A 116,841-nucleotide genomic window follows, 5' to 3' on the forward strand; every position below is an offset into this window, starting at 1 on the left:
ATAAATATTGAAATATCGAAACATGTTAACACAAAACTTGTATGGGGGTCCCTCCCTGGCACAAAATATTTTCAGATAGGGGTCCGCAGACAAATACATATTAATCTGGGGGTCCTTGACATGAAAAAAATACACTAGTAAACAAGCCCAAATAAGCAATTACACTTTAGAAAAGCCCCAAAAAACGCAACCCACAACTACCAATATTTACAAGAGATTATATTAAGCAGACATGGCAACACTGGAAACCCCTTGATATGGACTCCCCCCCCCCTACATTAGAGTGGTGGCCGTGACCAGGAATACAGTATTTATTTTTACTTCAATACAGATGTTTAAAATATATAACTTAAAGGGATACTTCACTCTCGGGCCGGGGACACATTTAAAAAAAATATTAAAAATAAATGAAAAAAGTTATGGAAAATTCATGGCCCCCTCACGACACGCAGTGTCCTACTAATGTGTGAGGGGGCCATGAATTTTCCATAACTTTTTTCATTTATTTTTAATATTTCTTTTAAATGTGTCCCCGGCCCGAGAGTGAAGTATCCCTTTAATGCAGTCCCATTGTGCTCACATTCTGTCAGGTCCATGTCCACTTCCACTGAAATTATTGTTTCGGGGATTTTGTTTGAATAATGTTTCGAGGCGTGTGTGCTCTATAATAGGTATTAACGCAAGCACTTGGTTAACCATCTTGTGTACGTTGAGTACAAACATGAAAGAAACTTGATGACTGAACTTTTTAATATAAATAATATATCCTTTAAAAACTTAAAATGTACTTGCACAGACAAATTTAAGTTAAGCCCTCAATATTACAGCTTCACTCCTGGTTCTGGAGTCTGAACCTTAACAGGATTAGGTTCAGAAATGAATTATCCAGATTACATTTAGCACGTTGGCTATTTAGAAATTGCAGATATACAAGCTCACAGCGCGTCACTTAGTGCTGCACTGCAAGCTTGTACATCTGCTATTATTCTTTTATCTTCAAAGTGTGAGAACTACTGATTAACTACTGATTTGTAGAATCGCCTCAGGTTTTAATGGGTTAAGCCTGGCATGTGTGCCTGGTACATGAACCGAAATTAGATCTCGCAAAAACTCTTCCATTTACGGCCGGGAAACCACATTCTATAAACCTTCTCTCATCTGTCCAAACTAATGACAAACTAAGATGGTATTTGTGTTTGCGTGACTAGAGAACCGCACTGTCCCCTATTCTGGGTGAACATTCGCCTGAAAACAGCTGACCTTGTGTACAAGTTGTGAGCTTGTAGATCGGCTTTTTTTTCGGCAAACAGAAAAAGGAGTGGTGTAGAAGGAAAATAAAAGGAGCGGACGTAGTACAAACCGCTGGCGAACTCCGGTCAACGAAGTATATAGCGTCTAAGTGGTAAAGTTGCATTTACAGCTGAATATTATACCTTTATACACTAACCTATCAACCCTTACTACTCCCCTGTTTTATAAGTGGATTTAGTTGGCGCCAGTGTTAATTTTGACAGCAAATTTTGATTAGTCTTTTGACTAAAGTTCCAATTAGTTTTAGTCACATTTTAGTCGACTAAAAGGCAGGCCTTGATGGCGTCATAATACCTAATTTATTTATATTTTGGCTATGTGGCGAAAATAGCCGATCTACAAACTATTTCGGAAGCATAAAATGACTCGTCTTAGTTCTATTGGATCTCTTATCCACTCGTCTTCCCTAACATGTTAGTCTAGTCTTAATTATTTGAACAAAATTGACAATACATTTACTAGTAGTCACAGTTTTAGTCATCATAGCTTAGTTTTTATTTAGTTTTTGTCAGTAAAAAAAGGTAGTCGATGGAAATGTTTTCGTCATAGCTTTAGTTCGACAAAATTAACACTGGTTGGCGCTTGACACAAATAAAACCACCAACAAGCAGAGGAAAAACAATATAAATAACATTTTATCTAGTTACAGCCTCAGCGCAGCAATGAGGATGCTCTAATCTGAAATGGAACACCCCCCATGTCACCAAACATGTTTGACAAAGGGTACAAATACAAATGTAGGCCACTGCAAATACGTGGTTTCCTTCGTACGTGGTTCATGTCAGCCGACTGACACGGCCCTTAAAGTGAACTTTCACAAGAGTCTCTGAGTGTGTTGTAGAATGTGTGTGTGTGTGTGTGTGTGTGTCTATGTAGAGAACAGGGGTCCGGTGGAAGCAGCTGTAAAGACGGGTCCTGTGTAGAGGCCTGGTCCATCTGCAGGAACCTGGGAAAAGACACACACACACACACACACACACACACACACACACACACACACACACTTCCATCAAACTTACTTGAATCAATCGTGGTGATTTAGTATCTAGTCCAGGGGTCTTCAACAGGGGGTCCAGGACCCCAGAGCTACTATAGGGGGCTACACAAATCTTTGTGTAATAGGATGCTTTTTTTTTTACATGAACCACTTGAACCCTAGCACAGAAATTAGCAGAACTACAAGCTGTGAGGCGAGGCATTGTGAGCTTGTAGATCAGCTATTTCTGGCCAAGAGGTTTGGTGTAGGGGGGGAAAGGGAGCAAATCAAGTACTAAGTATTGAAGGTTTAAGTGGTTAAATGTCTGAAACAAACAAAATTTACCAGAACACTGATGATGGTCAATGAAGCTATCTATGAAATCTATGAAAAAGTTGAATCTGCAACACAATTGTAAACAATGCAGTGGGGGGGGTCCCTGCTTCATCTCTCTCTCAGCTACGGGGTCCTTGGACTGAAAAACGTTGAAGACCTCTGATCTAGTCAAATAACATCCATCTATGTTACGGTGACTCTATGACATGATATCTGCCAGGCTGTTTTGTCATTTAGTAATACAAGTGGGTGAGGCCTTACTGGCATTTATGCACTATGTAAGTAAGTAGCCGTAGCCTGAGGTCCTCTGATTCGGCTCTACTTCCTATTGAAGTCTAGGCTGGTGACCAAGGGTGACCTGGCCTTTGCCATCAAGGCCCCTAAACTCCGTAACAGCCTCCCATTGGACCTCAGACTTGCTAGTCCCATAACCCAGTGACAGTGGTTCTCAAACTTTTTCATGTCAAGGACCCCCAAATTGACATTTATTAGCCCGCAGACCCCCATTTGAAAAGATATGCCAGGGACCCCCCAAAGAGATTATGGAAGTACAGCAGTGATTCAAACATTTTAATTTAAGGACCCCAGTTGATACCATTTCATCAGTGTTGATTTAACTCTGAGAGTGTACAAATGGAACCAAGATGATGGCCATGAAATCAGGGTACTGAAATGGCTAGTGTTTGTGCCCGATTATGTCAACCTCTACAGAGTACACTGTGAATAGTGTCATGACATGGCACCAACACAAGCCAATAGCAGATGTGTTCAGTTACTCTGCTTTTTACCAGAGAGGATGATGATGGTTATTATGTTGTTGTTGTTGTTGTTAGCAGAGTGCCCTATAAATGGCCTATTCCTGTAAAACCGTGGAAGGCAACATTGCCTTCCCATAGGATGTATTATGAGACATCATTATCTCATAATACAGCTGTGCTCAAATCAGAGGAAATCACAGGTAAGCGCTTTCAGGAGCGTGTGCCCTGTACGACCGGATGGTAACAAGCTGGAACAGTAGATCAGCCAGAGACACGTGACTACTAACAGACTAGCGCTGGTTACCTCTCCCATGGCCTGCAGGGCCACCGTAGCAGCCATGGCCTTGGCGTGTTTCTTGTTGGGACTGGCTGACTGGGGCTGGTGGTCCACACCGTTTACTGTCACCTAGGGTACACCACACAGGGACATTATTAGAGAGAGAAAGAGAGAGAGAGAGAGAGAGAGAGAGAGAGGGGAAACATGCATGGTGAGTCATGTCTAATTTATGCTGTCACACGATGCTGCCACGCACCAAAAATAGCGGTTCTATAAGCTCACGTCCGTAATGTGACGTGAGCTTGTGGATGGGCTATTTTTATGACGTGAAGTGTAAATCGGCCTTTAGGTTGCTTAGTGGATGTAGTGAGCTATACACACATTTAATGTATTCAATACAGAGACATGGAAAGGTACTCCATGCACGCACGCGCACACACACACAGACAGACAGACAGACACACAGACCTTGAAGAGGAAGTTCTTGCGGTGGTCAGGGCCACTGTGATGAACCATAACAAAGTCAGGCTGCATGATCCTCTTCTTGTTGCACAGCTCGATCAGAGCCGACACCGGGTGCTTCCCTGGACGGACAGACAGACAGAAAGACAGATATTTTACACAGAACGTTTAAAGCTTAACACAAGCGCTTGTGTTGTCCGACAGCAGAGGAAACCCTGCAAGGCCCCAACCTGCTCATCATGAGCAGTTAGAAATTCAGTGTCTTGCTCAGGGACACTTTGACTCTGACCCTGGAGTCGAACCAGGGTCTCGCACACATTAGAGCCCATGCGGTATACTCTCGAACCACTCGGCTATTGGGTTGCCCCATTAAAAAAAAAAAATTGTCATGTGTGTTGGCCTTGACAGGTAAAACACATGTCAAAGTGTCCTTGGGCAAGACACCTGAACCCTACATTAGAAGTCCGCACACCGTCTTTTTATTTGTTAGGCAACGTTTCGACCGTAGCCGGTCTTCGTCGGGTCTTGATACATTACAAGGCAAGGCGTGTTTAAATACAGGAAGGAGAGGTACAATACAATCAACGGCAGCTGTGGTACTAACCTACAGACACACCCACCAAATCTACAGGCTCAGGCTGAATACAGTGTTGCCATATAGAGAGCTTGTAGATCTAGGGAAGAGCTATACGGGGGCAGTAACGCCATCACAAAAAAAGGAAAAACAAATTTCCAAATAAGGGCATTCAGGGTGGACAGGTTAAAGGGCCAACACTAAAAAGTTCATGTGCAATACATTTACCTCTCATTTAACTCTTCATCTCCTTCCTGTATTTAAACACGCCTTGCCTTGTAATGTATCAAGACCTGATGAAGACCGGCTACGGTCGAAACGTTGCCTAACAAATAAAAAGACTCAAACCGGTGTGCGGACTTCCCCTCTTTTTCTCATGTACGTATTGTTGTCCAGCACCCGATTAACTGCTTTAGGATGTGCGTGCTTACCCCTCGTTCCTAACTGAACCCTACATTGCCTTCAATGAGTCGGTCGGCGGTAGCTTGACATCATTGTGTGTGAATGTGGGAAAAGTGAGGACGCTGGTGTTGACTGTTCGCCGCTTCACCTCCCAATGCCCCCCCCCCCCCCTGTATGAATGGATATACCATTGTAAAGCGCTTTGAGTAAGTTTGAGTACTTAGAAAAGCACCGTAAAAATGCAATTCATTATTATTATTGGATTCTCTACAAAATCCACAAAAAAAAAAAAAAAAAAAAAAATGCATGAGTGAGAATGTCTTGCTGGGCAAATGTGACATCAATTGCACTCTCAGGGCCCTATTTTGGGCGGCGCCCTACCCATTATCTATTAACCTCTTTGCCAGTTTTTACTATTTTGAACAACATTTTCAAATAGTAGCCCCTCTACATCGACACAGTGTGAGCTTGTAGATTGGCTATTTCAAAATGATTTTCAAAATAGTAAAAAATGGCAAAGTAGTATTAGGGATAATGGGTAAGGCGCCGCCCAAAATAGGGCCCTCAATGTTTCTGCAGGACTATGTGTGTGTTTCTATCTCACCCATCAGATCCTTGGTGACCACCAGTCCTCCTGTTTGCTTCAGAGGTTTCTCTCCTTCAGCAACCAGACCTGTAAGAAGAAGAGCGTCAACATTAAAGTGTTGCTTCACTAGGGAGGTGACTTGAGGAGGAGGAGGAGGTGCAGACATTTTAGCTTTCGAATAGCACGGCGCAACACCAGCCAAGTCATTTGAGCTGTATGTATACAGGGTTTGTTTGTTTGACAATTCACTTTAAAAGGATCCCTGGCTAATAAGCCTTATATGCCTTAATACATTATAATTGCCATCTATAACTAAAATTGAAAACACCTTAAATCAGGGGTCTTCAACCTTTTCAGGCCAGGGACCCCCAAACTGATGGGGAGATGGAGCAGGGACCCCCTACCTCGTAGGGTAGGGGGGCTACCACATATATTGTATATTTATGTATACAATTGTGTTTTATATTGCCTGCTCCTACGCACCTGCCCCACCCAGTAGGTGTGCAAAATTAAAATTCTCTACAAAATATGTATAAACATACCATGTTATTGTGCATTGTGCCTCCATTTATCTGTTTGCTATGGATTCATGTTATGTTTAAAGACAATTTGACATTTTGGGGAAAAAAAGAAAAAGAAATGTTTTTTTTATTTCAAACAAAAATATTGTTTAATCAAACAACAATTTCGCGGACCCCCTGCAGTACCTCCGCGGACCCCCTAGGGGTCGCGGACCCCCTGTTGAAGACCTCTGCCTTAAATATTGTATTTATTTTAGAAACTCTTACTCAACCGGGACATGTGTGGTCCAGCCCTGTGGAATGTATGGAATGCATGTACAAATAAAACATATTTAAAATATTGTTTTGATGCTCATATTAACCTTAGGAAGAATTAAGTTGGTTTTTATTTGCACATGCATTCCATACATTCCGTAGGGCTAGACCACACATGGACACATGACATCATCAGCTTGCGACGGGCATTGGCCCACTTGAGTAAAAACTATTCGCCAGGGATCCTTTTAAAGGACAATTAAATGTGTCATTTGGCGCTACAACATTTACAAACAGTGTTTTACCTGTGTTGCTCTTTACAGGGAGCCAGTGGACAATAAAATACATTGTGATGATGATGCTTAGTTGTGATGTGACTGGCAAATCCTTGATGTTTATTATAGATTGACAACAGTGTTCCCCCCCCCTGACCTTTGCGGTCGATCTTGAAGTCGATGATGATTGGCTCCACGGTGCCCTCGCGGTTCCTCCCCAGGCCTTCTCCTGTCCGCCAACCCATCTTCCTCATCAGGAACTCCCCGACGCCTCCTGACACGGGAGCTGCTCTCAGAAACTGGTCCTGGACGCAGATGCACACACACACACACGCACACACACACACGGAGAGAGAGAGAGAGAGAGAGAGAGAGGTAGAGGAAGGACAGAAAGAAAAAGAAAGCAAGACAGACAGACAGAGGGGTAAAGAAAGGTAGTGTGGCACAGTGAGGTGATGAGAGAGAGAGAGAGAGAGAGATAGAGAGTGAGAGGAGGAGAAAGAGAGCATAAAGGAGAATATAAGTGTTCATCTAAAAAAAATGCCTGCCTGTCAAATACATGAAGTTATGTTAAAATGACACAGGCACAAAAGCACACACACACACACACACACACACATGTACATGCACACTCATGCATGTACGCACCCCCACCTCCACACATACACCTCCACACATACGCACACACACACACACACACACACACACACGCATACGACATGTGTTAAGTTAATACAACTTTTTGCAATAAAATCACCATATTCCATTCCATCTGTTCTCTCTCTGTGATTGACACACAGACACACACACACACACACACAGACACACAGACATTAGCAGTAGGTGAAGTTAGCGTGTTGTTGGTACGTACCTAGCCCCTCCTCTCCGCCCCCTTCATCGCCCCCGGCAACAGAGAGGGGGCCGGTGTCAGCGATCCTGAAACAGTCTAACATACAGAGAGGTGAAAGTTCACGGGGTCACCGCGCATGATGACCACCGCCAACTTCCACCTCCCCCTTTCCCCCTCCCCTCCCCTCCCCCCCCTCCCCGCCCTGTGTAGACTGCACAGGCCCAGACCGGGCCGAGCGGAACCGGACCGGACCGGGCCGGATCAGACCAGACCGGCACAAAAACCTAAACAGGCCGGCCTGAAACCAGGCCAGGCTAGATTAGGTTACAATAAGCCACACTCCTAGACCTACAGTAGACCAGTCCTGATCACTCTTAAAAACAAACTAGACCAGGCCAGCCTAGACTGGACGGGACTGGAATAAACCGGACCGTGCCAGCCTAGACTGGATGGGACTGGACTAAACCAGACCATGCTCCGTGTTAAGATCTGATTCTCGCACTGCCTCAGTAACCCCCCCCCCCCGCCCCCCCATAACAAAAGTCCTCTCTCATGTTCTATCATCTCACTCATTTATTTATTTTCCACTGCGTAGAACCGACTCAACTTGACTAGCTTGACTTTCTTTGGTTATTCAAAAATAGCAGATATACAAGCTCATAGTGCGACACCAAGTGCTGCGCTATGAGCTTGTAGATCTGCCATTTTCTAAAAATCGTGAAAATGTGAGCAAATCTTTGATCTCTGCAATTTTTTGAATAGCCAAAGAAATCTAAAATGACACAGATGCGTTCCCGGATTGAATGGGTTAATGCTTATGCTAAGGCTCATGCTGTATGGAAATTGTCTCTATTTCACCTGTACAGGTCAACAAAAAAACTGTTGCTGTAAACATTTTAGGCGAGAAAAGGCCATTCATTTCGCAATTACATCTCGTTTTAAAAGCCTGTCCCGACGTAATTACGCAAAATCACGCTAGGGATAGATTCTCTCTGGCCAATCAGACAGTAGTACTGAAGTGTTTTCACGTCACATTTTGGTATAGCCTTATAGCCTGCATGGAACCTTGACGGAGCGGAGCTGATACCAAAAAAAGAACCAGGTACTTTTGCCTAATGGAAAACCGAAAAAGGCGAGTAGAGTTGGGTCGGTTCTATGCAATGGAAAAGTGACATTATTTACTTTATTGAAAAGAGAGACCGGTGGTCACAAATAAATAGATCCTCGTCACAGCAGCCATTTTAATGGATAAACAAAACTAAAGGTAATAACATTAATTGTGGGTGTGTTTTATTTAGGCGTTACTGTGTGTCAGCGTGGATAGCTTCGTGCTGGGGCACACAGTGATACCAATAAACGAAACGCCCCAAATTAACGTTATTAACTTCAGTTGTGACGACCTGTCAAAAATGGCCGCTGTGAAAAGGGTCCATGTTGTAATCCTCCCCCTGAAGTCACACACAATTTAAGTAGGGAAACAAAAGGATGTGTGACACTTAAGGAAAACCAGTCCAAACCCCATCAGACCAGAGCTAACCGCCATCATCCCCACCGCTCCATACCCAAGTCACAGGCCTATCCAGGGACAGCCTTTGTTAGCTAAGGATCCCAGTACTGACACCTGTCACCTCACCTCCCACACACACACACATACATACATGCATAGTCATACATACATAGACCTTGGATTCACTGTCATATACAGTACGCTTAATCTGTTTGGTATGGAAACATAGCAACGTAACACACAGTCACACACACACACGTTTCTGTTAGTGTAGTTGCTGTGGCAATTGAAACCGTGTAGCGAGAGTGTGAGTCAGGTGCTGTCATGTTTATCCATGTCCGTCACGTGGCTGGCATGTCTCATGTTAGCAACAGCTGTCATGTTAAAGGTGCATTATCGTGCAGATGATGCCCACATATACACGGTCGGTGACATTGATTTGTTTTGGGCATGTTGCCATGGCATAAGGGAGCTGTTACATGAACCAAATGACACTGGTATGGATACATCTCAAGCGTCTTACTTGATATTTTCTGTCTTGAACCGGAAGTTCAAGCCAGGACGTAACTCATTTGGAAGGTCGTCCCAAAGCTCTTATTACTGCTCCTATAGGAGGGATCTCTGAGGAGCGAGGATACACGAGAGCAGCCTTCCAGGAAGACTTTCAGCTGAATGCCATGAGGTAATTCATTAGAACGAGATGGCAGAGCAACAGTGCCCGTTATGTTTTTTGCTCTATAACGTCAAAATTACAAGCCTTCACATGGCTGCTTATTTCAAGAAGCAAACTGTCACTGATATCTCATTATTGAGCTGAATGTTATTTGCGTGAAATAATTTCCCACAGAATGACAGAGTGACTGTTGAGGGAATACGAGTTGTGGAGGGTGCATGAATTAATAAGCAAATGCATAAATCAATAAGATGTTGGGACAGTGTGTGAGAGCTAACAAGATGATAGTTTTATCCAGTGTATCGCCATTAAAATTAAGATGTGAACACATTTCTGATTAATTATGAACCTGTTTAAAACTAGATTTATAAACTCTCGATGAAGTGTAATCCAGGATTAATCTAATGAATCTATGTTGGCGCAACCCAGCCATAGCCTTGGTTTCCTCAGTTGACTGGGACCTCCTAGGGGTCCCTGGATCACACCTAGAAAAACAACTGTTCTCATAAATAACGTGTGTGTAGAATTGTAGCTGGAAAGCACACAAAAGTGGATGGATGGATTTTGTTTTATTTTGTTCTTGGTGTGTGAGACTCAATCTTATCTCTAAATAAGGTTTAAATCAAAGCGATGTGGAGTTTGTCCTCTGCTGCACATGGGAGCTTAAATGTAAAGGCAGAATGAACTCGGTGGCCGATACACCATGTGTGAGGTAAGGTTTTGGTAACATGAGCAGAGAGACAGACATTCCCTCGGGGGAAGCGCTGATTTAGTAGCAACTATTAGCAGAACAAACTTGGCCTTATCATATATGCCTACCTTCCTGTCATGCACACTTCATTACATTTATCTCGAGTCCTTATGGGCTTTGGGGAAACACCCTGTGATATTAAAAAAATCCGAAGACTAATATTGAATAAAAGTATCAAAGAGATCAACAGTTTTTTCAACTGTAAATATGTCACTATTTTTAGCGACACAGTTGTGTGACAAGGGTATAAATTAAGCTTTACAGTAAGTAAGTAGAAAAGGGGTTTCTGTCATTTTATTCACGTTTCATTCACTTCTCTGATTCAGCTTGGGAGGATTTTGCAAGGCCACTGTAGCTACTCTTATCGTATCTTAGTTAAAAACCGAAGCCGTTTCTTAACTCATTCCCTGCCTAGAACGACTAAAACGACTTCTGTCCTTTAACCCCCTCTGCCAAGAACGACTAAAACGACTTTTTTTTTTTTTTTTTTTAATTTATTTCTTTTTTAACCCAAAGACCAAGGAGATATGATTTTTTGAAGATCTAGACTCCCATCCACTTCCTTGTTAACTTAAAACTTAAACATTTTGTATCTCGGCTCCTGAGTACTTTTTTTTTTCAATTAAAAATCTCTGGCAGTGGGCAAACGCAAAAAAAATAAAGTTCTGGCAGTGAATGAGTTAATAACCGAGAGACCAAGCAGGAATGAGGTGTGAGTTACGTGGTGCCTCATGTGTACCCCAATTTACACCTTCACACACACACGCACACCATTAATACTGCTACGACGCAATATGAGAAGGTGTCTTGGATGCTATTGACACATGGGAGACTTTGGCATTCACCTGTCCTTATCCCGGCACAGTATGTCTCTGTTTCACGTGCGCACGCACACGCACACGCACACACACGCACACGCACACACACACACACACTCTCCAGGGAGGTAGTGACAGGCCACAGTGCTGGGATTCCCTTTAACTCAAAATTCTCCTTTGATGCTTGCTGCCTGCAGTGCCTCTGTCCATCCCTCCTTCATCCTCCAACTGGGGGGCTGTCATCAAAAATAGCCCCCAAACATGCGCGTACAACAGGATTCAAATGTCGGTTGTTTGGCACCGGGCAAGTTCTCATGTGGAAATTTCAAGCGGCAGGGACAGTCACGGGAACGGAGCTATTTGGAGCTTGTTAAGAGGACTAATCAGTGCCGTGCTCAATGACAAGCAGGGGAAAGACCCACGGCCACAGAAAATAGAGGAATCTGTCCCTTGCTCTTCTGGGCGGAAGGAGAAACTGGCCAGGGTCACTGCCCCCGGCAGGCATCGACTCTGTTTTACTAGAAACAAGGGATGTTGTGGGGATGAGGAGCGGATCTGCGTCTGGATTAAGACTTACTCTGTCATCTCTCCGACCTTGTTCCTTCCTTCCCTGCCTCACTCTCTCAGTTTTATCTCTCTCCGAGTCTCCCCCTCCCCGACCCCCTGTTCAGAGGAGAGGGGCTCCAGAGAGAAGTGGCAGCAATAGAGCGGCCCCCCGCCTAGTGGCGGTCAGCCCGCACTGCAGCAGCCGTACCTGCTTTGGCGAGAACACAGTGAGACATCTGCATTGGTCAACCGCCTTTTTTTTTTACGCGGAGCAACCCGGAGCCGCACCGTGACAGAGTTTCACCTCAGGGATAGGTCTGAGCCTGAGGGTCAGATTTTTTTATGTTTGCACCCTGTGGGTTTTGCCTCGTGGCACTAGTACCGGATTGGCATTTCTTTCTGTTCAAATACTCAAAACTGATAGGGTTGTTTTCTTTTGTGACACCGCAACCTGAACCTACTTGTTACAAAACTGCTTTTTAGGTGCCCCGGAATCAGTCGGATGTTTCTCGACCAGAGTGACAAATTCTGGAAGCGACTCAACAAACCAAACCCAGCGTCCTCCCTTGAAATTCACCCACAACCATGAGTGCAGAGTCATCGATTATATAATGATATCAAATTTGACAATTTCACTCACACGGACAAATCATTTGGCTGAAATGGGAAGAGTATTATCTCGAAACTTTACGTGGCGTTAGGGTTTGGTTTGGGGAGTGGGCTGGCCGACCATATCTGTGGTTGACGACTCGTTTTATTTTGCGGCTCTGGGTGCAAGACGAACTGGGGGCGTTGAGCAATGCAGGCGCCTGCAGCGTGGAGCGGACAGCTGGGATATGAAGTGAAAGGCAGTATGTGGATGGGAGTGCATGTGGATAGTAGTACATGTGGCTAGATGCATCTGTCTCTGCATGGGTAGACTGTATACAGTATGTGTTTAACCATTCAATCCTGGAACCCATCCGTGTCATTTTAAGATTTATTTGGCTATTTTTGAAAAATCATGATTTTTTTTGGGGCAAATCTTTGAATATATATATACACATTTGTAACTCAAATCTTTGCTTCTGGGGGTCCCTGGACACAATGTTTTGAGATGTGGGGAGGGGGGGGGGGATTTAGAAGACATTTGTAGAATCCCCAGAAGCAAAGATTTGAGTAAAAAATGTTCGCTTTGAAAAAATATATATACTTATTCAAAGAGTTGCACACATTTTCACGATTTCAAAAATAGCAGATCTACAAGCTTGTATATCAGCTATTTTTTAATAGCCAAAGAAATCAAAAAATGACACAGACAGATGTGTTCCCGGATTGAATGGGTTGGGAGGATGCAAGCACTACTCAAGTTTCTTCTAGTAATAGTTACTGGGTGCACAGACTAGCAAAGAGCTATAACTGTCAGAAGGATTACCAGCACAGAAATGTCTTTCAGGCACTTTTTATTTAGTCGGCATGGGCAGCATACAAAACAATTACATTATCATACAGTATGTTATACTGTATGATAATGTAAAAAAGGATTTGCGTCAAAACGCATACCATATATTGATCTGTAATGCTGCCCCATGACAACTAAATAAAAAGTGCCCAAAGGACATTTCCAAGAACGGTGGTAATCCTTAAAGGGATAGTTCACCCCAAAAACATATTTTTTTCTATCGATTAGTCACCCCATGGAGACTTCAATTCGTGGATATTTTTTGGTTTTTGTCGCATTCCTAAGCCAATAATTTGATGACCAGCGAACCGGTAGGCAGCGGTTCCGGTAGGAGACACAAAGGAGACTCTTTGTGTCTCCTACCGGAACCGCTAACGGTCATCAAATTATCGGCTTAGGAATGGGACAAAAACTAAAAAAATATCCATGAATTCAAGTCTCCATGGGGTGACTAATCCATAGAAAAGAAAGTCTTTTTCCCTTTAAACTGTATATACAGACATGTGCATGGGTGTACCTGTACACTTGCTTGTGTTGTTGGGCGTGTGTGTGCGTGTGTGTGTGTGTGTGTGTGTGTGTGTGTGTGTGTGTGTGTGTGTGTGTGTGTGTGTGTGTGTGTGCGCGTGAGTCTTGTGTGTTACCTTTTTGAGCCATGCCTGGGGCCCACTGTTGGACAGCTCCTCAGAGCTGAGGACCTGAGCTCCAGTGGAGCCGGTGAACAGTCCTGGAATGGTGTTGGACTGGGCCCATGCATCCACCTATAGGTTAAGGGGGTCAAAACACTCATTGAATAATAACCATTGACAGACATTTCCATCAAATACAATTTTAGCGATTGAATAATCGGTTCAGTGAAAATGAATAAAGTGCTATTTACGATGTCAATGTGAATTATTGTCTTCGTTTCATTTGATAAAATTAAGCTACAGTAATGTATTTGACTGATAAAAAAATGGGAGATCCGGGCACTCGAGGTTAAAAGAGGGAACAGCCTTTATTTAATACAACACCAACATGTTTCGACCAGAAGCTCAGGGCTAAAATGAAGACCGTTTCAGGCCGAAACATGTTGGCGTTGTATTAAATAAAGGCTGTTCTGTCCAGTGTTCATTTTGTCGACTAAAACTATGACAAAAAAATGTTTGTCGACTACCTTATTTCACAAGAAAGCGAAATAAAAAATAAAAAGCAAAAAGGAGCAATGATGACTAAACCTATGACAAAATATATTGACAATTTCGTCAACAAATAAAAACTAGACTAAAATGTTAGTGAGGGACTAGTGAAGAAGAGATCCAGTAGAACTATAAGACAAGTCATTTCATGCTTGGTGGTGTGCGGGTGTCCCACCAGGCATTACGACAGCATCACTGCCCGCCAAAATACATTTTAGTCGACTAAATCAACTGTAGATTTAGTCGACTAAAACCTTATGATATTTAGTTGACTAAAACTAAAACATTTTGGATGACTAAAACTAAATGGAATTTGTTTCAAAAGACTATGACTTAAACTGGCCTAAAACTAAATCAAAAGTTGCTGTCAGAATTAACACTGGTTCTTTTAACTTCGAGTGCCCGGATTTCCCATTTTTCTATCTGAGGTTTTATCCCGTCTGATCTAGGAGCAACTTTTACTATTTAACTCTTTTGACTATTATGTCTCCGGTGAGCACCTGATCGCCTCGTTCTCTCTGCCTAAGTATTATACTGCTGTGTCACGATATTCAGCAACTTCAACATGTCTGTTTGGATTTAGATGTTTCAATATTGAAATAAGACAGTCTCTTGTTTCAGTATCGTTTCAAGGTTTTGCGGCATTTAAGCGAGTGTGTGTGTGTGTGTGTATGAAAGAGTGATGTACAGTACCTGCTCTTGTGCGCGGCTCAGCATGCAAATGGCGCTGACGTCGTAGGGGTTCTCGGCCAATCGCCTTTGGGCTTTGATCCGCTCGGTGACGGCCTGCGAGATGTCTACGGGCTGGGGAGAGACGAGGAGAACGTAACAGATGAGACCCAAGAACGTTTTCTCATGTAGTTCTAACACAGTCAAGAAGGGTCACATCTCATAGTCATGGAAACACAATGTGCTTCACAGGGCTCTGCATGGGAACGGCGTGGCTTGTTTGATTGATGTTTTTATTGACAAAAATACATATAAATGACCATATATTTATATTTATCTGTCAAAAGGATAACACACATTAAAGGTTGAGAGCTTAGTTATCCCATTTAGACCTGGAAAGCCTATACTTTGTTATACTGTACCTTTCAATCCAGTAAAGGATCTGTGTCATTTTAGATGTTGCTATGTATATTGCAACATATTTCGATTTCTTTTAATAGAACATTTTAGACTTTCAGAAAAGTCAGGTTAAAATTTAGAAGGCGTTTTTAAAGTCTTCCTCAGGTCTACATGGGTTATTTGGTGGGAGGGGGAGGGGGGGGGGGGCATACAGAGGAATAATGTGATCTTGGAATTCATGCGGACAGCCTATGATGTGAGCCATCTATTACATATCTATGAGGAATTCCAAATTGGGGCCAGGTTTAAGCCCGATCTGAGGCCCTTTGAATTCCATTTTAAATTTAAATTTAAAAATACATATATTTCAAAAATAGAAAATTAACTGGAGAGACCAAGTTGTCTTACTGGCAGTGGGTGTAACAGTGTTAGAAATAGCCTCTTGTGAATTTCTACAAAAATGTTATGCATGTTGTATAGATTCAAAGCCACCTTGTGGGGTAAAAGTGCAACTGCATAGACAGGGTTCCTCTTCAAGCACTGGATCTTGCCTCAGCAAAAGTTGGAGGTGAACGCATGTGAGCAAAGTTGCAATCAATGTGTGTGTGTATAATGCTTTAAAATGTCTTCTGCAGCAATCAGCAACATGCATTTTGAATGTGAGCAGCACTACTGGCATGTCATTTGATAATTAGAGATACATTTGTAGAAATGGCTACTTTACTCTCAAGTGGCACTTTCAGATGCATGTTAGTAGTTACAGTAATCAGGTGATGGCTGGCTTTGTCCCGGTTGTTTTATAGTCATTGTTTTAGATATTCACTTTTTACTTTTTGTTACACATAACATGAATGTACTGTATGCAGGTGCACTGTTGATGATGACTGTGTGTCATTGATGTTCATACCAGATAGGCTTTGTTTTACATACTGTTGTATGAAAGCCTTGTAATTACAGCTTTGAGATTTATCAAGTTATGGGCACAATGAAGGCTTTTTGCGTCTAATGTTACTTTGTCCCATTTATAATACACCATTATAATTGTACATAATTAACACTATACCTATTTTTATTTATTTATCCTAAAAAAAATCAATAAAGGGTTTTTGTACAACAGCAATAACATGTTGCACAATGTAGGACATTATCATAATTGATGTGCCATTTATTGTCTATGGACAATCTCACGATTTGCGAGATCAGCTCCGCACACACACAGACTGACCCTCTTATAGACACCTATTCTCCTGCAGAGCCACGCTGTGAAAGGAGAGAGAGGAGAAGAGATAGCAGAAGGAGAGGAAAGGATAGGAGAGGGCGCACAGCCGCACACACACAAACAGTCCTCCTCCAGCATCTCACCTGTTGTGGAGGCTCTGGAAAAACGCTGTCGGTGGCCGGCACGAACGTCGGTTCCGTGACTGTCGCCGAAGCCGCCTCCCCGGACGATGGCGCGGTCGTTGCCGCTGGAACGGCCGGCGTGGCCTTGCTGCCGGCAGAAGCAGCAGCAGCAACAGCAGCAGCAACAGCAGAGGCTTTGGTCTTGTCTGCTGTCTGTTTCTCAACTGGGACCCAGTCACCGTACGCACTCGGCGTGTCGCCCTCCTGTTGGATCGACAAAGACCACATTATCTAATGAGTTTTACCTTTGTTTTTACCTAATAATAATAAATGCAGTAGGGCTTTGATTGATTTTAACCACCGGGCGTTACTATTGGGCATGTCATTATAGATGATTAAAAAAAAAAAAAAAAACATCCAAATGTTTCCCAAAATACCTTTACAGTGAAATATAGCTCACAATACGTCACAATGCCTCACCATGCGAAGCAAACCTTATTTGTGAAACGATGACGTTTGTCTGGGCCTTTCAAATGCAACCAAATGGTTCACCAATATTCAGACACATCTAGCAAGGCAGCCTTCTTCACTGACTTCTAAATGTCAGCCATTTCAGGAATTTGGGGGATTTTGGTTTGTCTTTTACAGTTTTTCTGGAGTCATTTAGCAACTGTCAGACTGCTGAACAAAACGTAAGCCTGTCACCTGTGCTTAACTGGTTTGCACTATAGCCTACTGATGCACATATATTATGTTTTAGGTCTTCCTTTAGGACTTCGAAGCTACATGATACTGACATGCACTTTATTGAATGCACTACATGTGATTCTGATTTTTAACATGCTGCTATTTTCAGCCTTTTTTGTGCTATTTTCTATTCTTTACTTATAATCATCTTTTTACTCCTTGAACTGCAAACGTGAAGGCCTGCATGAACAAGAGTTTCACCTCACTTTTACCTGTAACCGTGTTGTGACAATAAAGTAGATTCATTGATAACTGACAGAAACCAAACAGCATCTTGCTTGATTGTTTTGTGTACGATACGTGTGCAGGGATCAGATAAAAAGGTAGGAAGTAGGAACCAGCACAGATCTTGTTGTGTGTTCTGCTGCTGGAGAGCCTGGCATCATGCGTACTGCAGGTAGTTCTGCTCCAAATAATGAATGGGTTTACAACAGTACCTTCTTACGATGCTGAGACCCTGAAGACACGGGGAACTCCTTAGCCATGCCTGCATCACTGCGGACGGCCGGACGAACGGACATATTCTGAAAGAGAAGTGTGCTCGTCGTAAATTGATGTGTTACGTTAAAACGAGTGTACAGTATGTGCATATCTACGTGTTAGGGATGAGAGGTTGACAGTGTGTGTTCAGGAATAATTAACAAAATGATTTAACTAACTCATATAAATAATATAATGTATTTAAAATGTGTATGTAACTATAACAAGCAGCTCTTGCAAAGTGGGAAACAATCACTCTGAATTCTACAATTTACATGAACTCACTTCAGATTCAAGTTTCATTTTTATTTTTCGTGGCTTGTCTTTAAAAAAAATGAAAGATTGTGCTACATATAAGATAAAGTTGCTGTTCTGTGTGCAAGGCTCATGATATGCGCTGTGCCATAAATAAATATCCAAACACCCGTCCCAAGTGTGTGTGAGAGGTTGTATAATCTTACACCGATGCTGAAGCTGATGGCTTTAGTCTCCTTCAGGGCAGAACCTCCAAACGGCTTCCCTTCATCCTCCTCGTCCGAAACGTGAGGCTTCGCCACCGGCAGCTCGCCTTTACTGTCCACAATCATCTTACATTTCTACACGTGCATGCAAAGGAACACACAGACACACTTTGGTTATCATCTTGCTCAATCACTCACTCAAGTTCACATATTTGCATATTTTCCTTACAAATTATGGTCAAACACAAGTATGCATGTTTTCATAAAAAAATAAAAATCTGAATAATTCATATTACCATAATTGCTAAATAGCTACCACTATTGTGAGTCATTATGCAGAGTGCGACTTATGGACCTTCCTATAAAGCAGTGGGTACCAAACCGGAGGCCCACAATTCATTTTGGGGGATCCCCAGATGATAAGCTTAATGTGCAACATTATTTTCTCACTCAATGCAGGGTGTCTGCACATTTCTAAGTTATGATTTAAGGACTTTTCAGACCTTTTTAATACCGAATTGGCCAAAATGTCAAATATTACGTAAGAAAGAGGCAAACATTGTGAAAATAGCCAGTCTACAAGCTCACTACGCCTGTAGTTCGGCTATTTTCACAATATTTATCTGTGGAACCGAGTCAAACTATATGTAATGCCTACAATTCCAAGTGCTTGTCAGGGCGGGGGGTCCCCAGTTCAAATAAGATTATTTAGGTGGATCGGCACTGAAACTTTTTGGAACCCTTGCTGTAAAGTGTGGCTACAAAATGTGATCATACTGTGACACGGCACAATGAGGAGCTATACATACATGTGTTAGCCGTTGGCACCTATGAAGAACCTGTGATGAATGCCATCCCTTCATCTTCATGCAGAGAAACTTAGTGAGCCTTAATTAAACAACTGTGCGTCCCTATTTTGGGTATGTCACAGGAAAATGTGTTTTTTTAAACAGTGAAAATAGCAGATCTACTAGCTCACAAGATGCGCAAGCACATGCTTTTGAACAATGCAAAGTAATTTTTCTATGATTATTTAGACTGTTGAGCATCTGAATACTGGTGAAAATATTGCTCATCTCCTCTCTTTTGACTGTTGACATACATTTTTTTCAGCTAAAAAACAAATTGAGAAATGTTTGCCGCCTAAATCATGATCAAAAGATCGCCACTTGTATTCAAGGAAGCTTTCAAACACGTTTTCCAATTTCAGTTCCAACACAGTAAAAAGTGTTCATTGAACTCGGAAAGTGTACAAAAGGTCAATCACAAGACAAGACTTTTGACTGGAGATTAGTGTTGATTTTGACAGCAAATTTTGATTTAGTTTTAGTCATAGTCTTTTGAATAAACGTTTTAGTTTTAGTTCGACTAAATATCATAAGATTTCAGTCGACTAAATCTACAGTTGATTTAGTCGACTAAAATGTATTGTGGCGGTGCCTTGATGGCGTTGTAATGGCTGATTTTACACTGGTTGCATGCTGAAAATAGCCGATCTACAAGCTCACAACGTGTCGCAGCGCGACGCGTTGTGAGCTTGTAGATCGGCTATTTTCAGAGTGCAACACCAGAACGCAACCAAACATAAAATGACTCGTCTTAGTTCTACTGGATCTCGTCTCCACTCTCACTAACATTTATGTCTAGATTTTATTAGTTGACGAAATTGTCAGTATACTTAGTCATAGTTTTAGTCATCATAGCTTAGTTTTTATTTAGTTTTCGTCAGTGAAAAAAGGTTTCGACTAAATCAACACTGCTGGCGATTGACAAGTGAACTTACTTCGGTGAACTCCTTGATGCTGATGCTGTTGGCCTGCTTGGCCACCTTCCTCTTCACCTCCTCCAGGGCGGCTAGGTTCTGCTGGGGCGGCCCGGGAGGGGGCTTGTTGGTGATGGAGGGCAGAGGGGGCAGTGAGGCGAGAGCACCCATACCGGACAGGGCTGCCGTCATTGTAGCTAACGGAAGACAGAGAGAGAGAGAGAGACACACACACACAGAAACATAGATGGAGATGTGAGGACGCAGAGAGATTACAATCGGGAGAGAAAGTCATGTTACACATAGGGCTGTCACGATTACAAATTTGATTACAAAGTTGACGATTAATTGTCACACAAATAATTGCGATTAACGATTTAATTGTGTTTTGGAACATATGTGTCATTGGAGCATATGAATACATTTTTTTATTTCTGTTTTTAGGCTCATAATCACAAATTGCACAGGGCAGATATGACAAATAACTTAAATATACAAAGAGATTGTTGACATATTTCAATATTTAATTGAAATAGCAGATATTTAATTGCAGAAATAGCAGATCTACAAGCTTACTACACGTCACGAAGTGACGTGTTGTAAGCTTGTAGATCTGCCATTTCAGCTTTTTTTATATTTGAAAATGTGTGAAAATCTTTCAACATAGAAACGATTATGACGATTATGCAAAAAATAATTGCGATTATCTCAAATAATTGCAATTAGACGATTATGTAATAATTGTGACAGGCCTAGGTACACATTCTCATTATGGAGAATTTACTATTACAACGTTCCTTATGTAAATTCTCATGTAGTGCTAATTTTAGGTCATTGGCTGCATTATGTGGGCTGAATTACTGTTTGTCTGAGCATGAAGGCTGTCATAGTATATGGTCACAACACACACAAAATATGATGGCTAACATTCTTAGGCCACTGACTTCAGGTCTAATCGTACCAAAGAATAAATCATGAATGCCACCATGTTAGTGGAAACGTTCTTCGGTAGGCTACAAAGGGGGAGACAGAGGCTGCCACACACAGATAATAACTGGGTGTGATTTTTTGTGATATTTTCATTAAAACTTTGTATTTGTGTGTTACTTCCCTCCCATTTCTTTTTTTTATTATTTTCACGGTGTGGCTCTGTAAGAGGCAAGACATCTAGAAATGGGTCTGTCAGTCTTTTATTAGACCAGTGCCATGACGTTTTTAAAAAAAAAGGGGGGGGGAAGATCTCGACTTGTGTCGATCTCTACACAGTTATTATCACAAATTCACTCAACGTTCAAAGATTCCACAGTGACGCACTCCTGTCAGAGCAGTATTTTGTGGATCATGATTTATCACCATGGCTGTAGATCTGTAGAACATATGCATCATTTGAATATCTTTCCTGGCTGCTGTTACAAGCTATCAAATAGCAGACAGCCTTTAAACCCGACATGACACCCATGTGATTGACAACTTGACCAGCGCCAGCCAGGGAACGATAAAACGAGACGTACCAGCGGTCATACTGGCCAGGGCAGCATTCATGGCCATGGCGGGTAAGGGCATCGGCATCGGCATGGGCTGCTGAGGCAGCATCCTGGGTCTCAGGTTATCAGGAATTGGCATGCCCGCCTTGGCACACATAGCAGCCGCGTTGGCTTTGGCGATCTCCAGTAACTGCTCCTTGTCTGAGGGGGAAGAAATCACACGGGAAAACGGGGACAGAACAGTCGTCGTTTAGAGGACTTGATTTGCTGTGAAGCTAGCTTTCTTCAAAACACAAGAGATGTCCAAGATACACAGTGCATTCGATTCAGCGACAGCATACTAAAAGCTCTGATTTCTTATTCCATTCAAAATCCTAAAACACTTCCTGTATGTCCGTTTTAAACTGAATGAAATAACTGTAATTAAACATAACCATGCCGGATTATGCCAAATTAATTAATTGAATGTGTACAGTAAATTAAACACATTACACATTTAAATCACCTCTTGCTCCTTTGGCATTCATTGCTGAACAGGACCAAAGCGAATGAACAAAAAAATCAAATGAATTAGGATACAATTGTTTTTTCTCTTTGTCTTTTCTTTGTGTCTTGTGTATGTTGACCTTGCATCTGTTCTCAAATGTGTGCAATTATGTGAAGGATCCCCCCCCCCTTTCTCTTTCTTAAAGCTGCCCTGCTGTTAGTTATTATTTCCGGCTTTGTTTTTGATTGTCAAAAAATTGTTAAAATGTTGGTCATCACTGAGAAATGAAAAATAGAATAGGTTTGTAAAATGAATGGATATATGGACAAGAGCAAAAATACATATATGTATGTATGTATTTAAAAGGTGAAGGATTCATATGATCGAACTGTTATGTGTTGACTTGAAACAGTCGCCAACATGCATTATATTTTATGATGATAAAACTGTCTGTGTACACGATGACCACAATAATAAAATTAAATAAAATAAAATAAATTGGAATACTATAGTCGAAAATAAATAATCAAAAGAAAAAGTAATCTACTATCTCACCCAGTTCTGTGATGCGTGAGGGGCTCTTGCTGTTGCTGCGTTTTTTGCGCGGGGGGGACCTGTTCTTGCGGAGGATGAGCACGGGGGAGTGGCTGGGCTCTCTCTTCCAGCGGTCCCTCTGGCTGAGGCTGTACGCACCCCTCCGCCGACCCCGGGACCCCGAGCGGGAGCGTGACCGCCGCGACCTCCGGGACGGAGACCTTTAAAGAGGGGACAGGATTCTGTTAGCGCCACTGATCAAATAAATCATTGGTTCTCAAACTTTTTCGTGTCAAGGTCAAGGACCCCCAAATTGATATGTATTTGGCCACGGACCCCCGCAAAGAGTTGTGTTAAATAATTTTGCTTTTTAAAAAGAATACTTTGATTATTTTTATACTATTTTTCTAAAATAGCAAATCTACAAGCTCATAGCACGGCACCTAGTGACGTGCTATGAGCTTGTACATCGGCTATCCTTGAATAGCCAATGTATAAAATATGGTTAAAGTGGTTAAAATTATTGTGATGCTGAATTAATTAATTACCTGGGGACCCCCTGGTACCTCCCCAAGGACCCCTGGGGGTCCCGGACCCCACTTTACGAACCAATGAAATATATAACCGCTTACTGTCCCACGCCTGTAGCGATGTTTACGTCCAAATATCACATAACTCAATAATGTCAGTGGGATTGTTTTTGATATGGCCACTGTGCAGCAGAATCCTGGTATCTCCATCCATATTTCATCTTTTTATGTTACTTATTTCATAAATGAATGTCCTGATCTAATAAGCGCATAATCAGCAGTGATGGAAAATCTTTGAAAAATGTCCGCCTAAGTCCTATGACATGCCCAAAACAGAGAGACCAGGTTGAAAATGTCTGTCTGTGGGTTTTATACATATTTAACCAATGAAAAGTATTAACATGGACGCATTTGAATTAGTGCTACTTAACACTATATTCTTATTTAACACTATATATTCTTTAAACATTGTCTCACGTGGTTGTGAGATCCTCCTCCAGCAGGACGAAAAATAAACTAGGATTCAAAGTCAGTTAAAAACAGGCAATCTAATGGACTGCAGCTCCCTCTGGTGGACAAATTTGAACCCGGCGACAGAGCCTCACAACAATAGTTTTGCTAGATCTGTCACCTTCTAGTCTCTCTAACTGAACTAAATAATTGCCAAAACTCTTAAGATTTGAATGATATTTCAATTAATATAAAAAAAGTTAAACCTAAATAAAAATGACATCTTATTTTTTGTTTAAACCTTGAAAAATTAGCTTTCATTGTGATACCGATGAATAGTAACTTCAAGTGTTAGTTTCACTGATCGAAGCTGGATGGATTGATTGATCATTAAAATAAACATGCTCTGAGAATGCAAGCGGCCCAGCCATTTGACCAGCCGTGCATCTGGATCAGATGTGGGCCCTGATCCAGAAATGGTTGGGAATTTTGGGAACCGCTGTTTTGGACGACTGTAAAGCAGGATCTCCCTACCTGGACCTGCTTTTGGTCCGAGACCGCTTCCTCCGCGACGGGCTTCTGCTTCGGGACCGGGACTTCTTCTTCCGGCTCCGAGACTGAGACCGGGACTTGGACTTGGACTTTTTCTTCTTCTTCGACGAGGACTTCCCGTCTTTCTTCTTCTGTGACACCGGAGACTTGGATGCTCTTGTGCGTTTCTTGGCTGGCGGTGACTTGGCCTTCCCAGCGGTGGCGGTGGGGTCTTCTGGAGCGCGGGGACGAGAGGAGCCGGTCGCCGCGCTCCTGTCTTTCTCTCGAGAGCCGGAACGGGTCGGCGACGACTGGGAGGTGGCAGAACTCGTCCCCCGCTTTGATCCTGCTCGGTTTGTAGGAAAACAAACAAAAACGGCAAAAGGTTCGGATCTGCGCTACAGAATTACATACAAAATAAATGATTAGATTTTCTTGACTGACATCTAAAAAAAAAAGGTACAGCGTTCTATTAAAGATTTAAATTATAATGAAAGACAATTCACAGCAAACACACAGAATCCAAAACCTATGCTTGGACTGCCCATACTGAGAGTCGATTTTATCAAAAGACGATAACCTTCAGAGTGATGCTTTTCCAAGTCAAAAACGTCCCCCATGTTAACACATTGAGTGCCAGGGTCTTTTTAAAACAGGGTACAGTCGGTGCCTGGATTTTTAACCATTTTTTAACCTTTTTCAAGTAGTCACAAAATATTTTCAGTGATCACCGTCCTCAAGGTGATCCCCTCATTACACACATAGAGGTCTCGTACAATCGGGGGGAAAAAATTAAAAACATTAGGTAATCCGTTCCATAGTTGCAGCCAGTTGAAAAAACATTTTTTACATTTTTTTTATTTTCTTTTCTCAAAAACGGTCATAACCGTTTTTGGCACACAACGCATGGCTTCTCAAAAACGGTCCGGACCGTTTTTGGCACTCAATGTTTAAAAACTTGAACCCCAGCGTCCCAATATTGGGGCAAACGTTCTGCAAAAAATACCTGAGCTATAAGCTCACAAATGTGTTTTCGGCGAAGAGCTTCGTGTAGAGGGAAATACTAGTAGTCCTAGTATAGAGCCTTGGGGGACTCCGGTCAACTAAGTATACAGGTATACATGGATTACATGGAAAATTTTATCTCACGACTGAGGCCAACAGCGTGAAGGGAGCCACCCACACACACACTAGGGCTGTGTTTCATAAATAAGCAAAATATGTAGAATAATTATGTTTTGGTGGCCATACAGCCAGCCAGTTGAAGAAAATGCAGATTGAGGTTTTAACCTTTGCTTTTCTGAAATAAACCAGATCATTAGGGTTTTCTGGAAGATTGACCACTTCAAATAGTCTTTAATCTTAAAATAACTAATAATCGAAAATAGGTTATCTACAAGCTTACAACGTGTGGCAGACGCGTTGCAAGCTTGTAGCTGGCCTATTTTCGGTGAGTGACATATGACAGTCATGGCGACTGAGAACTTTAATCCATGTACATAGGTTTTAAGTGTTTTAAACAGCGCATTCTTCAGCTAGAGTCATAACGTCATTACCCGCTCTCTCTTTTGTGTCCTCTGCTTTTTGTTCTTCTCTCCCGGTTTTTGACCCGTTGCTCCGCTGGTCTGCGCTCTGCGGCGGCTCTGTGCTGGCCTCTGTCAGCTCCTTTGTGACCGCAGACAGGGGACCTTTGGAGGAGGAGGCTTCAGAGGACTGAGCGGACCCGTCTGACGCTGCCTTCTTCTCTGAGGAGCTGGAGAGAGCAGGACACCAAGGAGTAAATACACAGTAAAGTAATAGCTTTTGTTTTGTTTTCACATCACACAGACAAGAGGTACGGCAAGGACAGCAGAATGAATGCAAAAAAACAACAGCAACAACATTCAAACAATCTTGAATAAGGTAATCATACATTATAAAGGTCCCCCTGCATAAATGAAGGATAAATATAAAATCACCTGGTCTTTAAAAAGGATCCCTGGCCAATAAGCCAAATACATTATAATTATAATTCTATAACTAAAATATAATTTTTTAAAACATCTTAAATATTGTATTTATTTTAGAAAGTTCATCTTTCACTCAATAGGGGCAATGGACGTCCAGTTGATGATGTCATTTGTCCATGTGTGGTATAGCCCTATGGAATTTATGGAATGCATGTGCAAAAAGGACAAAAAGTTCAAAATATTGATTTGATGTTCATATTAGACCGGTTAGACCACACATGGACAAATGACATCATCAAAATTAATATTTAAGGTGTTTTACATTTTAGTTATAATTGGACAATTATAATGTATTAAGGCATATTTAACCAGGGATCCTTTTACTACTTTGTACAGGGATCAATATGTCTGTCTTGGTTGTCTGTCTGTCCATTCACGTTGTCTGTCTGTCTGTCTGTCTGTCTGTCTGTCTGTCTCATATTTGGTAAAACTCATATTTGTTTTTAATGTAACACAACTGAAGGTTTTGTTGTGCATTCATTGTAATCTTCTCTGAGAAGTTACCTTGCGGTGCTGTTGACGTCTAGGAGAGGGAGTGGTTTCCATCCTCCTGCCGTTTTCAGTGCCTCAGCAGCAGTGGAGTCAGAGTGAGGAGGCGGAGACATTCGCTCCTCTTTGACCACGGAGGGAGAGGAGGCGACACGCTCCTCTTTGACTCCGACCACGTCAGCCTGTAAAAACGACAGAACATGTAAATATATTATTTTCAAAGTACCGCTAGACCAGGGGTCTTTAACGTTTTCCAGGCCAAGGACCCCTTAGCTGAGAGCGATGAAGCAGGGACCCCCACAACATATACAATTGTGTTGTAGATTAAACTTTTTCATAGATTCCATAGATAGCTTCATAGACTTGTTTGACAGCACTGTCATCAGTGTGGTGTAAATTAATGGTTTTGTTTATTTCAGACATTTAACCACTTAAACCTTAGGCTCTGTACTTGATCCGCTCCTTTTCCCTCTACAACAAACCACTTTGCTAAAAATAGCAGATCTACAAGCTCACAACGCCTTGCAGAGGCGTAGATCTGCTATTTTTGGCTAATGTTCTCCTCAGAATAGGGATGCTAGGGTTCAAGTGGTTAATGTAGAAAAAATAAACAAATCCTTTCACACAAATAATTGGCGGCCCCCCTGTAGTAACTCTGAGGACCCCCTCGGGGCCCCGGACCCCCTGTTGAAGACCCCTGTGGCTAGACCATTAGACTCTCTCAGCAACATGCAACTGAGTCCACCCAATGCATACAGAGAATGCAAATCATAAAAATCTTCTACAAGTCACCTCCCGTGCTGCCTATTTTGTCCAGCAGGTGTCGCCTGGTCTTTCTCTGTGCCTGTCATCGCCTCTACTAATTATAAGTAGCAGCACCAATTCCAATGAAATGCAGAGTGAGTAGACGGAAATTGTGCCATCTTATAATGGCCATTAGTGAGACTTATCAATTTAGTCAAGTATATATATTTAAAAAAAATCTATCTGAAATGTTCATGTCAATTTGTGAATACATATTGAAAAATTAATTGATAGAATAATCACAAATAAAAGAATCAACAGCTGCAGCCCAAGAGTAAACACTGCACCCGTTATACCTGTGTCTCCATCTCTGTCTGAGAGTCTGCACTTTGCTCCCTGTCTCACCAATTTCTGTCTCACTCAACATTTGTGTTTTCTGCTTCTTCTTTTTTTAAACCGCTGTACTGAAATTGTTGCAGAAGATGTAATAATATCAGCATAACGGAGGAAACCACAGGACCACGGAGGAACAACGAGGACCTAAGCTCTCGTCATCATTTGTTTAGAAGACAAAATGCAACGAGAGCTTGAGTGAAAGAAAAGTAACAAGAAGGTATATTGTAGAGAAAGAGGGAACTGGGCTATGAATCTAAATAAATGCAGTCGTCACCACTGTTTCCCCTGAAGTTAGAGGAAACGAAAGCTTGAGTACGTAGAACTACTGTATATCTAGAGTGAGTTCCTGGTAGCTCCGATTCTTGCTGGTTATTGTTTTTTCTTGTGCAATCGAAAAGGACCCTGAGTTACACACCGAAATGTGATTTACTGTAAGTGCATTGTTACACCCTTATGACGACACAAGTGCGTGAACAAATAAATATATCTTTAAAGCTAGAAAGGCCCTACGTCCTCCCTGTGGGGAATCCTCACTGGCAGGTGAGTCAGTAGGATACAACACAGACATGTGTGTGGGGAGGAATCACCAGGCATAACGACTATATTGGGCAGAAAAAGGGGTAAAAAGCTCACACAAAAAAATAAAAAATAAAACTAGCGTTAGAAAAAGGGATGGAGAAAACGACGGCACATACGGTAGATTTGTTGGCAGGCCGGTCCTTATTGGAGCCAGAGCCTCTGTCTCTGGATGGGGAGCGTCTACGGCGAGATGGGGACTGGGTTTTGGATCGAGACCGCCTCCGCCCGGGAGACCTGGACCGACTTCTTCTGGATCTCCTGGCCGACCGCGACCTGCTGGGGAGATAAAGAGTGAAATGGTTAACACACATTTATGTGGTTTCTATGAACTCTCTCCAATCCCAAAAATGGAATTTGGACATTTATTATGCTTAATAATTCACACCAGCAGTAGCACTTTGCTTCTGCGTTCTAAGAAAGTGGCGAGGTTCGACGCGTTGTTTATGGCGAGGAAAAATAATCGCCACTCTCCCCACGGCACAAGTTGAGGAAAGTTCAACTTTGCCGCTGCCGCTGTGTGGCGAGATAGAGCGGTAGCCAACCATAAGGCACGCTGTGCCTCTGTAGGCGTGGACTAGATGTTGTCAAAGAATTCTGAGATATATGAACATTTAAATGAACTCTCTCTCTAAAGTCGTGTAAGAATTGGGTGAGAGATATACAGTAAGAAGGGTATTTACTGCTTGTCGTGACCAGCACAGCTGTACAGATTAGATCTCGTCTGAAGACCTGGTCTGTCTGTCGTGTAGGCCTATATGTTTTTTTCCCTTTTTGAGCGGTGCAACCGCTCCTATAAGAGGGTTTAGGACCCATCCGTGGTGAAAGTTTTTCTTTCCGTCGTGAAAATGTGTCTTTCGCTGTGACGCCATGCTGTGGAAAACACGCCCATAGGCTAAGCTTTGCAGGACGTGCTGTGATTGGCTAGCGAGACACATGATGAAATTAACTTCAAACTTCGCAGACGCGCTGTGATTGGCTAGCGAGACGCATGATGAAATTAATAATAATGTAAAAAATGTAAGCACGTCACTTCGCAGGACGTGCTGTGATTGGCTACCAAGATGCATGATGAAATTAATAACTCATAAATAGCACCGCTCACTTCACACTGGGTGTGATTTTTTCTTTTCTCCTGCACTGTAACTGTATCTATAAATATTGACTTATTTTGTTTTATGCATCCTAATGTCATTTCATAATTGTGTTTCCTTTGATTGATGTTCTGTGTAATTGAATACACATTGAATTGCCTTGTTGTTGAAAAAATTGCCATGGCTATATAAGCTGCGATCACATATTGTTCTGGCAGTCAGACAGACAGGGAGTTCCATTGCAACATGTAAGTTTGACTGAGTACTTAAATCTCTCCTACTTTAAAATCTGAGTTGTTGTCTCCGTCTCATTTTGTGTCCTTATGACTTCTGAGTACCCCACAATACAGATTGCTTTGACAATGTACACAATTGACACCGCTTGAGATGGACAAAAACTGACTATCGTTGAAGTAGTGAATACTACTTTTAAAACTAGCCGTTGTACTGTAGATGTGAAATTAATGTATAGATCGTTAACAAAGAAGCTGCCAGAGACTAGCATTGATTGTCTGTACTTCTCCATACTTGTGAGCTCTCATGCCGGGCACAGCTGCTCGCTTTGAGCCGCCCGGAGCAGCAGAGCTCTCGCTGGACCACAACTCATTTATTTACGAGGGTGTCACGCACACACCCGGGACACACCTAATACGGGCCACACCTAATAAGCCAGATTCTAGACTGACCGGCCGCTGCTGGTGTGAATTAGAGTTGTTGCGATATCGGAACAGCTGCCGATAATGCCTAAAATGGTGGTATCTGCGAGTATGCCAGTCTATGCCATTCCGATACCACGTAATTTCTCACATATTTCATTTACAGTAATATTTTGAATGCTTCAGTTGATGTTGCACACTACTGTTTTATACTCTTACTGTACTATTTACATTACACTTTTTACTAACTTGTAGCTGCACTTTAACAATTATTAATGGACTTTGTATTTATTCCTAGATCCGTGGAACTTCTCAAACAGACCATTTACAACCCCCTCGAGGAACCCTGAGAGTCCCTCGACCCAACTTTGAGAACCACTGTCTTAGATCCTTTTTTTTTTCTCACACTGGTATCGGATAGGTACTCTGTATTGAACGATACGCAAGTTATGGTTATTGGAATAGTTATCAGGAAGGAAGAAAGTGAATTCAGCTTTGGTTTCACGGTGGTTTCTCGCACCTGGATCTGGATCTGGACACAGTTCGGGACCGCCTGCGGTGCCGCGACCTGGAACGGGAGCGAGTCCTGGACCTGCGGCGCCGCGACTGTGACCGGGAGCGGTGGCCTCTCCTCGCCGAGCGGGAATGGGACCGCGAGCGGGAACGAGAGCGGTGCCTCGCCCGGCCGTCCCTCTCGCCGCCTCCTCCTCCCTTCTTGGAGCCGTCCTGTTCAGGGACAATGACAACATGTCCATTACTCTCATATAAGATAGGGCTGTCTTTCATTTTGTTTCTCTCTCAATCTGTCTTTTTTCTTTCTTTCTTTAACCCATTAAGACCTGATCCGATTCTACAAATACCTTCTAAAACTGTTTTCATGTCAAGGATCAAAATTATATATATTTGATTTTTGAATAGCCAAAGAATAGAATATGACTAAAATCTAAAATGACACAGATGCTTTCCCGGTTTTAATGGGTTCAATTAAAATTATTATTATTAGTAGGGGGTTAGGGTTAGAGGGGTAAATAAATGCAACACAGGACTTCTCCTGCAATCAAACCAATAATGCTTCAGTCATGTGGCTGACACACTATCCTGTCAGAACACTAACCTGTTTTGACCCAATAAATACCCCACCCACAACACACACACACACTCTTGAACTTTCTGTTCCCGGTCTTGTTAAAGCATAGCGAGTACTGCTTATGTTGTACACAACGGCAGGTTGTTACTGTCACTAACCAATGACTTCCTGCCTGTTTTCAGGGTCATAGTTTAGTAACTTGTAACACTGATCTCTATGAACTTAAGTCATGGTCTTCCGGTCTATACATCGTTTTCTGTGTGGCTCTGCATTAGGCTAGCCATCTGTAAGTGTGTGTGTGTGTGTGTGTCCAGAGCAGAGCACGTGAGCGGAGCGGAGAGGGTGGAAATGCGGCTCGGCGCTCCAGGGGGCTGGTTTCACGCTCGCTATTCGCTCACGTTGACTCCCCCCGCGCTCCAATCCCCGTCGCCCCGTCGCTCACGTTGATTTGCGCACCTCTCGCTCCATGCTCCGCTCAAACCGGGTCGCTCAACAGTAAAAAAAAAGAAAAGACAAAGAAAGTAGAAATTCTAATGAAATCTCGGTGCGCTGTGCACTGCTAGATGTCTGTGTGTCTCTGAGTCCGTGCGACCGGGCAATGGGCATGCTCAAACATTCGGTGCGTGGCCCCCGCCGGGGGCGGCTTGGAGCGGCAGGCGGTCCTCACTCCGAGTAGCGCTCCAACCTTTTTATAAACCAGCTCCGCGCTCACGTCAAAATCGCGTCGCTCCACTCCTCGCTCCGCTCACATGCTCTGGTCCAGAGCTAATCTGGTATTTTCACTACTTCTTAAACGTTTTTTATTTTATTCATGAAATACTTCAGAATTGTTGTGGAATTGTTTTTAATTTATGAAAAGTATTTTTTTTGTATAAACCTTTTTAAATCTTTTGAATAACTTATGTCACAGCCTGGTCACATGAATTCCAAGATCCATGTGATTCTCATTTATTGTGTACCTGTTTAGGGATGATGTCAGGCAGGGCCTCTCGGTGCCGCGCTGACGAGCCTCCCTCCTTGTGTTTCGACCCCGACTCGGAGTCAGAGTCCGACGAGCTCTTCTCCGCGTCTTTCCTCCTCTTCTTTTTCTTCTTCTTTGCCGAGGCGTGCCCCTTGTGTCGCTTGGACTTGTCATCTTGATCTGGGGGAGAAAAAAAAAACAGCCTTTTATTTTCACTTTGTTGTTTTTTCAATGCCTTCCTTGGCAGATGAACACATTTTTCAGTGAACTCTGAAGGTGTAACTCTTAAGCCTGAGCCCACTGCACAACCACAAACCAATTCCCAGTACAGAGGATTTGTAGGGTTTATTTTTGTTGACGCATGTGTGCTTCTGTTCTGTCACTAAGTCTTTCTTCCTCTTTATCAGTGCTTCCTATTTCTGGAGAAGGAAGGGAGGTCTGCACTCTGTTTCACTGTTTATCTGACCTGATGAAAGACCTGCATGGGTTGAAACGTCACACTTTTTCTAAGACATTTTCTACTAGGGACTGAGAAACAGTGTGCTGACTTCCCTTACTTCTGCAGTGTAAATAGTGTTGTTCAGAAGCTGCAGTATAACCTCAATACACACTGTGCTTGTCCTGAGCCATATCACTTTTGTTGATTCCCCTGCCTTCCTGACACTTCCAGTCCACTGTATGCTAGCTAGAAATAAAGACATTAAGTCAAATGAAGGAGAAAGAGAGAAGAGCATGGGGGGGGGGGGGAGAGAGAGAGAGAGAGAGAGAGAGACAGAGACAGAGAGATACAGTGAAGGCCTCCTTACCTTGTTCCTCATTCACTTGCCCTGGCACGGCCACGCTGTAAAGCAAAGGAAACCACAAGCCATCAGTCGGGTTTGGCACGTCACTCTGAGAAACATCTAGCCTCATCATAAAACTACTGCAAAAGCCTGCAGCCTCAAAGTGTGCCGTGTTTCTATCAAGAAAGAAAGGGAGATGAACACCACTGTGGCTTTAGGATGTGTGGCCTTTTCTAAGGGACAAGTTTTTGTAATATATTTTTATTGTAATGCATCTTGTGCTATAACAGTGAAACAACATTAGAGTCGACTTACTAATCGAAAACACTGAGAGGGCATTAGGTGTGTCTGTGTCTGTCTCTGTCTGTCTGTCTGTCTGTCTGTCTGTCTGTCTGTCTGTCTGTCTGTCTGTCTGTCTGTCTGTCTGTGTGTTCAAACTGGTTACTTCCTGTTTATGAGGCACGTTCTCAAACCACCAAAACACTGCCACTGGTGATTAAAAACATACATATTCATAGACGTGCTGAAAGGCCCGTGTTTGGGGGAAATCCAAATAGCTGTTGCTTTCCTATAACCTACAGTAGCACCAAGGTTTCACATGCACGGTTGTCATTCAACAGGACGCCAACCCGCAGTGAACTAGTAATGCACGGTTGGATATTTCACGTTGTGCAGCTTACATTGTTTTTTGTTTTTTTATGTAATGCTGTGCAATGTCTGAGGGATGCAAAATATGTGTGATCTTGCCGTATGTTCAAGTCGAGAACCGAGACAGCCCAACTGGGGAGAAAAGCATAAACGAGGTGGGGCAACTGCATGTTGTGGTGTGGGCACCGGTGTGTGGTGCGTGTGCGTGTGCGTGTGTGTGTGACTGTGAGAGAGAGACGAGCTAATGGCTGCAACTGCTATTCCTGCATCCTCTTCTACACTAAAGTTTAAATGTAATATCAAACATCCAGCAGTGTAATGGCCATTTACTGAACACTAGGTAAGTACTAGCCTATATTTTGATTGTAACAGAAACATTCGTAAAACAATAAATAAATAAATGATACTCATTAAATCGATTATGAAATTTGAAAAAAATTGAAGACTGCCATGAATATTTGGAAATTGAAATTAAAATCCCTAATTAAAAGCATAACGTGTCTTTATACAAGACACTTTATAATTGACTAAGTATGACAGTTATAATGTGCTGTTCCGCTGAGCTTACAATGTATTATGACCACTGACCATAAACCTGGTTATAAGTTATGCTTAGCTATAATCATTAAAGATTTGTGTATGGGACAATTTGACTAAATCGATGAGACCAGAACCAAGCGTGCGTGCACCTCCAAAATGATCCCCCTATTTTTTCTTTATGTGTTTAGTTTGGTATAATCCAGTGGAGTGTTCTACCGTGTTACGCTATATACGTAGTGTGACCTGCAGAACATTTTCGTAGCCAAGCGTAGCCATCCAAAAAAACTTCTGAGAAAGCGTAGGAGGAGGGGCTGGGGTAGGCCTGTCACAATTATTACATAATCGCCTAATCACAATTATTTTTGCATAATCGTTTCCAAATTGAAAAAGGTTCCTACATTTTCTAACATTTTCCAAAAATTGCAGAAATAGCAGATCAACAAGCTTACAACACATCACTTTGTGACGTGTTGTAAGCTTGTAGATCAGCTGATCAGCTTGTAGATCAGCTATTTCTGCACAAAAGTACACAATTAAATCGTTAATTGTGATCATTTGTGTGACAATTAATCGTCAACTTAAATTTGTAATCGTGACAGCCCTAGGCTGGGGGGCAGCAAGAATTCAAGTTTTTTCCTGATTTCATAATGTGGCGTCTGTGTGACTATTGTCTTGAGGTGATAATGACCGCTGGCCGTTTTGAAGTTTTGAAGTAATTCACACATTAACTACTTAACAAAAGAGCGGTTATTTCATTCGGCGACCTCGCACACGCGTGCACGTGCCGTGGAGGGAAGAATTATAGTATGCCCTCTGAAAAAGCCTAGAACACACCACTGGTATAATCGTTTCATTTATTTTGGTAAAATAATCGCTTCGTATAATAATCGTTTGGCACAGTATGTGTCCATCTTTTATTCAAACTTGTGGCACGAGTAGCGAGACAGAACTAAACGGGATGTTTTTTTCTAAACAGGATCACGCGGCTCAAGTTTTAGAATGAATACCACGGACGGAGGAAAGCCTGGTGTGACGCGAGGTTTACATCTCACCTGGACTGATGCTTGGCCCCTCCCCCGTCCGACTCCGCCCCAGACTCTGTGCTGCTCTCCTCCTCGTCCTCCTCTTCGTCCCCGGTCCCCTTCTTCCTCTTTTTCTTCTTCTTCCTCTTCTTGCTTTTGTGTTTCTTGTGCTTCTTGTGTTTTTGCTGTGGCTCGCCGGCTGCCCCTCCTCCCTGGGCGTGTGGCTCAGCGCTGGCTCTCTGCGCTACCTCCCCATCGTCTCCTCTGGGCTCGGGGTCTTCAGCGGGGCTGAAGGGGAGAGAAAACACAAGAATGTATTAATTAATTCACTTATTTACCTTTGTTTTCTATCTTATAGAACATGGGTCATCAACATGGTGCCCGGGTCCCATAGGGGGTCCTCAGCATTACAACAGGGGGGACGCCAAATCTTTGTGTGATAGGAACGTTTTTTTACACTGACCACTTGAACCCTCGCATCCCTATTCTGAGGGCATCATTAGCCGAAAATAGCAGATCTACAAGCACACAGCGCCTCGCAGCCTCGCGCTGCGAGGCGTTGTGTGCTTGTAGATCTGCTATTTTCTCCAAAGAGGTTTGGAGTAGAGGGAAAAAAAGAGAAGACAAAGTACAGAGTGTCTGAAAATACACATTAACATGAATCCAACACTTTCATAGAAAAGATAATGTGTAAACAAACAAACACCGATGACAGTGCTGTCAAACAAGTCTATGAAGCTATCTATGAAATTAAATCTATGAAAAAGTTTAATCTGCAAAACGATTTTATACAATATATAGTGGGGGGGGTCCCTGCTTCATTTCTCTCTCAGCTAAGGGGACTTTGGCCTGAAAAACGTTGAAGACATAGAAGCTGGGACTAGTGTCAACATTGAACAATACAATAACCAATGGTAAACACTACAGGACATTGGTTTGGGTTGGGTATATGTTTGACTATATTCTAAAAGAAAAAAAGCTGAATTACATAACAGTGTGTCAGTTGCCAATAGACACTGCATGCCCAGATCACTCAAATTCCTTTTCTGTCATTTATCAAACTTTATATGAGGAGCCGGCGAGGAGAAATATTGTCTTTCAATCTGGTTTCTGGCTTTTTAAACAACTGTCCACTGTCCATGTTCATTAATGTCATCATCATGTCTAGACCTCCAGAACCACATACACAGATCTACAAAGTAAAATCCTGTGTCCATTAATTTAAAAGCTGCAATCCGGAACTTATTTAACCAATCTGTAAGGCAGAGTATGTTATTACAATATAACTACATCTGCAGTGGTTGGAAGTGGTTTCCCTACTCTTCCATTGATAACTTTAGAGCCTGGTGTCGAGTAGAACGCCTATGTGCAGTGCTACCTGTACAGTACTGCCTGAAGCTAGGTAGGGATGGGACGATATGAAAATTACACGTCACAATTAATGTGGCAAAAAGAATTGCGATTAACAATATTCAAAATATGCTTAAACCTTAAAATGCCACTTTTGTTAACCACTTGAAAGCCAGGATCCCTATTCTGGGGGGAAACGATAAACTATAATCTCCACGATACGATTATTGTGAGCATTTTTGTATCATGATAAATGATAATAACGGTTAATAAAACATCAACTGATACACAAACGTGCCTCTTATATGAGCGGTAGATTAGTTTGGTCTAACGTGCAGGATATCGGGCCTGTTCGAATCCAGGGTAGTAGGACACAGGGTCATACCCATGTTCCCCGGACCTATGTTCCCCCACTAAGGTTATGGTTAGGGTTAGGTTTAGGTTAGGTCCTATATTCCCCGCTCTCCTAGGAAAGCGGGGAACATAGAACCTGGGGAACATAGAACCTGGGGAACATAGGTACGGTCCCGTAGGACACAAAACGTATGGATTGCAGCACAGGCGTAATATCAATATGTAACTTTTCCCTGTGTTGTTTACGTAGCAAAACAATAAATACACTGTTTGCCAATCATTTCCCTGTATACAGTTATCATCAGCCACTGGAGTAGTGTGGTGGTGTTTACCTACAGCTACACTGTAGAAACACATTGCCCTCTGGCTGTATTTTCACCGTTTGTTTTGATAGACAGGGATGTTTTTGGTCTCCCAAAACAAACAGTGAAATCACCAAAAACACAGCTCGGGCAGTGTGTTTCTGTAGGTAAACACCACGTCACCACCACACTACTCACTTCTGGTATATAGAGGGAAATGATTGGTGAAAAATGTATTTATTGTTTTGCTATGCAAACACAGAACAAAGTTACCTACTATGCCTTTAAATAGACGTAAAAATTCAACCTTGGTTCTTGGTTCCATTTGTACACGCTCGGGGGTTAAAGTAACACTCAGTGTTTGGAGCATTTTGTTCGAAATAATGCAGTTCACTTCAGTAGCTACGCGGGGGGGGGGGTCATTATTGTGCAGTGTATTTATTGGACCAGTTTTGGTTTTATGATGCCTAAAACATTGGTTCTCAAAGTGGGGTCCTTGGAAGGATACCTAAATGTGTTAATATAGCGTCACAATCGTTTTAACCACTTTTGCCATATTTAATACTTTGGCTATTCAAAAATAGCAGATCTACAAGCTCATGATGAGCTTGTAGATCTGCTATTTTTGAAAAATCGTGCAAATTGTGCAAATCTTGGAATATAGAGTATTTTCTATTTAAGCGAACATTTTAACTCAAATCTTTGCTCTTACTTTTGCTACTTTAAGTATATTTTGATGCCAATGCTTCTGTACTTTTACTCAAGTATATTTTGAATTCCGGACTTTTACTTGTAACAGAGTATTTCTACAATGCAGTATTGATACTTTTACTTAAGTAACAAATGAGTACTTGTTCCACCACTGCAGAGCAACCCTACACATAGCAGCTCTGATCATTGTTAGCATCGTTAGCACGTCGGCTAACGTTGCATAAAGACGTCTATGGACGCATCGTTTCACGCACTAAAATGCTTAAGTAAAGTTATGAACTAGCACACATTTAAAGGGTTTAATGTTCCGTCAACGCACCCGTTATCTCCGTGCTGGTCCTCAATCTCTCTTATTTTATTCAGAATGAAATCCTGGAAGATTTGCTCTATGTTGGCCGCCATGTTCTGTGTGTCACCAAGGATACAGACCCGGGTAGCAACACATGCCGTGCGTGTTTGGTTCCGTGCTGACTCTGGTTCCTAGCTAGGAAGAATTCCTTTGACCAGATCTGTAATGCATTGGTTCTCAAAGTGGGGTCCGGGGACCCCCAGGGGTCCTTGAGGGAGTTCCAGGGGGTCCCCAGCTAAATGATAGATTAGGACAGAGTTACATTAACATGGATTTTACAATATAAATTGGGGTCCGTCCAAGAGATAGAAATGCCATTAAATAATAATAATAATAATAATAATAAACTTTATTTGTATAGCACCTTTCATGACATGAAATGCAGCTCAAAGTGCTTTACAGAGCAAGAATACAATTACAGTTAGAACCAATTTAACAATAAAGCAAACAAAAATAAAATAAAAAATTTTAAAAATAAAAGCAAAGGCATAAAACAACATTAAAATAGGCAATACAGTGAGGAATTAAAAATCAACCAAAGAATCAGCTAAAAGCAAGAGTGAAGAAATAGGTCTTGAGCTGTGCTTTAAAGTATCGACAGAGGCTGCCTGTCTTAAGTGTAATGGGAGTTTATTCCACACTGTCGGTCCGTAAAAGCAGAATGCTGCTTCACCGTATTTTTTATAGGGGGGGGGGGGGGGGGGGTCCGTAGCCCTAATGCATGTCAAACTGGGGGTCCTTGAAATTAAAATGGTTGAGAATCACTGCTAGAGCCGTAAAAACCTTCTCTTATGGGGGTCCCTGGCATATCTTTTCAAATGGTGGTCCGCGGGCTAATAAGTGTCAATTTGGGGGTCCTTGACATGAAAAAGTTTTTAGAACCACTGCTGTAGGGGTCGCAGTCTGGCCAAAAAGTGTATTTCAGACGTGAGGTGGGGGGCTCAGAGTGTTCCCACTAAGGAAAGTAGGCTTTCAACATCTTAAAACAGTCTTTGTTTTGGTGAGTAGCGTGAGTAGTATAGATGGGTTTCCCGTTTGTAAACATTGAGGATGATGCGCGCGCAGTGGAGGGAAGAGCCTGTAGAGGGCGCTATTACCCGCAGCATCTCTGGCCACTGTACATTGATAAAATAAATGGTCTTCACCGGGTTTAATGAAAGTAGATTAAATGATGCAGTTTGTAATATCTTCTTTACTCAATGAAAATGATTTGTCGGAAGTTGGATCTGTCTGTATATAATAGCAGCATTATGCCTATTCTGCCTATAATAGCAGCATTATGCCTATCTAAATCCCGAAAATAACAATAGAGTGAATGGCACTTCCGGGTCGTTCTACCTCCCGCATGCGCAGAATGCACACTCTGCTCTGTGATGACGTCGCGCGGAAACCCATCTATTAGTAGTCCTATGTGTTATGGAGAACTCCTGGACCAGAGAGCTAGGTCTCGCGTGGCCAGACTGTTGCCTCCCACAATTTTCATGGAATAGTTGTCTGGCTACGCGAGACTAGGTTCCTAGTAGTTAGTTACAGTCATCTATGGTTATTGGTTACAGAAGGTTCCTACGTCCTCCTAGTAGCGTTGCCAGGTTTTGCGAGAGAAACAAGCAACCAGGTCCCCTATGAAAACAAGCCCAAAAGAAAGCGACTGTGGCACTTTAAACATAATACATTGGCCATTTGAAATAGCCGATCTACAAGCGTGTAGATCTGCTATTTTCAACAACAAGCCCAAATAAGCAAATACACTTTTAACAAGCCCAAATAAGCAACTACACTTTAGAAACAAGCCCAAATAAGCAACTGCACTTTAGAAACAAGCCCAAATAATCAACTGCACTTTAGAAACAAGCCCAAATAATCACGTTCACTTAAGAAACAAGCCAAAAAAACAACCTGCAACTACCAATATTTACAAGCAACTCTACAGAAAAACAAGCCCAAAGTGGCGTATAATAAGCGGACATGGTAACACTGCCTTATAGTAGTTTCCTGTTCCTAGTCAGGATGTGGGTTTATATTGTGTTGGTGACTCACAGCCAGCTGCCAGACAAAATTATGTGTTACTTGACGTGGCACTAACTTCATGTAGAAAAAAAACGTATTCTAACATAATTTAGATCAAATGCTGTAACTTAATTATTGCTGTATTCTCAACATATTTTAGATTTTGAATTATTTCAAGCAATTTTGAGACACTGAGCCTACCTGGCTAGTTGGTTTTGTATGGTCTGAGGAAACTTTTCTCTCAAACCACAAAGGAGATGGGTGAGAACTGGCAGCCCAAATCCAGCTGATTTCTTAGATTAGAGTCGGATTGGTTTTATGCTGCCTTGGCCTGAACAAGGCCAAGGCATGTGATTCGAATCTGATTTGCAAAAATTAGTTTCCATGTGTTTTGTGTTGTTCAGACTTGATAAAACAAACCTGATTCCAATCTGGATAGGCCAAAAATCTGCAGGCCGGTAACATTATACTCACTCACTTTTTGTCTGGCCACATAGTTTACATCCATTCTTGCATCTTTTCCTCATAGGATAGGCCTAATAAGCCAAGTAGAGGCACCTGTGGCTCCAGAGATGACTACAATATATCTGGGAACTTGTTCTAACATAAATACTAAATACCCTAAATTCTACTTGAGAACCTAAGTGCAGGCTTATTGAACACTTAATGCATAGAGGTTAGACAGACAGGAAAAAAGTTTTATAAAATGTATAAATGTATGAGCCACACATAATAGCAAGGACACGCACATATAACCCTGTCAAGAGTTCTACTCGGTTCTCTTCCATGATATGGAGACATTGGCGTAACAGCCTCTACTGACTTTGAACAGCTGTAGTTGGACTGTTTTTTCTTTTATGTGTTTTATTTTCTTTTTATTATTTTATTGCTTTTACTGTGTGATTGTCATCCTGTTTTGTTGTATGGACCCTGAGTCTGAAATAAAGATTGAATTGAATTGAATATAAGTTATTCACAATTTTAATGTATACATAATGTGGCAATAACAAAGTTATATAAGAGTGTGTTTCCATGCACACAATATTCACATTCCAGTCCCTGTACATAAGAATAAACTAAACAGACAATACAGTAAATAGACCCAGGATAAAATTTAGACAAAAAACAGTCTTACACAATATCATATTGATGTACATGCAAACACACTCAAAACAACAACAGAAGCAGTTTTACGGAGTAAAGCAGTATTACCAAGTCATTTCACTGAATGGCTAAGGATAAAAACCCAGAGCAGAAACAGATGTAAGGTGCTCAAACACACTAATCGAGAAGAGAATAAGATAGCATAAAGTATATAAAATGTGTTTCAGGTAATATACGGTAGGGATTCTTCAGTCCTGTCTATGGATGATTTCGAGATTTCTTAAAAATATCATTCCAGTCCTCTTTGATTAAACTAAATGGAACCCATGAGAAAATGTACTTTGTGTTCACATAGAACCATCTGTTTTGAAAGATAATTCATTCAGAGAACTGGTTAATTTAAGCTCTGTCCACTTTCATAATGTAATCTTACAACTAAACATCTGTTAATCCATCAAGTTTTGCTTTGCAGCGTGAAAAAGGAGCCAGCATCAAAGTCTGTCAACAGTATGCAAATGACTGAACCTGATCCTAGGCTGCACCCAGGAAGAACATTACATTTTTCTTTTTTTCCCCTCACAAAACACCCTCATTGCTTCACCAAACTGTAAATACTGGAAGGTACTAAGCTAAGGGTGTAAGACCGTAGCCTGCTACATACTGTAACTCCTAGAGCCAGGACGCCATTATTCCCCTTTGGCAGACAACTGGTTGTTCTGAGAAAGTGACTCCTGTCAAGCCTATGTTTAATTTAAAGATATATATATATATTCACTCAAATGTATGTTTAAAACATGATAATCTAATCCATTTCTGCCACAAATCCTTATAAAAATATCTTTGCAAAATTCACTCAAAGTTCACAAATTTCACAGTGACACACTCCTGTCAGAGCAGTATTTTGTGGATCATGATTCATCACCATGGCTGTAGATCTTAGAACATATGCATCATTTGAATATCTTTCCTGGCTGCTGTTACAAGCTCTCGAATAGCAGTCAACCTTTAAACCAGACATGACACCCATATGATTGACAACTTGACCACCCAAAACTCCAATGCAGAGCGGCCAGCCAGCCAGGGAACCACTAAACGAGACGTACCAGCGGTCATACTGGCCAGGGCAGCATTCATGGCCATGGTGGGTAAGGGCTAGCCTGGTAAACCCCCCTCCCTCCGGAAATCTCATTTGCATTTGGTTTCAGGAAAATGTGTGTCGCAAGCGTCTTCCATTTGACGGAGTGAGGTTAGGTAAGGGCATCGGGGATCAGCTATTTGTCAACAATTATATGAGTCAGTTGATGAATAACGTTTATTAACTTAGATATGGTAGATTTAGAGCCTCTGGATGGGGAGGGTCTATGGCAAGATGGGGACTGGGTTTGGATGGATGGAGACCTGGACCGACAACCTCTGGCTCTCCTAGCCAGACTTCAGAGCTGGGAAATCTCTAGGATCAGGGCCTGGAACTCTCCGCTTAATCATCAATTAACTTATATACGGTAGATTTGTTGGCAGGCCGGTCCTTATTGGAGCCAGAGCCTCTGTCTCTGTCTCTGTATGGGGAGCGTCTACGGCCTGCTGGTGGTCTCCATATTCTTGTAATTCATTCATGTTTGTGTGTCACTAGGATACAGACCCAGGTGGCTCCATATAGGTGCTTGCTTGGTTCGTCTTTTCCGGGACTTGTCAGAACTATCACGCTGTACCTACTTCCTCCTAGCCAGCCAGGATGTGGGTTTGTGGGTTGCTGACTCACTCATTATTGCTGTATTTTCACACACACACACACACACACACACACACACACCTATTTTGAGCCACCTAGCCTACAAAGATTTGTATTTTTGTTATAATGGACTATTACATAATCCATCATGTAATGTTATCATGAAAGCTGGCTTCGAGCAGTGATTCTGTTCTAGCCTGCAGTGCACAATAGCAGCTGGGTGAAGAAGTATTATCTTTATATGGATCAAACGTTTTGCATCATGTGTCATGCCAATTATAATGTTAGGGTTGGATAGACCAGTGAGTTGAGTTGTCCAGGGACCCACAGGGTTCCTTGAGGGGGTTCCTATTTAAGTACACTCTCTTGAGTTATTGGGGCCCTTGAAATTAAAGTGTTTGAGAACCACTGGGATAGACTCTGGTCCATAGCGTTAGAAGGAGTTCTCGAACTCCTTCTAACGCTATGGACCAGAGCTATACATAGGATCTAAGCCAATATGGGTACACGACTCCTGTTGACTACACTACTGTATCTCTGTGCACTGCTCTAACTTTGATACTAAGTATTCCAGTCTAAATACTACTAAAACAACACACTGGAAGAACACTCTAGTCTAATGCATAGAGGTTTGACAGAGAACATGGGGAGAAATGGACTGAATAGTTCAGCATCAATTATACTTTTTTATAAAAATGTATTTAAATTGAGCCACACATACAGTAATAGCAACAACACTTTGACAGATAAGATATTGACAATATGTCTACATAATGTTGGAATGAGATCTAATGATTGATTGAGCACTTTATTGAAAATTATTTAAAAAGGATGAAAGCACACACAATGCCCAAACGCTTGTTTCCACTGTGGTCCTTTTGGGGAACAAAACAAAAACAAAACAAGGACACACAAAAAATAAAAACACAACACACCCAAAATGAGTGTGTTTCCATATACACAATATTCCAGATAACACATAGGCATACCAGTCCCTGTACATAAAATACACAAATCCCATCAATGAATAATGTCACAAAAATAAGTCCAGTCCTCTTTAAGGACCAATAGAGGACCAAATATAACCCAAGGGAAAATTTACTTTGTGTTCCCAGAGAACCTCTGTTTTGAAAGAGAATTTTCTCAGAGAACATTCATAATGTATAGTCTTATAATTGAACATCTGTTAATCCAGGTGGTTTTGTTTGTGGTGTGAAACAGGAGCCAGAATCAAGTCTGTCAGCAGATACAAAAAGAGTTGATTCTGATCCTAGGTTGCATCTGAGTGACAGTCAATGCTTTTTCACAGAACACCCTCATTGCTTCATCATACTGTAAATACTGGAAGCTGCGAAAGGGTGCTACAGAAGACTTCAACTCCCACAGCCAGGACGCTATTATTCCCCTTTGCGTAAATAAACAATACATTTATATTCAGCCCAATTTATATTTTAAACATGATTGTCTAAGCTATTTCTTTTGCCACAAATCCTTAAAGCTATATTTTTGGTAACCCTGGAGCCTCAACTAAACTAACTCTAAAGGTTATTTTACATAGAATATATCATAGCAGTAATTAAAATAAAAAAATATATACAACTGATATAGCAGTAATCAAAATAAAAGCAAATATATAGAACTGATAATCATTCAGAAATAAAACGGCATGTATACAAAATGCATCAAATAATCTATTCACTCATTCGTTTTTTCCTCCAAGGCCGCAACTCAAGATTGCATCATTACAGCTACAGCTCCCTGTTCTGATGTTAGTACAAGGTTGTTAGTGGTATCATTTCCATAAGGCACTTTTTGGACTCAACCCACTGCTTGAGAAAGGAGTTAGTCACACTTTAAAATACCCTGTGCATGCACGCCATTGCACATACACATACATAAACTAATGCATGTACGGGCAGGACAACTTAAACCTGATTCTTTTGAGCACTAGGCCTAGGGGTTTGATGACCTCAGCGCACATGCAGCCCTGAAGGCTTACAGCATGCACAAATACTTTCATATGAGAAACAGAACAAAGACATTTAACATAATATAAACAGTCTTGATTGCTATCCAACTCCCATCATGGAGTGTACATGCATCTTTAATCATAAAATCTTTTTCTTGCCTGAATATTGTCAGATCTAACTCTGCTGTACAGCTTTAGTCGAATAGGACTAATATACAACCATAAAGACCACATCTGATTAGCTAGGGTCCAGGATTGTGTGCCTGAAGATCACAGTTTAAGATGCAGCAGCTCAGTGATGGAGTTTAAGGATTTACAATGACGTTACATGCCAGTCCCGCAGGGTGACCACACCATCATGCTGTGGTTACATGTTCTCTGGATGGACACATCTTTGTCTGATTCACTAAGAGTGTTTTCTATGACTCCTAAAGGAAACTCCACAAGCATTCAGTATTCTCCATTGGGCGTTACTGGGATGTCTGTGAGTAAATGGACTGCAATTATATAGCACCTTTCTCCAAAATCCTTTACAATGTACTACATTCACCCAATCACACAACGATGGCGGACGAAACCATGCAAGGCAACCAACCTGCTCAACGGGCGCAATTGGAATTCAGTGTCTTGCCCAAGGACACTTCAACACACAGCCAGGAGGAGCCAGGAATAGAACCTTCGTATTCCAAGACGGCCGCTCTATCACCTGAGCAACTGCCACTGCCGTGAGTCACATTGAGTAATAGAAAAAGGCCCCGGATGGCATGGCATCTATCTACACAAGAATGCTCTGAATGGCACTTTGTGTAACATGGGCGGACCACATTAGAAACGTGGACCTCATGGAGGCCACCCACGGGTCACAGACAGTGTCACACAGAAGAATGAGGCTGGGCACTGCATCAGGCACCCATAACTGGTGGAGAGCAAACTGACAGTGTGGGATGGTGTTGTCTAGTCCACACTATCGCATCGAGTCAAACTCACACAAAAGCTGATGTAAAAACACTCTATCATTATCTATGCTATCCCTGTGACATAATTTACTCAGTGCACACACACCCCTCCAAAAAAATAAATTACAAAAATATACCGCACTAAACAAACACAAAACTCTTATGAATAAAATAAGACTAAGACAGTGGTTCTAGCACATTCAGATTCAAGGCAGGTACATTACAGTTGATTTAAGTGTGACTTATGGAAATAATGTGGCATTTGCAGACTAAAATATGAACCCATTGCTGGACCACAAAGCTTAAAATTCATCTTCACTGTATGTTGATGATGAAAACACTGAGGAGCCTATCTTGTGCGCCGCCTTACCCCTTATGAATAACATTTTGAAATAGTTCAAATAGCTGTTCTACAAGCTCACAACGTGTCGATGTAGATCAGGTATTTTCAAAATAGTAAGTATGGTAAAACAACGCCCTAAATATAAGAAACAGCCACATTACTACTAGCTTCTGAAACAACAACCTTCTTCTGTACATGTGGTAGGAATGGTTTTGGTATAGATTGCAAGTCATGGTAAATGGTAATTCAGACAGTTTGTCTTTCACAAATGGCTGACTGAATTGACATGATGATGGCGAAATATTGAAACTATGTTAAAGCAGCACTATGTAGTTTGGGGTATCACATGTTATCACAAATAACATGGCAGCCAACGTCTTTGACTTCATGAACATGTGATTGGCCAGTCTTCGCTTTGACTGGCAGTTCTGCCTTGGTGCCTTGGCAAATGCCAGGATGAAACTCATTGTCTCCTCAATACATAGTAATACAGTCAAGCCCCTAGCAGGGACCCCCCTGAGTCTGGAAGGATGATATTGCTTAAACATGTAACTTTATAATTTTGTGGGACATAATATGCTATGTAGTTGTTCTCCTCCAGGTGTGAAATGTGTTTGCTGTTTTGTTTTTCCTGTGCAGTTTTGTGTTTGTGTTGTTTCTAATCATTTGAATGTTTCTTGCTGTTTTTATTTCTGTTGTATGTAAAGCACTTTGTGAGTTCTCTCTGTGGAAAGTGCTATACAAATACAATTTACTTACTTACTTACTTACTACATAGTGCTGCTTTAAATTAGCTCTAACTAATAAAGATATGGGAAGAAATGTATTCTAAAAGAAGGTTCCTGCAGCCAAGATCAGGCTGGCAAACAGTGATAAAGAGTCTGTGTAACAGCCTGTGTGGTCAAGCAGTGACGGTCTGATGGATTGATGACCGATCAAATGAGACTATTCAAAGCTCATTTCAGATGCTGCTTTTGTTATTTCAACGGTATAACTGTCATAATTATGGAAGGCACTGCTCCCGATAATTATAGGTTTCTTCAAAAAAGGTGTTGAAAATTGAAAACACTGTATCAGTGACAAGTTGAACCTTGTCGCTGATGAATCGGGAACAATTTTTTTCTAAAAGAAGGGTGGTGCTGTTGTTCAAATTAACCTTTCAGGAGGTGGCCGCCTGGAAATAGATATGAGAGAGGGGGAGATTAGGTTAATTGTTTCATAAACAAAAAAACATAACAAAAAATACAAGACTGTTAAACACTGAGACAAATGAAGAAAAAAAAGCAATTGAAAATTGTGTCTGAAAAGGCTGAAACCAAATAAGAACTAGCAGTTAAAATAATAGAATAATTAACAATAGACAGGTCGTAACAGAAGAGAAACAGACATACCGAGGGCTGTGAATCGGGGGAAACCTCTTTTTTCACTGGTCGAACCAATACAACACACACACACACACACACACACACACACACACACACACACACACACACACACACACACACACACACACACACACACACACACACACACACACACACACACACACACACACACACACACACACACACACACACACACACACACACACACACACACACACAAAAAACAAATGTCAGCTATTTCCATCTGAGCACAGGACCTGTCCTCCTAAACAGGTCTTCAATTCTCTGCATATGTGATGCGTATTTAAACAAATAAAACACACAACATGCAACCATGTTTCATGAAAGCTGATGTTGTTTTTGTTTTCACACTGAGGCATAAGAAATACGTAGAACAACATTATAAAAGGACTATTCTGCATTTTATAGATAGAAACCATTAAGACTTGCCTTCATTTACTTCATCCACTTTGTCTCCTGAGTAGAGAAGAAAAGGTGTCACTTCAACGTTGTTACAGTCAAGTTAGGAAATCAACACCAGCTTCAGACTCATTTATGAACCATGTTTCTGTTGTTTTTTGTCAGCTAATTACAATTTGCATTACATTTTATTTAACTCGGTTCCATTGTGAAAATAGCATGTAGATCTGCTATTTTCACAAAGATTTGACAATTTGGCCAATGTAGTTTATTTTATTTTGGAGGCATTAAAAAGGTCTTAAAAGTCCTTAAATTGTCACTTTAGAAATGTGCAGATACCCTGTATAGATTTATACAATGTGTTGTTTTGTTTACTGTTGAGTGAGAACACAATGTTGCACATTAAGCAAAGCATCTGGGGACCCCCCGATATCATTTGGCCCACAGTTTGAGAGCCACTGTTTTAGCAGACCTCTCCATGTCGAATTCTAAGCACAGGGACAGTGATGCTAAACTTACATTCAATCATCAGCACATGTGATGCATATTTTATTAAATAGAACACATTGCATAGATAGAAATCATTAGGACTTGCCTGCAGTTTCTGTACCAGGAGGTTTGCCTGTTGAGTAGAGAGGAAAAGATCTGTTCACTTCATGTAGTCAAGTTAGGAGATCAACACGTGCTTCAGGCTAATTTAAGTCCCATTTGTCTATTAATTTTGCCATATGAGGAGACTACCCAGATGTTGGCATTGAACTGTCAGATATACCAGCTACTTAAAGGTCACTTCACACTATTTCTCTCTTATCTACCTATCTATTTATCTGTTGTCACAGTGGGGTGGCAGCGGTCAAATAAGAAATACGTAGGAAAACATTGTAGCAGTCACCCTATGAATTATATACAGTAGATAGCCATTACAGTAGAATGGTGTGCTTAGTACAGTAGAATGCAAATCTCCACCAGGAGGCATTTTTTCTTTTTTCAAAACGATATAATTTTTTTCCAAAACGATACATATCGTCACGAAAACGTATCGCGATATATCGCGGGACGATATATCGGCACACCCCTATTGAAAATATATGAACATTTTTCAACATGGACCCGATTATGACAATTATGCAAAATAATTGCGATTATCTCAAATCATTGCGGTAACTGGACAAACACAGACTGGACCAGACAAATGACAGTAGTTGGTAGCAAAGCTTTGCTAAACGGTAGACTACCAAGTTGTTAGCAGGAGGACACAACCAAGGCTTCCATGGACAAAGAGCTGATAGACATCATCAACATCATAGAAGGACAGTAAACTGTGGAACCATTGGCGTGTAAGCCTGTACATGAATTTATGGTTTTATGTGGACTATGTCCGCCTCTGTTGTTTTTGTATTTGTATGTTATTTTATGTTGCTATGGACCATGTGTCCTTAATAAAGTTTGATTGAAACAATAGACAGGTAGTAACAGAAGAGAAACAGACTTACCAGGTTCTGGATCACTGTTGTTCTTGTTTGATTCTGGGATAAGTTCTGTCATAGAAAAATGTTTACACACGCGGCACACAACAAAATGTCAGCTAATTACAATTTGCATTACATTTTATTTAACTCGGTTCCATTGTGAAAATAGCATGTAGATCTGCTATTTTCACAATTTCTGCTTCTAAGATTTGACAATTTGGCCGATGTTGAATTTTTTATTTTAGAGGCATTAAAAAGGTCTTAAAAGTCCTTAAATTGTCACTTGTGCAGATAACCTGTATAGATTTATACAATGTGTTGTTTTGTTTACTGTTGAGTGAGAACACAATGTTGCACATTAAGCCGATATCATTTGGCCCACAGTTTGAGATCCACTGTTTTAGCAGACCTCTCCATGTCGAATTCTAAGCACAGGGACAGTGATCCTAAACTTACATTCAATCATCAGCACATGTGATGCATATTTTATTAAATAGAACACATTGCATAGATAGAAATCATTAGGACTTGCCTTCATCTTCACCAGGACGTTTGCCTGTTGAGTAGAGAGGAAAAGATCTGTTTCACTTCATGTAGTCAAGTTAGGAAATCAACACGTGCTTCAGGCTAATTTAAGTCCCATTTGTCTATTAAGTTTGCCATGTGAGGAGACTACCCAGATGTTGGCATTGAACTGTCAGATATACCAGCTACTTAAAGGTCACTTCACACTATTTCTCTCTTATCTACCTATCTATTTATCTGTTGTCACAGTGGGGTGGCAGCGGTCAAATAAGAAATACGCAGGAAAACATTGTAGCAGTCACTTCTGAATTATACAGTAGATAGACATAACAGTAGAAAGGTGTGCTTAGTACAATAGAGTGCAAATCTCCACCAGGAGGCATAGCCTAATCATAATGGCCTTTTATGAAGTGACATTTCTACAGTCATAACATTCAAGAATGAAAAAAAAACTTTACGACTTGCCATTTTCCTCCTTTGTTGGAGGTCCATCTGCGGAGTAAAAGGAAAAGATCACTTCACAGTCAAGTTAGGAAATCAACACCAGCGACAGGCTAATTCATGTCAAATGTTTCAATTGGTTTTGCCATGTGAGGAGACTAGACTACCCAATTGTGTATATATATTGTGTGTGTGTGTGTGTGTGTGTGTGTGTGTGTGTGTGTGTGTGTGTGTGTGTGTGTGTGTGTGTGTGTGTGTGTGTGTGTGTGTGTGTATATATATATATATATATATAGAGATATAGAGATATAGAGAGAGAGAGAGAGAGAGAGAGAGAGAGCTGGTGTCTCAATCAAAGCTCTCATTCTGTCGGAAATATATATATATGTACAACATTGTAATAATTAGTACGTACCCTAGAAATAACTAGCACCCTTGAAAAGGTGTTACTTCAGATTGTTACAGTCAAGTTAGGAAATCAACACCAGCTTCAGGCTCATTTATGTTCCGTTGTTCTGTTGGTTTAGCCACGTGAGGAGACTACCCAGATATACCAGCCAGTGAAATGTCATCTCACACTATTTCACAACTCTGTTTCTATTGCTGTGATGTCAGTTGCTTTTTATTTTCTTATTTAATTTTTTACCTTTGCCAGTTCTGGATGTGGTTCATGTCTTAACCAACAGTAACACTATTGTGACACATAAATAAATAATATAAATGTGCCTGCCAGTTCAGAGTAAATATTGCATTCTGATGTAAAGGTGAACTCACTAACCTAAACAACCACTGTGAGGCATGTGATTACTAACAACACCAGTTATTCTCACATTGCCATACAAATAATTGTGGTTAACGATTTAATTGTGTGTTTGACATTAAACATTGGAACATATGAATACAAATTACTGATTTCTGTTTGCCTTTTAAGCTTTGTAAACAAAACTTGCACAGGTCAGATTTGACAAATAACTGAAATATACAAATAAATGACTGACAATGACCGGTAAAAATGTATTAAAAAAATTGTATACATACAGAATACTTGAAAATAGCAGAAGTACAAGCTCACAACACGGCATGATAAACGGCATTGTGAGCTTGTAGATTGGCGATTGTCTCTATTTTTAAGAGATTAAATAATACAGAAGAATGGAAACGCAAAAATAATAATAAAAAAATAAAATAAAATGTGATTACGGTATCTTGAATAATTGTGATTAGGCAATTTTGTAATAATTGTGAGAGGCCTACGCCTTGTTACGCATTGACAGGTTTTTGGTATCGTCCTCACTTATGCCATGGAGTGACTGGATGATGTTTTTATAATTAATGCATACTCATTTGGCTGCTGACACATAGACCACTAGACTTGAGTGTCTCTATACGATTTCTTTCATTAGGTCGAAGATGCTTTGTCAGCAGGCTATCTCCTGGTGAATCATGACCATTAGATTCTGTGTCAAAACATATTTGAATATTTAATTATAATATAATTAAATATTCAAATATTTTTTGAAAAACGCAAAAAAATGGTATTTATTAAATATAGTTTATAATCAGGGGTGCACATAACTGGTGCGCAGATGCGCATGCGCACCCAAAATAAATAAGGCGCGGCACATCAGACGACGCGAGGCGCTTTTGCGTACCAACAGCTGGGACAGGAATTTCCAAGCTTTTATTTTTTAGCAAAACTAAAAAATAAAAGCCTGGAGATCGAGGCTAGGAATTTACTTCCTGAAGCCACACTCACACAATCACGCTAAAGCACGCGTCGGCCCCATGTACAGCCATTATGCGCAGGGGGAGGGGACGCATGCTGCACGTGATTGTGGGAGTTTTGCCTCGCATCCTGACACACAGACACGCTGCGACTCGTATATGCTATATTTAATAAAAACCCTTTTTTTGCATTTTTCAAATGTTGACACCAAATCAAATGTTGGTCATGATTCACCAGGAGCCTGGGTGGCTTGGTTCCAGGCTTAAGATAATTTATATAAATATTTTCGGAAATCTCTATGGGAAAAATGAATGCGTTTTCTATCAGTGGCACCACAAAATGCCCGCCACTGCTATGCCCCATAGTGGTGATCTGGAGGAAGACAAACCATTATAAAGGGGCTGATAGGACCAAAAAAGTCCTCTTCTGTCTCCAGGCGGCAGTTAAAGGGCCACTTCACCCATTTTCAACCTACTTCCACAATCACTGATGATGATCATAAGATGGCATCAATTCTGGCATCAACTCACTCTGTGTCTCATTGGTGGGATGAAACATTCCTACCAGTGACATCATCAGCAGTAGGCAGGTTGAGTAAAAACAAAACTAGATTTCAAACATTGTAATGATTGAATGATAACTTTCCAGGAAGAGAAAGGCTGTAGTTTCTATTAGCTAGGAATCCCCAATGATGACATCATTGGTAGGCAGGTTTCTGAGCTGTCCACAGTTCACCAATGAGACACAGAGTGAGTGGACAGAAATGATGCACTCTTATAATGAGCAATAGTTAGGACCAAATATATAAAGATATGGTTGAAAATGGGTGAAAGAAGTGCTCCTTTAAAGCCCAACCCACACCAATTATTTCGCAACGCAACAAGTTGCAACTGCAAACAACTTGCAACCACCTGAAACCACTTGAAATCACTTACAACAGGATCCCCAAACTGCACCAACCTGCAACTGGTCAATTCAGACCGCTGCAAGTTGCAGCCCGTTGCGTTACAAATCTTTGGTGTGGACTGGGCTTTAACAGCATTGTCGTAGTATTGTCGGGGTGGGGGTAAAAGAAAGAGCGTAGTTTATTGGTGCTGCCGGGGGAGAGAGAGAGAGAGAGAGAGAGCGAGAGAGAGAGAGTGACTGTGAGTGTGTGAGTGAGTGAGTGAGTGAGTGAGTGAGTGAGTGAGTGAGTGAGTGAGTGTGTGTGTGTGTGTGTGTGTGTGTGCCTGCCCCCCAGAGCCTAGTGTCCCAGGATGCAGCCCTGCCTGTGTGTTAATCTGGCCCTGTCAGCAGGGCCAGATTAACACAGATTAACTAAACTACCAAACTCAGGTTAAAAGCTCATTAAAGATAAACAGAATTTGAAAACAAAGTCAAAAAGACCAGACCAAGTCACATCACAAACTACTTGAATAGTATTCTCAGACTCACTCACCTGGAAAACCAAGCCAATCGTTCAGACACTTAGGCAAAATCTTCTTCACGGGTTCAACCTTTTTCCTCATAGGCTCTGAGATGAAATTCAAACACAGTGATAACAGGACATGATTAGAGATGTGCCGATACAATTCTTTCCATAAATACATCGGCTATTTTGAAAATATCTACAAGCTCAAAACGCGTAGCATTGTGGACATTTTAACTTATTTTATCAACTGGGACGCAATAGTTGCATGTGTAACCCCACGCTGGGCGAGACCTAGCCGGTTGAGTTTCTAAATGGAATTTGGCTGAAGTAGCCTACGAACCAAGGACATTACGTTGAGGCTTTACCAGACCCGAGTGACACGAATGTTGTGATTGGTCGAAAAAGACAGTTTACAGGGGAAGTACATATGACATAGACATTCTCTGCATTTAAGTCATTACCAGGCTTTTCTCCTCTGTGATGAGAAAAGGCTGGGAACAAGACTAGTACATAGCTTGCAACCGATTTGGCTGCTTCCTCACGGACTCGTATCTATAGGCTGCAGGAGGAATGTGATAACTATTCATTATTTTTATATTGAATTAAGTTAATGTTAGCCTACGGTTATGTATATATATATATATAATGTATATATAATCTTTATTTCAGACCTGTGGGTCCATAAAAAAAGACAGCACATAATATAAAAAGAGACAGATGTATTTTGCAAGCTAACTGATATTAAAGGATATAAAGGATCAGCAGGTAATAATTGAACACTGAATGATATACATTTTCAGAACAATGCTAAATGTTAAAATGGATCAAATTGATTGGGAATCGTTTTGAATCGATGATCGCTTGTGAATCAAAACTTTACCCCAAGAATCAAAATCAAATTGAATTGTGGGATACCAAAAGATTCACACCCCTGGGATCGGTGCTTAGACTCTCAATTCAGCATTTTAGGCTGCATCTGAGGGATTCGCAACAGTGGTATCGGAACAATTCTAAAAAATGATAAGCATCAAAGCATTTGACACTGTACGTAGCTCAGAATTTGGTCAGAATGTATTGAGAGGATAGCCCCTTGAGATGCAGCATCTCATTTTAGAGGGGGTCTTGCTGAGCAGCTGCTGAGCAGTAACTTTGTACGCATGTTGTATGTTATGTGTAACTTAACCCTTTAAGACCTGGAACGCATCTGTGTCACTTTAGATTTCTTTGGCTATTCAAAAATAGCAGATATACAAGCTCATAGCACGGCACCGAGTGCTGCGCTATTTTCAAAAAACTGTTAGGATTTAGAAAACATTTTTAAGAATCGCCTCAGGTCTTAATGGGTTAAAATCAGTAGAGAAACTTACCATTCAATTTCACCCCTGTCAGGAAGCCAAAAGGGAGAGCCACAATTGCAACAATGACAGCAATAATCCAATAGGGTGGTGGAGGGGGCTCTGGTGTAGGAGAAAAACATAATTACATTACTGGGTTTCATTTGCTTTCAAGTAAACAGTTAATTTCACCTAAATTTGAGGGACACATTCATGATTTATGTCTATTTGTCTGTGTGTACAGTATGTATATCTAGATATGAATTATATTGAATTAACTAGGGATAATCAATGGTTATAGCCAACGTATGTCACTTCAGGATAAGGCATGTGCAATAGGGCAAGTGAAGCTGGTGTTCCGTTATGCAGATTACGCATTATTTGGTGTCAGCCCTCGTACCATTTGCAGGCAGGTGTGTGCCAGTCACAGGTGTGTGACTGGCACCTGAGCATGGGACCTGCAACTTTGACATCTGTCTTTGGTACCATTGTGCAAATCTTGCCTGTAAATCTCTGGAAGAAAACCTATGGTTCCTCAGTGAAGCAAGGGTGAGGAGGAACCGGTCTTCTTGGGTTGTTGTCTTCCTTTGACTTCACCAGTCTCACAGAACTTGGTCCTAAGTTTGTAAATGGTACCAGGGCTGACACCAAATAATGCTGCCACTCTGCATAACGGAACGGAAAACCAGCTTCCACTTGCCCTATTGCACGGGCCTTAGCCTGAAGGGACAAACGTGGCATCTTTCCATGGGGGCAGTGTTGCTGCTTGGAGCATACACAATAATGCATACGTAATAATGGACAGTGACAGTCAACATCAAGGCAACCAGTGGAGATAGTTTACCATTTCCATACATAGCATGTTAACGTATTACTGTAGTGTATATTATTTTGGATATTATATTGTACACTGTTATATATGGAATTGCTATATGCTCTCCTTTCTTTTCTCCTGTTTGCGCACTCTCTATTTTTCTCTCTCTCTCCCTCTCTCACTGGCAGGTGCGTGCAGTGTAAAAAAAGAAAGAAAAAAGAGAAGAGTAGGGAGGCACAACATTACAATGGCAGATTCGTATGAGCAACGTGATCAGAAATGCGTTGCATCTCTTTGCTTGCAATTGGACAAGTTGAATCGCGTGCAACACATTCAGCCGGTCTGCGCCGACCTACAAAGGGGCAGCCTTCCCCCTGCTGTTGCTGGAGACATTACATCAAGTAGTGTTCATGCCTTTAAGAGGAGACTGAGCAAACACCTGCTCAGCATGAGACTGTAATCCCACAAAGCTCAAGGACATTCAATCATCCAACATTCAGTTCATATATACTCCTGAGCAGCTGCAGATCAGTGATAGGCTGTCTGAATGTCATTCATAAAGCATCTATCTGTCCAAGCTTAACCCATTCAAACTGGGAAAGCATCCGTGTCATTTTAGATTTTAGTTATTCAAAAATAGCAGACATACAAGCTCATAGTGTGTCACTTCGTGCCACACTATGAGCTTGTAGATCTGCTACTTTTGAAAAATCGTGAAAATGTGTTCAAATCTTTGAATATATATATATATTTTAAGCAAACATTTCTAAATCAAATCTTTGCTTTTGGGGGTCTCTGGAACACATTTCTTTTAGATGGGGGTCCGCGGCCAAATACATATAATTTTGGGGGTCCTTATGAAAACGTTTGAGCACCACTCATATAGCAACATACATTTTTTTCAGAAAACTGACTCTGAACTAGGCTTAGGACTAGGGATGGCCAACCGGTAACCGTTAAGAAATTGTCAACCGGTTAACACTAACGGCTAATGGGAAACCGTTAAAGACAAAGGGCCAAGTCTACACCCGCAACCACACGTGACTTCCACTATACTAACACTATTAAACACAAAATGAAGAGTACGAGGAATGGAATGTGAAATCAGCCGTCTTATTGACACAGAGTATACCCGACAGACACACAGCAAACAACCTGGCAGCTAAACTAAATGATGCGGTGGAGTCTTGGGCACTGGCGTATGGCGGGTTCTAACGTTGACCGGGCCAGATTCTTAAACCCCCCTCCCCCCGAGGGGGGTTTAAGGGTTCGCACAACAACGGCTGATAAGTCTATTGAGAATTACCGAGCCATTCCGGGTGGAAAATGGAACGCTCGTCCCAAAACACACTGCCCCATTTTTTCCCGCAGACCGAGGCCGCCGGTTTAGACGCGGGGCAGGGTGTTTCAGGACGACGGTTCTTCTTCTATTCTATTACTACTATTATTACATATTACGTGCATGCAAGGTACATTATTTTTAATGTGTAAATAGCGGATTATATTATGCGGGGGGAAAAACTGCTTATTTTAATTTTTTTATTGGTAAATAGCGCTTTTTTTTGGGAACACATTTCCTTAACGGTTAATGATCAATTAATCGGTAAGGCCTAACGGCAACCGGTTAAGAAAATGTCTCCATTTGGCCATCCCTACTTAGGACAGTGATTAAATTCATACACATCGTGGAGTAAACTACATACCTTCATGAAGTGGATTTGGAATGGGCTCACTCTGCATCTCACTGAATAGGTTCTTCATTTCACAAGAGAATTTTTTAGCCTTCCCTTCCTTAGCTTTGGTGATCTCAAACAGTGCCAGAGTCTGGGTAGAGTCTAACACCATCCATTCCTCATCTTTCTTCCAGCGATAGGTAACCGGACCTCTGTCTTTGACGTCTCCATCACAGACCAATGTGCAGTGGTTAGAGGCAGGGCTACAAGACAGTGGCTTGACACCCACCTCCGGCTTTGGGACATCCTCTGTTGGGGAAAAATAATGAATGTGTGTGAAAACAAATCATGTTGGCTGTGTGATCTTCCTCAGGTTATGTAAATGAAAATGAGAAGTGAATTTCGCTGGGCGGCAGCCAATCAGATTGTTCATGAATCAATGTGACAGGGTAGCAACAACATAGCAACCATTTCAGCAGTGAGTGACACACAACATCACTTGACATTGACAGAAAGGAGGCAAAAGTTCTCATGGATATAAACTGCAGCTTAACCCTCGTAGGGTCCTCGGGTCCTTTTGACCCGGTTTAACATTTTCAACATGAATTAAAAGTATGTAAACATTTTTTGTTCTCTATGAAACTTCTTCTATTTGCCTTATTTACTGTACTAAACATGTGATATGAAAATGAAAATTTTCATTTTCATGAAAATTAAAATTTTCACACAGGGCCTTCGGGTCAAAGTGACCCGAAGGCCCTGGGTGTGACTAAAACACAAAGACCCTACGAGGGTTAAGTTAAGAACAGACAGTAAAGTGGGTATGTTTCATTTGGGTGTTTCTGTGTGCCAGTATTATGTTAACTGTATAGGAGTTAGGGCTGGGCAATATGACTTCAAATCAATGTCACAGATATTTCAAACTTTTGCCTTGACTACGATAGGCCCTATGCACAGCAGCCATATTGCAAGACATTCACAGGTGTTATCAATGATACAAATGAAGGCTCCGTTCCATTCTGGTCAGATGGAGTCAGGGTGCTGATATTGTGCATGTTGGCTCACTGGAAACACTCCCAAATGGCCCTTTACGGGTGTGTAACTCTGAGAGTGTACAAATGGAACCAAATGGACCCGGACCCTTACGGGTCCATCTGGTTCCATTTGTACACTCTCAGAGTTATGGGGGGCGTGGAAATCTGAAATTCAAAAATCTGAGAACTACTGTGCTTCACTAAATGGAACAGAGCCTTCATTAGTATCACTGGTAACACCTGTGAAGGAAGCGATAATATGGCTGCTGTGCATAGAGCCTATTAATGAACGAAAAAAAGGGGGGGGAAAAAATCAAGAATAGCAGAGCTGCCAACTCTCACTCTTTGAGAGTGAGAGTCACGCAATTTAACCTCTTCTCACGCCTCACGCCACACTTGCCATTTCTCACGCTTTTTTCCCCCCTCTCACAGCAAAAAAAAAAAAAAAAGAGCAATCGGGTGGAAAACGGAAGCCTCGTCCTAAAACACACTGCCACCCTTTTTTCGCGGACCGTGGCCGCCGCATTAGACCGGGGGCGAGGGTGTTTTAGGACGACTTTTCCAGATTTGTGGTTGGTGCGCTGCGCGATGGACTGCAGCCAAGGTTCACATGACGCTCGTCTGTCACTAATACAAACCAATCAGAGGCAGCTTAAGGCGGGTCATTGCGTCTCTCTAGCCAAGGAGAAGGATTTAAGGAAGCACAACACTTTGGTGGAGAAATTAAAAAAGTATACAACGTGAAACGCCGACCGACGAGTCTGTCAGCGCCTCAATATGCCGTGACTGATTCTGAAGCGGGTCAAACGGTAGATAACTTAACCACCTCCTTTTTACAAACACATTATCTTTACAAATCATTTTATTTTGATGAAATGGTGGGTCTGACTACATGAGACTTAAACGTTACACAGGCTGCTGGTGAGCAGCATACATGTTGCTGGTGGTTTTAACAACAAACTGTGACTAGCAGTGTTAGTCAAATCACTGGTTCTCAACCTGTGTGTCGGGACCCACAAGGCCCAGGGGGGTCCCCACGTAATTTTTTTGTTTGGGGGGGGTCCCCAGATGACAGTAAAGTGACAATTTTTTTAAAGACCTTTTTAATAAAAAAAAAAGAAGGAAGAAATGAAATATAAAATAGCATTACTGCATGAAAAGTAATCAACAAACAATACTATAGGAAATTGTAATTTGTGAAAATAGCTGATCTACAAGCTCACAACACATCATATCTCGGCATGTTGGTAGTTTGTAGATCGGCTATTTTTACTCTTATAGTGTGACACTCTTGTATGATGAAGTAGGGCAGTGGTTCTCATACTTTTTAATTTCATGGACCCCCAGTTTAATAAGCATTAGGCCACGGACCCCCATTTGATACCTCTTTGCTATCTCTGGGACCCCAATCTATACTAAGAAATCCTAACTCTGAGAGTGTACAAATGGAACACTCTCATAGTTAAAGTCATGTAACTCCTCAAGGACCCCTGGGGGTCCCCGGACCCCAGTTTGAGAACCGCTGAAGTAAGGCATTCATTTATGAAAAAACATAAAGTTGAAATATGGAAATACAAGGTTTCGGCCTGACAGCGAAGATATATATATGATTTAATCATTTGCATTTATCCATCAAAACATTATGTTTATTTGTATTTATTCATTTCCTTCACTTGCTGACGTGCTGCTGCGCAACAGGGAAGATATCCGCCAGGCCAGGTGGCCCTACCCAGGCCCATGAAATTGATAGGCAGTCTACAGTAGCCAATTAGAATGAAATCTGCTAAAACTGACTCATACACTAATACAGAACCATATATAGGCAAAATATTGTCTCTGACTCTCTGTCGGTTGGGAAAACTGTTGACCTTTTATTTTAAAACAATTTCAAATGGTGAAAAAAGCCAATCTACGAGCTATAATTATTAAAAATTAAGAAATACTATATTTTAAATAGTGAAAAATACAGAAAATAGGGGAAAATACATAAAATCTCTAATCTGTGATTCTAATGTGATTAATGTGACCCCTACAGTCAGTGAAGTCCAGGGCTGAATGTGACAAATATTGAGACAAATAGGCTATAACCCAATACATAATTTTATGAAATAAATGGGTTATATTTTACAGATACAGTAGTTACACTATTCTTGTACTATATTAAAATTAAATCATCCTTAACCTTCAAGTTAAATTCATTATTTCCGTGGACTTAAAAATCATCGTTTTATTTGATGGCCTTCTTTTTGATTGGCCTTTATTACAGGCCCTACCAGCCTGTAGGGGGAGGTAGAGAATCACATTATAATACCAGCCTGTAGGGGGAGGTAGAGAGTAACATATTATAATACCAGCCTGTAAGGGGAGGTAGAGAGTAAAATTATAATACCAGCCTGTAGGGGGAGGTAGAGAGTAACATTATAATACCAGCCTGTAGGGGGAGGTAGAGAGTAACATATTATAATACCAGCCTGTAGGGGGAGGTAGAGAGTAACATATTATAATACCAGCCTGTAGGGGGAGGTAGAGAGTAACATAGTATAATACCAGCCTGTAGGGGGAGGTAGAGAGTAACATATTATAATACCAGCCTGTAAGGGGAGGTAGAGAGTAAAATTATAATACCAGCCTGTAGGGGGAGGTAGAGAGTAACATTATAATACCAGCCTGTAGGGGGAGGTAGAGAGTAACATATTATAATACCAGCCTGTAGGGGGAGGTAGAGAGTAACATATTATAATACCAGCCTGTAGGGGGAGGTAGAGAGTAACATAGTATAATACCAGCCTGTAGGGGGAGGTAGAGAGTAACATATTATAATACCAGCCTGTAGGGGGAGGTAGAGAGTAACATATTATAATACCAGCCTGTAGGGGGAGGTAGAGAGTCACATATTATAATACCAGCCTGTAGGGGGAGGTAGAGAGTAACATATTATAATACCAGCCTGTAGGGGAGTTAGAGAGTAACATATTATTATACCAGCCTGTAGGGGGAGGTAGAGAGTAACATATTATAATACCAGCCTGTAGGGGAGGTAGAGAGTAACATAGTATAATACCAGCCTGTAGGGGGAGGTAGAGAGTAACATATTATAATACCAGCCTGTAGGGGGAGGTAGAGAGTAACATATTATAATACCAGCCTGTAGGGGGAGGTAGAGAGTCACATATTATAATACCAGCCTGTAGGGGGAGGTAGAGAGTAACATATTATAATACCTTTGCTCTAAGTGAAACCTGTGTCCAAACCCAATGTTGAATAAATGTGACTAACAATAGCATAATGTAGTCGTGTTTTTCATCAGAATTAATTAATAAATGCAATTATTAACACTATATAAGCATGAGGGGGCCGACAGGGAGAGCAGCTGGCATGGGGGTGAAGACATCAGTCTTAATGTTAAATTCCTTTAAATCAGCGTTAAAAAGGGCCCTTTTAAAATTTTGGGCCCCCAAAATTTTTTTCGCCGCCGGCCTTTGGCCGGCGGCCGAACGCATTATGACAGTTAAAGTCTCACTCTTACAAATTTCTGAAAGTTGGCAGCCCTGAATAGACAATCTGCAAGCTCACAAACCATTGCATTGCGACACATTGTGAGCTTGTAGATCAGCTATTTTCACAATTTCTGTTCGCCACCATCCATTGTACAATTAAGTATAATACAGGCTTAAATACATGGTTAATCCGACAAATCGATTTAGTAAATTATACAAAATCTATTTGATTTTTTTCATGTCCATTTGTTGATATATAATAAAAAATTTATACATTAATAAATAAAACCCTGCTTCTCGGTTATTCTATTAACCTACATGAGCAAGTTTAAGGCGGTTAATAGCTCTATTTTTGATTAATTGCCAGGCCCTAATAGGAGTTGTCCAATCCACGCTGTTATGAAATAATATACCCACTTCAGCTGTCACCAGGGACCCATCTGTCACAAAGTTCCATTCTTATATCTATAATTCTGCTATAAAGCTGCCATTATTTTAAACTCACCAGGGGCAATAACTATCTCATTAAAACTAAATAAATCATGGTGAAAGGTTTTGGAGATCATTGGTGCTTCTAGGGGGTTTAAACATTTAAACAGCTTGTATTCTAGCGACACACCCACCATCATCAGACAGTTGGTGGCAAATGTGATTCACTCTGCTTGCATGTAATCTGCTGCACTCACTGTTATGGTTAAAGTGATAGTTTCCTAATGTTTCATGTACAAACACCACCTGTTCATCACAAAGGTAATGGAATCTAGGTGAGTAACTGGATATCACTCAGTCTCAAGCCCTATATTCAATATTGGAAAAAATATCACTTTAGTCAAACTGCAATGAGATGGATACCTGTTGTTCTCCTATGCATCTGTTGCCAGAAAACCCTACCCCCTAACTCTTTTTTATTTACAGTTACAAATCATCCATTGCTCATAAAGGGGGGGGGGCATCACAGTAACAGGGACTAAGCACAATCTGTTTCACTTTCTATTTTCTTCTTTCATTTGTTTCACTCCTTCCCTTTCTGAGTCTCTTTCTCCAGTCCACGGTCCCCCCCCCCTCTCTCTCTCTAGCTGTCTAGCCTACAGCCAGACACATTCATTCATCCTTAATCCTTGCAGTGTCAATAAAGAATGTTAATAAGAAATCATCCTTCCATTAACCCTAAACAATTTACATGTTCTCTTCTGAAGACTGGACAGACGTATTGAAAAATGTTGATATTATGACAGAAGTACAAGACATAAACATTTATCCTTCACAGGACACAATGCATTCATACTTACTGATGAATTCAACCTTGTAAGTCTTGCTCTGCACTCGACCGTTTACCTCCACAGAATATATTCCAATGTCTTCTATGGTCATACTGTTGACGACCAACTTTCCAGTGGCTTTAACCAGTTCTGTGCGTTTTTTATATGTCCCATAGTAATCCACATCAGGACCAAAGCCCTTATCCCATTCTGTCACCTTATTGGGGCCATGTTTCCACAGGACGCCAGTGATGTTTTCAGTGACAGGGGTAATATCCAATTCAAGCTTTCCTCCCAGTTGTAGGTATTTCACTTGCTGGGCTGTGGAGAAAATGATTCCAGTCAAATTAAACAGTTAGAGCAGCCAGTAATTATAATAAAGTGTTTAGAAGTAAAAAATAAAATAAAAAAAAAGTATCTACTGTATACCACCAGTCTAACAAATAACATAAAATAAAATAAAATAAAATAAACCAAAACTCAACAATCTCTTCATACCAAAACCCAAAGACCCAACCATAAATACAGCAATGTGTGTCTTGTTCCAGTGATAGATAAAGTACTAAACCCCCAGTACTTGAGAGAGTCATATTCCTGGCAACAACTCAACTACAAGTGATCGCTCAGTCAAATTACTTTACAGTATATTACAATGTACTTAAAGAGTTAAAGAACTGGAGTACTTGCTTTTAAAAATTGTATTCCAAAGTACAATGCTTTAAAACAATATTAAGTATTCAAAAGTTCAAATTACAAGGCAGTACATTTTCTTTTTAATATCAATGCATTGCTGCATTGGAATTCTGACTTTTCCCCCTTGATATATTTTTCTGAAGCCTGAAGGCTCATTCAAGTCAGCTTCAAGAAGTGCCTCTTCTAATAAAAGCCTAGTTTTGCTGTCCTCTCTGGACGCCTCATTAAGGCCCCTGCATCTCCTGCATACTGTATAGGGGTCTTCAACCTTTTCAGGCCAGGGACCCCCAAACTGATGGGGAGATGGAGCAGGGACCCCCTACCTCGTAGGGTAGGGGGGGCTACCACATATATTGTATATTTATGTATACAATTGTGTTTTATATTGCCTGCTCCTACACGCACCTGCCCCAGTAGGTGTGCAAAATAAAAATTCTCTACAAAATATGTATAAACATACCATGTTATTGTGCATTGTGCCTCCATTTATCTGTTTGCTATGCATTCATGTTATGTTTAAAGACAATTTGACATTTTGGGGAAAAAAATACATTTTTTTTTTTTTTTCAAACAAAAATATTGTTTAATCAAACAACAATTTCGCGGACCCCCTAGGGGTCGCGGACCCCCTGTTGAAGACCTCTGATTTAGTACAACTGGTTGCCGAAGGAACATGGCAGGTAACTAGCTACTACAGTATGGTGATGCAATGTTCAAGGAGATGTTATGAGAATTAGTACTATACGCCATACTGTTATATCGGCCGCCGCCTGCATACTTACTATGGTTACCCCCCCCCCCCCCCCCCCGGCGCCCTTTTCACGTTTTTTTAAAATAAACTTCCCTCAGTGGGTGCGGTGGGTGTACACTCACTGTTCAGAGTTATAACGTCATTGTGAGACCAGGGGGAATTTCCAACATCTCCTATGCTAAATGATATACGCAAGTCGAGTTGTATAGGCTATTTGGAGGAATATTTGACCAATATAATAAATCAACATTCTTCACATTGTGTTATTATCGAAGAGTATCGTTAATATATAGGCTACCATAAACAAGCAGGCGAGAGGCGACGATAATAAGTCGTGTGAATATCCTGTTACTTGTAGCCACTTATTACTTTGGCAATTGTGACGCACTGCAATAATCACATGCATTTAATAAGCAAAGATACAAATAAATACATCTCATAGTGATCAAGATGTGCCGTTGGTTTGGCGAACCAGAACACACACACACACACACACACACACACACATGAGTTGGGTGTGTCCATTTTTATACATGTTTTAAAGTGACTTCACTTCTCCTACCTGAAGTCAGGATGAGTCCAGCTGCGGTCAACAGACAGACGAACCAGGGGAGACGAGCCTTCATGTTTATGATCGATGTTAACTAATCATCAATACAGCCACCACACACCACCGACAGCAAACACACACACACACGATAATGGCGGACTGCGCTGCGACTGTTCTTGGCCGTCTCTTGATGTGAGACCAAGCCTTTTCCCTTTCCGGGATTGAAACCGAAAGTAAAAAGTAAACTAGAATAATAGCTACGCAATAATAACAGAACAACAACCCTGTAGATTAGAACAGTGAAAGCATGTTTGTTAAATCATGAGTCAATGGGTGGATATCAGTGTTGTGTGGATATCAAAGTTAAACTCACAAAAACCCCTTACCCTAACTTAACAAACGTGAGAAGTAACAGTGTCCTGACATGACCTTATTGCTTGGGTGAGCAGAACAGAAGCAGTAATGCTCCTCTGGTCTGGGATCAGTTCACTTTACAGGTTACGGATACGGAAACAGTGTGTGCGTCACATGTATGTGTGAGTGCAAACTACCGGATACAGTAGGCGGGCTCTAAACCGGATCACACTGGTTAATGCCCCCTCTGCTCCGTTAAGTCCGTTTGTCAGTAGTCTCGCGTTACCAGACTGTTGCCTCCCACAATCTACAAATGTTTCCGGCATACATTCAGAGATTGTGGAATAGTTGTCTGGTGACGCGAGACTAGTTTGTCAGCAAAACCAACCCCGGTTCCCGGAACAGCTTGACATGCTGCTGGAATCGGAGCATCTGATATCACATGCTATGCACTCTATTTAGGCCAGTGTGTAGATACCAAATAGTACTCAATTTGTTTTACTTAAGTAAAAGTATCAATACTGCAGTAGAAATACTCCGTTACAAGTAAAAGTCCAGAATTCATAATGTACTTGAGTAAAAGTACAAAAGTATTGGCAACACAATGTACTTAAAGTACCAAAAGTAAAAGTACTCATTATGCAGAATGTCCCCATTTGACGTTTTCAAATGTATACAAATCTTTTGAAAATAGCTGAAATATATATAGGGCTGAAGTGGTTAATGTATGCTTTGTAATAATAATCAAAATCTTGTAACTTAAGTTTTCAAATAGTTGTAGTTGTAGTTGAGTAAAAGTACAATATTTGCCTCTGAGGTGTAGTGGAGTAGAAGTAAAAGTACAATATTCTCCTCTGAGATGTAGTGGAGTAGAAGTAAAAGTATTGGAAATCAGAAATACTCAAGTAAAGTACAAATACCTCAAAATTGTCCTTAAGTACAGTACTTGAGTACATGTACTTAGTTACTTTCCACCACTGACCATACATAGCTTGTATGGAATGTTATTAAAGTGCCCCATCTAGTGTCCAGCAGAGGTACTACACATACATACATGTTCAATCATTCATAATCAAATTAAATTACCAATATTTGTAGAAACTCCTGAGCAAAGGGTTGGACTAATCAAGAGTCAATGGAATCGAAGTTGGGGAGGGGGAGTTAAGGTTTCAGAATCTCAACAAAAGATGCCAGTGTTTAAAGACTGTAGGCTACCGATTGATTTATTTGGACGGTTTGTAAAAAAAAATAAAAAATGCAAGTGCAATACAATGCATTCACTGAAATAATACATCAATGATAAGAAAACATAATAAAGTAAAATGTGGTCCTTGGTCTAGTAGGCCTACTAACAAACACAAAGAACAGACATTGATCCCAATGCCTACTCTATACAACTCTGTGACCTATACAACTAAGATCTTATTAACAGCATAGAGAAATAAATTAAACAGACAACTGCGAACACTATCTAGAAGGTAGGAGCCATGATTTGAAGTTTTTCCTAAACAAGTTATGACTAATAATGCCCTTTATGGGCAGTGGTAGCATGTTCCGAATCAAATTAACTGCATCTAAAAGAGCATTTACATTTACCCATATTCTTTCTGTACGTGGGCAGGTGCAGACCTGCAATGCAATGCTGGCTCTGGTATTATGGGCATGCACACGTCACCACTTCTAGAAAATAAATCCACAAGATACTCAGGGGCCCTGTGAGTGTTGATTCTATGGACCATGTTGAGCTGGAGTTATAGACAAACCTAGCTCTTGGAAGTGATTTTACCCACGTGCTCTCTGGAGGCTAGCCCTAGTGTAATAGCCAGTTCACTTGTGCTTTGTTGCTTTGACCATGCAATCTGTTCTCGTTATGGTGGTCTGACCAACGTTGTAGTCGTATACGTTTGTTTTGGGTAACCTTCAGTTTCAGACCACCATAACAAGAATAGATTGCATAGTCAAAGCAACAAAGCACAAGTGAACTGGCTAAAAGACATTTGAAACTGACAGGAAAGAGTCAGAGGAGAAAACAGTACAATCGGTTGGGGCAGTGTGGGCAGAGTATCAAGGCCACCGTGGCCTCGGGGCAAATACAGTAATCAGAATTTGAGGGGCAGAAGGCCAAACTGTGGCCATGGCATTCATGGCCTCAATGAAGTTTCTGCCTAAGCAACCAGTGGTAATTTAATAAGTCCTGTAAAGGTGGCCAGTGCTCTGCCATAGGTGCTTTTGTTTAATAGCACATGGGATTAATGTCATCTTTGTAGGATAATATAAATAAACTGTAAAACACAACAGCACAGCAAATACCAAACGTCCCCATATATAAACAATTATTGATATTGATAATGTTGGCAGCTCTTTCCAAGGTATTATTACCCCAAACCATATGCACATTAGTCTCTAGATGGAAAGAGGGGTCCACGTGACATGTACTAGAATGGAAACATGTCCAACGGATATAAATACCTATCCTGAACCAGAACATTTTAAGAAATAGAAAATAGCATAACATTTGAAGCAAACAGCATGCAGAGACAAATCAACACATTATTCTATACAATTCTGATCCAAGGAATCAGTTAAAATGTGTATTATTAATATTCAAGCACACCTTGACTCTACTTCAGGACAAAAACAAGCAGAAATTCCCATCTATGTAGAGTCTACATAGATGTGAATTTCTGCTTGTTTGAAAAATAATCCACCCTATGTGCATGGACCAGGGGTCCATGCACATAGGGTGGATTATTTATCACTACCCATTTTTTCTAGGGTTCATTTGAACCTTTTCTTACACCTATCCCGAACCAAAACCCCAAAATGCAATGGGATGCAAAGGAAATATCAACTGACCAGTAGTAATATGAGAAGTTGGTCAGACCTAGCCCACCCTCCCATTTGGAACTCAGTAGGTTTTTTTTTGTTTAGTTTAGTTTGTGAGGGGGTTTAATCCACATAAAGTTAGAAAAATGTTCAAACTGTGTAAAAAAGTGATTTCGGTAAAAATATAAGGATAATCTGAAATAGATATTAAAACCTACTAGTCTGTATAGTAATTTTAACAGAGTGAATACACCCCACAAGGGAGAAAGGAAGGTTTGACCAGGGTTCCAGGTCCCTCTGTGTAAAATGATGTTGTAGCAAGGATACCTAGGTATGTAAAGTGTTCTTGGTCAACCTTAAAAACGAACTGATTGCAAGGTATTTTGCTTAGCCACCTTGTTAACAGGTAATAGTAGACATTTTAACAGATTTAGTGTGTAGCATAAGAGCTTTTCAAAAGAGGTCTAGGTCCAAGAGGTTAGGAAGACGACTTGTATGTGTTTTGTTATTCTTAGAGTTCTGTGACAAGAGCAAATCAGTGTCAAAATACAATATTCTCTGTCTATGCATCCTCTACCATAATAGTGTCAACCATTGTAAAGCCTGGAATCTGCAGGTCCTAAATGGTCAGTAGTTGTATGCAGGGATACAGACCTCAGAGTATCAGTTGGGTTCCACAGTACCGCATGGATTTAGGACTAGGAAGTGTGCATGAAGGGGAGGAAACCCTGTTATGTAAACAAGCATGATTTGTCAGCCTGTAGAAGTTTCATCACACTGATCACGGCTTTGGAGAGTTTCTTCGTGTTCAGAGGTGTCCGGGTCACCAGACTGACGTGGAGAAACAGCCTGCTTATGAAGTGAGCCCCGTACGGGTGTTCCAGATGAATTCTCAGGAGGTGTAGTGTTGGTGGAAGCAGAGCCAGGAAGGGCTGAATTTTCACCTGCTGGTGGGGTTTGCCATGCTGACAAAATCTCAGTTTTGGCTGAGTTAGGATGGTACACCTCTCTGTCCTTCTCCTCTCTCTCCTCCATTCTGTCCTCCTCCTCTCTCCCCTCCTCCTTGCTCTCCTCTTCCTCTCTATCCTGCTCCTCACTTGCCACCTCCGTGCTGGGACAGGCGGTGTGTGCGCCTGGCGAGACAGGGACAGATCCATTCTGGCTGTCCTCTGAGGCCGGCCACTGATCAACTGCTGCATCCTCCGTCCCGTTCTGGCGTTCACTCCCTTCAACCCGCGCTACACCCTCGCCTCCACCGGACTCAACTTGAACCTCCCTCGCATCCTCTTTGACTTGACCCTCTTCGCTCATCACCCCCTCCTCCGCACCCTCTCCTCCCGCGTCCACGGCCCTACTACCCCCTCCTTCTTCCCTGCAGTCATCTCTTCCCTCGTCAGTTTGCTCAGCCCTTCCCTCTCCCTCCTCTCCTACCATTGTGTTCTCTGATGTTGGATCATTGTTGGACACGTGCAGAGAGAGCCTTGGGGGTTTCGGTGGGGGTGCTGACCCTGGGGACACGGGTGACCTCTGAGGGACGTCCCTCATGTCACATGTGGACGTGTCGTCCCTTGTCTCACTCTCCAGGCACAAGAACGGTGTCCCATTACCTTCGCGTGTCTTTTGTCCATCATTGTCGTTGTCTTTCGTCTGTGGGTCATCGTTGGACGTGTTCGGTAACAATGGTACATGTTCACTAGTGTAAGGCGGGTTCACCTTCCCTTTGTCACTAACAGCAAGTGAACTGGACTGATCTTCTGCTATGGTTTCAGGATCAGGACTGGGCCGGGAAGATTTCTCTGTGGTGGTACATAGATGGAGAATAGATAAAGAAACATTTAGGTTTTTCATTGTTCGATCCTGTGTGTGCGTGCGTGCGTGCGTGCGTGCGTGCGTGCATGCGTGCGTGCGTGCGTGTGTCACATAAAAATTGTCCCTGGTATAACTCGGACAGCGTTCGACCGTTCGGTCTCAAACTTGACGTGTGTGACTTGCCAACCCAAACCGCCGGGTTCACGGATTGGTGTCACGTCACATTTGTCCCTAATTGGCTAAATCGACATGTCAGCTTAACTGATTGTCCGAGTTTCGCATAACATTTGTGCTGCATAGCAGTATAAATGGAACATACATGGCCCCAAATAGGCCAGCCCCAAATAGTCCTAGTTGATTTAACATAAATTCAGTTGGATTCTTGAGAACTTAAGTCACCTTTTAGAACATATTATTGGCTGGATTTCTATATGGTTTATTCACAATGGAAATAAAAAAGCAAAAACAAACAGGAAACATACTTACTGTTCCTAAAACACTTGAACCAAAACACACCTCCTATGACCAATGCCAATAATATGACCAATGTGCCTACGACCGCACCAGCAATCGTTTGCGCGTTGGAGTTTGGAGGTTGATTTCCTGTCGGAGATAAAGACAGATGTGAGTTTAGTGTTGAGTTCATCTCTGTTTCCCATCATTCATCTGCACACATCTAAAAAAATTCTGTTCACAAATGTGTGGCCCATACAACTGTGTCCACACACATCACCACTTGACTGGTGCAAACACATGTTGCAGGATCACAATGGTTAACGCAAATGTCCTTTGTCTTACTGGCAGGAATCTGTCCGTTCCTTCAATGGGCTCATTATGACAAAGTGTCCCAAGCAAGAAAAATGAAATCCTACCCGCTCACTCATCGTAAGCCTGTCTGGCTGAAAGAGTCTTATATCAGACTCAAATGTTATAATAATCATCCTTGCGGTTCTTACCACACTCCGTAGTAGTGTTAAAGTTACGTTGTTCCCGACTGACTAGGTTCTTAACCTCACAGGTATACACGCCCTCCTCTGTGGTGGTAATAATCATAGACTCTTCCTGTTCCTTGCTCAGGCCGGGCCCTGACCAGCGGTACTGCAGCAGACTGCCCTGGGCTGAGCAGCGGAGAGTTGTCGTGGTGTCGTTGGACCGGTTACACGTGATCTCAGGCTTGGATGCCGGCTCTGCAGAAACATTCAGAGAGAGAGAGAGAGAGAGAGACAGACAGACAGACAGACAGACAGACAGACAGACAGACAGACAGACAGACAGACAGACAGACAGACAGACGGTAAGTATACAGGACCAACTCCGATATTGTTAGAAATAAATACATAACATATTAAACCCTACACAGTATACGTGCATACTGTAAGTGTAACTATAAGCATTGTGAGCTTGTAGATCTGCCATTTCACAGAATGTTTGCCTATTATGACATGCCCAGAATATGTATGCTAGGGTTCATGTGGTTAGCAGACCATACCCTCCACACACGCTGTCTACTCACAGCTTTGACCATACATCGAGCATAAACTGCTTCAGTTTGTTTACATTTTGTCGAATAAATTACTCAATCTAACAAAACTGTGCGGTAGGTAAATAAGTCATGGACATTTTAATTTAGTTTGTAGAACGATGAGATAAACGATAGATAAATAAATAAAAACATTGGCAGCCAATGTTAATCAGCCAAAAAAAAGCACACAAAAACATTTACAAATTGTAACTGAGAAAATGTAATCAATTACATTTACTTAAGTAACTTATTGAATACATTGTACTTGTAAGAGTTGCTGTAATAAGTAGGTCGGGAGATGGCTTATTGTCTGTATCAGCCGAGTAACACGCGGGAGTCTGTCCCCGTTACTATGCGCTAGACCCCTGGGAGATGGATTGCTGAGGTGGAGCGCCACACCTATCCTCAGCTCCCAGTACTTACCGCACAACTTACCGCACCCAAGCCGTGCTACTCATACGCTGAGTTGGCGGTGCCCGGGATCGAACCCATGACCTTGTGGTCTGAAGGCGAGAGCTCTACCGACTGAGCTACCCGGACACAAAATGCTGGAATGCTATGCAACATAGTTTTCACTTTTAGTCAAGCATATTTGTGCAGAAATAAATAATAATTGTAAGGTAACATTTCTAAATTTTCCACTTGTTGCTTTTATTGTTGCCCTTTTCTTTTATTTAAATACACATTTGTTTCATTCTCTCAGATGGACTTCAGCCAAAGAGGCTGACTGGTATTTGCATTGGTTTAGTCACATGACTCCGTTTCACCAATCAAACGTCGCAAGTCACAGCACACAGAACATCTGCCGGCAGGCGTCGTGAGGTTACACACACAGGAAGAATGAGTGGACAGACTATATATAGTGGTTAATGTGTCAATCCCCAAATTAATATGGATTTGGCCGCGGACCCCCATCGGAAAATGTTTTGTACCCTGGACCCCCATAGAAGATTCGTTTAGTTAGAATGTTTCAAGAATATATCAAAATGATTCACATTTCTTTCAAAGTCGATCGGCTATTTTCAAATAGCCAATGTACATAAGGTTAAAGTGCTTAAACTGATTTTGATGCTATATTACAGTAACTAATTTCACTGGGGACTCCCTGGAACCCCTGGGGGTCCACGGACCCCACTTTGAGAACCAGTGGACTAAACAATAGTTAACTTACATTATACACAACAAAAGATCTGATCATATGAAACTCAGTACTTGAGTAGTCTTTTCATTGGTACGTTTACTAGTAGGGTGTATGTATTTGTATCAATACTTTTACTTCTACTTGAGTCATTATTATCTTAAAGTACAAATCATTTTACTTGAGTTCAGTTTATGGCTACTCTACCCACCTGTTATTTGCTTCTAAAAGGAGAATATAAACTGTCAAAAGAACTCTCCACAGATACTCAGTACTTGTATCTGTTCTGTCAGTAATGTTGACCTTTGACAGACAGACATTATGCAAGACAAAGAGGGGAGGAGAATAGAGGAATGAGAGAGAGAGAGAGAGAGAGAGAGAGAGAGAGAGAGAGAGAGAGAGAGAGAGAGAGAGAGAGAGAGAGAGAGAGAGGGAAGCGCAGGAGGAAGGAATGTAAATTATTAGAGGCAAAGGTAGTGAGATTCCAATCTCACTGTGTCACCTTATTTTTGTGGTCAACCGATTCAACTTAATTACAGTTGTATTACTTAAACTTTCATGTTTCCACAGGCTACCAGATGATAACCCTGGTCCCTGTGTATCATATTAAATGTGTTTATTTGAAACGGAGCATCTGTCTCTAGTCTAGATGAAGCTCAGTTGTAAAACCTGCTTAGTAGGTTTTTGGCTGCAGAGCCAAAAGAATCATACACTGAGAGGGGAATTCTAGGGGAATTGCAAACCTTAAATGATGGTTAGAAAAGTGGAACTGAAATCCACAGTGGATTTTCTCTCAACACTTTCTTAAAGCTGAAAACTTACCTTTACTTTATACTTTGGGCTATTCAAAAATAGCAGATATACAAGCTATTGAGCTTTTAGATCTATTTTTGAAAAATCATGAAAATGTGTGCATTGCAAATCTTTGAATATATATATATATTTTAAGGGAACATTTGTTATTTTTGTATGCCGTGCCGTGCTACAAGCTCGTAGCACGGCACTGGGTGCCGCAGCGGCACTATGAGTTGTAGATCTGCTATTTTTAAATAGCCCAAAGTATAACATAATGGTTATAGCAAAAAATCTAAAATGACACAGTATGCATTCCCGGATTGAATGGGTTAAAGCTGAAAACTTGAATTTAAAGCTCCATCACTGTTTTAGTGTATAAAATATTACTGTTGACCAATATGATAGCAGTATCATATATATATATATATATATATATATATATATATATATATATATATATATATATATATATATATATATATATATGATATAACTAACACAAATGTGTTGTTGTTGGACTACCTGCTCCTCTAGTGATAGTTATTCTGTATTCAGGTAGGACTCCTACTGGCTGAAAAGAGGTATTGCATCAAAGTCAATGAATTTTCTCAAACTAGCTGTTACAGTAGTGGTTATCAAAGTGGGGTCCGGGGACCCACAGGGGTCCTTGAGGCGGTTTCAGGGGGTCCCCAGCTAAATTAGTTGAACAACTTTAACCCTATGTATGCATCGGATATTTGAAAATAGCCGCCCTACAAGCTCAAAACACGTCACACGTTGTGAGCTTGTATAGATGCTATTTTCAAACAACTTGAATGTTGTTGAGACATTTTCTCAATATACGTCGTATGGGGGTCCCTGGCACAAAATATTTTCAGATGGGGGTCCACGGCCAAATAAAATACATATTAATCTGGGGCTCCTTGACACGAAAAAGTTAGAGAACCTCTGCCTTACAACAACAACAAAAAAGTAGGCATTGTGGCCCTTGCAAGGGGGCCCCGGCTGTCCCCCGTGTTATGGATGTTATGTTATAAATTGCAGCTATAACCCCATCACCCATGTGGCCAGCCAAATTAGTAATACTAATAAACAAATGGTTCTCAGCACTTACCAAGCACTTCCACCGATTCATTGTAGTGATGGAGCATCTTATCAATGGTATACTCTATCTCATACAAGCCGCTTAAGTCTGTGGTCAGTCCCCTGATGGTGAGCTCTCCTGTCGCGTTGTTGAGAGTGACTTTGCCGCTGAACTTGTTGTATTCTTTGTAAATGGGTTGAGCAGGGTTGCCATCCCACTCCACGGCCTTGTTCTTGTTGTGAGTCCAGAGGATGTCTGTAGGAGTTCCAGTCATCAGAGGTTTCAGAGTAACATCCTGGCCCCTGGAAACGTAGCGAGGTTTGCTGGACCCAGCTGTGCAAAAGATGTATTATTTATAGGATCATTCTTCTAGACTGGCAGGGAATTCAAGTGCAGTAGAGCGCACGCACACACACACACACACACACACACACACACACACACACACACACACTTCATCTCTCTCTCAGCTAAGGGGTCCTTGGCCTGAAAAACGTTGAAGACGCTGAAACTCTCCCCGCAGAGAAAGTATCACCTGGCAAAAGTGAAGCCTCCTCAGACTCACCATAACTCAGATTTTTACTCAGTGGTGGAAAAAGTACTCACATTTTTTGCTTAAGTAAAAGTATCAATATTGCAATGTAGAAATACTCTGTTACAAGTAAAAGTCAATTAAAAATTCTAAATGTACTTGAGTAAAAGTACAAAAGTATTGGTATCAAAATGTACTTGAAGTAGAAAGTACTTGTTATGCAGAACGTCCCATTTCACAAGTTTTCAAATGCATGAAAATCTTTTGAAAATAGCAGATCTACAAGCTCACAAAACACAAAATCTACAAAGTAACTAGTAACTAAAGTTTTCAAATATTTATGGAATAAAAAGTACAATATTTGCCTCTGAGGTATAGTGGAGTAGAAGTGAAAGTACTGAAAACATAAATACTCCAGTAAAGTAAAAAAATATACCTCAAAAGTGTGTTATCACTCTTGGGAAAGTACAGTCCTTGAGTAAATGTACTTAGTTACTTTACACCACTGCATAGCTCTGATTCATAGCCTTGAAGGATTTCCCCTCCTTCAAGGCTATGAATAAGAGCTAACCACTGCAGTGCTTTTACTAATGAAATCTCAGGCGAATACATGACACCCCAGGGCGCTGTCCTCTGTAAGCCTAACCCTGAAACATAACTGTCATACCATGACAGCCATGTACCTTGTACATTTACAACTAGTACATCTACATAAACGTTCAAATTTCAAATATAAAGTGATGACCCCACGGCCACGGATTTTACAAGTTAAAGCGCACGGGTCTAAGTACCCTTATCTTCCGTATTGTTCAATAAAAAGCTTTTTAATCCGATCGCCAGCCATTTTCTCCGAATTTTCTCCAAATGCTTTCGACCACGCGCCCCTATCAGTTGGGAGGTGTATTGCACTCTGATACATTATACAAAATAAAAGTAAAAATAGAAAATGGCCGGCAATCGGATTAAAAAGCATTTTATTGAACAATACGGAAGATACGGGTACTTAGACCCGTGCGCTTTAACTTGCTAGATCCGCAGCCGGGGGTTCAGCACTTTATATTTGAAATCTGAACGTTTATGTAGATGTACTGGTTGTAAATGTAACATTTTCAAAAAACAGGAACAAGTAGCGCCATGACGCCAGACAGACTGTCACGCTTCTGACGTAGCTGTAGAATTCAACTCTCGTAGACGATACGTCTACGAGAGTTGTATTCTACAGCTACTTCTGACGCACAGTTTCAAACAGTGAATATCTAGAAAATAATACAAACAAACACTGTGAACCTAGATACTCACCATTATCGGTTTCTCCAAAAACGATGGAGAAAAGGATGATTGTTACGACGGGAAAGCTTCTATTAGCCATTGCACAGTTGTTGCACCACCACAGTGACATAGCCCATAGTGAAAGTGAAAGTGTTTCATTCACCTGCTGTGGGGGATGAAGTTATACTGGCCACGCCCCAAATTGGGAGGGGTCTGCTCCCCCCCACAGATTTTTTTTAACAGAGGAAAAACAGATATCATTTCCAGTATTCTGGTGGATTTTTATCAGAACAGAAAAACATTCAATTATACTGTATCACTTATACAGATTATCCTGACATAATATACATAAAGCCACAGTAGAGTAACAAACATTCCCATTCTCTCAGAAAGAGAGTTTTGTTGGGTGTGTGTGCCATGAGAGAGAGAGAGAGAGAGAGAGAGAGAGAGAGAGAGAGAGAGAGAGAGAGAGAGAGAGAGAGAGAGAGAGAAGTCAGACCACTCACACCTATCAACAAAAAACAACAAATACTGCCAGCCATGGTGATTTGGATATCAAAAACCCAAGGAACTAAGCAAATGAACATGAATGGCCATGGCAGCATCATCAGCATGGTACTGTATGTGAGGGGAGATCTTATAGTTATATGGGCCTTTGACACATGGGTTGCCAGGCAAAAGGGGTGGAATCCCCCAAAACAGGAGAAAAGGAGAAATTTAGGAAAAGGAGTCGGGAAGGAGAAATGGTCAAATAAAAGGAGTCTCTTGCAGAATCCAGGAGGGTTGGCAGGTAGCCTATTGCCTGAAACAAATGTAAAGAAAGCTATTCAAGCTGTAATTAAAATGTAATGGGCTTCCTCTGTTCAAATGAAACCAAGATTACATTTGTATTTGATGTTCTGAACCTCCATGTTAAGTTTGGTGCAAATAGACACAATTGTAACTTTACTTTCAATTGACAATTATTGTCAAACGAAGTTTGAAATTTACAAAACAATCTGGAGTAAAGTTTCCTACAAACAAATCCCAGTATGTGTTACATTACAGCCATGACAAATTAGCTGGTGTTGATTTCCTAATGACGTGACTAATAATGTGAAGTGAAACTGATCTTTTCCTCTACTCCGCAGCCACAACTGCTGACATCATTCAATCTGCACCAGAGGAAGGAAATAGAGGCAAGTATGGTTTCTATCATTCTTGACTGTATGAAATGTCACTTCATACAAGGCCAGATTAGGCTATTCCTCCTGGTGGAGATTTGCACTTATTACAGTAGTACTGTAATATCTATAACATTCAGACAGGTAGAGTGGAGCATGAGGGGTGGGTGTGTTTTTCTATGCATTTCTTATTTGAACGATGGTTGCTGCTTTCTGTAATAAAGTTAAACTGATCTTGTCCTTTCTACTCCCACCTGCAGGTGCAACTAAAGAAGAAAAGGCAAATCCTAATGATTTCTATCTATACAATGTCTTTTATTTGAATTGATAATATACATCACATATAGGCTACAGAGAATTCAAGACATGTTTAGGAGGATGCTCATTTCATGAGAATAGGTCTACAGTATTTATGCAAATCCAGCAACAGTACATTGTTATTTTTTCACTGGAAGAAAAACATTGACCGGCCAAATGCAACATTTACAAAATGTTTTATTGAGTTTTCCCCATTTTAAAATACAAGACATGTAACACAAGGAACACATACAGAAAACAAAACAAAATAGGCCTACAACAAAACAAACCCCAACATGTGCCCAACAGCCCACGCGCCAGCCCTGAGGAGAGAAGAATAGACTTGTAAACAAAAATGTATAAATTGCAGTTAGAGAATTAAGAAAAGGGTCCTAAGTTATAAAAAAAAATCAAGGAAGTTGTGAATATTTTTTTTTCTTTTCCTAGAGGTGGATGAAGGATGACAGGTCTTTTACCCAGGATGACGTCACAGGCAGGGGCGGATTTTAGAAGTTAGGGGCTCCAAGCTTTTTTAATCATTTATTATTATTTAATCATTTATAATTGTTGTAATGCAATTTCATGAGATTATAAATAAAGATAAAAATAAAAATACGCAAGTTCCTAGACTGCCTAGTGCAAATGTAACCAAATGGACTATTTAGGGGTTACTAAAACATAAACTAAACTACTGACTAAGCCAGTTGGAATTGCACCAACCACCATTTAAGGCTTTAACTTTAAAAACAGGTTCGTAAAACAGAAGCTTAAAAACTGGTTTGGGAGGCTTAGTGAAGACGCATGATTGACATTACATTACATTACAGTCATTTAGCAGACGCTTTTATCCAAAGCGACTTACAATAAGTGCATTCAACAAGGTAGGGAACGAAACTACTAATCACCAGAAGTCTTAAGTGCATTTCCTGCAAAAACAAGCAACCAAGAGTATACCTAGCACTAAGGTAAAAGTGCAATATATCAGCTGCCTACTTTCTTAAACAGATGAGACAAAATAGCAAAATCAAATGAGCAAGAGCTAATACAAATAAGTGTATCGACTTAACAAGATCCAATAAAACAAGAGTTCCTACAACTAGTTAACAACAAGTAGGCCAGGCAAATAGGAGGGGTAGTGTTTCCTTGACAAAATATAACATTTATTTCAAATTATATATATATATATACACACACACACACACACACACACACACACACACACACACACACACACACACACACACACACACACACACACACACACACACACACACACACACACACACACACACACACACACACACACACACACACACACACACACACACACACACACACACACACACACACACACACACACACAAATTAGGCCACTGCCAATATGAAACTGGTCCTTTAACACAATCACATGTTTGCCTCCATACGGTGCATCATTAAGAGCAGGTAGAACACTACACCAAGTCATCAGGTTAATAGTGTCACTGCAAAATAAACACAATTAGTAGGCTATACTGCACTCAACAATGCCCTGATATGGCATCAAGGTGAGCAGTTCAGAGGACCAATACATGAATACAGTGGGTAAAAATATAATAATTCAATGTATACTTAACATTACATAATAAAATAAACATTCTTACCTGGGTGAGCAGAGTGAAGTGCACCTTAATGCAGAAACCTGCCTCACACAGGAGTGTAACTCCTGTGTGCAGTGCACATAAATGTGCAACATCATTACGCAGTGACACTCAAATCAGTTAGCCTTATTTCACTTCAAAATTACAATAAGCATTAAAAACATTGGTGACACTGGAGCACACTCTACTCACCCATTACAAAATCTGTTTCCTACTTGCAAACTTCCTGTTTTGAAAAGCAGGCCCAGATCATGATTGGTTGGCATCATCAGAGTGGCTCACCAATCCTGAGTCAACAAATCTCCACACATCTCCACCTGCACTCAATGACACAATAAACCACAATCAAGTGTCAAAGACATACACTAAAACTCCACCCGGTTACACAAATATCCGCCCCTGGTCGCAGGGGGGCTAGGACCTTTCCAGTGCAGCAAAATGTGGCGTCTGGCTATGAGGGAGGCGAACGCAGCTGAATCTGCCTGGCACCTACTGAATCTGAATGCCCACCACAGGAGTAGGCAGTAGTTTTCAAACGGTTTGTGTCCAGACCAAGGCACACCAGAGTGTATGTCAAAATCTCAAGACACATCTGTATTAATATCTGTGCAAATAGCACGTGTTATCACTTTTGCGAAAAGAGCCGAATTACAAGCACACAACACACCACACAGATCTACTATTTTCTATATCTATACAAATGTGTGAATACAGACAGACAGACAGACAGACAGACAGACAGACAGACAGACAGACAGACACACACACACACACACACACCTTTTTTTTTGCATACTTGTATTGTAATAATAATGTGTGGTTGTCACAAAATCCCAAGTCACACCTGGACTTGTCTCACGGGACACCATTATGGAAACAATGGTCGAGGGCAGGACTATTCTATTTCAATTAGTTGGACAAGATTTTAAAACAAAGAAATGTAGATCAGACATTTTCAATAGCCTATTTCTCTGGACTGCGGCGCATATATATAATATGTTGCTTCCAGGTATGTCACGGCTACTAGGGCTGCTCTTAACGAGACAGACCCCTATTAACTAGATAACAGCCAGTCGCTTAAATTGCAGTGAAAATACATTTAGAAAAGTCATTCACTTTTGATAGAAATCAGTGTACAAGCTGAGATCTGCTGCCCATGAACACAGACATGGCAAAACAAAATAGAAAAGGAAAAAATAAAACTAGAAAATATTTTTTACTATTGATACTGTTTAGAATGTTGTTAGTGTTAAGTATTGATAGTCTTTTAAGAGGGTTGTTAGTGCTAAGATGCAGCATTAGCGAGGAGCCGAGGACCATTTAAATGAGGATAAGGGTATGAAGATAAAAGCATTGTTAGATTTGATTATTGTAAATGTAAAGAGTGTTAAGTATTGAGCATTAAGTGTTGATAGTGCTGTTGTAGGCTATGTTGATGTTAAGAGTTGGTTTCTAGGGTTAAAACAGGCAGTTGCAGGGTAAAACAGATGGTTTCTAGGGTACAACAGGAGGTTGCTAGGTTAAAACAGTGATTACTTGCTGGTCTAATATGTGGTTGGCGGTGCAGGCATGGTTTTCATTGTCAGGTTTGACAGAGACATATTTTCAGACAGACAGACAGACAGACAGACAGACAGACAGACAGACATGGGGAGCAGACAGACAGACAGACAGACAGACAGACAGACATGGGGAGCAGACAGACAGACAGACAGACAGACAGACATACATGGGGAGCAGACAGACAGACAGACAGACAGACAGACAGACAGACATGGGGAGCAGACAGACAGACAGACAGACAGACAGACAGACATGTGGAGCACACAGACAGACAGACAGACAGACAGACAGACATGGGGAGCAGACAGACAGACAGACAGACAGACAGACGATCTACAAGCCCACAACGCGTCGCTGTGGGCTACTGGGCTTGTAGATCTGCTATTGTTTTCATCATTGGTTTCTCTTCTTTGTCACTCAGAAAGGACAACGGCTCCATGTCGCCCTCCTGTGGTTCATCATTACCACCGGATTTCACCATTATTACAAAAATAAAACCATCATTGCGCGTCAAGTTACGTGTCAGAAGTCTAGCGTCACTCAACCTTTTCCGCTTTGTTTTCAAAATAAAAGCGTTAATCGAAAATAGCCGATCTACAGTTCGGCTATTTTCTAGCCTGGTAAACCCTCCCTCCGGAAATCTCATTTCCTTTTGATTTCAAATGGAAATTAGATTTCCGGAGGGAGGGTTTACCAGGCTAGCTATTTTCGTCTTCGGCACCGTGCGAACATGTATCGAGAACTGAACATGCGCAGTTAGCGTTAGCTTTAGCTATTATTAGCTTTATTTTATCGTCATGGCTATTATTACGTGTTACGTGTTTTATTGTTGTTCTAAAGGATAGAAGATTATTTAACACAACTGTCGATTGAAACAAATACAGGACTTTTTACATCATCTAACTTCTTGGCTACTATGTTCTAAGAAGCTAAATGGCTAGCTGATGTAAACACACGAGCGGAAATTCTTTCATGGATTTTGGCATTCGACTCGACAGAAACTAGTTTTATTTTGAAGAGCAGCCGGAAGTAGTCTCATGGTTCTCCACGCTGACTTAACAGACATGTTTGTCCATTGTTCACCTAACCCTCCACTAGAGGGCAGCAAAGCATAGATTTGACTAATATTGTACATTGAGTGGTAAAATGAGGATATATAATGTATGGAGTCTGTCTGGTGTTGTAAGAGGAGTTTTTGTTGAATACCTTTATTATAAATAACTGCATTTATTGTAAACATAAATACATTTGTATTTAAAATGTATGCATTTATTTATACATAAATACATGTTATAATAATGCATAATAAACCAAAATATATCTCTGCTGTCGGGCAGAAACCAAATATTAACTTTTCAGAAAATGGAAAACACACACACACACACACACACACACACACACACACACACACACACACACACACACACACACACACACACACACACACACACACACACACACACACACACACACACACACACACACACAATTAATGTGTGTGTGTGTGTATTAATTGGTCTTTATTTTCACATGCGTTCCATAAATTCCATAGGGCTAGACCACACATGGACAAATGACATCATCAACTTGCAACGGGAATTGCCCCTATTGAGTGAAAGATTATTTCTAAAATAAATACATTTACATTTGCCTCATAGAGGACAATTATAATGTATTAGGGCATATTTGGCTTATTAGCCAGGGATCCTTTTAACAGGGGCAGACCGCAGACCGGATCAACAACCTGCAAAGTGAACTGATCCCAGACCAGAGGAGCACGTGCTTCTGTTCTGCTCACCCAAGCAATAAGGTCATGTCAGGACACTGTTTACTTCTCACTGTGTAAGAGTTAAAAAATCATGTTTGTTTTTAGTGAGTTTTCACAACACTGAAAGTACTGTACTTAAGTACAATTTTGAGTACTTTACTGGAGTATTTCCAATTTTCTGTACTTTTACTTCTACGCCACCACATCTCAGAGGCAAATTTTGTACTTTTTACTCCACTACAATTATTTGAAAACTTTAGTTACTAGTTACTTCAAACACTTCAGACCTATACATAATACTTTGGCAATTTGAAAATAGCCTATATCTACAAGCTCACAATGTGTCGCATCACAACGCGTTCTGAGCTTGTAGATCTGCTATTTTCAAGAGATTGTCTGTCACAATTATTACATAAACATCTAATCGCAATTAGAGATAATCGCAATTATAATCTTTTCCATGTTGAAAAATGTTCACGTTCTTTTTGTAAATACCTTTTTTTATATAATAAAAGTCAGTTTCTTTTCATTTTTCAGTTATTTGACATTTTCCCAGCACTATTTTCCCACACAATGACAGTGCACATCACCCAGCTGTCTCTCGACTCTTACGCACACACACACACACACACACACACACACACACACACACACACACACACACACACACACACACACACACACACACACACACACACACACACACACACACACACACACACACACACACACACACACACACACACACACACGCATTTCAGAATATCCAGCACAGTGTGGTGGCTGATCATCTCGGCCTTGGATTTCCTTTACACTAGTTGAATCATTAAACATTGCACTGTTCAGCTGGTTAGTATTCTGCATCGGCAGAATACCTGAGCACCGTGACTGACCCAAAACAAAGAAAAATCTTAACTAGGTACAGACTCAGTGAGCACAGTCTTGCGATCGTCACAGGCAGACCTGTATCCCGAGAGAAGACAGACTATGCACCCACTGCACACAAAATGAAGTGGAAACCGAGCTACACTTCCTAACCGTCTGTCCATTGTACCAAGACATCAGAGACACATACTTCCCACAGATTACAACCACACACGGAGATTTTGAAAACATGACCAATGACAAAAAACTCCCATATCTGCTGGGCGAAGTACAACAATGTGCAAACACAGCAGCAAGATTCGTGAGTTGCTGTGATAGGAGAAGGATATCAAACGGAACACAACCACCCTAAAGACTAATCATTGTGTATATTCCTGCACTATACCTGCACCCAGTGATCTTGGTACTAGTAGGGGGTACTAAGCACAAAAAATTGCCAAATCGTTACGCGGCGGATAAAAGCACCAAATTTGGTACATGCACTCTTTAGGATGTATCTCATCATCTCAGAAGGGGTGCCCAAAAATTTGGACCCATTAAAGGGTTTTTTAAAGGAAAAATCAAAAATGGCCGCCAGAAATGACCCATGATTCCTAAAAGTTGATATAATTCTGACATTTTGGCTGATTGTGCTAAATATAACTTTTACATTTATAGTAAATAGACTGATATTAAAGGATTTGGCAAAAATAACCCATGAAAAATGTCTTAAATATTTTTTAAACAACTCTAAATGCCCAAAATTGTCTTAAAAACCACTCTGAATAAGATGACCTTCCACATTAATCCTTTTCTAAGTGATATATTGTCAATGCCAAATATACTTAATTGTTTTCTAAAACTTTTAAAAGACCCTATGAATGATTACCAATACATAATATATTGTACAAATCTTCATATGACCAGAGATCAAGCCCTCTATTGGGGCACAACTCCATAGCGTTTTAATGCCCCAAAAATGTAGGAGAGTGTGGGAGCAGACTAGCCTGGTAAACCCTCCCTCCAGAAATCTCATTTGTATTTTATGTCAGGAGTGAGTCTGGCCTGCAGACCTATATGGGCAATTTGGCTGTGGGCTGGAGCTGGGCGGGAGTAATGTAGCTTTGATGTCCAAGTGGCCCTTTGATGTCCAATTAAGCCACTTTAGGCTGCAGTGATTATCACCAGGAGTAATTGGTTTGTCTTTGATGTTAATGAGCAGCTTGTATGAAAGGTGTATTGATTAATGACGTGTGAACCACTCGGGTTCCACCTGATTGGCCTACCCCCGCTGTCAATCACAAAACAATGAGCGAGGACGCTGATTGGCTCGGTTATTTGGTAATGCACTAGAAACGCCCATACAAGCCTTCATGCCAGACTCACTCCTGGAATCAAATGGAAATGAGATTCCCGGAAGGAGGGTTTACCAGGCTAGGAGCAGACAGGTTCTCGTGCTTGGAGTGTGGGAGCAGACAGGTTCTCGTGCTTGAAATTAAACAAAGTTGCAACCTTGTGCGGGAAAGCAGAAGATCAAAGACACACACACCAGCACCCCCCCCCCCCCCCCCCTTAAAAACGGTCTGGGGGGCTCACAAAAGCCTGAGTAGACGATAAAATGACCCAAAGTTTTTTTGAAAGTGAAATATCCCTTTAACATGTTGTCCCTGCTACCTGCATGTCACACAGTTAACATGTTGTCCCTGCTACCTGCATGTCACACAACAGTTAAGATGTTGTCCCTGCTACCTGCATGTCACACAGCAGTTAAGATGTTGTCCCTGTTACCTGCATGTCACAAAACAGTTAACATGTTGTCCCTACTACCTTCATGTCACACAACAGTTAACATGTTGTCCCTGCTACCTGCATGTCACACAACAGTTAAGATGTTGTCCCTGCTACCTGCATGTCACACAGCAGTTAAGATGTTGTCCCTGTTACCTGCATGTCACACAACAGTTAACATGTTGTCCCTGCTACCTGCATGTCACACAACAGTTAAGATGTTGTCCCTGTTACCTGTATGTCACACAACAGTTAACATGTTGTCCCTGCTACCTGCATGTCACACAACAGTTAAGATGTTGTCCCTGCTACCTGCATGTCACACAACAGTTAAGATGTTGTCCCTGCTACCTGTATGTCACACAACAGTTAAGATGTTGTCCCTGCTACCTGTATGTCACACAACAGTTAAGATGTTGTCCCTGCTACCTGCATGTCACACAACAGTTAAGATGTTGTCCCTGTTACCTGTATGTCACACAACAGTTAAGATGTTGTCCCTGCTACCTGTATGTCACACAACAGTTAAGATGTTGTCCCTGCTACCTGCATGTCACACAACAGTTAACATGTTGTCCCTGCTACCTGCATGTCACACAACAGTTAAGATGTTGTCCCTGCTACCTGTATGTCACACAACAGTTAAGATGTTGTCCCTGCTACCTGTATGTCACACAACAGTTAAGATGTTGTCCCTGCTACCTGCATGTCACTCAACAGTTAAGATGTTGTCCCTGCTACCTGTATGTCACACAACAGTTAAGATGTTGTCCCTGCTACCACTAAGTGACTGTCACTTCCTGTTTCAGATTTTTTTGGGCACCCCTTCTAGGATGTCTTAGGATGACCCAAGGGACATGTGTGCCAAATTTTATGCTTTTTGGAGATTCTTTTGGTGTCTTTTGAGTCAACGGTCAACAGTTTAGGTGGCCATTTTGGATTTTGTCCATAACTCACTTCCTGTTTAAGATTTTTTTGGGCACCCCTTCTAGGATGTTTTAGGATGACCCAAGGGACATGTGTGACACATTTTATACTTTTTGGAGATTCTTTAGTTGTCTTTTGAGTCAATCGACAACACTAGGCGGCCATTTTCAATTTGGTCAATAACTCACTTCCTGTTTCAGATTTTTTTGGGCTCCCCTTCTAGGATGTCTTAGGATGACCCAAAGGACATGTGTGCCACATTTTATGCTTTTTGGAGATTATTTTGGTGTCTTTTGAGTCAACGGTCAACAGTTTAGGTGGCCATTTTGGATTTTGTCCATAACTCACTTCCTGTTTAAGATTTTTTTGGGCACCCCTTCTAGGATGTTTTAGGATGACCCAAGGGACATCTGTATCAAATTTCATGCTTTTATCCGCCGCGTAACGATTTTTCACTTAGTACCCCCTACTATACTGATCTATTGAAGATTCTGACTTTCAAATGTACATATTTTTTGTTTTGATTGTATTGCTGTATTGTTGTATTGTGCTTTCTGCTTTGGCAATGTAAACGTATGTTTTCTCATGCCAATAAAGCCCTTTGAATTGAATTGAATTGAAATAGTGCAGTCCATGCTGTTGTAGCTCAGTCCGTGTTTAACTAACTATACGCTAGTATGATATACTAACATAACCTCACATGCAGCAACACCTTTATTTTGTGTTGCCCGCTTGACCATGTCTGTGCCGGCATGTTGCGAAGCCTCCCTCTTACTCTTACATACAGTAGCTCTGGTCCATATAGGTCCAGTTCTAACGTGGTTCTACAGAGCTACCAGAAGTCTCTGGACACTCACATCTCCACTCACAGGCTTAAAGGGATAGTTTACCCCAAAAAGACTTTTTTTCTATAGATTAGTCACCCCATGGAGACTTGAAGTCATGGATATTTTTTGTTGGTTTGTCGCATTCCTAAGCCAATGATTTGATGACCAGCGGACCGGTAGGCAGCGGTTCCGGTAGGAGATACAAAGGAGACTCTTTGTGTCTCCTACCGGAACCACTGCCGGTCATCAAATTATTGGCTTAGGAATGCGACAAAAACAAAAAAAATCCATGAAGTCTCTATGGGGTGACTAATCAATAGAAAAAAAGTTATTTTGGGGGCGACCTATCCCTTTAAAGGGCAAGACCACTTTGGTAGAGGTTTGGGTTGTGTAAGTTACCTTGCCATGATGTACCTCCAAAGGTGGACAAGAAATTTGAAATAATTGCTCCATTGATTAGAAATGGATAATTCTAAATATAGCAGGAAGTTCACATTTTTATTAAAAAAACAAAACTACTGGGTTTTGTGATGTTCTATATTGTCTGAATCAGCTTTGTTTGTGTTTGTTTACGTGCTAAAAGAGTGACTTTGAGAGCTGTTTTACCGTATGTAAGCAGCGGCGTAACAAGGCAACAGTGGGCCCCGATGGGGGGTGGTCACCGTGGGCCCCCAAATGACTCTGGGACCCAACGCAACAGCGTTGTCTGTATCCCGCTAGTTACGCATCTGCATGTAAGTCAATGAGGAGCATATTTGGAATTATCAATTTCTAATCAATGGAGCAATTATTTTTTATTTCTTGTCCACTTTTGGAGTTACATCATGGCAAGGTAACTACACAACCCAAACCTCTACCAAAGTGGTCTTGCCCTTTAACACAGTTTTTCTTCCCACTGTTTGTTTCAAGAACAAAGTCTCCTGTTTCCACACACACACTAATGTGCCCGCCCACCTGAGGAAACGCACACACACGCACGAGCGCATCAGTTGACACAGTGCACGCGTGCACTGTGTCAACTGATCGGCACCCTCAGGGTCCTAGTGGCCTTCGTGTACAGCACACAAACACATAGGCAGGCAGACGCACAGATAAAAATATATTTTATGCATCTTCCCTTTACCCGGGTCAAGTGACGTCCTGCGCCTCTTTTGGTCAAAATACTGTGTATCCTGGCTAATACAGGACTGTTGGTCTCACATGAAGTCAGCAAACTACTAGTCCGGGCCGCCATTAACGTTTGTGTGTGTAGGTTGTGTTGTGTTGTGTTGTGTTGTGTTGTTGTTGATTAGTTATAGATCATCAGCATGAAGGCTCGTCTCCTCAGAGCTTCATGGTTCGTCTGTCTGTTGACAGCAGCTGGACTCATCCTGACATCAGGTAGGAAAAGACACTTTAAAACATTTATATCATGGACACACCCGACTCATGTTGTGTGTTTTCTGGTTTGGAGTATCAACATCCTGTTTGACGGTCATTGTCATTTACACCATTTATTATACCTAATTTGTTGTAAATATGACAATATGTACTAAAATGAACAGATTCTGACTTTCAATCCGCTACAAATATTGTACTTTTCACTGAAAAGGTACAAATCTTAAGTACAAATTTGACTGAGCAATCACTTGTTTTGGTTTATTTTATTTTATGTTATTTTTTAGACTGGTGGTGTACAGTAGATACTTTTTTTTACTGCTAAACATTTTATTATAATTACTGGCTGCTCTAACTGTTTAATTTGTTAATTCGTTTTCTCCACAGCCCAGCAAGAAGTGAAACACATACAACTGGGAGAAACGCTTAAATTGGATCCAGAGCCAACCTCTGTTACTGAACCCATCACTGGCATCCTGTGGAAACTTGGGCCCAACAAGGTAGCAGAATGGGATCAGGGCTTTGGTCCTGATGTGGATTACTATGGGACATATAGAATTAGAAACCGCACTGACTTGAATAAAGAAACTGGAAAGTTGGTCATCAACAGTATGAACATAGAAGACAGTGGAGAATATTCTGTGGAGGTAAACGGTCGACTGCAGAGCAAGACTTGGAAGGTTGAAGTGATGAGTAAGTATGAATTGTGTCCTGTGAAGGATACATGTTACGGTTCATGTGTTCATGTGTACTTCTAATATTCTACATTTTTAAATGTCATCTGTCAAGTTTTCCGAAGAGAAAATGTAAATTTGAATGGTTAATGCAGCAGTAAGAAATGCTCAATGCAACATTCAACATTGCAAATACAAAGTTGGAGGCCTAATAATAATAATAATAAAAGCCGAAATTGTGTGGTTGTCTGTGTAAAAGGCGATAGCCAGCGTTAGACCTGCCAGAAATGCAGTTTGATACTACTACGTTATTGCACCTCCCCGAGTGTGTTTAAAATGATGACATTTCCCCCATTATTCAACCAAATAACACTCATAAACATGTTCTGCCAAAGAGGCAGAACATGTATATTATGAAAACAATATGCAAATTAATCAATACACTTTTATGTGTGGCTAACCACATATATGCCTAAATCATGATTCAATATAATTCATACAGTATATAGACATACAGGCAGAAATAAGCTATTTAATTGAAAGCAAATGAAACCCATTAATGTAATGATGTTTTCCTCCTAAGATTCTTCAATTGTGGGAAAGATACGCAGTTTAGTCAGTTCGCTGTTTGGTAAGTTTCTCTACTGATTTCAAGTTACACATAACATACAACATGCTTACAAAGTTGCTGCTCAGCAGCTACATACAGTGTCAAATAATTTGGCGCTTATCACTTTTGTTATGTTCAGAATTGTTCCGATACTACTGTTGCAAATGCCTCAGATGCAGCCTAAAATTCTGCATCAAGAGTCTAAGCACCGAAACCAGGAGGTGCATGTGAATCTTTTGGTATCCCACAATTTGATTCTTGGGGTCATGATTCGATTCCCAATCAATTTGATCCATTTTAATTCACAACTCTAGCCATTACACAAACATTGTTCTGAAAATGTATATCATTCCGTGTTCAATTAGGGTTAAAGTGGTTAAACTGACGTGGATGCTACATTAACAAATGTTTTAATCAACTGATACACAAGTTCAGGTATCGGTATTGGTATCAGGAAGGAAAGAATTCTATCGGTACATTTCTAATCATGTTATGTTATCGCTGTGTTTGAATTTAATCTCAGAGCCTTTAAGGAAGGTGGTGCCTGACTTTGTGAGCGGCTGGCTTTTTTCCTGAAGGTGAGTGAGCTTGAGAACTTCATTTGAGCAGTTTGTGATGTGACTTGGTCTGGACCTTTCGACCTCCAACTCATTTATAATAATAACACATTATAATGATCAAATATTTCAAATGAATTATCGAATATTTGAAATTATGAAATGAATAATAGTATCCATGAGGGATGAGCAATGAGCATAACAGCCATAACACAAGATGTCTGTGTGTTCATAATAAACCTCCAATCATCAATCACCTGCTGACGCATTAACACACAGGCTCACAGGGCTGCACAACCCGACACACACACACACACACACACACACACACACACACACACACACACACACACACACACACACACACACACCTTTGTTTACGAAGCCTAAACGGCAAAAGAAATGTAATTTTCATCCTTAATATTCCAATGTTCTCTGACAGAAGCACATCTCTCTCTCTCTCTCTCTCTCTCTCTCTCTCTCTCTCTCTCTCTCTCTCTCTCTCTCTCTCTCTCTCTCTCTCTCTCTCTCTCTCTCTCTCTCTCTCTCTCTCTATTCTAGACGATCACCCGTGACAAGAATGTTGAATTGATCGTCAAATAATAAAATCAACAGGAAGTCTAATGTTTTATTAAAAAACAAACAGTACTGGCTTTGGTGATGTATATTGTCTGAATCAACTTGTTTGCGTTAATTTTTGTCCTAAAAGAGTGACTTTGAGAGCTGTCAATGAGGAGCATATTTTGAATTATTAATTTCTAATCACTGGAGCATGTATGGACTCAGGGGGGTCCCTGCTAGGGGCTTGACTGTATTACTATGTATAAGGGAGACAGTGAGTTTGATCCTGGCTTTTTATTTATCAAATAGGACTGGAATTATATTTTTAAGGACTTTCTCGAAATCATCCATATAGAGGACTGAAGATTCCGTATATTACCTGATATTACCTGAAATACCGTATATTACCAGAAACAGTCATTTAATACATTGTATTCACATTATGCTATCTTATTCTCTCTTCTCGATTAGTGCGTTTGAGCACCGTACATCCGTTTCTGCTCCGGTTTTTATCCTTTGCAAGCCATTCAGTGAAATTACTTTGTAAAACTGCTTCTGTTGTTTTGAGTGTGTTTGCATGTACATCAATATGAAATACACATAATTCACATGCCATCCACCTAGGCTTGTAGCCTGACAGCACGTTGCGGGTTTGAGTCCTGATCCCGACGGCCTTTGCTGCGTGACACTCCCAATCTCTCTCTCCCCATTTCCTGTCAGCCTACTGGGGCATACAAAGCCCACAAATATATCTTAAAAAAATAATTCACATCCCAATACCTGATTAGGAGAGAGATATACAGATGAAATGCTAAATTGTTTATTGTCTACATTTGATCCTGGGTCTGTATTTACTGTATTGTGTGTTTAGTTTATTCTTATGTACAGGGACTGGAATGTGAATGTATGCATGTATACACTCTTATATAACTTTGTTATTGCCACATTATGTATACATTAAAATTGTGAATATCTTACATGTGCGTGTCATTGCTATTAAGTGTGGCTCATACATTTATACATTTTATAACTTTTCCCCCCAATTTCTCACCATGTTTTCTGTCTAACCTCTATGCATTAAGTGTTCAATCAGCCTGCACTTAGGTTCTCTTAAGTAGAATTTAGAATATTTAGTATTTATGTTAGAACAAGTTCCCAGAGATATTGTAGTCATCTCTTGAGCCACAGGTGCCTCTATAAAGCTACATTATGGGCCATGAGTTACTTACACAATTACATAAGGAATTTACCAACAATTCAAATACATTTCCCAACCACCAATTAATTCACAAACTTATCAGACTACTCTTAAACATAGACAAAACACCTCTCCTCTCTACAGTACTTGGCACCTCCCAATCCAACAGGATTGCCAGCACTGCAGAGGAGAGACAGGTGACAATCACTCATTCAACATTTTCAAATAATAAATAGAAAAGCTTAAAACCATTGAATTGTCCTTGTGATCTTTATCAATGCACACATGTCCATGATGATTGTCAGGGGCATCACAGGGGGACCGAGTTACTAGGGCCCCAGGTGAGGGGGGCCTAAAAAGAAACAAAAGGAAAAAAATCATAGGGGGGCCCACAGTGAATCTTTGTCCCCAGGGCCCAGAATTCGGTGCTATGACCCTGATGATTGTAAGAAAACATGCAATACAGTAACAGAACTAAGACACAACATGCAATACAGTAACAGAACTAAGACACTTCAAAGTTACTGTTCTTGTCTATAGGGCACGGGTTGCCCGTGACAAGGCCTATCCTATGAGGACAAGATGCAGGAATGGATGTAAACTATGTGGCCAGACAAAAAGTGAGTATAATGTTATCGGCCTGCACACTGTCTATCCAACCCTAACAATATAATTTACAAGACCCAAAACGTTTAATCCATATAAAGACACTTTGGCTATGTTCACACTGGCACCCATAGCTTTTTGGCCTATCCAGATTGGAATCAGGTTTGTTTTATCAAGTCTGAAAAACAAAAAAATACAGATTTTTGCTAATCAAATTTGAATCACATGCCTTGGCACATACTGCATAAAACCAATCTCACTGTAATCTGGATAGGAAATCAGCTGGCTTTTGGCTGCCAGTCTGAAGAAGTCCTTACTTCACCCAGCTCCTTTGTGGTATGAGAGAAAGGTTAGGCTCAAACCATACAAAACCAACAAACATTTGGGATTATTTCTATATCGTTTAGTGTATAAGTAATGGAATATGTCATACTGACGCCCAATTTCAAACAGTTCATATCTCGAACATAATAATACTCACCATTGTCGGTTTCTCCAAAAAAGATGAAGAAAAGGATGATTGCTATACGACAGGAACGCTTTCAAAACCCATTGCACACACACTGCTGTTACACCACAAAGTGGTGACGAAGCCCAGAGTGAAAGTGCTTCATTCACCTGCTGCTGTGGGGCATGAAATGACTGAGATGACCTTTTGGTGGTAGCTATAGGGGCAGTGGTGTAAAGTAACTCATTTTTACTTTACTTGAGTATTTCCAACTTTCAATACTTTTACTTCTACTCCACTACATCTCAGATGCAAATATTGTATGTTTACTCCACTATTATTTGAAAACTTTAGTTACTAGTTACTTTGTACATTATTATTACAAAACATGTACCACTTCAGCCCTATTAAAACTTTGGCTATTTGAGTCGATCTACAAGTCCGACTTATTTATTATTTATTTTCAAAAGATTTTGAATACATTTTATATACATGATAACTTGTGAAACGACATTCTGCATAATGAGTACTTTTACTTTTAGTACTTTAAGTAAATGTTGATGCCAATACCTTTGTGATTTTACTCAAGTCACTGGACTTTTACTTGTAACAGTGTTTCTGCATTGCAGTATTGATACTTTTACTTACAGTAAGTAGTAAGTACCAAAGATGTAGGCGTCCTGACGTCATGACTTTTTATCTCTTCATTTGTGTTCTTAAAATTATTTTCCTCTGACACTACATATAGGACCTTGTGAACCCATTTTCTGCCATGAGATATGTCTTCATATATTGCCTTGTTCCTATACATTCCTACAAGTTTTGCTTGTACTGAGGCATCCCCCCAAAGTGCTAGGAGACATTGGATATCTCCGTCTGTCCACTGAATGCTGCTCGCCATTTCTTCTGTAAAACTTATGCTGCACTATTGTTTTGTTTTCATTACACCCCTTGCACTCTCGTAAATCTAAATAAATTCTCACACTCTGTTATGACGTCAGTGGTGCTCGGGTCGCGCTGCAAGTGACGTTTTGGACAGTTTGATATGCGACTTGGGTGGTTAGATCAGGTTACTGCGTTCAGACTGAGACGCATCTTTAGAAATCAGATTTGAATCAGATCTGAAACCACATCTGATTGTGGCTCAGGTCGGATTTGTAAACATCAGATTCCATGTGTCCTACCAAAAATCTGTGTTACACTGCAGCCATGAGAAGCCTAATTAGCCTAATGAACAATATTAAATGCAGGGCAAACCACAGATAATATTATTATATATGATATCTATACAATGCAGACAGTGCACCTCAGGCAGGTAGCTGCGTTCTGTACAAAAGTGAAAGTGAAGTGAAACTGATCCTTTCCTCTCTTCTCAGTCCCATCTGCAGGTGCAACTAAAGGCAAGTCCTAATGATTTCTATCTATACACTGTCTTTTATTTGATAAAATGCATCATATGCAGAGAATTCAAGACATATTTAGGAGGATGCTCATTTCATGAGAATAGGTCTATTTATGGAAATCCAGCAAATCAGTCAAGTACATTGTTGTTAGCTTTTCACAGGAAAACTATTTTATTCACAACATCAAACCAAGTCAAACATGGAGCGGCCAAATGCAAACATCACAAACCTTATAGGCAGCGGTTTTCAAACCGTTTAGGGTCCAAGGCACAACAAAGGGTACGTAAAAATCTCAAGGCACATATCTGTATTCATATCTGCGTAAAATAGCTTCTATGACTATCACTCTTTGCGAAAAGACACAAATTACGAGCTCACAACACGCCACACAGATCTACTATTTCATTCACACATTTAATGTGTGTGAATGAATGAATGAATCAATAAATAAATAAATACATACATAAATTCGACACAACATTGGGATACCCCTGTACCTGTCAAAATACTTCAAAAACTTAAATGAAGTCCATGATACCAGAGGCAGCTCCACGGATCATGTTCAACCCAGATTTGGCAAAAAAAAGGGGAATGAACTCGTTCTCATGCAATACAACAAAAATGTGGAATGCCCTCCAAAAGGAGTAAAGGAGAGTAAAACCCTACTACTTTCAAAACTGCCCTAAAGGAACACTTTCAGGAGGCTGCAATTCCAAACTGGCCCCTGTCAAAGTCTTAACCTAACACCCCCCTCCCCCCAAACGTCTTTCTTTTTTCTTGTACATCCTACTATATAATTGGAGTAACCTCTGTCTGTCTTGGGTGTGTCTTGGGTGGTGGGTCGTCGACCGGGTATGGGCTAGTATTTCTTAATTTTCATACCAGTAACCTGTAAGCTTATGACGCTCTGTATAGTAGTGTATATCCGTCTGTCTCTTATAGGTCATCATGATTTGTGTGCGTGGGGACTCATTTTAAACAAGCTTAGTGCTAAGTTATCCAGTTTAGTAGACCTTGTATTGTGAATTGTACTTCCATGTACTATTTCTTACTAAATAAAGTACATCAATCAATCAATCAATCCAAATACATAAATAAATAAATAAATACATAAATAAATACATAAATAAATAAAGAAGTATATTTGTATTGTAATAATAATGTGTGGTTGTCACCGCTCTTCAAACACCAACCTCCTCAAAACCCACAAGGCCAATCCACGAACCATGGGCGACCGGGCTTTCTGCTCGGCCGCCCCGAACTGTGGAACACCCTCCCTGTCCACCTGAGAGCACCACAGTCGGTTGACTCCTTTAAGAGAGGACTAAAGACCTACCTTTTTAACAAAGCCTTTTTTTTTTAGCTACACTGGTTTTACCTCTATAGGCATTATGCCCCCATGTTTTCATTGTTTTGTTTTAGTTTCTCAGATGTTTTTAATGGTGTGATGTTTCTTTTTATGCAATTGCCTATTGTAGCACTTTGAGATAAATAAAATGCATTATTATTATTAAAATCCCAAGGCACACCTGGACTTGAGTCTGTTCTAATTCCATACACAAGACACCATTTGGGAAACAATGGTCGAGGGCAGGACTATTCCATTCAGTTGGACCAGATTTTAAAACAAAGATGGACAGGCATTTTCAATAGCCTATTTCTCTGGACTGCAGCGCATATTACAAGCTCGGTTGAGGTATGTATGCAATATGTTATTGTTGTTTCCAGGTATGTTACTATGTCACAGCTACTGTTCTTAACGAGACAAAATAGCATCATAAAAGCAGTGATCATCTTCCTAGCCATGATGTGTCTGAGAACCAACTCACCAGTGACTGTGGTGTGTTGTAAATTAAGGACTTGACTTCCCAGACGATTCAACGAAAATGGCAGATCTACAAGCTCACAAAGAGGTGCGACGCGTTGTGAGCTTGTAGATATAGGCTATTTCTGTTGTGTGACACCATCGTGCGACGAAGTATAAATTAGGCTTTTAAAGTGACAGTACATACATTGCCTTGACTGCAAGAACTTCCGTGCAATGATAGATAGGCCACAATATGTTTAACATATTGTGTAATGTTGCATGCCATACATGGCCCTATTTGTATTGTTTTCAACCCTTATGCTGAACTCCTTTAAGTATTGATATTGGTAAGAGTGTTGTTAGTGCTAAAAGTATTGTTTGATTTAATTACAGTTAGTGTAAAGAGTGTTGATAGTGTTAAGTATTGATATCATTAAGTGTTGATATAGTGTTAAGAGTGTTTATAGTGTTATGTATTGATAGTGTTTAGAGTTTCTAGGGTAAAACAGGTGGTTGAAGATTAAAACTGGTGGATTCTAGGGTAAAACAGGTGGTTGCTAAGTTAAAACAGTGATTACTTGCTATGGTCTAATAGGTGTTAGCAGTGCAGGCATGGTTTCAACCTCCTTCTCAGGGTTGGCTGTCTGGAACAAATATAAGAGAAAGAGAGAAAGAGAAAGAGAGAAAGAGAAAGAGAGAAAGAGAGAGAGAGAAAGAGAGAGAGAGAGAGAGAGATATGAGTTTGAGAATATTTTAACATATTTAATGTGGTTAACAAATGCTCACTGAAAGTGGCTGTTAGGAAGTTTTATAAAAAGCCAAAAGTCAAACTTTCAGTGTGATTCAGTGTGAAGTCATTCTGAGATGCTTCATGAATACAGACCTCACAAGATACATTTTCTTAACCAACATTAACAATGCTTTGACAGTAAATCATAAATGAATGTATACATTTGCCAACCAGTTCAGATTAGAATTATAATTTGATGTGTAAGGTGAACTCACAAACCTAAACAACCACGGCAGGTGTCCATTAAAAAGAGTCCTTCATTGATAACAGGCTGTGTGAACCCGAATGGATCTGAGTGCAACCGACCAAAATGGAACGGCAGCCATTGTTTTCTGTCCGCTGTTTTTGGTTTCGGTTTTAAAACTTGAAAACACTCAAACTTATTTTTTGAGGCACGGAATTTACTTTTAAGATATCGTTAGGATAGAATTTAGTTGTTTAACTTCGTATATGTGGTCAATTAATCATGACAGAGCCTATTTAAAAATAAAAATTCAGAGAACCGGCAGGGGCGGGCAGTGACACGCATGTATCCGAATAAGGCAACCTATTTTCGGCAAGACCCTTTCAAAAGTCCTGTTGCGTCACATTGGTCTGGTGGTGGCAAAAACGAAGTGCTGATTGGCTGAAGGGGAACAACTGCTGATTGGATGAAGGGGTTGTCAGTCAACGGTATTACTCCCGCCCTCCAGCCCACAGACAAAAACACACACAGGTTCTCATGTCAGACTAAAAATTCCAACACAAACTGCTTAATGAAGTTCTCAAACTCACCTTCAGGATCCACCACAGGCACAGGCTCCTTCTTTATACGCTCTGAAAGGAAATTCAAACACGTGATAAAATAACACAACATAGCATAACAGTATTATGAGGTTTCAGCAGTTGGCTTGTTTGGACACACACACACACGCGCACACACACACACACACACACACACACACACACACACACACACACACACACACACACACACACACACACACACACACACACACACACACACATTAAGGCATGAGGTTCTACAAAATGTCTTCTAAATCCTAACAGTTTTCTGAATGTTGCTATAATCAGTGGTTCTCAAAACCTTTTCATGTCAAGGACCTCAAAAAATTATATGTATTTGGCCGCCAACCCACATCTGAAAATATTTTGTTCCAGGGACCCCCCAGAAGAAAAGATTTGAGTTAAAAATGTTTGCTTTAAAAATATTTGCACAATTTTTCAAATATCTTTCAAAAAAAGCAGATCTTCAAACTCATAGCGCGACACTCGGTGCTTATGAGCCACTTATGAGACACTATGAGCTTGTAAATCTGCTATTTTTGAATAGCCAAAGTATAAAATAATGGTTTATGTGGTTACACAGATGCGTTCCCGGTTTTAATGGGTTAAAGGCAGTACAGTGTGCAACCAACTGAAGACTAAAACATGATGTTGCTTGTGAAATTGCATGTAGCTATTTAGCATTGTAAACCTGTTGTAATGTTATGTGTAACTTAAAATCAGTAGAGAAACTTGCCATGATATTTCACACCCAGCACCACCACCACCGCCACCAATATGACCAGTATGACAGCAACAATGCCTCCAACAATCCCTCCCACAGCTGTATGTCCTTAGGAGAAACAAACACACATTACCATTTATGGATTTAATTTGCTTTCAACAGCCAATTTCACCAAAAGTTGTTCTGATTGCATTCTCTCCTCTCCCTCTTCCTCTCAACAGACTACATCAGAACATGTTGACATTTGTCCTTAACAAAAAGAAAAAAGAAAAAAAGGAAGACTAGCCTACAAGTAGCCAGTATCCTCGGTCGGACTAGTTTTACTCCACTGGACATTTCATTTAATTTAGTTCATGTCATTGTACTTTTTTCTCCCTGATATCCAGCTGTTATACGATATACGAGCTGCACAGATTACAGTAAAATCTATCATTTATTTAATTATTATTATTATTTTTATTATTATTAGCCTACAACATTGTATTTGTTGAATCATTTCTTCCAGATCCAACAATGTAGAGTAGCATCAGTGGAGGCTTCAAACACATTGAGCTGATATATTATTATATTCAGCATCATGACTTACTTGAGATGTCACAATCTGTGTCAACAATTTAAGGTTAATTTAAAGTCAGTTAATTAATTAATTAAAGTCACTTTATTGAGGTCACAGGAGACACCAAGAATTACCAACACATCAAAATGTCTTCTTCACTGCGCTTCACTCAGACACACATGACCGGTTTTACCATTTCTGCGTTAACCCATTAAGACCGGGAACGCATCTGTGTCATTTTAAGATTTCTTTGGCTATTCAAAAATAGCAGATATACAAGCTCCTAGCACCGAGTGCCGCGGTACGAGCTTGTAGATCTTTTTTTTTTTTTTTTTAAACGTAAACAATTTGTTCAAATCTTTGAATACATATATACATTTTTAACTCAAATCTTTGCCTCTGGGGGTCCCTGTAACAAAATATTTTGAGATGGGGGTCTGCGGCCAAATACATATAATTTTGGGTGGTCCTTGACATTTTTTTTACTGTATAAATATATATGTATATATATATATATATATATATATATATATTCAAAGATTTGCACACATTTTCCAAGATTTAAAAAAAATAGCAGATATACAAGCTCATAGTGTGGCCACGCTATGAGCTTGTATATCTGCTATTTTTTAATAGCCAAAGAAATCTAAAATGACAGAGATGCGTTCCCGGATTTAATGGGTTAAGAGCCAAAATAATTGTCAAAATAAGCAGTGCTGACCCTGTAACACAGTGGATCAATGTCTACACATCGTGGAGTAAACGACATACCTTCGTAGAGCGGGTTGCTACGGGGATCACTCTGCGCCACACTGACTGGGTTCTTCATTTCACAAAATACGTTTTTAACCCTCCTCCCTTCTTCATCATTGGTGATATTCAAATATGCAGGGTTCTGTCCAGAGTCAGACACCTTCCATTTCCTTTCATCACTCTTCCAGCGATAGGTGACGGGACCTGAATCTGTGATGTCCCCTCCTTCACAGACCAGCATGCAGTTGGTAGCTTGATGTGAACAAGTCAGGGGCTTGACAGCCACCGATGGCTTTGGGACTTTCTCTGTTGAGGGAAAAATAATGAACACAGTTCAGAATTACCCTAGTGATGCTGTCACCAGACAGCAGTTAAAACATTTTCTATATCTCCCATTAAGACCGGGAAAGAATCTGTGTACTTTTTAGATTTCTTTGGCTATTCAAAAATAGCAGATGTACAAGCTAATTTTTTGAAAAATCATCAAAATGTGTGCAAATCTTATATATATATATATTTTGGAAAAAACGTATGTTGCTATAATCAGTGGTACTCAAACTTTTTCACGTCAAGGACCCCACAATTATATGTAGGCTATTTGGCCTACATATCTTCACCCCATCTCAAAATATTTAGTTGCAGGGACCCCCCAGAAGCAAAGATTTGAGTGAAAAATGCTTTAAAAACATATATATTCAAAGATTTGCACACATTTTCACGATAAAAAATAAATAAATAGCAGATATACAAGCTCCGCGCTATGAGCTTGTACATCTGCTACTTTTGAATAGCCAAATAAATCAAAAAATGACAGAGATGCTTTCCCGTTCTAAATGGGTTAACTGGCACAGCGCTGATTATTTTCAGCATCACATTAAGTAGCAGGGACTAAACATTCTGTTTAACTTTTTCTCTTTTCTTCTTTCACCCCCCCCCCCCCCCCCGAATAACACTGAACCAATTAAAAGTATTAAAGGTAGGGTAAGTGATATTTTTTGGTTAAAACAAAAAGTATTTTGTTAAAAGGTTAAAATACTATATTCTGATAGTAATCATTGCTATAGAGTGTTTGTTCAGTAACAGATGTCTCCCTGTCTCTCCAGCTCTTTAATAAACAGAAAATACATTTTTCGGTAGGTGTCAAAATCTCAGCCAATCAGGAGAAAGTACCCATTTTTAAGCTTAATTTGTATAGTGTTCCAGTTAAAATTTTGTCTGCTCATTTCTTAGTGTCATCACTTCCAATTTCACTTGTTTAATCTATATCCTGATTGAGTTCTCTGTCCTGGTTGGATAAAATTGGAAATGAAACTACAAAAAAAAAAAAAAAACTACAAAATACATTTTCTGTTTTATAAAGAGCTGGAGAGACATGGAGACTCTTTATATGGACAGGACACTCTATAGTAACGAGCACTATCAGAACATTGACCCATTTTGCAATTATTTGAAACTTTGCAAATCACTTACACTACCTTTAAGAGCTTGCGACTAAATATTAATTACATTAGATAATACTTTTACTTCTACTCCACTACATTGTACTTTTACTCGACTACAATTATTTGAAAAATGTAGTTGCTTTGTAGATTTTGGATTATTATTACAAATAATCTGAACATTTGAAAATAGCCGATCTACAAGCTCATAATGTGTTGCGATGCGACGCATTGTGAGCTTGTAGATCTGCTATTTTCAAATGATTTTTATACATTCGAAAACTTGAAATGGGACATTCTGCATAATGAGTACTTTTACTTTTGGTACTTTGAGTACATTTTAATGCCAATACTTTCATACTTTTACTTTTTCCACCACAGCACAGTTCATACTTACTGATCACTGCAACCTTGTAAGTCTTGCTCTGCACTCGACCGTTTACCTCCACAGAATATATTCCACTGTCTTCTATGATCATGTTGTTGATGATCAACTTTCCAGTGTCTTTATTCAATTCTGTGCGGTCTCTATATATCCCATAGTAATCCACATCAGGACCAAAGCCCTGATCCCATTCTGCTACCTTATTGGGGCCATGTTTCCACAGGATGCCAGTGATGGGTTCAGTAACAGAGGTAATATCTGGATCCAATTCAAGCGTTTCTCCCAGTTGTATGTATTTCACTTCTTGCTGGGCTGTGGAGAAAATGATTTCAGTCAAATGAAACAGTTAGAGCAGCCAGTAATTATAATAAGTATTATAGTAAGTATCTACTGTATACCACCAGCTGGCTTTTAAAAGCAATTTAAGCTATAACTAGCGTAGTTTGAACTTGGTGTGAGGTGGCTGGCTCCTGATATGGATAGTAGAATGAAGACTTTGTAACAAAAATAGGTCGCTATACCAGACTGAAAATAAAATACAATAAACAAAAACTCAATAATCTCTAAGACCCAACCATACATACATACATAAAATATGTGCAGGGCCCCTAGTGTAGGAAGGTCAAAATGTGACTTTATGGTAGATTAGCTATTTTTACTTTTGTCTGTGCGTGCATGAATACAATTCTAGTCTACTGATTTCACGTCTAGGACAAAACAGCATTGTGTACTATGTATTTTATTTGCATTTTACACGTGTATCGAGGAAAGCACACACAGAAAAAAGTAATCCACCACATAGTATGGCCTTTGACATGAGTGACAGCAGCAGCTTGGATCTAGTTGATACAGGACAATTGATCTTTATGGTTAAAGGTAGGGTATGTGATTTTCTTTGTTTAAAATAAGTGTTAAATAGCTCTATATTCGGATAGCACTCATTGCTATAGAGTGTTTGATCAGTAACAGGAGTCTCCATGTCTCAGCTCTTTATTAAACCAAAAATACATAAGGTCGGGATACCAATATTATCCAAGAAGAATAGAGAACTCAGACAGGATACAGATAGCTCAGTCAGGATGCAGATTAAACAAGTGAAGTGATGACACAAAGAAATGAGCAAACAACATTGGAAGTGGTCTGGAACACTGTACGAATGAAGCTAATAAAATGGGTAGCCTATACTCTTCTGATTGCTGGAGAGACAGTAGCCCTAGAATGTCTGTGATCTATCATCTTACATACATTTCATGTATTCCAAATACATGAAATGTATGTAAGATCACAGACATTCTAGGGCTAGAGAGACAGGGACACTCCTGTTACTGAACAAACACTATATAGCTATGATTACTATCAGACAATCGATGTTGGCGATGTTTCCCATTCAACCCAGAACGTATTTTGCGGCATTTCAGCCGATTCAGCACCATGGAGAGCGGAAGGGGGTGTTTATCGGTACAATGAGATTTAGGTCCATTACGTCTAGAGCGCTAGCACAGGCTCCAGATAACGTTATGTTTCTATACTGTACCTGATGTCAGGATGAGTCCAGCTGCTGTCAACAGACAGACGAACCATGAAGCTCTGAGGAGACGAGCCTTCATGCTGATGATCTATAACTAATCATCAATAGTAGGCCTACATACGAACACAGCAGGGCACAACCACGATCATGGCATAATGTAAACAACAGACACTTCTTTTGGGGTTTTATATGGCGGTTGGCATCCATAGCACTCGGTACATCAGCGCCACCCAAAGTCCAAACTAGTGTAGGGCAGCCCTGGTCTGAGTTCTCCCTAACGCTCTGCCAGCCGCGCTGCTCTGCTCATAGACCCAATAATTACACTGCCGTGCGAGGTCTCCGTCTTTAGTAAAAAAAAAAAAAAAAACTATTTCGCTACTCACCGAAACAATGGCTGTTTTGTGTTGTTGGAAGTCTATTCTCCAGGGTGGGAAGCCTCTCAGCACCCCACCTTCTCTGTATAATACACTTTTTGGGCAGAAAATGAAATATGTCCGCCAGACGGAAATTATTTTAGTTACTCCACTGCGCCCTCTAGAGATCTGGTCAATATAAATTACCATTGACCAGAGGCTGTCCACCCAAAGTGATCCTAACATCCTATTCACCGTAGGGGATCACGGCAGTCTATATTATATTAAACCCTGTGAGACTCCATTTTCTGAGTTGGTGTGAATGAATCCTTCCATCAGTGGAGCCTACAGTGGTGGAAAAAGTACTCCAAATTTGTATTTAAGTAAAAGTATCAATACCCTATTGTAAAGATAATCTGTTAGAAGTACAAGTTAGATATTCAAAATGTACTTGAGTAAAAGTACAAAAGTATTGGCATCAAAATGTACTTAAAGTACCAAAAGTAAAAGTACTCATTATGCAGAATGTTGTCCAGTTTCCCAAGTTTTCAATTTTATTTTTTTGAAAATAGCTGATCTACAAGCTCAAAATGCATCAAATCGCGACACATTGTGAGCTTGTAGATCGGCTATTTTCAAATGGCCGAAATGTATATATGGCTGAAGTGGGTAATACGTTTTCTAATAATAATCAAAATCTACAAAGTACTAAAGTTTTCAAAAAAATTGTAGTGGAGTAAAAGTATAATATTTGCCTCTGAGATGTAGTGGAGTAAAAGTTAAAGTACTGAAAATTGGAAATACTCCAGTTAAGTAAAAAATACCTCAAAATTGTAATTAAGTACAGTACTTGAGTAAATGTTTACTTAGTTTACACCACTGGTAGCCTAGCCCCCCTCCCCTTCATTTCTGGAAGGGGGATGGATGGTTTACCAGGCTACTGGTAGCCTATTATTCAAATCTACCTCACTTATGTCGACAATGTTCAAGAATCTCCTGGCTGCACCACCTTGATTCTTTCAGAGTTCCCCTTTCATAGCTAAATTTAAAATCATGGCAATGAATGAAAGAAATTGGCTCTTGTTCATGCATACTGATCAGCTCTTTTCATTTTTGCCACCATTTACTGTTGTACTGCAACCATTGTAATGTTCCCTCCAGTATCTTCACAGCTTTGACATCGAGTTAATTCCCTTTCTGCTCTAATCTTATTCACCTTCATACTGACATACATGAATCCTGCATGATGATTTCCACTTCAGTGTAGACTCTGTATTGTTCTGTATACATTCCTCCTCCGTTTTTCTTTCCACACCACATCTTCTTACTCGTCTACATACTCCTACTGTAGCCTACATATATATACAACAGTATAACACCTGAGAGGTCTCTTATCTAGGGAGTAGTCATGACCACAACTTTTCACAGAAATACACTTTTATTCACAACCCTGCATCAACGTGTGTGTGTCTCACAAGATATAGTAGAACATTTACATAGAGCCATCAGAGCACAGAACCAATACAAGTGGCAAAGAACCCCCAGAAATGGTGAGAGAGAGAGGGAGAAAGGGCAAGAGAGGTGGAGAGAGGAGTGGAAGCGAGTGAAAAAGAGACAAATGAAGTGAATGAGGTGTTCTGAAACATTGATTGAAGAGGGACAGTAAGTAAGGGATAGGGATGGAGGTCTAGTAAGTGATAATGATAATGTGAATTCCTGGACCTGAAATGCAATGAAATCTCACATACACAACACATTTGTAATACTAAATAGTACGTATGTTAGTATGGTATTTCGGACGCAGCCACCACAGTGTACACATATTTTCTTAAAAGTAAAAGTCTTGCATTCAAAAGCTTACTTTAGTTAAATACAAAAGCATTAGCATACAAATACTGAACATGTATTATAAAAAATAAAACAAATAGCTAGAGTAAAAGTAATCATAATACTGCCTTATGCCATAGCAAAAATGAATGCTGCATAGCCTGGACAGATAAGTGCTCTGGGATTGGTTAGTCCAGTGCTAGGCACCAACCAGTCGACCAATGCTGTAACTCTTGTCCCAACACTGGTGCCAACTCTGGTCCCCACAATCAACCAATCCTGTAACAATGTCACTGAGAGAGATTATGGTTTGTAAGCGACAGGCCCTAGTCCACCACTAGGGCATGCTGTAAAAAACAGAAATTGAAAAAGATGGCTGTTGAAAACAATTCAGAAATAGCAGTCATTGTTGTTAATGTTTGACGTTGAATCATGTCCTTAGTGGAACTCCTATGATAGATACACACAATACCTAAACAAATGTCAGCTATTTCCATGAACAAATTAGAAGCAGTTCTCTGGGCATGATGCTAAATTGAAGCCCTGCGGCCACCACAAATACAAGTGAATTGTAAAGAGTACACTGATGAAATGTTGTTCCTCATGTGTGATGCATATTTGATCAAACATGACACATTATTATTGATAGAAACCTTTAAGACTTACCATACGCTTCTGCCTTTTTACCTCCTGATTCGTCCTGAGTAAAGAAGAAAAGGTGCAGGATTATGCAACGGCTAAAATGTAACTTAGTTAGCATGTTATGTAGACAGATGCCAGGTCATTGTTGGCCTGGCATCCTATAGTGTGTATAGTTTCAATGTAGGCTGATGATAGGTTCTTGGTTTACGTATGTATTAGTTATTATTAGATTATTGGTTTACTTATGTATTACTTTATTATTAGATTACTATTTTTAAGCATTTGATGTATTATGTGTATTATGATGTATTATCTTGTGTCCTTGCTTACTGTAAATCGCTCTGGATTAAGAGCGTCTGCTAAATGCCTAAACTGTAAACTGTTAGGAAATCAACACCTTTTTTAGAGACCAAAGTGCATGGGGACGCTTGACAAGAACAAGCTTGTGTATGTAATGAGAGGCACGCCATTCCCATGTGGATCTCAGACTTCATGTAGCCAGCCTGGGACGTTAGTCACCTATGACAGTGGTTCTCAACCTTTCGAGGCTGCGACCCCCCAAATAATCATATTTGAACTGGGAACCCCCACCCTGACAAGCACTTGGAATTGTAGGAGTTGAGACATTACATTATTTAGTTTGACTCGGTTCCACAGATAAATATATATAAAATAGCAGATCTACAAGCTCACAACGCCACGCAGCGCTGTGAGCTTGATAAATAAGATATTATTTTCAAATGTTTTGCCTCTTTCTTATATTATTTGACAATTTGGCCAATGTTTGACCAGTTTTTATAGTACTTTTGATGCAGTAATTGTCTTTTTCTTTTTTGAGGTATTATATTAAAAAGGTCTTAAAAGTCCTTAAATTGTCACTTCACTGTCATCTGGGGACGCCGCAAAGTCATGTGGGGACCCCCGTGGGGGTCCCGACCCACAGGTTGAGAACCACTGATCTATGACATATCTACAAATATGTATCTATGAGTCATATGATAAACCCCTGCATAGTCACACCATAAAAACTACATGACATCATTATCATATTATTTTGCATCACAGCTTTTTTCTGTTCTGGCCCCACAGTGGTGGAATGAACTCCCCACTGATGTCAGGACAGCAGAGTCACTGCCCATCTTTCGCCGCAGGCTGAAAACCCACCTCTTCAGGAAACACTACCCTTCCTCTTTGCCTGGCCTACTTGTTGTTAACTAGTTGTACGAGCTCTTGTTTTATTGGATCTTGTTTATTCGATACACTTATTTGTTTTAGCTCTTGCTCATTTGATTTTCTTATTCGTCTCATCTGTTTAAGAAAGTAGGTAGCTGATATATTGCACTTGTACCTTAGCGCTAGGTATACTCTTAGTTGCTTGTTTTAGAAGAGAATGCACATAAGACTTCTGGTGATTAGTAGGTTCGTTCCCTACCTAAGTATGTTGAATGCACTTATTGTATGTCACTTTGGATAAAAGCGTCTGCTAAATGACTGTAATGTAATGTAATGTAATGCACCTTGGAATGTAATAAAACATCCATGAATACATATAATATACATTTGCCTGCCACTTAAGGTAAGAATTATAATTTCATTTAATTTCATCCTAAACAACCAGTGCAGGTGTCCATTAAAAAGTCTTTCATTGTCAAGATGAGAGGATCACACATCATGCTCCACTACATTTCGGAGGCAAATATTGTACTTTTACTCCACTACAATTATTAAACTTCTGGTTAATAGTTACTTTGCAGATATAAATTATGGCATTATAAAACATACATTAACCACTTTAGCCTGATTTTATACCTAGGTTATTTGAAAATAGCCGATCTACAAGCTCACAACGCGTCGCATCGCGAAAAATATTACATTTTAGTACTTTTACTTTTGGTACTTTAAGTACATTTTGATACCAATACTTTTGTAATTTTACTCAAGCACATTTACTTGTAACAGAGTACTTATACATTGCAGTATTGATACTTTTTTTTTTCCATCACTGCTTTATAGCAACTCTCTGCCAGTCGTCACAGTCAGCTGGATGAACTGATGATTGGAGGTTTATTATGAAGACACACATATCATGCGTTATGGTTGTTATGCTCATCCCTAATGCATACTATTATTATTTTCATAATGACAATAATGTTTCATAATTATTATTATAGATATACTCCAGACCAAGTCACATCACAAACTACTCAAATAAAGTTCTCACTCACCTTCGGGAATCATTCACAGGCACAGACCCACGTTAAGAAAACATCTTCTTTATATGACCTGAGATTAAATACAAACACAGTGATAACATAGCAAAACATAACAGTATTAAGAGGTTTCAGCAGTTGGCTTGTTTGGACACACACACACACACACACACACACACACACACACACACACACGCACGCACGCACACAGGACGCACACACACACACACACACACACACACACACACACACACACACACACACACACACACACACACACACACACACACACACACACACACACACACACACACACACACAGTAAAGTGTGCAACCAACTGAAGATTCAAACATGATGCTGCTTGTGAAATTGCATGTAGCTAGAACATTGTAAGCATGTTGTATGATATGTGTAACATAAATGGATACTATTATTATTTTCATAATGACACTATTTTAGTTATTATTATAAATTACTTGGAGGTTCAACTCCAGATCAAGTGAAAAAACATCTTTATACGATCTGAGATGAAATTCAAACACAGTAATAACAGAACATATGAGGTTTCAGCTGCTGACACACACACACACACACACACACACACACACACACACACACACACACACACACACACACACACACACACACACACACACACACACACACACACACACACACACACACACACACACACACACACACACACACACACACACATTAAAGGCAGTACAATGCATACAGTAACTGACAATAGATTAAACGTGACATTTGCTTGTGAAATTGCATGTAGCTATTGAACAGTAACTTTGTAAGCATGTTGTGTGTTATGTTGTAACTTATAATCAGTAGAGACACTTACCACGAAATATCACACCCAGCACCGAACCAACTACAAGGATGGTAGCAACAATTCCTCCAACAATCCATCCCACGGATAGAGGTTTAGGTACTTAGGAGAAAAAAACATTTAAATGTAATTTCACCTAAATTTGATAGCACCCCCCCCTTCTTATTTCAATGAAAAGGTAATTTTTTTGGCATGAAATAACTTTACTTTGTCAAAGCAAGTGTCAAATAAAACAAACAGAAAATAAATGTATGTACAGTAAAGGATATAGCCCTACTAGAATAAGGATAAGCAGAGCTGTGCAACACTTTGGGCCCTATCTTCCGCCAAATTCCGCTAAATGGCAGCACAATTATCACTGCTATTTTTTGACCGATGCAGTTGTAATTTTTACGCCCGGTGACCACATTGTTTTACATAACAAATGATCTGCATTTAGGGTCTATGGGCGTGTTGGTCTCAAGGGGCAGATCAATTATTTCAAGCACTTGATTCTTCATGAATACAATCAAAGGTGCTGGAAGTGAAAATTATTATTATTTTTATCGTTTTAGTTTTTGTTAAAAAGTTCAAACTCTATATTCTGATAGTAATCATTGCTATTGAGTGTTTGTTCAGTAACAGGGGTCTCCCCATCTCCCCCGCTCTTTAATAAACAGAGAATACAGTTTCAGGTGGGTCACCAAATTTCATCCATTACCATTTGTCACAATTGATTTTGTAGTGTTCCAATTCCAATTTTGTCTACTCATTTTGTTTAACCACTTCCAATTGCACTCTTTTATGTAGCCTGTATGAGTTATGCGTTTGCTGTTGGAAAATATACATGTAAACTAGGACAAAAATGTAAAGAAGTGCCTGTGGCAGCCTTTTCTTGACGGATTTTCTTAGTTTTGGCTCCGTCTTAGTGCTCAGGTATTCTGCCATTGTGTATTCTCTGTTTAGGGCCAAATAGCACTCCAATTTCATATTCTTTTTAAATGTTGTTAGTTTTTTGCTCTCGGTTGTTGTTGTTATGCCGGCAACTTTTTATTTGTCATCGTGAATGTTGCATGTTGCATTTATTTCAGCTACAATCATGCAGCATCGACAGATATTATACATTCATCTTCATGACTTACTTGACATGTCACATTATGTTCCAACAATGTAAGGAGAAAACAAAAATCACATGTAATGTGTTGAAAAATGTGGATATTATGATAGAAGTACAACACAGAATCATAACATTCATTCTTCAAGGGACAATGCATATACTTACTGGTCACTTCAACCTTGTAATTCTTGTTCTGCACTCGACCGTTTACCTCCACAGAGTATATTCCACTGTCTTCTATGTTCATATTGTTGATGACCAACTTTCCAGTTTCTTTATTCAAGTCAGTGCGTTTTTTATATATCCCGTAGTAATCCACATCAGGACCAAAGCCCTGGTCCCATTCTGCTACCTTATTGGGGCCATGTTTCCACAGGACACCAGTGATGGGTTCAGTAACAGAATTTTTATCTGGAAGCAATTCAAGGATTCCCTCCAGTTGTATGGATGTCACATCTTGTTGAGCTGTGTGGAGAAAATTATTTCAGTCAAGTTGAATCATTAAAGCAGTCAATAATGAGATATAGTAGAATGAACGGTTTAGTAGCAAAAATAAGCATCTATACCAGGCTAATACGAGAAAAAAAGAAGGGAAAAAAACACAACTCAACCATCTCTACAGCATATAGCATAGACAATCTTAAAGACAAAACCATGCATACAGCAGGAGTGAAATATGTGTCATGTTCATTTCTGTATATACAACCATATGGAATATGACATGTTAGATCTGTCATGTAAAGCCTCAACCACAAGGGTGGGTCGACGATTCGAGCTCCAGAGGAACGTAATATTTATTATTTCGTTAATCCCAAATTCAACAAAGCTGCACGCAGTAACTTATTTCAGTGAACATTAGTGTTGTTCTCCTTGAGGTAGCTATGTGTTTGGCATATGTAGCCTTTTATTCCTTTAAAAGGTCTGCTGGGTCTTGATAAAAATATTAAACGGCTGACACTGAGTTATTTATTTATTTGTATCAATACCAGACTTTGGGTGGGGCTGGGGTTTGAATAGTACAAGCTGCAGCTTGTTGCTGCAGCTCCCATGGGTGATGGGTGGGTGGGGGTTTTGAACTATAGCCTCATTGTGAGAATAGAGACAATGGGGGGAAATGTCTAAGTCTTCTTCTAAGTAAGTAGCCTAGTAGGTCGGAGATAGCCTTAGATCAAGACTATCATAGATGTATTAAATTGATTTTTAACATACATTGATTTAATACAGCCCCCCCGCCAGTTTGCCCTGGAATTTCACCAGTAAAGCCCGTATTCCAAACATGTACAAATGCTAAATATAAGGTGCTTACGCGCTTGCCACCATTGTTAACTAGGTGTCCGGAGTATTTGTGCAATGTATTAGTCCATATTTTTCAATAAAGAAGTGTTTTAATCCCGCCTGTGGCCGATTCTGTTTGAAGTTCCCAATGGGCGGTAGTGACGGGGCGCATCCGGTGAAAGCCGGAATTACACTAAATGTAAACAGAACGTAAACGCGGGAGGGAAGTGTCGTTCGGCCATAGAATGGCCTAACGAGTAACGACATACATCGTATGGACTAATACATCGCACAAATACTCCGGACACCTAGTTAACATTTGGGGCAAGCAGCTAAGCACCTTATATTTTGCATTTGTACATGTTTGGGGAAATACGGGCTTTACTGGTGACATTCCAGGGCAAAATGGAGGGGGGGGGGGTATTTTACCATTAATAACATTATATGACGATCATAATTCAAATTAATAGGCTACTAGTACTTGTAGCACATTTCACGCTATAGCATAATTAAAAAACACATTTAATAAACAAACTTAAAAATACATAAATAAACTTCATAAAGAGGTTTTGTTGGTTTTCAAACCGAGGTTAAAGCCAGACGGGATGAGTCGGGTGTGTCCATGTTATAATAAATGTTTTAAAGTGACTGAAGATCTCTACCTGATGTCAGGATGAGTCCAGCTGCTGTCAACAGACAGACGAACCATGAAGCTCTGAGGAGACGAGCCTTCATGTTGATGATCTATAACTAATCATTAATACATACCAATACAAAACACAACCACACACACACGCGCGCGTTAATGGCGGAGTATTTAATCCGTTATCGGATCTGGATCAACAACTTGATAGAAAGCAATCAAACTAAAGAATAGTCCTGTTGTTTAGAACAGTGAAAACATGTTTGTTAAATGAAATCACGAGCGGTTTTGCATGATATCACTCCAAATATCGCTGAAACAAACGTGAGCGAAAACGAGCTGCCTATCGTAGCCTACTGAGGTCTGCCTGTACACACGTTCGCCCCTCCCGTTTGTGTATGCGAGAGCTGGCGAAAACTTCTGGGAACTCAGATTAGTACACACGTCACACGGGGTTGTGACACCAGGGGTCACAGTTGCTCAACATTTAGAGCAGAACAATCCAGATGGCGTTTCGCTAATAATACCAGATACTTTTTTTGATTGATTTAATACTTTATAACAGTTTGCAAAGACAAGCACAGGGAAGTACAGTTCAAAGGTCTGTTAAAATTATTTTAATCCCAAGAAAGCACTATGGCTTGTTTCCATTGGGGTCCTTTAAAGGACTCCTTTATACTCAATTCATCGAATAATATAATATATATACATAGGCTACCATATATGTATATGTATATATATATATATATATATATATATATATATATATATATATATATATATATATATATATATATATATATATATATATATATATATATATATGTGTATGTTAAATATTGAAAAAAAACTACAAAACATTTCAAAGTACAAAGTTCAAGCTTATGTGTCCACAGCAAGCTGAATTTGTAAAATTGTGAATGAAGTTTCTAGGTGAAAGTATGAAGGAGTTGTGAGGAGCAACATTTCCCCAATGATTTGCATTATAAACTTGCAAAGTTAAATATTTCAAAAACGACTAACCATTTCAAAGATTCATGAACAAGCATACCATAAATGTCTATAAATGTTGCAGTTTGAATGGGGTTTCTAGGTGAAAGTATATGTAGATCTAGTTAGTGACGAAAGGTTTTGAGCCGAGGAGATATAATAATAGTGAGGAGAACATAGGAAATAATAATAATGGTAATAATAATAATAATAATAATAATAATAATAATAATAATAATAATAATAATAATAATAATCCATGATCAATCACCATTACCTAAATGCCACATCAAACAAAACAATAAAATGTATCCAAAAACAACCAAGGTTTTAAATGATTACATCAAGTTATTCAGTTAATTTCCAGTTACGTAATCTCATCTGATATTATCTTATCTTATATTCTTTGTCTGTATACTGAAGAATGTTTTGGTTGAAAAAACGTTGGTGCTAGAAAGTACCAGACCATACAGTATGTTCACTTGGCTGAATAACAAGAACACCAACATATACAGAAATGTCTCATGTATTGTAGTTTTCTTTCACTTCTTAGACAAAGTAGAATAACAACACAGACCGAAAAGTACTTTGGAGTTACCATCATAAACTCTGGGCCTTTCGGTTGCAATGGCCACTTTGAGTCTGATCCTAAAATCATATTGTATTGTTTTATGAAGTGTTGGCCTTTCCCAAGGTTATCTACATTAAATAGTCAACATTTTATATTGCCCTGTGTAGTGGACTATTGTTTTATACCCACATGTGGCCTTATGGTTTTAAGACTCTCAGAGACTTTTCATACTGTACATGAAGAACACCTCATACATTTGACTGTAACTTGACAAAAGTAATTCTGTAATTCTAGAAACAAAAGGAAATACACTACACATTGTTTTCATGACACATACACAATTAAACAGTAGGATTTTCATTTTGATTGAAGCTTGTAAAGAGGAAAATAGCCGACTATGTTAATATCATCCCTGGACCATTGTTTTGTGCTCCTATTAATAAGTGGTGAGTCCTCTCCGGTGATTCCTCTCCGTGGAACCATCACAAATGGTTAACCATCATAGAGAGAGAGAGAGAGAGACACAGAGAGAGAGAGAGAGAGAGAGAGAGAGAGAGAGAGAGAGAGAGAGAGAGAGAGAGAGAGAGAGAGAGAGATTATCTTGTGTCAAATCTTATTTTGACATGAGAGAATTTAAATACATTGTGGTCAACTTTAACGATATCAAGACATCCATTGTTAAGGTATGATGTCATCAATGTTAATCATTATGGTCGAGTAATCATGTTTCACAACCCTTTGTGGGAGGGAGAACTCTACCAGCAATAAAACAGAGACAGCTTAAGTTCCAGGAGGGCATCCGGACAGCACAAGAAGAAACAGTTGTTTGACTGGAAAGAAGAGGTAAGGGAGCGCTGTGCTTAAAATATTGTAAGAGAAAACTAATTAGAGCTCACAACTAACTGCTTGGGGTGCAAGTAGAAAGAACTATAATAATTTGTAAAAAAATAAATACATGTAAAAACAGGTCAGATAATCTCAGTTTTAGAGGGAACTAGCCTACTGTAGAGGTGCAAAGTACTTTGAAATAGCCTATAAATGTATTTTCACCTCATACTGTAGATAACCACTTGATCTCTCCTGTCCTTATTCTAGGGCAAACATTTGGCGAAAATAGCAGATCTACAAGCTCACAACATGTCGCAAAGTGATGCGTTGTGAGCTTTAAAATGGCTATAGTGTTGACCCCGGTCATCTATGTATAGAATTTAAGTGGTTGTACGGTACAAGTAAATGTTATTCAACTGAAATGAGTATAGTTTCAGGTAAATTAGAATACATCCATATAAAACTAGAAAATGTGCTCCTCGGAGCACAGTCTCCGCCAGGTCAGGTAGGTATGATATGAGTGATGTCATCATGTCATCATGTGTCTCGCTAGCCAATCACAGCTGGTGACAGACGGACACACACACACACAGAGACAATCAATTCATCATAAAATAGCAAGCCAAACATGGCATGCTAACAAAGTTTTAAAAGTGCTGAAAGTGTCTCATTTGCCAGGTAGCCTAGTGATGCTGTGTGAAGCTATGCTGTGGACTTCCTCAGACCAGGAGACAATGATAAGTGGTCCTGGTCCTGTGTTTGACCATCTCCAATCATCACTGTCCTCAACCGTCACACACAACCGGCTCACACCAAGGTACTGTAGCCCAGTGGTTCTCAAACCTTTTCATGCATTAGCAACCAAGCAAGTCCAGTTCGACCAGGTGAGGTGGGTCAGGTATTAGGGGGTTTGTGTTTGTTAAGGAGCCTAATGGCAGCCTTCTTGAATAGAGAGGCACCATATCTCCTAGGTGCTGAGGTTGATGTGTTGATGCTTCATGGAAATTATGGAAAATCCGAAAGCACACCAATAACTCCACAGCAGCAAAGACGGTTGAGTGCTAATTCCTACAAACATGACAGTTTTGTGTATATTTGAAGGTGTAGAATCAAGCCAGTGTTATAATAATTCCTGGTACAAATAAATATCTATGCCATGGGTGGCATAGATATTTATTTTGACTATTCTCTACTGTAGTATTTGACGCTGGAGTTTCTATAATCTCTGCCATTGTAATTTTTCGGGGAGGTCAAGTAAGTGAATACTATGTCACCTTTCTCCACCAGGACCAGGACTGAAGACAGGGAGAGGCAGCTACCATTGCATCTCAGCAGGGAGGACGACACGGAGCAGCTGTCATGTGAGTGGAGCGCCTCGTTTTCCTCGCTAACGTTACGCATCTGGGACGCAGAAGGAGCAGGAAAGCCATCTGGGGAAGACTGTCACCGTGAACAGAGACGGAAACAAAGTTCACCTTCCTCATCATTCTTGGCATCTTCGTCACGGCAACCTAAAAACTGCATTGTTTGAAGTTTGTTTGCTGTATTTATGAAGGACACATGGATTCATGCTATTTATTTGTCTTGCAATGATCCATATAAAAGCAATCATGTTATTTACATATTTGTTGTTTTCAGAGTAATCATTTCAGACAAAAGGCTGG

General features: G+C 40.4%; 5 protein-coding genes across 8 annotated transcripts; 1 reads left to right on the forward strand and 4 right to left on the reverse strand.

Moving 5' to 3' along the window:
- Positions 1-988: 988 nt before the first annotated feature.
- Positions 989-38,504, reverse strand: sonb (SON DNA and RNA binding protein b). 3 transcript variants are annotated; one of them, XM_080422740.1, is made up of 22 exons: positions 38,410-38,504; positions 35,404-35,661; positions 33,188-33,222; positions 32,380-32,561; positions 30,854-31,059; positions 28,703-28,859; positions 26,883-27,049; positions 25,926-26,122; positions 24,373-24,715; positions 22,880-23,079; positions 21,865-22,038; positions 20,375-20,550; positions 18,592-18,726; positions 18,088-18,174; positions 16,925-17,167; positions 15,188-15,298; positions 13,961-14,077; positions 6,891-7,038; positions 5,701-5,769; positions 4,127-4,242; positions 3,686-3,787; positions 989-2,257 (listed from the first exon to the last, which is right to left on the reverse strand). In XM_080422740.1, the coding sequence occupies exons 1-22, from the start codon at positions 38,490-38,492 to the stop codon at positions 2,180-2,182; spliced, it is 3,384 nt and encodes a 1,127-aa protein (XP_080278866.1). In that variant the 5' UTR covers positions 38,493-38,504; the 3' UTR covers positions 989-2,179. The 3 variants fall into 3 exon arrangements, with proteins under 3 accessions (XP_080278866.1, XP_080278865.1, XP_080278867.1); XM_080422739.1 differs by having other exon boundaries at positions 28,703-28,862; XM_080422741.1 differs by lacking the exons at positions 989-2,257; positions 3,686-3,787; positions 4,127-4,242; positions 5,701-5,769 and adding an exon at positions 7,605-7,679 and having other exon boundaries at positions 6,905-7,038; positions 28,703-28,862.
- A 5,569-nt stretch (positions 38,505-44,073) lies between these two features.
- Positions 44,074-65,957, reverse strand: LOC308080779 (uncharacterized protein). The gene is made up of 12 exons (XM_080422760.1): positions 65,542-65,957; positions 63,566-63,856; positions 57,776-58,054; positions 55,292-55,381; positions 53,952-54,026; positions 50,812-50,838; positions 50,354-50,377; positions 49,846-49,890; positions 48,948-48,974; positions 48,383-48,409; positions 47,939-47,973; positions 44,074-47,721 (listed from the first exon to the last, which is right to left on the reverse strand). Exons 1-12 carry the CDS (start codon positions 65,603-65,605, stop codon positions 47,707-47,709), a joined length of 999 nt encoding a protein of 332 aa, XP_080278886.1. The 5' UTR covers positions 65,606-65,957; the 3' UTR covers positions 44,074-47,706.
- A 1,131-nt stretch (positions 65,958-67,088) lies between these two features.
- LOC308080770 (uncharacterized protein) lies at positions 67,089-76,992 on the reverse strand. Its single transcript, XM_080422746.1, has 5 exons — positions 76,889-76,992; positions 75,088-75,390; positions 71,475-71,705; positions 71,005-71,121; positions 67,089-70,505 (listed from the first exon to the last, which is right to left on the reverse strand). The coding sequence occupies exons 1-5, from the start codon at positions 76,986-76,988 to the stop codon at positions 69,463-69,465; spliced, it is 1,794 nt and encodes a 597-aa protein (XP_080278872.1). The 5' UTR covers positions 76,989-76,992; the 3' UTR covers positions 67,089-69,462.
- Positions 76,993-88,954: 11,962 nt separating this feature from the next.
- LOC308080789 (uncharacterized protein) lies at positions 88,955-92,436 on the forward strand. The gene is made up of 5 exons (XM_080422787.1): positions 88,955-89,072; positions 89,457-89,762; positions 90,327-90,374; positions 90,877-90,931; positions 91,472-92,436. Exons 1-4 carry the CDS (start codon positions 89,000-89,002, stop codon positions 90,927-90,929), a joined length of 480 nt encoding a protein of 159 aa, XP_080278913.1. The 5' UTR covers positions 88,955-88,999; the 3' UTR covers positions 90,930-90,931; positions 91,472-92,436.
- A 13,230-nt stretch (positions 92,437-105,666) lies between these two features.
- LOC308080788 (uncharacterized protein) lies at positions 105,667-113,166 on the reverse strand. 2 transcript variants are annotated; one of them, XM_080422785.1, is made up of 6 exons: positions 112,808-113,166; positions 111,036-111,335; positions 109,787-109,876; positions 108,942-108,999; positions 106,741-106,774; positions 105,667-106,421 (listed from the first exon to the last, which is right to left on the reverse strand). In XM_080422785.1, the coding sequence occupies exons 1-4, from the start codon at positions 112,878-112,880 to the stop codon at positions 108,974-108,976; spliced, it is 489 nt and encodes a 162-aa protein (XP_080278911.1). In that variant the 5' UTR covers positions 112,881-113,166; the 3' UTR covers positions 105,667-106,421; positions 106,741-106,774; positions 108,942-108,973. The 2 variants fall into 2 exon arrangements, with proteins under 2 accessions (XP_080278911.1, XP_080278912.1); XM_080422786.1 differs by having other exon boundaries at positions 105,667-106,450.
- Between the last annotated feature and the right edge of the window lie 3,675 nt (positions 113,167-116,841).

The sequence above is a fragment of the Gymnoscopelus braueri genome (assembly GCF_963280865.1).
Source record: "Gymnoscopelus braueri genome assembly, chromosome: 24".
Classification (NCBI taxonomy): domain Eukaryota; kingdom Metazoa; phylum Chordata; class Actinopteri; order Myctophiformes; family Myctophidae; genus Gymnoscopelus; species Gymnoscopelus braueri.

What these genes read in the sequence shown, in the direction of transcription:
- sonb (XM_080422739.1), bottom strand. Translation starts at nt 38,492, where the DNA reads ATGGCGGCCAACATAGAGCAAATCTTCCAGGATTTCATTCTGAATAAA. An exon ending in GGTCTCAGCATCGTAAGAAG is followed by an intron (nt 17,168 to 18,087) that starts GTACTGTTGTAA and finishes TCGATCCAACAG; the next exon opens with GAGGGCGACACGCCGAGTGC. An exon ending in TTCCAGAGCCTCCACAACAG is followed by an intron (nt 15,299 to 16,924) that starts GTGAGATGCTGG and finishes GTCTCTCCCCAG; the next exon opens with CCCGTAGACATCTCGCAGGC.
- LOC308080779 (XM_080422760.1), bottom strand. Translation starts at nt 65,605, where the DNA reads ATGAAGGCTCGTCTCCCCTGGTTCGTCTGTCTGTTGACCGCAGCTGGA. An exon ending in CGATTGGCTTGGTTTTCCAG is followed by an intron (nt 50,839 to 53,951) that starts GTGAGTGAGTCT and finishes TTTACTCCGCAG; the next exon opens with ATGGACCTCCAACAAAGGAG. An exon ending in CAACAGTGATCCAGAACCTG is followed by an intron (nt 48,975 to 49,845) that starts GTAAGTCTGTTT and finishes TCTACTCAACAG; the next exon opens with GCAAACCTCCTGGTACAGAA.
- LOC308080770 (XM_080422746.1), bottom strand. Translation starts at nt 76,988, where the DNA reads ATGTCACTGTGGTGGTGCAACAACTGTGCAATGGCTAATAGAAGCTTT. An exon ending in TGAATCGGTGGAAGTGCTTG is followed by an intron (nt 71,706 to 75,087) that starts GTAAGTGCTGAG and finishes ATGTTTCTGCAG; the next exon opens with AGCCGGCATCCAAGCCTGAG. An exon ending in GTTCAAGTGTTTTAGGAACA is followed by an intron (nt 70,506 to 71,004) that starts GTAAGTATGTTT and finishes GTACCACCACAG; the next exon opens with AGAAATCTTCCCGGCCCAGT.
- LOC308080789 (XM_080422787.1), top strand. Translation starts at nt 89,000, where the DNA reads ATGAAGGCTCGTCTCCTCAGAGCTTCATGGTTCGTCTGTCTGTTGACA. An exon ending in TGGACTCATCCTGACATCAG is followed by an intron (nt 89,073 to 89,456) that starts GTAGGAAAAGAC and finishes TTTTCTCCACAG; the next exon opens with CCCAGCAAGAAGTGAAACAC. An exon ending in TTGGAAGGTTGAAGTGATGA is followed by an intron (nt 89,763 to 90,326) that starts GTAAGTATGAAT and finishes TTTCCTCCTAAG; the next exon opens with ATTCTTCAATTGTGGGAAAG.
- LOC308080788 (XM_080422785.1), bottom strand. Translation starts at nt 112,880, where the DNA reads ATGAAGGCTCGTCTCCTCAGAGCTTCATGGTTCGTCTGTCTGTTGACA. An exon ending in TGGACTCATCCTGACATCAG is followed by an intron (nt 111,336 to 112,807) that starts GTAGAGATCTTC and finishes TTCTCCACACAG; the next exon opens with CTCAACAAGATGTGACATCC. An exon ending in GCTGGGTGTGATATTTCGTG is followed by an intron (nt 109,000 to 109,786) that starts GTAAGTGTCTCT and finishes ATTTAATCTCAG; the next exon opens with GTCATATAAAGAAGATGTTT.